The sequence below is a fragment of the Rhodamnia argentea genome, chromosome 7, assembly GCF_020921035.1.
Source record: "Rhodamnia argentea isolate NSW1041297 chromosome 7, ASM2092103v1, whole genome shotgun sequence".
Classification (NCBI taxonomy): Eukaryota; Viridiplantae; Streptophyta; class Magnoliopsida; order Myrtales; family Myrtaceae; genus Rhodamnia; species Rhodamnia argentea.
In genome coordinates this window covers 6,137,172-6,275,293 of record NC_063156.1, presented here as the reverse complement: position 1 = coordinate 6,275,293, position 138,122 = coordinate 6,137,172, and the positions used below count along the sequence as shown (strand labels likewise).

General features: G+C 39.7%; 14 protein-coding genes, 1 long non-coding RNA gene and 1 other non-coding gene across 39 annotated transcripts in view; 11 read left to right on the top strand and 5 right to left on the bottom strand.

The window, feature by feature from the left end:
- LOC115754496 (26S proteasome non-ATPase regulatory subunit 2 homolog A) overlaps window positions 1-8,339 on the top strand; it is an 8,866-nt gene extending 527 nt beyond the window's left edge. The window contains exons 2-25 of one of the 4 annotated variants that reach the window (XM_030693520.2): window positions 345-445; window positions 1,012-1,132; window positions 1,215-1,274; window positions 1,595-1,662; window positions 2,685-2,727; window positions 3,033-3,098; window positions 3,274-3,312; window positions 3,397-3,479; window positions 3,632-3,746; window positions 3,886-3,960; window positions 4,081-4,239; window positions 4,817-4,924; window positions 4,992-5,093; window positions 5,176-5,316; window positions 5,397-5,501; window positions 5,729-5,950; window positions 6,088-6,201; window positions 6,278-6,493; window positions 6,808-6,867; window positions 6,950-7,063; window positions 7,151-7,236; window positions 7,395-7,503; window positions 7,595-7,773; window positions 7,857-8,339. In XM_030693520.2, coding sequence (XP_030549380.1) covers window positions 345-445; window positions 1,012-1,132; window positions 1,215-1,274; window positions 1,595-1,662; window positions 2,685-2,727; window positions 3,033-3,098; window positions 3,274-3,312; window positions 3,397-3,479; window positions 3,632-3,746; window positions 3,886-3,960; window positions 4,081-4,239; window positions 4,817-4,924; window positions 4,992-5,093; window positions 5,176-5,316; window positions 5,397-5,501; window positions 5,729-5,950; window positions 6,088-6,201; window positions 6,278-6,493; window positions 6,808-6,867; window positions 6,950-7,063; window positions 7,151-7,236; window positions 7,395-7,503; window positions 7,595-7,773; window positions 7,857-7,932 — 2,562 coding nt within the window. In that variant the 3' untranslated portion in view covers window positions 7,933-8,339. Of the gene's footprint in view, window positions 1-344; window positions 446-1,011; window positions 1,133-1,214; window positions 1,275-1,594; window positions 1,663-2,684; window positions 2,728-3,032; window positions 3,099-3,273; window positions 3,313-3,396; window positions 3,480-3,631; window positions 3,747-3,885; window positions 3,961-4,080; window positions 4,240-4,816; window positions 4,925-4,991; window positions 5,094-5,175; window positions 5,317-5,396; window positions 5,502-5,728; window positions 5,951-6,087; window positions 6,202-6,277; window positions 6,494-6,807; window positions 6,868-6,949; window positions 7,064-7,150; window positions 7,242-7,394; window positions 7,504-7,594; window positions 7,774-7,856 lie in introns of those variants that run through there. The other 3 variants (XM_048282073.1, XM_048282074.1, XM_030693521.2) reach the window with 3 other exon arrangements.
- The window catches only part of LOC115746805, a 959,385-nt gene extending 902,527 nt beyond the window's left edge, over window positions 1-56,858 (bottom strand). Inside the window, exons 1-7 of one of the 6 annotated variants that reach the window (XM_048282123.1) lie at window positions 56,298-56,858; window positions 56,015-56,062; window positions 55,837-55,902; window positions 51,668-51,748; window positions 51,477-51,548; window positions 50,614-50,777; window positions 50,133-50,382 (exon numbers count right to left, since the gene is read on the bottom strand). In XM_048282123.1, coding sequence (XP_048138080.1) covers window positions 50,619-50,777; window positions 51,477-51,548; window positions 51,668-51,748; window positions 55,837-55,902; window positions 56,015-56,062; window positions 56,298-56,750 — 879 coding nt within the window. In that variant the 5' untranslated portion in view covers window positions 56,751-56,858 and the 3' untranslated portion in view covers window positions 50,133-50,382; window positions 50,614-50,618. Of the gene's footprint in view, window positions 1-50,132; window positions 50,383-50,613; window positions 50,778-50,906; window positions 51,549-51,667; window positions 52,470-52,581; window positions 52,630-55,496; window positions 55,903-56,014; window positions 56,063-56,297 lie in introns of those variants that run through there. The other 5 variants (XM_048282124.1, XR_007199170.1, XR_007199171.1 and 2 more) reach the window with 5 other exon arrangements.
- On the top strand, window positions 9,592-22,167 carry LOC115754497 (DDB1- and CUL4-associated factor 13). Of its 3 annotated transcripts, XM_030693524.2 has the most exons (18): window positions 9,592-9,662; window positions 9,694-9,786; window positions 9,890-9,979; window positions 10,172-10,283; window positions 10,683-10,710; window positions 10,826-10,924; window positions 11,069-11,138; window positions 11,223-11,257; window positions 11,355-11,429; window positions 11,513-11,608; window positions 11,896-11,959; window positions 12,228-12,281; window positions 13,407-13,492; window positions 13,584-13,644; window positions 13,725-13,789; window positions 13,985-14,090; window positions 14,394-14,482; window positions 14,630-15,159. In XM_030693524.2, the coding sequence occupies exons 2-18, from the start codon at window positions 9,721-9,723 to the stop codon at window positions 14,790-14,792; spliced, it is 1,359 nt and encodes a 452-aa protein (XP_030549384.1). In that variant the 5' UTR covers window positions 9,592-9,662; window positions 9,694-9,720; the 3' UTR covers window positions 14,793-15,159. The 3 variants fall into 3 exon arrangements, with proteins under 3 accessions (XP_030549384.1, XP_030549382.1, XP_030549386.1); XM_030693522.2 differs by having other exon boundaries at window positions 9,594-9,786; XM_030693526.1 differs by lacking the exons at window positions 13,985-14,090; window positions 14,394-14,482; window positions 14,630-15,159 and adding exons at window positions 21,317-21,412; window positions 21,685-22,167 and having other exon boundaries at window positions 9,594-9,786.
- LOC115754495 (cytochrome b561, DM13 and DOMON domain-containing protein At5g54830) lies at window positions 16,927-21,310 on the top strand. The gene is made up of 2 exons (XM_048282071.1): window positions 16,927-20,138; window positions 21,039-21,310. Exon 1 carries the CDS (start codon window positions 17,322-17,324, stop codon window positions 20,001-20,003), a length of 2,682 nt encoding a protein of 893 aa, XP_048138028.1. The 5' UTR covers window positions 16,927-17,321; the 3' UTR covers window positions 20,004-20,138; window positions 21,039-21,310.
- LOC115754499 (nuclear cap-binding protein subunit 2) lies at window positions 25,919-30,100 on the bottom strand. 2 transcript variants are annotated; one of them, XM_048282135.1, is made up of 9 exons: window positions 29,951-30,100; window positions 29,758-29,786; window positions 28,755-28,978; window positions 28,094-28,232; window positions 27,985-28,018; window positions 27,502-27,612; window positions 27,105-27,152; window positions 26,903-27,009; window positions 25,919-26,432 (listed from the first exon to the last, which is right to left on the bottom strand). In XM_048282135.1, exons 2-9 carry the CDS (start codon window positions 29,773-29,775, stop codon window positions 26,361-26,363), a joined length of 753 nt encoding a protein of 250 aa, XP_048138092.1. In that variant the 5' UTR covers window positions 29,776-29,786; window positions 29,951-30,100; the 3' UTR covers window positions 25,919-26,360. The 2 variants fall into 2 exon arrangements, with proteins under 2 accessions (XP_048138092.1, XP_030549389.1); XM_030693529.2 differs by having other exon boundaries at window positions 25,948-26,432; window positions 27,099-27,152; window positions 29,951-30,083.
- On the top strand, window positions 30,925-34,334 carry LOC115754500 (protein NUCLEAR FUSION DEFECTIVE 6, mitochondrial-like). Of its 6 annotated transcripts, XR_007199175.1 has the most exons (4): window positions 30,925-31,196; window positions 31,296-31,417; window positions 32,976-33,354; window positions 34,105-34,334. XR_007199175.1 is itself a non-coding variant. In XM_030693534.2 (3 exons), the coding sequence occupies exons 1-3, from the start codon at window positions 31,054-31,056 to the stop codon at window positions 34,110-34,112; spliced, it is 273 nt and encodes a 90-aa protein (XP_030549394.1). In that variant the 5' UTR covers window positions 30,925-31,053; the 3' UTR covers window positions 34,113-34,334. The 6 variants fall into 6 exon arrangements, 5 of the variants coding, with proteins under 5 accessions (XP_030549394.1, XP_048138113.1, XP_030549390.1 ...); XM_030693534.2 differs by lacking the exon at window positions 32,976-33,354; XM_048282156.1 differs by lacking the exon at window positions 34,105-34,334 and having other exon boundaries at window positions 33,242-33,597.
- LOC125315900 lies at window positions 31,798-32,019 on the top strand. The gene is made up of 2 exons (XR_007199179.1): window positions 31,798-31,914; window positions 31,988-32,019. It is a non-coding gene; the product is annotated as an uncharacterized LOC125315900 (long non-coding RNA).
- On the top strand, window positions 50,085-50,195 carry LOC115754530. The gene has a single exon (XR_004016997.2). It is a non-coding gene; the product is annotated as a small nucleolar RNA snoR80 (small nucleolar RNA).
- A 6,060-nt stretch (window positions 56,859-62,918) lies between the features above and the next one.
- LOC115754480 (phospholipid-transporting ATPase 2) lies at window positions 62,919-81,419 on the top strand. 2 transcript variants are annotated; one of them, XM_030693492.2, is made up of 25 exons: window positions 62,919-63,169; window positions 64,160-64,378; window positions 64,615-64,828; window positions 66,391-66,507; window positions 67,147-67,239; window positions 67,329-67,503; window positions 68,432-68,598; window positions 70,160-70,264; window positions 71,070-71,167; window positions 71,255-71,397; window positions 72,914-73,010; window positions 73,163-73,272; window positions 73,363-73,527; window positions 74,477-74,631; window positions 74,739-74,819; window positions 74,963-75,083; window positions 75,198-75,304; window positions 76,631-76,762; window positions 78,228-78,381; window positions 79,090-79,207; window positions 79,325-79,498; window positions 79,597-79,648; window positions 80,130-80,257; window positions 80,433-80,583; window positions 80,887-81,419. In XM_030693492.2, the coding sequence occupies exons 2-25, from the start codon at window positions 64,254-64,256 to the stop codon at window positions 81,223-81,225; spliced, it is 3,321 nt and encodes a 1,106-aa protein (XP_030549352.1). In that variant the 5' UTR covers window positions 62,919-63,169; window positions 64,160-64,253; the 3' UTR covers window positions 81,226-81,419. The 2 variants fall into 2 exon arrangements, with proteins under 2 accessions (XP_030549352.1, XP_030549353.1); XM_030693493.2 differs by lacking the exon at window positions 62,919-63,169 and adding an exon at window positions 63,970-64,082.
- Window positions 81,420-82,510: 1,091 nt separating this feature from the next.
- Window positions 82,511-89,488, bottom strand: LOC115754482 (putative E3 ubiquitin-protein ligase RING1a). Of its 3 annotated transcripts, none has more exons than XM_048282987.1 (10): window positions 89,149-89,488; window positions 88,920-88,962; window positions 86,724-86,782; window positions 85,348-85,429; window positions 85,136-85,259; window positions 85,002-85,043; window positions 84,185-84,703; window positions 83,850-83,957; window positions 82,991-83,221; window positions 82,511-82,862 (listed from the first exon to the last, which is right to left on the bottom strand). In XM_048282987.1, the coding sequence occupies exons 1-10, from the start codon at window positions 89,330-89,332 to the stop codon at window positions 82,824-82,826; spliced, it is 1,431 nt and encodes a 476-aa protein (XP_048138944.1). In that variant the 5' UTR covers window positions 89,333-89,488; the 3' UTR covers window positions 82,511-82,823. The 3 variants fall into 3 exon arrangements, with proteins under 3 accessions (XP_048138944.1, XP_030549356.1, XP_048138945.1); XM_030693496.2 differs by having other exon boundaries at window positions 82,537-82,862; window positions 85,139-85,259; XM_048282988.1 differs by having other exon boundaries at window positions 82,537-82,862; window positions 88,920-88,964; window positions 89,154-89,488.
- Window positions 89,489-93,214: 3,726 nt separating this feature from the next.
- On the bottom strand, window positions 93,215-94,910 carry LOC115754488 (squamosa promoter-binding protein 1-like). Of its 3 annotated transcripts, none has more exons than XM_048282990.1 (3): window positions 94,676-94,910; window positions 94,431-94,587; window positions 93,215-93,675 (listed from the first exon to the last, which is right to left on the bottom strand). In XM_048282990.1, the coding sequence occupies exons 1-3, from the start codon at window positions 94,896-94,898 to the stop codon at window positions 93,438-93,440; spliced, it is 618 nt and encodes a 205-aa protein (XP_048138947.1). In that variant the 5' UTR covers window positions 94,899-94,910; the 3' UTR covers window positions 93,215-93,437. The 3 variants fall into 3 exon arrangements, with proteins under 3 accessions (XP_048138947.1, XP_048138948.1, XP_030549364.1); XM_048282991.1 differs by having other exon boundaries at window positions 94,679-94,910; XM_030693504.2 differs by having other exon boundaries at window positions 94,736-94,910.
- An 8,026-nt stretch (window positions 94,911-102,936) lies between these two features.
- On the top strand, window positions 102,937-106,406 carry LOC115754485 (ADP,ATP carrier protein 1, mitochondrial). Its single transcript, XM_030693499.2, has 4 exons — window positions 102,937-103,091; window positions 104,191-104,691; window positions 104,950-105,321; window positions 105,772-106,406. The coding sequence occupies exons 2-4, from the start codon at window positions 104,212-104,214 to the stop codon at window positions 106,069-106,071; spliced, it is 1,152 nt and encodes a 383-aa protein (XP_030549359.1). The 5' UTR covers window positions 102,937-103,091; window positions 104,191-104,211; the 3' UTR covers window positions 106,072-106,406.
- A 1,078-nt stretch (window positions 106,407-107,484) lies between these two features.
- On the top strand, window positions 107,485-108,955 carry LOC115754484 (leucine-rich repeat extensin-like protein 4). The gene has a single exon (XM_030693498.2). It carries the CDS (start codon window positions 107,527-107,529, stop codon window positions 108,775-108,777), a length of 1,251 nt encoding a protein of 416 aa, XP_030549358.1. The 5' UTR covers window positions 107,485-107,526; the 3' UTR covers window positions 108,778-108,955.
- A 2,015-nt stretch (window positions 108,956-110,970) lies between these two features.
- LOC115754481 (transmembrane E3 ubiquitin-protein ligase FLY1-like) lies at window positions 110,971-120,565 on the bottom strand. Of its 2 annotated transcripts, none has more exons than XM_030693495.2 (15): window positions 119,874-120,565; window positions 118,046-118,118; window positions 117,694-117,821; window positions 117,379-117,494; window positions 116,857-116,917; window positions 114,708-114,774; window positions 114,543-114,620; window positions 113,926-114,083; window positions 113,785-113,844; window positions 113,605-113,698; window positions 113,149-113,316; window positions 112,349-112,677; window positions 111,571-111,687; window positions 111,339-111,488; window positions 110,971-111,166 (listed from the first exon to the last, which is right to left on the bottom strand). In XM_030693495.2, exons 1-14 carry the CDS (start codon window positions 120,009-120,011, stop codon window positions 111,387-111,389), a joined length of 1,689 nt encoding a protein of 562 aa, XP_030549355.1. In that variant the 5' UTR covers window positions 120,012-120,565; the 3' UTR covers window positions 110,971-111,166; window positions 111,339-111,386. The 2 variants fall into 2 exon arrangements, with proteins under 2 accessions (XP_030549355.1, XP_030549354.1); XM_030693494.2 differs by having other exon boundaries at window positions 111,346-111,488.
- Window positions 120,566-127,334: 6,769 nt separating this feature from the next.
- On the top strand, window positions 127,335-128,377 carry LOC115754487 (early nodulin-like protein 1). The gene is made up of 2 exons (XM_030693503.2): window positions 127,335-127,703; window positions 127,801-128,377. Exons 1-2 carry the CDS (start codon window positions 127,529-127,531, stop codon window positions 128,256-128,258), a joined length of 633 nt encoding a protein of 210 aa, XP_030549363.1. The 5' UTR covers window positions 127,335-127,528; the 3' UTR covers window positions 128,259-128,377.
- Window positions 128,378-130,972: 2,595 nt separating this feature from the next.
- LOC115754486 (dihydroorotase, mitochondrial) overlaps window positions 130,973-138,122 on the top strand; it is an 8,082-nt gene continuing 932 nt past the window's right edge. Inside the window, exons 1-8 of one of the 2 annotated variants that reach the window (XM_048282855.1) lie at window positions 130,973-131,055; window positions 132,868-132,897; window positions 133,960-134,105; window positions 134,265-134,446; window positions 135,212-135,348; window positions 135,815-135,980; window positions 136,209-136,325; window positions 136,680-136,840. In XM_048282855.1, coding sequence (XP_048138812.1) covers window positions 132,868-132,897; window positions 133,960-134,105; window positions 134,265-134,446; window positions 135,212-135,348; window positions 135,815-135,980; window positions 136,209-136,325; window positions 136,680-136,840 — 939 coding nt within the window. In that variant the 5' untranslated portion in view covers window positions 130,973-131,055. Of the gene's footprint in view, window positions 131,056-132,867; window positions 132,898-133,959; window positions 134,106-134,264; window positions 134,447-135,211; window positions 135,349-135,814; window positions 135,981-136,208; window positions 136,326-136,679; window positions 136,841-138,122 lie in introns of those variants that run through there. The other variant, XM_048282856.1, reaches the window with a different exon arrangement.

The following is a 138,122-nucleotide window of genomic DNA, read 5'->3' as shown; positions in this document are numbered from 1 at the left end:
GTGGCAATGGCACCGGTTAGTTGCTGAGGTGATTATAGAGAAGCTGGAGTGCGTTAACGAATTCCTTTTCGTTAAGTTCTTTGTTCGGGAGAGAGATGTTTTTGTTTTCTTGCTTGAAAGGACAAATTATCTGGTAGGAAAGATTTGTAGTTACTTCCTATAAGTTTCCAATGTCTTGACCTAGTTTAATTGGCGAGAATAATGAACTACGACTGTGCTGAGACTGAAGCTCAATCGTCGAGCGTTTTCCTTTTGTTCCTTCCATTTTTTTATGCTGCTGGTGTGTTCTGTAGAAAATCTCTTGGGCAGGCTGGTTGATTGGTTGTTTGTGAATGTATTTGCAGTCAGAAGAAGATTTGGCACTGAAGCAGCAGTTGGAGCTGTATGTGGAAAGGGTTCAGGATCCTGATCCTGGGTTGCAGAAGGTTGCTCTAGAGAGCATGAGGTACTTCTGCTCTTGGAGATATTTTTTGCTTCCATTTCTTCTCCTACTCAACCATTAACTTATGGGAAACGAAGAAATCTACATTTAGCTTGTCCTCTGTTGGTTATCGCGTCTGCTTGGGGGGTCTGGTGTTCTCATTGTTGCAGGTCTGGTATGAGTATGATATGGCAATTAGTAAAAAATATGGCATGCAGCTAGAAGAAGAGTCAAACAGGCAGTTTTAGGAAAATTTCGTCAGTATAAACCAACCATGTAACTATGGGGAGAAGACTAGAAAATGGGCATAGGGCTTTTTGGGGAGAATTTGGTGTTAATCATTTTAGGCTAAGAAATCTTTACCGCATGCATTTGCACTGTGAATTTAGATGTTCGCAACTATTCAAGCAGTATGTGGATAAAATTAGAAAGGGACTCGCTGCTTTTGCTGCTAGAAATGAGAGTCCTTAGTCAACATTGGTTGTGGTTGTGGTTGGAACCTAATAATGAAAAGATGTCTCAAGAAAAGAGGGGTTGTATACATTTATCTTTCCAATGTTGTCTGACGACACCTATAATTGTCTTTGTAGACAAGAAATTCGTACTTCAACAAGTTCGATGACTTCAGTTCCAAAGCCCCTGAAGTTTCTCCGACCGCATTATGGAACTCTTAAGGCTTATTATGAAACAATGAAGGATTCAGATTTGAAGGTGAAGTATGGATTGACATGGCATTGTTTGCTAGGATACTTTAGCTAAATTGCAGTCAGTGATCTGGTATACATTGATGCAGAGATACCTAGCAGACATACTCTCTGTTTTGGCCTTGACAATGTCTGCTGAAGGGGAACGGGTAATTCTTCTTGTCACTCAAAATCATATTTTGCCGGGCAGAATTTCCATGACTTGCTTGTAGGGTGACAAACTTTCTGAAACTCTGACCTTCTATGTTTTGGTTACCATTGTTCTGAACAAACATTTATCTGTTAATAGTCAGCATCATTATCTTTTGAAATCGTGCCTTGTGCCTCCTGATGTATGATCATTTCTCTGAGTAGCCTGCATTTATGCTGTAGACATTTTCTGTGACCTTGCCAAGTTCACTTCTCCAACTCCCTCCTTGTAGATTTGATATTGATTTCTTTCTTTTGTAAATGGTATAATTGTTTCCAGGAGAGTCTGAAGTACAGGTTGTTAGGTTCAGAAGGTGATATTGGCTCCTGGGGACATGAGTATGTGAGGTAATCAATCTTGATGTTGGTTGTGTATATCTGATGTTCCATTGGTTCATTTTTCCCTCTCCTTTTAATATGTGGTTGAAGACCGTAACTTTTGCTATAAAATCATGTATAATTATAGTGAACTGTTTATGTTATCAATGTCATTGAGGATCCTATAATAATTGCACATGTTGTGTATAATCTCATTGTTTCCCACTTGTCAGATGATACTGATGTCAGGATAATTTTTAAACTAATAAGGATGTGATGGTGGTTGAGTGAAAAATTTAGCTAAATTTTCAGTATATCTAGACAAAGACATGGTCCATAATGGTTGCTGGTGAATGAATATATTTGCTTGTCAATGTTGATTTGATGTTTCATGTACGCAAGTGGTCAATGTCCCACCTTTTAAGTTGTTAACTGGGGAATAATGGTGAAGCTCTGCTATGTTTATAAAGAGGGACACATATTTACTGCTCTGAGGAGCTCTCAATTAACGTGATCTTTCTGTAATGGCCTCTTCTAGATGCCTAGTTATGTCGATACTTTTTAAGTCTGGTACAGCTATGTGCCATTCGTACAAGGATTTTGCTGCTCAGCATCAGCTCACTATTTAAGTGGTTGTGAATTGAACTGTGGACCAAAAATGAAATCAAAATTTTTTAGTTTCCACTTGTTGGTCCTTCACTCCTTTTTTTCATGAACCTTGGAGGAAATGTTTCTCTCAAACCCATAGGATGGAAAATAGTGACATCTTGGTTCGTTAGACTGTATAGACATCCATAGTCATTGCTTATCTGTTGAACTATGTTATATGTATTATATTTTAATACATAGGAAGGATACGGTGTTGTCGCTGTCTTTGTTCTCTCAATTGTGAAATCCTTGCGGAAGGGATTATTTTAGATGGTATTCATTTTCCAGTACTTGGTGCATGTTCTCCATCTCGAGATACTGGGTATTGAGGAATTCTTGTTGTTTTGTGCTTTATCTAGAAGTTATTGCACTTTATCTTATCTTAAATTTACATCTGACATCAGGAATTTGGCTGGGGAAATTGCACAAGAGTATACAAAGCGACAGGTAATGTTGGCTAGTTCATCACTGTTTTCTTCACATTATGTAAGGCAGGCTCTTAAAACTCTTTCTTGAAGTGCTCATCCGTTGCGTGCTTATATTTACATTAATTTACAATGTACTGCTACATGATGGGTAACATCAGGCTTTCACTAATTAATGTACTGGCTTAGTTCTACAGTTGTAATTCCATCAGTGATTCCTATTGACAATACAACCTGTATATAAGAAATTGGCGACCACGGATATCCTTTTCTATCATGTTTTGCCTAATTTGTATGTTTGACATTCACTTCTTTAAACCTTGACAGAGTGAGGAGGCTCCTATAAATGATCTCATGGAGCTTGTACAACAAATTGTAGCTTTCCATATGAAGGTATGTATCATTTGTCTAATTTTCATGTCATAGGAAATGGATTAGGATCACTGCATGCATAAATGGATTAGGATCAATTTATTAACAGATAGATTTGTAACTTTTTTTTTTTGGGTAAGGGTAGATTTGTAACTTTTGATTACTAGTAAACCTTTTTTTTTTTTATCTGTTGCAGCACAATGCCGAACCTGAAGCTGTTGACCTGTTAATGGAGGTGACATAAATTATTCATGCCACCCTTTTATTTTCTAGTGAGGCTGTTTTGAAGTGAATCTTGGAATATTTAAATGACTTCCAGGTTGAAGACCTTGATATGTTAATGGAGCATGTTGACAGCACTAACTTCAAGCGGACATGTCTATATCTCACCAGTGCTGCAAGGTACATGAAATACTTGTCATCAAAGCAGTACATAACAGTCAGGGTATTCACTATTGATTGCTCTGAAAATGGTCTAGGAGCTTATTAGTTGAGGACTGACTCATGAGTGTGCCTTTTGTCCCTATCAATTCTCTCTTTTGTATCAATTGCAGATACCTTCCTGGACCTGATGACATGGTAGTGCTCGATATTGCTTACATGATCTATCTCAAGTTTGAAGAGTATGCCAATGCCCTTCAGATTGCACTGTTCCTAGATAATATGCAGGTATATTTGGTTGAACATGAATAAGCAACTTTTCCTTTCAAGTTGTGTGCAGGAGTTTCTTATGAGGAGTTCCACATTGCCACATATTGGATCTCTCTCTCTCTGAATCTAATCTAACACTTGAAATGTACACATGCAGTATGTGAAGCAGGTCTTCACGTCTTGCGGTGATCTTCTGCGGAGGAAACAATTCTGCTATATCCTTGCCCGACATGTGAGTCGTTACTTAGCTATAATCGAAATACCTCTTTAATCCTTGTTTCTGATACAGTTGGTGTACATGGCAAGATTGCCTGGGGCAAATTTGATAGTGATTTGCTATTCTTTTTTGCAGGGTATTACCTTTGAGCTTGATGAAGAGATGTTTCCAGATGACGATGAAAGAGAGGCATTGCTGGAAATTGTCAACAATACTAAATTAAGTGAAGGTTATCTTACTCTTGCCCGCGATATTGAGGTTATGGAGCCCAAATCTCCTGAAGACATTTACAAGGTTTGAACAGTTGATAATTGTTCACGCTTTTGATGACTTGATCTGATCTTCTTACCAAAGCTCATTAACTTATTTTATCATCAATATCTCGAATCAAGCTCTTGGATGCATAATGTTGTATGGCACTGCACATGTAATGGGAGCTGTGTGATTGTTTTCAACGGAAGAGTCTCATTTGTTGCTATGTTCCTCTCAGAGAGATCTACTTGCTGCAGCTTCTTTGTTTTAGTTTGTTACTTTTTGGACGTATCATGTGTCGCTCTTTTGTTTCTCAAAATCCATTTTCATTCTCATTGTAGCATTTTAACTTCGGACTATAGATTTACGCGACATATATAGATGGCACCATAATATTTACTTCTTGTCCTCTAGATCATCTTCCAATATGAAATAATTGACTGAAGGCTTACCAAGGAGTAATGGTTGCTAAGAGTATGATATATCTCTGTTTAGCGCATTATGTCTTCCAATTATTTCTTGGTTACTGATCTCAAGTGCAGCAACATGGTCTCTGTCATGAGTAGAGTGAATATGGAGGATGATTTTGCATGTAGTTGATATCCTTGGATTGCCCCAGGCACATTTGCTCGATGGTCGGGCTAGTGCTAGCGCGAGTGTGGATTCAGCGAGGCAAAACCTGGCTGCTACTTTTGTTAATGCATTTGTAAATGCTGGCTTCGGACAGGTAATCAAAGAAAAGACATTGTCTTTGCAAGATTTCTGTTTTTTAAACTCCTTTGTTGCCTCTGCAGGATAAGTTAATGACAGTTCAATCAGACCCTTCTAGTGGCTCTTCTGGAAATTGGCTATTCAAAAATAAAGAGCATGGAAAGGCCAGTGCTGCTGCAAGTCTCGTGCGTGCACCTTGCTACTTCAGGATACTTGTTGCCAAAATTTTCCTTTAGTATCAGATTGTCATGATTTTCTCTGTGGCAGGGAATGATTTTGCTGTGGGAAGTTGACTCTGGACTGTCCCAACTAGACAAGTACTTCCATAGTAACGACAATCATGTTATAGCTGGTGCTCTGCTGGGTGTTGGGATAGTGAACTGCAATATCAAGAATGACTGCGATCCTGTGAGCTGCCTTTATTGTCTGTTGTGCCGGCGACATTGTTTATGTGTTAAATCTTATTCTTTTTCTTTGGAATATCTCAGGCTCTGGCACTTCTTGGTGATTACATTGATAAAGAAGATGCATCTATTAGAATTGGCGCAATTATGGGCCTTGGACTTGCATATGCTGGCTCTCAGAATGAGCAGGTATGTACACATTTGGGAGGAATGACACTTTTTCATTGAACATGTATACTTATGCTCATGCAGCTATTTTTCTTTTGATTACCATCAAATCCTTCCTATCGTTCTTCCAAGTCATCTCATTTGCAACAGCATTATTTAGTACTTTTGAATTTTGTATACGGTTGCTGCTGCAAGAAATATTCTTATTGACAAGCCTTAATTTTGTCTTTTAACAACTTCATTTTCAGATCCGTGCTAAATTGTCCCCAATACTTAACGACGCTAAAGCACCCCTCGATGTGCTTGCATTTACTGCAATCTCTCTCGGCTTGATATATGTGGGCTCCTGCAATGAAGAGGTAGCCCAGTCAATTATATTTACTCTGATGGACCGCAGTGAGTCAGAACTGGGAGAGCCTCTTGCTCGTCTTTTACCTCTCGGCCTTGGTCTTCTTTATCTTGGAAAGCAGGTATTTTGATGGGGCCTGTTCATTTCATATTGCTACCATCTGAGCATCTGGGTACCACCTTATTGTTTCATGGATACCATCACAGATATATTTTTCATTAGTACTCAGTTTTCTTGAATATTCTTCTTATTTCATAGGAAAATGTCGAGGTCACAGCAGAAGTTGCAAAGACTTTCAATGAGAAGATCAGAAAACACTGTGACATGACCCTCGTTTCCTGTGCATATGCTGGAACAGGAAATGTTCTCAAGGTACTCTTATCTCCACTATAGCTAATAACCTTTGAAACGACTGTCGGACATAGTTTGCTGATCTTTTCTGGTGCAGGTGCAAAACTTACTAGGTCATTGCGCCCAACATCTTGAGAAGGGGGAAACTCATCAGGCACCTGCTGTCCTTGGAATTGCCATGGTTGCAATGGCTGAAGAACTAGGTGTTGAAATGGCAATTCGTTCTTTGGAGCATCTTTTACAGTACGGAGAACAAAACATCCGCCGCGCAGTTCCATTGGCTCTTGGCCTTCTATGCATTGCAAATCCAAAGGTGGTTGACCTTCATGAATATTTTCTGAAAAAATATCAACATGAAGCATATGGTACTACCTTAAGCTGGGTTTTGATAGGACTAAGTTGTTGAATGAGACTTGAGGAAATTTAAGATACACCGATCTCAAAGTATGGATATCAAGCATAATCAATCTAATTGGAAACTATATCCCCTAGAGATGCCATTAATATAGACAAATCATTTTAGCCTGTCTTCTGGGAGGGGATTGATCCTTATTGCTGGGATGTGGACTTTTTTTATCCTGCAAAACTCAGAATGCTTATAGCTCTTACTTGCTTTATGCTATGCAGGTTAATGTGATGGACACCCTAAGTAGGCTTAGCCACGACACAGATTCTGAAGTTGCAATGGTGAGATGAAACAGCTAAGCTTTGTGTCCATTTTGTCATTTGAATTGGAATAATGAGGCTGAAATATTTGGTGTTTCTACAGGCTGCTGTCATTTCATTGGGCTTGATTGGTGCTGGAACCAACAATGCTCGAATAGCCGGGATGCTTCGTAATCTTTCAAGTTATTATTACAAGGACGCGAGCCTTCTATTCTGTGTAATGCTCAATATAACTGTTCTCTTGTTTGCAGTTTATCCTTACTAGATAAGGTTCTTGTTTGACGTGATTTGGCCCCTTCTACAGGTGCGGATTGCCCAAGGTCTTGTGCACTTGGGGAAGGGCTTGTTGACTCTTAATCCATATCATTCGGAGCGATTTTTGCTCTCTCCGTAAGTTCTGTTTTTTTTTTTTTTTTTGCATGATAGATCTGGAATGATGCTAGATAAGGAGGTACTTGTGATTAAACTGCAAGGAATCGAGGGTATACTATTTTCTACTTATAACGTTAACATCATGTGTTATTCTAATGTGCACTTGTTGTCTGTAGGACGGCACTCGCAGGAATTATAACAATGCTTCATGCGTGCCTTGACATGAAAGCCATCATCCTCGGAAAATATCATTATGTTCTTTACTTCCTTGTTCTGGCCATGCAGGTTTATCCTCAGCTAGAAGTCTTGAATTTGATATTTGTGCTAATTTCGTGTCTTGTAGTAAATTGTGTATTTTTCCTTCATGTTGTGGCAGCCGAGGATGCTGTTGACGGTGGACGAAAATCTGAAACCGTTATCTGTGCCAGTACGGGTTGGTCAAGCTGTTGATGTCGTTGGGCAGGCAGGTCGTCCCAAGACCATCACTGGCTTTCAGACACATTCGACCCCAGTCCTCCTGGCTGCTGGTGATCGGGCAGAGTTGGCTACTGAGAAGTACTATAACTCTCTCCATGGTAAAAACTTGTTTTTCAACTTGGCCATGTGCGGTGCCCTTAATCTGCGAATGTTTCTTGCAGGTATATTCCGCTCTCTCCTATTCTTGAAGGTTTTGTCATCTTGAAGGAGAATCCAGATTTCAGGGAAGATAACTAGTTGGCCTCTTGTTGAGCAAAATTCTACGTTGTCATGGCCCGAAATCTTCTAGGAAATCAAGCTACTCATCTGCGTCCAGCTTGGATTGAACTCTTTTGACGGTATCCTCAAACATCTTTGCTTTCTGAAGAAGACAGGTGCATCAGTGAGTTGGACGTGGACACACAGAAAATAGGCCTCTTGATTGCTCCCGCGGAAAAAAGTCACCTTGTTTGTTGCGGAAGGATGCTTCCTAATGTAGCGATTTAGATTATCTCAACAATACAGATAGAAGAGATCTTTCTTTTTTGGGTTCGAGTTATTCCTGTAATTGATTGAATGCTCCAATTGCAATGCTTTCATGTGATTCTTGCGATCTCGTGTCCAATTATCTATGGATGGATATTTGTGGACCGCCTTTTCCACGCGGAGGGAATGTGCTATGAAGGTACAATTTGAGGGGAGTAATGTGAGAATTTATCCAAAATCAACAAAGAAAAGTGACTGCGATGTGTTGCAAGCGTTTTGGCTGTTGTTGATACTTGATACAAGGTCGTCTTACCCCATGATGATGCCGAAAAAAGAAGATATCCGATCCAGATTCTCACGGGGATGGTCATCCTTCTGATGGCGAGTTTCTTGGATTTGGTAGCAGTGGTTCTCTTGTGAATTACAAGTTTGCATTAAAGTTAAGGCTATTTGGTGTATTTCTATCAGATCTGCAAACTGTGTTAACATGAAAGCACTTGAGAGCAATTATGACTATTGAGTGATGGAGTGGATTTAGACTTTAGTCATGTGAGTTGAGTCTGGGAATGCTTTGCTTTTGAAAATTTGCATTGAGACGGACATTTGAGTCAAAAGGCTTCTATTCGAAACACACAGGGTTTGGAAATGTAAAATACTCTATACGAAATATATCCTAAAAGATGAAAAAGAAAATCAAGAGAAAGACAGAATAGTGTATGTGCACTCCCAGGCGACCACCAAGCGTGGGGCAGCGCGACCACAGCCACGGGCAAAGGCTCGCTTGTAGTTGCGTGACCCTTTTGAAGCTTTGCCTGGGTTCGTGACAGCCCTGGCTAGGCAAGGGGCGCCCGGGTCAGGTGGCCCCAATAGGTCTCGTTGGAGCGTGGCGATGATAGGGGCTTTGCCAAAGCAAGCCGTGGAGGTAAAACCTCGGGCAGTGTCACTAGAAAATGCGAAGCCAATTTGCAGGGCCCTTTTGTTATTCATGACAATGAGGCTTAATCAAATACTGAATACCGCTTAAAAGAGAAATTGTGATATATATTGGATGCAAAAAGTTAAGATGTCATGTCATACGTAATATGCCATATCGATATCGATATAGAAATTGAACACAAACAAAAAAATTAATAACTAGTCAGCATGTACGACAATAATGGTTTCGCATGAAAAACTCACAACCGACTTGAATCTGACACAATCTATTAGCGAAATCAAAATCTACGTCGTAAAATGTCGATACGAATTTCATATCACGCTCCGACAAAAAAGGAAAATTCATATCACGCGTTAAATGGAGAACAGACTCTGGACCAGTCCACGAAGAACTTGGGCTTAGGCCCATTATCGCCCAGCCCATTCGTTTGGTGGGCCCAAGTTCTCTCCTTTCCTTCTCCTCCTCCATCTCTCCCTTTCCCCTCCGCGCGGGGGGTTTTAGCTCTCGTCTCTGTCATCCGATTCTCTCTCTAGGGTTTTTCCAGCGATTCAGTGAAACGGCATCCGCCGGTTAAGTTTCTGAAACAGGCTTGTTCTGGACAAGCAGTATTAGCAGACGCTGCGATGAAGGTCAAGGTGATATCGCGTTCCACGGACGAATTCACCCGAGAGCGCAGCCAGGACCTCCAGGTGAGCTACCGCCCCTACTCTCCGGAAATTTCGCCGCGTTTCGGCTTCGGTGTCTTCATCATCATGATCTTTTCGCTGAAAAACTCGATTCGAATTCGATCAGAGGGTGTTTCGCAACTTCGATCCCAATCTTCGAACCCAGGAGAAGGCGGTCGAATACGTCCGGGCTCTGAATGCTGCTAAATTGGACAAGGTGAGCTTTTGTCTTTTTCTTTGGGGGGATTTTCAGATCCTTAGGCATTTTATGCGCTGCAAAGTATTTCATCAGCTCCGTTTTCAGACCTGTTGCTTCTATATGATCCAAATTTTCCGTTTTCGCACTGTTGGCTTATAGTGTGGCTGTTCGTTTGTAATTGTTTAGCTTTCTTTGTTCATAACTGACTAGATTTTCGCAAGGCCCTTTATTGGAGCTATGGATGGACACGTTGATTCAGTGTCATGTATGGCCAAGAACCCGAATTACTTAAAAGGAATATTTTCTGGCTCTATGGATGGAGGTATGTCGATTTTATGGTTATCCAATCATTGTGTTTCCATTAAGCAGTGAATGAGCATGTGTGGTGCAAGTGATTGTTGATTCGGTCTAAAGCAGTGTTGTAATACATTGGGAAGCTACGCGCATTATGCTTTCAAGTTTCTGATAGCATGGTTACAGGGAAATGGCGTTAAGCCCCAAGTATCCTATACTTGTGATTTCTGCAGCTCTTATTGTTCTTCCCTTGGAAAAATTTTCCTGTCCAAGACTCAAAATATTTCCTGGTTTTACGATCTTCATTTTCCGAAATGGGCAGCGGTGTATCCATTTGCGTCTTAATTGCACGTGTAATCTATCATGCTTGTTTCCCTGCCAGTGTGAACCAAACACAGCTAATTATTTTGTTATGTTTATTTTACAGATATCCGCCTTTGGGATGTCGCTTCGAGGTAAGGCTAGTTTGATGTACTTTTCAGATCTTCATGTAGTTCGCATCTGGTATCTTTATTTGTTCATAAAGGAAAAACGTAGAGTCTAAGCATCTATTTCAAAATTGATGGACAGGCGAACAGTATGTCAATTTCCCGGTCATCAAGGCCCTGTGAGAGGTCTGGCGGTATCTACAGATGGTCAAATTCTAGTATCCTGCGGGATTGATAGCACGTAAGTCCCATTATTGGCACTTGGCAGTTGATAAAGATTTTTGCAATATGTGACAACAATATACTGCATTTTCTTAAACTGAGGAAAATTCTGCTTTGGAATGTAGTACTCCTTACTCAGTAAACCTATTCTTTGGTTGTTCAGGGTTCGACTGTGGAATGTTCCTGTAGCTACTCTTGGGGAGTCAGATGGCACACATGAGAACTCGGCAAAGGTATGCTTGTCTATATTTTGACACTGGTTGGAACCATGAACATTTTACCGTTTTGAACTAACAACTCAATTTCATTGCATTCAGCCACTGGCAGTTTATGTATGGAAAAATGCATTCTGGTAAGTTTTATATAATAATATACTAGCTGCGAAATACAAAGCTTTGACTTCACTAGTAGATGCTTTTGGTATGTCAATTCTTCCTTGTTACTCTCAGGGCAGTTGATCACCAATGGGATGGTGAACTTTTTGCTACAGCTGGCGCTCAAGTAGATATATGGAATCAGAACAGGTGATCTAAGATAGTAATTTCTCTTCTTCTTTTTATGGTACTTAATCTTTTGTCCTGACCCTTTATATAATCGTTCTGTGTAGGTCTCAGCCAATAAGCAGTTTTGAATGGGGAACAGACACGGTCATTTCTTTAAAATTCAACCCTGGAGAACCTAATGTATTGGCAACATCGGGAAGGTATGCGTGCATTTCATGTGTCCCATCCTAGCCAAGTGTTTTCTTTGTTCCTTCTTGTCACGTGCTCGATAAGATGTTCATTTGAGGTTTCACATCTGATTTTGTTTTCCAGCTGTTATAGTTTGTTATTTGTCTATATCGTCTATGTTTGGATGCTCAACTAACATAAATCACCACTTTCTTTTGTCTCAATCAGCTTTTACTTTGATAGGTGTATGTCCTTTGCTATTAATAGCCTTCTTTTTCCTATGTAAGGCATGTAATAATAGCCTTCTTTTTCCTTGCAGTGACCGCAGCATAACCCTGTATGACTTGCGCATGTCATCCCCAACAAGAAAAATTATCATGAGGGTAATTTGGGAAGTTGCCGCTTCAGTCTTTTTCTGGAAGTGAAATTTTTTACAGATGAATGAGGATAATAATAAAAAAACCTAAACTGAGGCAACTAATTGTTTAAATCGATAGCGGCGAACATGCTGAACAGCTTCAGAAACAGCAAAATATGAAGATGCACACAGCTTTATATGCAGTTGATTGGAGATTATTTGAAGAACAAGTTATTCAGTGACGTACAGTTTTAGTTATGTAGTCATTGATAACTCGGCTCTTCCTGTTTCAGACAAAAACTAATGCTATTTCTTGGAACCCAATGGAGCCGATGAACTTCACTGCTGTAAGCACAACTGTTATATCTTGTTTGTGCTGTGTTACAATTCTCTTCTAATAGATTACTTTCTATTCTTCTCTGTTCTATGAGACTGCAGCTGTTGGGCTGCCCTAGGGGTAGTCCACTGGCGATTGAAAATACCGTCTTTCTTCCGTTTTTTCGATTCATGTGCTGCGAATAACAAGAGGATATTTGAAAATAAAGCATTGAACTAAATGTGGAGTTTGGTCATCAATTTTTAAGCTGTGCAAGGCAGGACTATGTAATTGGGGGAAGTTTATTTGTACAAGGCTCTATGTAAATTTGATGATCTTGTAGATCAGTTGGAACCTAATGGACACTATTGAATGCTACATCTCAAGAAAAGGCAGAAGATGGCGACTGTTGATGATGAAGGGATAGGACTTATTTTAGAGAGTGAGAGGTGGTTTAGACTGGTTCTCTGAATTTAACAAATATGATGTTGCTGTGCTGCTTCCAAGTGTGTGATATATTTTTCCTACTGCTTTTGCAAGTTTTAAGATTATAAATCCTGATGGTTGGCAGTCTTTTAGGAATGAACTGCTAGTTTGGGAGTGTTCTCTAGAATTTGTTTGGACAAGCTTCTTTTTTCCGGGAAAAATAACAACAATTTGAAATTGTTTACATGTGAAAATGTTTCGGCAGATTTTCTTGACTAGAAAAGTGACTTTCTTTATGCTGTTTGAATTGTAGTTTCATTGCATCCTTTAATAATTGCCCTTATCGGGCGTTGTCAATTTGCAGATAAGAGTATAGTAAATATGACAAAAGAAAACCTCGTGTTCCCATAAATATGTTTGTTGTTGGGTAGAAAGAACAATAATCAATAGTTAAAAATTGGTTTAAAATACATGTCCTGGCCAGCCTAGATTTTCTTGGCCGAAAACATAAACAAGTGTAGCTTCTGAAAGGGAAAAGATTGAGAGAGGTGTCCCTTGAACTGTTGTCATTAGGCGACTGTTTTTTTTATCTAACCTTGACATGCGCAGCAACTGACTGTGGAATTGCTATGTTGTTTACATGCTTAGGAAGATATGTTATTCTGTTTCCATACATGCCACTTCAATGCTCAGCATAGTGAAACTTACGGTAACACACTGTTACATGTAGGCAAATGAGGATTGCAATTGCTACAGCTATGATGCGAGAAAGTTGGAAGAAGCCAAATGTGTGCACAAGGATCATGTTTCTGCTGTGTAAGATGATGGATTAGTAGTTTTAGAGACCAGTTACAGTCTTGAGTGTCAGTAAGGATTCTTTGGAATTGAAATCTGTCTCCCTTTCCAGGATGGATATCGATTACTCACCCACTGGTCGAGAATTTGTAACTGGATCCTATGATAGAACAGTAAGTCCAGTATCACATTTGCTTTGTGTGAATAAAAAAGTGTGGTAGGTAGAATCGCAATAACTCTTGCTATTTCTCAGGTAAGAATTTTCCAGTATAATGGAGGTCACAGTAGGGAGGTTTATCATACAAAAAGAATGCAAAGGTATACCCAACTACAGAGCTTGTGGTTTATAATCTCTCTCTATTTGCTTATTCAATCGGTTGAGATAATTAAATTGGAAATGACTTTTAGATGGTATTCATAACTGAGCCTTTTAATGAATATGGTCTTATTCATGTTCGAATTCCATTAGGTAAGCTCGCTCTTATGTCTTCTGACCGAGTTGCTTACATGTAGGGTATTCTGCGTCAAGTTCAGCTGTGACGCAAGTTATGTTATATCTGGGAGTGATGACACCAACTTGAGGCTTTGGAAAGCTAAAGCCTCCGAACAGCTGGGAGTTGTAAGTCTCTATCGACCTTGTAGTATCTGAATGTGTGCTTCTGCATAGCCGAGCCAGTGCATGAGCAACTGGACAGAGGACACTTTCCTTTCACAATTAACCGTCTTGATTGGCCAATTAATTGTCATTATCATGCACACACATGTAAAAAGGTCATTGATTGAACATTGAATTCAGAATTGAGGCATGGCTGGACGTTAATTGCGTGATTGTCAAAAATGAATGGACTGAAGTTGATTCTCCTTAGAATGGTAGTCTGAATCAGCAAATCCAGTTCCTCATCTACTATTTGGCATGCCATAGGTCCTGCCAAGAGAGCGCAGGAAGCATGATTATCATGAAGCTGTCAAGAACCGATACAAGCACCTCCCTGAAGTGAAGCGCATTGTGAGGTAACAATATCTACTACAAATTCGTTTGCCGATTGGATCGTCACACTTTCGTTTGTTAATGATGCCAATGGTTCTGAAAACACTCCTTTCTGTTTTTAGTGTGAAACAAACTCATTACTCTTTTTTTCCCTTGATTGGGATATGCAGGCACAGGCACTTGCCCAAACCAATATACAAGGCCGGTATTCTAAGACGCACAGTGAATGAAGCAGAGAGAAGGAAAGAAGAAAGAAGAAGAGCACATAGTGCCCCTGGATCTAGTTCAACAGAGCCATTACGTAAGAGAAGAATCATCAAAGAAGTTGAGTGATGCTTCTATTAGCCTGTTGTGCCACATGGCATAATATCTGCTTGGATGGGCCATCTTTCTCAAGAGTTTACCTTCAAGTGAGAAGTTGCTTCACCTCAGAGAGGAGAGGACAACTATGCGCAAGCTCCTCTCAATCGGAATACGACGGTCCATTTTTCTGAAGAGTGGCTCCAGAGTATGCCAATGTTTGTTTGTGCAAGCGTTTGCCTGTTCATGCATGCCATCAAAGCTTTCGAATTGTCAATTTCTGATTTATTGGCCAGTTATCAAAATACTTGATCCGTAGGTTATTTGATTGTATCATAAGCTTTGATCATTAATTCATTTTAACAGGAAGTGGGGGAATTTGGTTCCTTGTGAATCAAGGGGGGAAAAAAGGTTTCTCTTTTGTTGTAGAATTGGAGATGAAATCATCAGACTAATCAATGCTCTTTATTAACACCTGTTTCTCAAGTCAGTCTCATTGTACTGACTTTTCTTGAGAGGACCAGAGCTATTGGAAACCAATTTCAAAAGGATTTCTGGATCGTAGGCGACGCGATGTTCTTCTGGCCTGAAGAAACAAATTAGAAAGAATAAATCAGTTGAAACAAAACAATTTGTAGTAGTTTTTTGAACAGAGGAAAGAAGCAATCTCCCTTGTCCACCAATTCGACCACGGCCCCATTCCCTTCCGTCCTGAATCCCCAGTCAAAATCTACACGGGGTATCACAATGTCGCAGGAATTGGACCAACATAAATAATGTGGGGTCATGCAAATCTGCGAAATAAGAATCGCGGTGAGAGGGAGGAGACAACGAACTATTCTCTTGCCTTCTGCTAAAGAACACATTGCCTAAACCACCTGTGCAACCGGAGCTGCCAGCTGCAATCGTCGCTAATGAAATCTACACGGAATGTAGAAGAGCTTCTTGTGATTTCAGAAGCAAACTTTGCTCGAACTGGACGGCGGTGTGTTTCTAGTAAATGCATCGAGATTTTCCTTCATCAAAGCTGAAAGCGGAAGCTGCCAACTCCCGCCAGCCTTACCTGATCATTTAGCTTGATTGGGATATGCTACTTCGGTTGTCGAATCATCTGGTTGTTGCCTTGTGCCCACGCCATGGCAACCTTTCCCAGCTGTTTCAATGCTTATTGCTAAACAATGATCAACGAGCCATGCATTGAACTAGCCGTTTCTCTTTCCTAAACTTCCAGACAATTTTCAAATGTAGTCTATCCAATCAAATTTAGGTTCGAACCGCTAACGTGACACTTCAATCAGCGCCGACGCTCCTAAGTTTGTGATTTTCTCGACATATAAACCTATGGCACGTGTTCATTTTTCTGAGGTCCCCTAAGATTGCCTGTTCCTCTTCTCACGGGCCTTTTTACTTCGTTCTCATATGATTTGTAATTTCTGTTTGCATGTCAAAATTCTTGCTGTTACAAAAATCAGAGAAATGGAAAACATTTGCTTTTTTTTTTTCCTGTAAATCAATTGGGCGTGTTTTAGCATTGACCAAATTAACAAGGGCCTCAAAGACAACAACAAAGCGAATCGTAATCTAGAAAACACTGAAACTCGTTGGGAGCCTTTGTATCGTGTTCAATACTTCGAAATTCTCCGGCATGCGATCGACACGTAGTTAGCGCTTCAGACATGCCGGCGACACGCAAGTCCAGCATCCCAGCACATTATGTCGATACTCACGGATCAATCTTAAGCATTTCTAATAAACTAAGAGTCAAAATATAAATTTATCAAAAATATATATATCTAAGTCATATTCCCAGCTTTGACCCAAAAAACATTCATATACCCTGTTACTACAAAATTAATATACCAAACCAGTTAAAAAAATATTTAATTATGAAATCTTAAAAGAAAAAGAAAAAGAAAAAGAAACTCACCGTTTACATGATAATTCATCATGTATATATAAAAATGTATATTTAATAAACGTGTTCCAATGTGTGAAAATTCTTCATTTTTTGGGAAATGACATGTTGGCATGCTGGTTTTCTGCTACTTAAACCATAAGGCGAAACATAAAGAATAGAACGAAAAAAAAGATTATTTTCAATACAACAAAAATAAAAATTATATTATGTTGTGTTTTTGTTTTGTTTTCTTCTGTTGTGTTGGGTGACAGTAAGCAAAGTACGATAAAGCCGGTTCTTTCTCGGCATGTGTTTTCCGCCGGCCCTCGTTCGCCGAAGGCAACCTCACGACGCGACGCCTCTACTTCCAGGGCGAGAATTCGACGATATTACGAAAATGCCATCAACCTTAACACCTCTCTCGCCGAGTTCCGTGTCTCTCCCTCAGATCGAGTCACGGTGACCCGCTCGTCGTCAGAGCACATTACAGAGTACACCGAGTCCGCGACTCGTTCACCGAGTCACTCTCCCTCCACTCGCGTCTCCCTCCCTCTACGCCGCTCTCCCTCGTCAATTCCGTAAACCGCCGTAAACTGACGGTTGACGCTGTTTTATCTCCCCACGCACGGGACCGGTCGCGTGAATTCGGATGCAAATCGGGGTCAATGATCCCCAAATTCACGCTCCTATGGCTCTTCTTCACCTTCTCCCTCTCTTCCCGCGCCGATCCCGGTCGGAGCTGCTCCAACTCGAGCTACCTAGTCGGGTTCGAATCCGAGCTGAGCATGGTCCAGCATCAATTGCGCGGCACGGTCAAGGTCATCGACAACTGCTCCTTTAGGGTTTCTCAGTTCGACATGCTGTCGGGGTTCGACGTGCACTGGTGGGGCGCGATCGCGCCCGATTTAGGTAACATGACATCTGGTTACGCTATCTCTGATCAAGTTTTGAATCGGACGTACAAAAATGAGTCTTTTACCGTTCGTTTAAGGAGTAATGTTAGCTGGGATCAGATCCCGGTTCTTGCCGTGTGGGACTTGCCCACGGCGTCGGATTTTGGGCATGTGGTTTTTCCGAATACATCGGAAGCGAGCCCGGCCCCAAGCCCGAATCCCGGGGATGGGCCAGTTAGGGTTTATAGGCAGCCGACGATGTTTGAGAACTGTAAAGTGTTGTCTCCTAAACATCGTGTGCGGTGGACATTGGATGTGGATCGAGATGTTATTGATATAGGGTTAGAAGCGGCGATTGGGACACAGAATTACATGGCTTTTGGGTGGGCAGACCCGGAAGCCTCGTCTGATTACATGATTGGAGCTGATGTGGCGGTGACAGGGTTCACAGAGGAGGGCATTCCATTCGCGGATGATTATTTTATTACGAGGTACAGTGAGTGTACAATTAATAAGGATGGAAATGCAAAGGGAGTCTGCCCTGATACGATATATGAGCCGAGCGACGCTGTTGCTGTGAATAATACTGTGTTGGTGTATGGGCATAGAAGAGATGGTATTTCCTTTATCAGGTACCAGAGGAAGCTGAGTGTTGTTGATAAGAAGTTCGATTTGCCTGTGAATTATAATGGCAATGTGACTGTGATTTGGGCATTGGGGTTGATGAGCCCACCAGATACCCTTAGGCCATATTATCTGCCTCAAAATCATGGAGGTGAGGAGTCTGTGCAGTTTGGTCATTTACTGCTGAATGTGTCCGAGAGTGTCGATGATTGTCTTGGTCCGCTGGATGCAGAGGATAAGGAGGATCAGGATTTGATTATTGCAGCTCCGAACATGCCTCTTGTTGTTGTGACTGGTGAGGCAATGCATTACCCAAATCCACCAAACCCTTCAAAGGTGCTCTATATAAATAAGAAGGAGGCACCGGTGCTGCGAGTGGAAAGAGGGGTACAGGTGAAGTTTTCAATACAAGCAGGGCATGATGTTGCATTCTACATCACTTCAGATGTTCTTGGCGGGAATGCCACTTTGAGAAATACAACGGAGATTGTGTACGCTGGAGGGCCCGAAGCTGAAGGAGTCCCTGCCAGTCCAATGGAGTTGATTTGGGTACCTGACAGGAACACACCTGATCAAGTTTACTATCAGTCTTTGTATCATCAGAAAATGGGATGGAGAGTTCAGGTGGTTGATGGTGGTTTATCTGATATGTACAACAACAGTGTTGTTTTGGATGATCAACAGGTAAATTTCTACTGGACTTTGTCTGAGAAGTCAATATCAATTGCTGCACGTGGGGAGAAGAAAAGTGGTTATCTTGCAATAGGATTTGGTAGTGGAATGGTGAACAGCTATGCTTATGTTGGTTGGGTTGACAATAATGGCACCGGAAGGGTCAATACATACTGGATAGATGGGCAAGACGCATCCAGTGTGCATCCAACAAATGAAAATTTGACATATGTGAGGTGCAAGTCAGAAAATGGGATTATCACAATGGAGTTCACTCGTCCTCTGAAACCGGCATGCAGTCATAGCAACAGGCCAGAATGTAGGAACATAGTTGACCCAACCACTCCTCTTAAAGTGATATGGGCAATGGGTGCTAAATGGACTAATGAGCACTTAAGTGAGAGAAATATGCATCATGTAACCAGTCAAAGGCCTGTGCGAGTGCTGCTTATGCGCGGTTCTGCTGAGGCTGAGCAGGATCTACGGCCAGTATTAGCAGTTCACGGTTTCATGATGTTTCTCGCTTGGGGTATTTTGCTTCCTGGTGGAATATTGGCTGCTAGATACCTGAAACATGTAAAAGGTGACCAATGGTACAAGATACATGTTTACTTGCAGTACTCAGGTTTATCCATTGTCTTGCTTGCCCTTCTATTTGCGGTAGCTGAGCTTCGAGGTTTGCGTACGAACTCATTGCACGTAAAGTTTGGCTTCACTGCTATATTTTTGGCCTGTGTACAACCATTAAATGCATATTTTAGACCGAAAAGACCTTCCAATGGAGAGGATGTCTCTTCGAAAAGGATTCTCTGGGAATATTTTCATGTGATAGTTGGCAGATTGGCCATTGTCGCTGGTATGGCTGCCCTGATAAGTGGAATGAAGCTCTTAGGAGCCAGATATGGTGGTGAAAATGTTCATGGACTTGATTGGGCTTTAGTTATTTGGTTCTTGATTGGTGCACTGATAGTCATGTACCTGGAATACCGTGAAAAGCAGCGGCAAAGGGAGAGGATATATGGAAGAAGTAGCTGGGTGTTGGGTAATCTGGAGGAAGATGATTCCTTGGATCTTTTGAGCCCAAGAGGAATTGCTGGAGAAAAGGAGGCTCAACCTTCCGGGAGAATGGAAGTTCAGCTAGAACCTTTGGCCAGATAGAAAATTTTTGGGCATGAAATCACCAGTCGCAGTTTTGTTTGTGGACATTTTTCCATGCATATGGAAAACATGAGGCCCTTCTATCCGTTTGAAAGTTCTTTTGCTGCTAGATAGGAGTCAAATGCGGATCACCTGGTGATTATTTATGCATTGTACTTTTTATACTCAATACATCTACACTGACACAGCGAAAGGTTTTCTAATCATCAGGTTTTAAACTTTTGTTAGATGAGCTGAGAGTATTCCTATTTCCAAGATGTGTATGGTCAGTAATGTAGAAGAGCTTCTTGCGATTTTAGAAGCAAATTTTGCTCAAACTGAACAGCGATATGTTTCTGTAAATACATGGAGATTTCTTTATTAAAGTTGATGTTGCCAACTCCCGCTGGTCTTACCTGATCACAAGCTGATTGTATATGGTACTTCGATTGTTGAATTATCTGTTTGTGCCCCTGCCATGGCAACCTTCCCAGCTCTTTTACTGCTTGTTGCTAGTAATGATCAATGAGCTATACGCTGAACTAGACGCTTCATGCCGTTTCTTTCTCACCTAAGATCTTACTTTTAGCTCTGTGCTTGATCTAGCTGTACTCTTTTGCACTGAGTAATGATCTTGGGGCTTGAGTCGTTGTTCTATTAGTATTTGTTTGTATTGGCTGTCATAACTGGCGATTTCTGCAGCTCTTATTGTTCTTCCCTCGGAGAAATTTCCTGTCCAAGGCCTGGTTTTACCCTTTTCATTTTCCGAAATTACAGTGGTGAAGCCGTTTGCGTACTTTCATCTTAATTTCACATGTCATCTATCAAACTTGTTTCCCTGCAGGCGTGAACTGTTAACATTAACTAAATGTCTAGTAGACAGCTAATTATCATTGTTATTTTCATCTTACGGATATCTGCCTTTGGGACATAGCTGCAAGGTAATGCAGTTTCAATGTTGTATTCAGAACTTCATGTAGTTTGCATCTGGTATGTTTATTTGTTTATGAAAGAAAAACTTTTAGTATAAGTATCTGTTTAAAAATCAATGGACAGGCAAAAAGTATGTCAATTTCCTAGTCATCAGAGTCCTGTGAGAAGTTTGATGGTATCTACAGAGGGTCAAATTCTGTTATCCTGCAGAATTGATAGCATGTGAGTCCCATTATTGGCACTTGCCAGTCGGTCGCCAATGGGATGGTGGACTTTTTTCTACAGCTGGTGCTCAAGTAGATATTTGGAATCAGAACAGGTGTTCGTAGACAGTAATTTCTCTTCTTTTTTGTGATGGCACTTAATCTTATCCCGACACTTCATATTGTCCTTCCGTGTAGATCTCAGCCAATAAGCAGTTTTCAATGGGGAACGGACACTGTCATAGCTGGAATATTCAACCCTGGAGAACGCAATGTATTGGCAACATCAGGAAGGTGTGGATGCATTTCATTTGTCCAATCCCAGTGAAGATGTTTTCTTCGTTCCTTCTTCTGACATGTTCCCACAAGATGTTCATTGGAGGTTTCACATCTGGTTTTGTTATCCAGCTGTTACAGTTTCTTATTTGTCTACTTTATCTATATTTTTGGATGCTCAACAAATGCGATCACCACTTTCTCGTCTCAATCAGCTTTAACTTTGATAAGTTTTTTCCTTACCCTATTGAATTTGAGGGATGTAATAACGGCTTTCTTTTTCCTTGCAGTGAACGCAGCGTAACCCTCTACGATTTGCATATGTCATCCCCAACAGGAAAAATCATTATGGGGGTAATCTGACAAGTTGTCCCTTCCGTCTTTTACTGGAAGTGAGATTTTTTAGAGATGAAGAACTTAATGAGAAAACTTTCATTGAGACAACTAATTGTGTGGACCTATAGTAATTTAATCTGGGGAATCATGCTGAACAGCTTCGGAAACAGTGAATATGAAGATGCATACAACTTTATATGCAGTTTGTTTTTTAAATGTAGAATATGTTCTCTTTTTAATTTGGGGATAAGTTGAAGAACAACTTACTCTGTGATGTACAGTTTAGTTATGTGGTCGTTGCTAATTCAGCTCTTCCTATTCAGACCAAACGAATTCTATTTCTGGGAACCCAAATGAGCCAATGAACTTTAATGCCGTAAGCACTACAGTTCCATCTAGTTTGTATCGCGTTGCTCTTCTGACAGCATTTCTGTCTATTCTTCTACGATCTCTTAGACTGCAGCTATTGGGCTGCCCTAGGGGTGCGTGCTAGTGATTGAAAATGTTTTCACCTTTCATTTTTCCCTTTTCTTAATTGACGTGCTGGGACACTTGTGCAAGGCAGTACCATGTAATTGGGGGAGCTTATTTGTACAGAGGAAGATAAACTTGGAAAGGGTTTCAAATATGGAAAAATGTTGATACAGTGGAAAGTTTTCAAAACCCGTCACAAAAATCTGTAAAACTCGTCCGAAATCTCTGAAGGCTCGGAAATCAAGTGAAATGTGCAAATATGGAGATCAAACATTGCTTAAATTGGCATAGCCAGTCTGCAGCTTCGAAGGTCTCACAATCCTCTTTGTTTTGATATGCTATACGCGGTTGAAGTTGACCCGTTTATTTATGGCGTGGGTGGGGTAACCCGCTCTTATGACGCTCGAAGGTTTTCATATAAGTATTTGCCAGCACTTTGCTTCGGGGTTTGGGGAGTGTTACTCTTCAGCTTCTAAGTAACCTTTGTCTTTTTCCACACGAAGGAGTAGGTGTTCTCTCGGGCCCTGTGTGTGATATCAACGTCCTACCATGGTCATCTCGGCAAGACATGGCATGCATCCATCTTAACCACATCACAAGTAACGATGTCCTTATATGACTTTCTAATTGAAATAGGTAAATGACATAATTATGTTATCTTGAGTTTGGTGCCTTTATGAATCCACCTATTATACAAGGGGAGGGAGGGTGTCCTCTCTTTGTGGGACAAGCAACAATCATCCGATAACGCAGTTGAAATGCTTGCCCTCTTCGTTCTCCTCTTCTTCATCCACCCAGTCATCTTCGTATATGTGATCATCGTGCTTGACTATATTGGCCATCTTTCCGCTATGGGCAGTCGCTTGAACGATGACCCAGTTCTTTACACTTGTAGTATTTAATTGGTTGTGGCTGGATATTTAAATTGGTGTTACGATTGTTTGTTGCAATTGGTTCCTAGGGCGCCCTAATAGTATTCTCCAAAGTTTGTTTCATATCTTTGGTTAGAGGATTTTGGAACATCTAGTTGTCTCCCCCTTCCAAATGATTCACGGATGGAATAATTATTAGCCCAACTAGTGGAGTTAGTTCTCTCCAGTTGCATCTTGACCTTTTGGGCTATTTCTTGGGCATCCTCAATAGAGAACAAACAGTGTAGTAAAACACGGTCTTGTATATTGAGTCACAAGCCATTGAGGTACCTAGTAATCAGTTGTGCCTCAGATTCAGCTAGATTGTTGCGGGCAGAGAGTTGGAGAGACTTTCGACATTGTAAAGGCACTCATTAATCAGGATAAACATTAACCTTTGGAACCGTTTCCAAAGATATCTTCCTCTACATCATTGGGTATCAGAGCAAATAATAGAATTAAGGAAAAATATTGACAAAGGGGAAAGTCTTCAAAACGCATCTCAAAAATCTGCGAAACACGTTTGTAATTTCTGAAGGCCTGGAAACCAAGGAAAACACATGAATTTGGAGATCAAACATTGCCCTGATCGGCATAGTCAATTTGCAGCTTCGAAGATTTGCAATCCTCATTAATTTGATATGTTGTATGTGTTTGAAGTTGACCTGGCATATATGGCGTGGGTGGGTGGGGTCGCCCGCTCTTACGACGCTTGAAGGTTTCTATGTAAGTATTTGCCAACTGCTCTACATCAACAAGGCTCTATGGACATGGGGTGAACGTGTAGATTGGTTGGAACCTAATACACACTATGGAATGCTACATTTAAGGCAAAATTAAGGCAAAAGATTACGACTGTAGATGCTGAAAGGACTTCTTTTGGAGAGTAAGAGGTGGTTCAGATTGGTTCTTCAAATTTAGCCTTATGTTGTTGATACGGTTCAAGGATCCGAAGCCGCTTATCTATGGGGTTTATTTGGGCTTTGTATTGATGTTGACCATGAGAGCCAGGTATGGCCCCAAATGTATTCCAAGTGTGAGGCTCCCGGTCATCAATTCCAAGTGCTGCTGTCACTCTGGTCTGAACGCGAGACGGGTATTAAAGTATTTCACATCGCTTATCTATAGGGTGGCTTAAGCTTTAGAGTCGAACAATCTAACATAATACTATGTTTGTTGTGTTACTTTTAAGGGTGGTATATTTTTCCTCCTATTTTGGCAGTTCTAAGAATTGTAACTCTTGATAGTTGGCATTCTTGTGGGAATGAGCTGCTAGTGGAAGTGTTCTCTCCAATTTGGCGGTCATTTGTCCATACATGCCACTTCAATGCTGAGCATAGAAGAACTTACTGTAAAACACCGCTACATGTAGGCAAATGAGGATTGCAATTGCTACAGCTATGATGCTAGAAAGTTGGAAGAAGCCAAACGTGTACACAAGGGTCATGTTTCTGCTGCATAAAATCAGTGTGAGTAGTAGTTTTGGAGACCACTTGCAGTCATGTGTTTATTGCAGTCATTATGGATTCTTTGGAACTGAAATGTGTCTTTGAATGACATTTTCTTTGCCTGAATTAAAAACTGTGTGGTCTCTTGCTCTTTCTCAGGTAGGAACTTTCCGGTATGATAGAGGTCACAGTTGGGAAGTTTATTACACGAAAAGGACGCAAATGATTATGGTCCTTTTCAGGTTGAGATTCCATGGGGTAAGCTCACTCTTAAGTCTTCTGACAGGGTTGCTTGCACGTAGGGTATTCTGCGTTGAGTTCTGTTGCAATGCGAGTTACGTTATATATGGGAGTGATGACACCGACTCGAGGCTTTGGAAAGCTCAGGCCCCCGATCAGCTGGGAGTTGTAAGTACTGCTGTTGGCACTGGTTTACGATTTCTGAAACTCTCTAGCGGCCATGAAGTATGCGTAAAAGAAGAATCATCAAAGTTGCTTACATGATGCTTCCATTAGCGTGTTGTGTCCCATGGCATAATGTATTTGCATCTCTCCAAATCAGTGTTGTTGGATGGGCCATCTTCCAGAAGAGCTTGGTTTTGAGCGAGAAGTTGCTTTACCTCTGAGATGAGACAAAGCTCCTCAGAGTCTAACCACTTTGGTAGAATATGGCGGTCACTTGTCCAGAGTTGGCCGATGTCCGGTCATGCAAGCTTTTGGCCTGGAGCATCACCAGTCCTCAATTTCTGATTTATTGGACAGTTGTCAAGACATGATACGTAGGTTAAAAATTGGATCATATGCTTTGGTCTTTAACTTGCTTCAAGACGTGGAGAAAAATTTGTTCCCTTGTAAATAAGAAAAAAAGAAAGAAAGAGGATTTTCTTTTTCTCGCAGCATTGGAAATGAAATTACCGAGCCATTAATGCCTTTTAAGTAGAAACTAGAAAGATTTATTTGACACTTGTTTCTCAAGTCGGTTTCATCGTGTGGCTGGTTAATTAAGTCTCCCTGTTGAGTGTGCTATTATGGTTCCGGCAGAAAAGAAGGGGGATCAGCTGAAGTCTGTCTCTGACCCCCACTATAGCCGAGATGTCAAATCCATCTGAGATGCATTACCTTAACTCATCCTTTTTGGAGACAGAATTATACGATAGGGATATTGAAAGTGCGGCATCGTTGATGTTCATGGGAAAAGAAGACATCCTCTGGGGTATATGTCAACAATACCAATAAAGGGGTAACATTTTCTATCTAGGCACCATCGCTTTCCAATATGAACCATGTTGACTGCATAGGGATTTCACTATCAGATTGATCACCTCATGTTAACTGTTGGACAAACTTTAAACCAATCAATGAGCCACAGCTTCTCCATGATGTATTGGAACTGTCAACTAAGAAGACTCTATGACATGTTGTCGAAGCAACCAAGCCCCAAATGGTCATAAACATAGAATAAGAACATGTAAAAGGTAGTGCCATTCCCACAGCAGTAAACTGCAAAGACTCTGACTAGTTAAATTTTTGCGGGAACCAGTTTTTGTGTAAAAAGCCTAAATGTCTAACAAGCTCATCATTTGCGCTGGTCACTCTAACACGGCCAGAGGGTCACCAAGGTCCTCCACTTTTACAGGTCATGATAAAGTGGTTTGAGATCTATAACAGATAGCCCGACTCACTAATCCTAATAAGAATGTAGAGCATCATTGCTTCAAGATTGCAGTTGCAAGATCCTCTCTATTCAAGTTTCGGATGCCACTGCTCGCACCGAATTGTCAATGACAGGAGATGAGGCTAAGCACGTCTTTTGCGATCCTCCTCATCATCATCAGAGTCACCACTTTCGCGGAACCGTGGATTCTTTTCCTACAATATTAAACAAGACCATAAACTTTCCAAAAAGCAACATACAGATATAATGAAGAAACATATACAACAGAATCATCATCGGTTGTTCTGTCATCATATTCATTATCTAAAAGTACCAGCCAGCTTCAGCATGGTTATGACGACAAAAATGGGATAAACGAGCATACACTCCCTCCTCTCAACTAAATGAACTCTGATATGACAGCATGAAACTGTTGGCAAAGTTGCAAAGTAATTTACATGCTTCAGAGTAGAGGTACGTGGTGAACAGATAGAATCCAAAAACCCACTCAAGCAAACCAGCCAGACTAAATCCATCTATCTTATATTCTCAGGATGCAACAAGTAATGTATCGCCAGTTGAGATAGATAACTGCAATTTCAAGGAAAATAAAGAAACCAAACTGGAATGGATAAACTTGAAGATACAAATACTTATGTTAAACGGTATCTGAAGGTGACATTACCAGTCTCGACTCAGGATCTTGGTCTCCCCTGGATTCATGGTCTGACGTTCTCTTTGAAGATTCATATGGACGACGGTCATCTTCTCGGTTTCGTTTCCGATTGTAATCTGCGTTGTCAGCCAAAAAGTATAAACAAGTGATGCCCATGAAATTGTAAAATGTCAGAACGATTTAGAATTATTTTTGCCAACGTCACCTCTACTGTAACGGTATGATCCGCCATGACTCTGGCTTCCACCATGCCTTCCATCTGAAAAACCATATGGTCAGAAGATCCTGAATAGTACTCTTCAAATAGAAGGCTATACAAAATAGTCTTAAGCGACGCAAGAAAAACATCGGACTTGATGCTGCCTTGCATTGTAGAGGTATTGGGTATTTCCAGGCATCTGCTGAAGTAAGGTGGAGTATAGAAGGGTTTTAATGTCGACTAACAACTAATGTAGCATGAAAACAGCAATTAATTCCATGCATTTGGTTAATCCCCTCATGTATTCATCTTGCAACAAGCAACTCATTCGCCACCAAGGAGGTAGCACAAAGACCAGCACGTTTACCACAATTGAGAAACTAAACGAACACAGCCCTAGAACACTTACAAGGAGGTGGTATAACAGGTGGGAAGGAGCCCAATGAACCAGCACCATAGTCTACAAGCTGCCGTTGCGCTTCCAGCTCTTTCTGTACTATTTTTCCATATCCACCTCTACGTGAACATGTTAGGGAAAATTGAATGGCAAAAATAAAGTCTTCCAAATATAAACTCATATCCAAATGAGCAATTCAAGAAACTCAAATGCATCTATGGATGAAATTATAAACACAAATATTTCTACCATTTATTAGCTTGGCGAAAATTCCTCCATATTATTAACCTTAAACTGCTAACCACCATACGTTCTTTGCATGACAATATGCATGCCCTACCAATTATTATCATTCGGGGCCAAAAGCAGAATGCCAGCACATATTTTCACACAATTCTATAGTTTACTCTAGAAACTATTTCCAACTGAAAGAACTCACATCCATTTGATCTTAAGATTACCAGAGCTATTGGAAAAATAATTTCAAAAGGATATCTGGGTCATAGTCAGTGCGATATTCATCTCGTACCTGAAGAACAAATTTGAAAGAATGATTTAATTGAAACAAAATAGTTTTTTAAACAGAGAAAAGTGGCAATCTCACTTGTCCACCACTTCGACCACGGCCCCATTGCCTTCCTTCCTGAAATCCCCAATCAAAATCTACACGGATTGGACGGTCATCAAGAATTGTCCCACTAATATATTTGACAGCATCTTCGGTATCTTCTCTAGAATAGAATCTAAAAGAAATTCAATAAACAAGATACATAAGAAAATGCGTATACACATTGAGATAAGTGGGAATAAATATGTAAAAGCAATTCAACCATCCTCAGTAATGGCCCTATCTGACACTAATCCAACCGAAGGAAATATAACTAATGTCTTATCATACAAGTATGGAAAATTAGAAACACAGTAAGACGGCATAAGAAGATCATAGTACAAAGAGCATACATTACGATGTCAATGTTACACCTTAAAACCATGGTGAGTACACATTGAACCAGTCTTTTCCCTTCTGCTAAAGAAAACCTGCCTATCCACTTGTGCAACTAGACCTAGGGGATAACATCATGCTAACAATTATTGACACCACCAGCTACTAGAACAACTTATCTTGTTAAATTTCACTGATGCAGTGCAAAATCAATTAGGCAACTGAAATTAACCTAATGTGCCTAAAGTGAACAATCCAAGGAAACTTGAGGACTTCGAAATTAAAGTGAAATTCTACGAGGTTTTAAAGATTTAGGCCATACAAAACAAAACAGAAGCCACAAGGTGTTTTGCTATTCTTATCCAATCCCATGATAATCTTCTTGATTTCACCAGCTCTGGTGAAAAGCTCGTAAACTTGTTCTTCAGTTGTGTAGAAGGACATATTCCCAATGTAAACAGTGGCAGAAGATAGCAGTGCTTGTTCAAATTCCTCTTGTGTACCAGGAAATTTTCTGTCTCGGTATGCTGAAAGCTTGTTTTGGTCCTGAGAAGTAAAGACAAATCAAAAGAAGGAAAGAAAAGGAAATTACCGCATTCTATCACACAGATATATACGTGGATGAATAGTTTCTTCGCCAAAGCCAAGTGTATTTTGTGTTCATGCATGTTTAATCATCCGCAGAACTCATGAAGAAAGAGAGTATCAAGTGATGCCAATGTTAATTCTCTCAAATATTGACAAAGGCTCCAGCCCACAAAACCTTAACCTCAGTCACACAAAAACACCAAAGAGAAATCGTAGAAGTTGACCAACATATCTCCAGAACAAACTCTTAATTTAGTCGTGGCAATTGTGCAGCAGGCCTCAGAACTGGAAACAAGCAATAGAGAAACATTCAGACAATCGCGCGTGCTACACAGAAAGCACTTGAGTGACAACACAAAATCTCCTAAAAGTAGCGGCAAACCATTCGAAGCAAGGATATATCATTCTTCAAAGAGATTACATCACGCGTGCTAAAGAATTCAATGACCAGATAATCTTCAAACAACCGAAAAAACAATCCAGAATCTCGATCACTAAATTATCCCACCCGACCAAACAATAAAACCATTTGAATAATCAGGTTCCACCGCAACTTCCGGAAAAAGAGGTCCATCGGGAAAGAATCAAACCAGAACAATGTTCCTTCCAAAGTCTTTTCTGGAGAAACCTAAACTCGCCCAATCAATCACACAGAGCAATCAGACGATGGACGGAGAGAAATGGGGCAAAAGGGGAAAGAGAAACACCGCGCGAACGACAGAGCAAGGAATGCATACCTTAAACAGAGAAGCCATTGCTGGAAAATCTACAAGGAAATCAAGAAGCAAAAATTGTCAGGAGCCGCTCGTAGCAGAAGCACGAATTGTTAGTGCTAAACCAGTAAACGTCAATAGGCACCCTAAAGCTCTATCAACACGGCCACTTCCACAAATTGCAGATTGGAGAAGGAGGAGAGAGAGAGAGAGAGACCTCAAGAATGGCTTGAGCTAGTAGTAGTACCAGTCCCAGAACAGAGCGAGAGAGACGAAGTTGTTTTGGTTTTCCACGGTCGGAGCTCGCTGGTCCACCGTTGGCATTGCGGGTCATGAAAGCGGACCCGGGTTTTGAGTTCGGGTTTAACCCGCATGTGGCATGTCTCTATTCGTGGATCCACGTTACCCTATTGGAGCATCCAAATCCTCTCTAAGAAGGGTTTTTATTCACGACCCGTCAAAACGGATTCAAAATCCATTTAATAACATAAAATCATCTAAATATGTCATAATAAACTCAACAGGTCATTCGATCCAAAAAAAATTTAAAAATTAGTATAATATATCTACAAAATAAAGAGATTAAAATAAGTGAGTGAACGCATTTATAATTCACTTAAGACAATCTATTTAAGAGGCCTCTTTTGATAAATAAAAAAAAAGAGGCATATATCTTTCTTATTGAAGTTTTTTTTTTTTTTATGTTCGGCGAGGGCTTCGACCGACCATGCCTAGTGCTCGGCGAGGGTTGTTGGAACTCGCCGGTGTTAGAAGAAAAAAAAAATAAAACAATAAATTTTTTTAAAAGAAATAAAAATAAAAAAATTAGATAAAAATAAAACATTAAATTAAATAAAAGTTCATATATTTTTTAAAATATAAAAATTGTCCACAGTGATTTATTAAGCTTTTTTTTTCAAAATCATGTAAGAATAATTTTTTAAAAAAATGGATTAAATATAAAAGTATTTTAGTAATATAAGTCAAGTAGTCGAATATGAATCAAGAAATTGGATTATAAACAGATTAATAAATTAAGAAATTTATACTATGCAAAAATAGATTATATATAAATTAATGAATTAATTTGAGCCGAACTATTTATGATTGGATCAAATTCGATCCGACTCGTTCGTTTGATAACTGTACTGCTCGAGAAACCCTCTTCGGCGTTCCCTATTGGAGCATCCAAACACTCTCTCTCAGAAGGGTTTTTACGCACTGTACTATTCCAAAAGCCCTGCTCCAAAATATTCCGAGAGAGGAGAGCAGAGGAGAGCCCGCTTCGTTTGCTCCACCGGGTGCTCAGTCGCTGCAAGAATGGCCTCGGTCGCCGCCAGATCCATCTTCCGGTCGACCTCCGTACGCAGCGCCGCGTCGAGGCTGGCATCCGGTGCCTCCAAATCCGCTCGGTCGCCGCCTCGCGCCGCGGTCAACCGGCCTCTTTCTCATCGGATTTTCAGGTGAAGTTCTTTCGATTCCCGTCCTGTTTATCTTCATGTTCGTGTTCGGGATTCGATTCCGAAGGTGCGGTTCAAGACGTTTGTCATTGTGATTTGAAGGAGTCCCGTGGAGATGAGTGCCTGTGCGGAGACGATGTTGCCTTACCACACCGCTACTTCCTCGGCATTGATGACCTCGATGCTCTCCATCTCTCGCCGTTCCTATGGATGGCTTCCTGATGGTAATTTTCAGCTCCAATTTTCTTTTGAAAGAATGCGACTCTTACAGAAATTCGAATTGCGCTTGAGCGATCTCTGGTGGCTTGTTTGTCTTTGATTTGCTTGATTGTTTCTTAGTCTACGTTAGTTCAGAACGGCGTAGGAGCTATAGTAGAGGGTACCTCCTTATGTAGCATTTCGGGCTATTCTGTGTTGCACCTTTGACTCACGTTTGCGATAAGTAGGTCAAATACGGACAGAACGTATACAGCCTTGTGCCATGCGAGCATGTACGTTTGTATTTAGCATCCTAGCGTGAACCTTTGTGAAGATATAGTGTGGTTGTCTAGGTGGTGTCACTGATGGGTTTCCCTTCTACTTGATTTTTTAGGTATCTAACCATCACACGTAGGCCACCTTGATAGCCTTTTCTTGCTTTATATCTTCTGGTGAGTTTGCTGCGATATATTTGGTTTTATTGATTTTGATCTCATTTCCCTTGATATAATGAGGAGGTTGTGTTTGTGCAGTTACTTTTGAAGTTGAGAGTTTGAAATTTTTAGGAATTATGCGAGGAAATATAGACTATGGAGTTACTCTAGAGAAGTTGCTGATTCTTATTCAGCGAATACAAGTGCTTTAGAAATGAGAACTATTTTTGTTAGTGTAGCTAGTTTTCTTCTAATCGTGGAGAAGAGTGCACTTTTTTCATCGATTTCTAAAGTGCATTAGCATTCCAGTCTTGTACACAGCATCTTGGTGGTATTTTAGAGAACCGTGAGGGCACCTTGTTGACTGGATCCTTATGTTAAACTATGAGAAGAAGGCATGCTCTACTTGTTATTGTTCTATAGCAGATGGATGCCTGTGTTTGTGACCAATACCACAAAGAAATGATGCACCTCTTGTTATGAACATTAGATAGTTTTTCGTTTCTCCACCTCGATCTATCAATAAAGAAGTGCATGGTCCTCTTTTTTGTCAATTTTGTAGGCCGAACCAAGACTAGATGAAGCACAAGAAGAAAAGATCGAACCTTTATATTTTGCCTCCATTCAAACTCCATTAGTATGTTTTAGAATAGGCAGCATATCTTTTCAGTTGTAATGGTCAGTTGTAATGAATCACAGTTCAGTTTATCAAATAGACAAACCGTTGAATTTTCAGAACTTTTTCTCATTTGAACTCTTGTGATCATCTGTTTGTCATTTAGATGAAAAACATCATTTTTGTTTCCAATGCTATGGTTTTGGTGATCTTTGAGTGCTATTCGTTGTCAGGATTTACAACTTGATGACGATATCCAATTTTACGTCTTTTTGCAAAAATCGAAGATAACTCTTGGTTAGAAATGATCCAGTCATCATAGGTTTAATTTATCAATGAATGTCCATTGCATCACTAATCTTTCATGTAAGGTGCGTGGATTTTGAACTTTGGAGTGCCGCTCATGTGTGATTTATGGCAAGCTTTTTGTATTTTTCTTCTGGATGTGATATGCAGAGTCCTATAGTTCTTTATTTGTTAGAAAGGATAGACTGATCTCATTATCAGGAGTTCATTCACTACTCTTTCTCACAGCTTGCAATGATGACGTGTAATGAGTGCTCAAGGGGTTCATTCTGTGCAAGTTCTTAGAGCTTAGAAGCTGAATGAGCTGCAGAGCAAACCAGTTGATACTGTGTTCTATGTCTAGATGGACTAACATCAAGCTGGTTGTAGTTTCTTTGCCTTAAGTGTGATGCTTCGCTTGGCAACCAGAAATTTCTATTAGGCTAAGGTTTATATGGGTTTTTGGTGGAACTCTTCTGCCAAGTTTTGCCTACAATCAGTTTTTTATCAAACAGAATGCTGATTCTGACGTTCAATCAGCTTGCAATGATGATGTATGACCAACATTGAACGGCATCGGGACAAGTGTTGTCAAAGAGTTCATGCATCTGAGAGATCGTGCATTGAGGTCCTGGCAATCCTGTTATGGAATATTCTCTCTTTCGTCTTGTTCTCTCCTCTTGGCTTTGCTTCTAAAACAATCCTCTTGAATGTTTAGGATCAAAGCTGTCATGTTTCTCAATCTGTTCTTTCTTTATTACCCTGACGAGAAAGTTTTTATAGCTGTATTGCTACATTACTTCTTTAGTTCATTATGACTATAATGTAATGGCGCAGAGCAGTTTGTTTAGACCGTGCCAAAGAAGGTTTAAAAACTCCGCCTGGCCAACATTTTACAGTTTGTCTTTCACTAGGTCGACTATTTCAATATATATGGAAAACGTTTAAGGGGTGACTTGATGAAATGAGCCTGCGAATCTAATACTACACCCAGTAACTAGGGTTAAAACAAAAAATCTGCAATGTGTGAGGAGACTTGTCAACTTACAGTCGAATTGGAATTTTAGGCGATGACCTCACAATCTGATTACTCTTTACTTCAGACAAATCACCTGGCCTAGGAAAAAAAGCTTCTCAGTTGACTTTATAGCATAAGAAAGTGGTCTGTGAAGAGCTACAATTTCACTTGTATTTTGACACTTCAAGAATGCTTGGGTTTTACCAACTATTCTGTTTTTTCATTATATTCGGCAAAGATTTGCTTTATCATCTTGGCTTAGCTAGGGATTGTACGTAGTAAGAGTGCAATGCAGGTTTAGTTGCATCTCAAACTTCAGATTTTTCCCCTCTGGCTTATCCCTGCCTTTTTGTCTTTTAGGTCTGTAATTTCTGGCCCTGGGGAAGAGTATTCATGCTGATCATCTCAATTTAAGTTGATATTTCATCTTCTCTTTCTCGGTTTTGTAAGTTTCCGAATTGATTTGCATTATTCACTGGTTGTAATAATAAGTAGGATGAAACAGTGTTAGGGGGTTGCCAGCATTTTGGATTGCTCTCATTTTTCTTGAGATTGTTTCCGTTCGTTTGCTTAGCAGATGAATTTTGTCTTCCCCCTGGCAAGTTTGACGACTTTATCTAATCTTGGCTTCATTTTTCTTGAGATTGTTCCCGTTCATTCGCTTAGCAGATGAATTTTGTCTTCCCCTGGCAAGTTTCTCAACTTTTATCTAACCTTAGCTTACACAGAGTTTATACTTGCAGATTCATGTTACTTCCCATTATTATCTCGAGGGTCTTCATACCTGTTTGTATTTGGGATCAACAGGTTGTACTTGCTTATGTGTTCCATAGATTTGTAATAAATTTCAGAAACTACCGCAATTCCTCCCATTTTCAATCAATTAGATGCTTGTCCTATATCGACCCAGAAAAACGAAAAAAGTAAAAAAAGGAAGAAGAAGCTTTTCCCGTGGGAACCTAGACCCTCAAAACACTTTTGTTGCACGTCGCGCTCAAGGAATTGTGGCCACGGCCCACAGCCATTTCTGCCCTGGAGCCCTTGAAAATCACCTTAGGAGCTGTTTTGTGGATGACATTTTCGACTACCACGTTAAAATCCAGGATTTACGACTTTGAATTTCCCGAATTTCTCTTACCAACATCATACGTTACTTTAAATGACCTTGAATTGTGATGAGATTTTACGTTAGTTTCAAAAAAATTGGGTTCAACAAGTGTTCTGTGCTAATGTCAGGTAAACGAAATTCCAAAGTAAAAACCGAAATAGCTAGTGTCTCGGTGCGCTTTTCTTTTTTTTGTAGTCTCAAGAAGCGCGCTTCCCGAACAGACATCTCCTTCCCTGCCACCGTCCGAATCGCTGATTCTGCTCCCAAGTCAATGAGTCGGAGGGGAGAGGTTGCACTCATTCAGTCACCAAATCAAGCAGTGGGTCGCTTGTCCGTTCGACCTTGATTGCCTCATTTTATACCTGTCCTCTCTTTTCGAGCAATAGGGTATCTTCATTTTCAGTCTGCCCCCGGTCAATTGTCTCATCCATTTCGATCACCTGGCTCCGTTGCTTGCCGAGTGTTATGGTAAAATTTCTCACCGATTGAAACCCACAAGCGTTTTACGTTTTCATTAGCTGGAGGACAGTCGCAATGGTTCCTAGGAGAGAACCATGTCGAATCTTTCTTGAAGGGACACGCTTTTGCAGTATGCATGCTCGACTTTATAGCGTGAATGTGGACTTGAAAAAGCTCCGGCCGATGATTCTGAGAAGGATTGAGGGTCGGGCCAAGGATTACCCGGTCCCCGGTATTGTTTCCCTTCGCTCGAGAAGTGTTGAAGGTGAGGACTTTGCATCTTGCAAGGTAAATTTGGGGGACCGACTCTTGTTTATTCTGTATTTGATAATATTGCTAGAAGGAAGAGAAATATTTAGCCATGATCCATGATTGTGCATTGGATCTTGTCGTCTTGACTTTACTACGTGGAATTCTTATAGCATTAAAGCGCACCACTTTTTTTGAAAGATTGGTGTAGGGTAAAATGGACTAAGTTCAGATGCTATGGGTTTGTAAACCATGACGATGGTATCAACTAATTTGGGACAAACTGGTTAGGAGTTTATTGGGATTGACTAACAGACTTGGTGCCAATAAATGACAAAAGTCATTTGGTGGCGGATGTTTTGGACTTAAAGTGGCTTCTGAGACCTTTATATTCGGACATTGCACAGCAAGTGAATCTTGAGGTTGTTAGAAAGACTAGCTTTATCCGGCATTGGCGGGTATGAAAGATTGGTCGTAGAGATATATGGATTTTAACATGTTTTGGGTATGGATCTTGTCAACAAGTGCCTCGAAGGCATTTGTTATTGAAGAGAACATATTCACGAAACTGCACAACAGAATTACACGGAAAAGCATACCCAAAAACATACTTGAATCACTTATTGTAGATCGTATAACGTAACAGACAAAACGTTATTTTATCCTGTTTAAAACCGATAACCGCCTTTGACAGTTATCCACATCAACTACTGTGATAGCCTACATGGGCGGACTATGATATTACCTTGATCAACCGAAACCATGTGATTTAAAAAGTATTACCAGGAAATTCATCTAGAAAATCACTCTCTTAAGATAGATTACTTTCTTGTCTTTAAAGTGATTAGAATTAGGATTTATACATTGTAAAATAGATCCAATAGGTATTGAATATGAATGCCTTCCTCAGAAGGTTAGGCGCATTAAACGACTATAATCAAATTTGATTCTAAAGATTCAACTAAGTCAAAAGTACCACTTAATTGGTCAAATAATGAAGGAGTCACTCTATTTTTCAATTGATAATAAGGCTTCTAGATTGGAAATAAATCATGTTTATTATATTGCGAAAAGTCTAAAATCTAGGGGTGATTATGGTTCCAAGGTAAAACCTGGAACCAAACCGATAAGGAACCTCTTCGGTTTCAAGTTTGAAGATTTGCAGAGTAGGTTTCATATTTCAAAAATTGAAGAACCTATTCCGACGGGTAAGTTCCAGTTTCTAAATAGATGGAACCCGGAACCCGAAATGTGTACTAAGTTTTTGTGTTTTTCTATAATTTGAAACCACGAGTCCGACCTTCTCATTTTTGGAAATATTTATGACTAATATTTTTACTATGTTATTGTAACATATTTAGTCGTATGTCTTAATATGAGTGGCGGTCAAGTGAATTATAGCAACAAATGGTGGTCATTAAAAGTGATAATTTATTACAATTGTTCAATTAAGAATACAGATGAAATCTAGATTGACCTTGGAGCCTATGACATTGTATGTTCTAGGTTGCAGAGTATGCAGGATAGGTTCCAAGATCCAAAAATTGGAAAAGTTCCAAGTTTCGGATAAAATTCACACGGAATCTGGAATCATTCACACTCTATTAAAACAACCTATAAATGTCCACCATATTCCACGTTCAAACAAGAATTTAAGAACATTCATACTCCATATAGTTATTATTTAACAATATCATATTTCCATTTTCAACATCTAAGATTGCCGGCACATAATATTCTATAACTTAATTTTCAATATTCCCAAGTGCATAAAAGGAAGAAAATCCGCATGTGTGATTACCTGACACGCACAACCGTAAATCATTCATATTTCCTTGATTAGACAAAAAAAGCTTCAGATTGCAACTCTTGAAGAGGAATGGGGTCATCCTTAAACTTAGATTTAGCACCAACTAATGGACCGACGGGACCACACAGAAGTACGAGACCCCGTCCTTAAAAGTTTTTTGGGTCAGAGGAAAATGAAATTGGTTGGCCAACTAATGAGCAAATTAAGTTCTTTTCCCTCTTTTTGGGAATGAAGTTTACGAAACCTTGGGGGGGTATAAATACACACGCAACGATAATAGCAAAGAACATAGAATCTTGTCGAGTGTCCATGTCTGGTTTTTGGCCAATTTTTAATGTTCATGTGTAAATCTCTCCTTCCTAGCATAAAGATTTGACGACAAAGCTGGGCCTCTTTTTCTTGCTGCGATTTGGACACAAAGACCTCCCTAGCTTTGGGTACCAACAGGCGTGTTTGGTGCGGCAATAGAAACATGGATATTGAGGGCCGTTTCAATAAAGACGAAAGTGAATGACAATTTTAAGGGCACGTTAATTTACAAAACGATACGACGGACTTTATGTATAGTTGATATTTTGGATAAGTAGGGATGTATTCAAGCATCGGACATTTGATTTTGTAATTTGATTTATTTATTTTTCATTCGTAGAATTTTATGTCGACGGAACGCGTTTTTCAGTATTCTCTTGAGAATCTGGATCCACTACAACCAGAGGATAAATGGATATCAAGGTGTCCCCAATTTATGAAAATGTTTCACAAAAAAGACTCTGAAGTGTTTACTCTCTCTTTGTCCCCTCTGTCTTGGCCTCCATCTCGGGTAATGTCATCAGCTAGTCGCTAACTTGCTTGCTCCCCCTGCCTTTGAACACCATCGCGAAGACCCTATGGATGGTGCCCTTCACGAGATCCTCTCTCCATCCCTAACAATCAAAGTTAAAATGCATTTGAATTAGTGATGATCGATTTCGGTCTAGTCCTATTTTGAAACTAGAGATCAAACCGTCGGTCCAATTCTCAAGCAGTCCAGTGAAACTAGTTGCATGTGCTTAAAACACATATTCACATTTTAAATCAGATAGAAATATCCCTAATAATTAAACGTTTAAATGCTAGTTTAAATTTGAACCAAAAAAAAAAATTGTTAGTTTAAAGATTTTAAAGAATTAAAATTAAAAAAATAGCCAACTCTGCCCGGATGGTTTGGATGAGCGTTTCAACCCTTGGAACCAGGAATCGGATCGACAATTGCCGGTTCCAATTTTATGGAATCGCGAACCCGCCCGTCACTCTCGAAAACCCAACTCGGTCGATTAATTTGGCTCACTTCTAATTCTTTTTTTTTTTTTTTTGCTCATATGCTCACTTCTAATTCGAACATAACAATAAGTGAAAAATGAAAACGCATTGAAACCGCCAACAAGCGCAAGTGATGCATGACTACATTGACCAGAAAGGACAAACGGGTTGGGCGGGCTAACCGATCACAAGATTACGGACTACTAATTCGGCTCCTACGAACGGGCCGCATTCAACCTTGACAAGAGACATAAGACGACAAAGGAAGAAGACCAAAAAAAAAGACAGGATTATTATTATCGACTGGGGCTGGGCCGCACGAGTCGGTTTGGCTTTTGTTTTACTCTTTTCCTTCGGTACGGTCGTTGGTCCGGAGGAAACAAGATCTACAAGACGAGCGCAGGCAATGTGGATCAAATGCTCAAAGAACATGACCGCCGAATTCAAGAACATGCCAGAAGGGCAAGGCTCGACAAGACGAGAGCAGGCAAGGATCATCCCTAAGCAACCGTCGACTCCAAGCTCGTGTCTGTTCACGGTGCCGGGTTAGATTCACTGTGGAGGGCTATTGAATGTCGGATACTTCAAAGCTGGGTAAGCCTATCTGCCTCTGCCAAAGGAAGCACAGACGGAAGGCTCGCTGTGTAGCTCATCTTCCCGGTTTGGAATTTATCTCTTATCTATAGTTGGCATCTTTCTCAACTCATTCTAATTTTATTTTCGCCGTAGCGCTATAGGATCTCTTGTAAGGAAGACAGTCCGCCACGATTCGGTAAATTATGCGATACACAGTTTATGACGGGGTATAGCATAATTAGAATAAGTTCGATCTAGAAGCCAATTTGTTCCGAACGGTGCGCTGCGCATGCGGCAAGCGCTTGTAACCAGCGTGAAGATGGAAATGCATCGCATTGTCACTTGAAAATGACCTTCGGCTTATTCAAAAAAATGTTCTCAACTGTTCGAGGTCGGTTTAGTGATCCGGCACCCGGGCATGTGCTTGTGAAGTTCACACTTGTTCAATTCATATTCCACCATGTGTGAATAATCATGTACTTTGTTTTCCTATCCTAAAAGGGGAAAAAAAGAGAGAGAGAGAAATAGAATATTTTGTCACTACTAATTTTGAGATTATGTTAGGATATCGAACACATTATTCAAGAATTTCCAATTGATTTATACTGTATTAGAATGGATTTGTCATTAATGGGTTTTTCCCATTTGAAAATTCTCCTTTCAATCTTGGATTGACCGTTTTTGATCTCCTAAATAGAGCTGACATTGCACTCAAAGCAAAGAACAAGTTGTAAAGCAAGAACAAGTTAGGTCGCCATCATCCTCAAATTCAGAGTACCCAAAAAAAAAAAAAAACATTTAATTATTGACCTTTGATCATGGGGAGACAGCTAGTGACAGGGGACATCGCAAAGAGAATATTTTATTAATTTAATGAAAAAATGTCTGAGCGATTATTCCCACTTTTGACTATTTTTGCTTTTCCGTGAGTGAATGGGGCGTCTACCATGTTGTCGCCCCGTGGTTCTTGAGAAGACTGGGAGAGAATAGAGATCATGTCCAAAATTCAAAGCAAACAATAAATAATAATGACGACTATATTAAATAATGATTATCAAATTGTTTGGAGTTTGGAGACGAATTAAGTAAACCAATCATGGACGCCATCTTGGACTAGTGTGATTCTCCCGTCATGGGGTGTGACATTCTCATTAAGGGTTAGCATGATTTCAAGATAAATTTAAGAACATGAAATCGAAACCTGTTGGAACCGGTCTGGTTCTAGATTCCAAGGTATGTAGGGTAGGTTTCAAGTTCCAAAATTTGAGGAACTTGCTCCAACGGATAGGTTCCATGTTTCACTATCTAGAACTTAGAACCTAGAACCTGAAATTTGGACCTAGGATCTTGGATGTTAGATCCTGAAACAAACTTTTGTTCTTTTCTTATTATATATTTTTGCATAATCTTACAACGTTTTATGTCATTCAATGATAAGTGTATAATTGAAGCCAAACAAATTTTTAGTTTGCAAGTTCCAAAAAATTAAGAAACCTGTTCTAACGAATTGATTTCAAATTTTAAATGTAACCTCTTAACTATTATAACGTTCACTCTCATTGTGCTTAACTAAAAATGAAAAGAGAAAAGAAAACAAAAGAAATTGATAGGTTCTTGGGTACTCTAGAACCTACTAGAAAACTTGCGATAGGGTAGATTCTAGATTTTGAGGTATGACGGGTAGGTTTCAATTTTTAAAAAATGAAAAACATGTTCCAACGAGTAGGTTTCAAGTTCTAGGTGTAACATGTAAGGAACCCGAAACCGCTCACCCTTAATTTTCATTTACCCCTTCATCATTTTTTTTTTTTTGTGTTTTTTTTACGCAATTGCATGTTTTACTTTTTTGCATATTTCTAGAAGTTTGATATTCTATTTAAACTTGACCCAAAAAAAAAAAAAGAACTTAATTTAGAAAGGAATTTGAAGAGGTCAATTGCATTTTCAAGCATGGACAAGGGTGCTTGATAGTTGGGATTTGCAGACTAGCTATTGTTTTATTTCTCAGAAAAGTAAGGAAGGAGATAAGGTTCCGAAGTCACGTCCTTACCTTTCGCCACCTTAAGCAATTGCTGTTTAAACTAATTAAGCATCAAAAGACAGACAAAGGGAAAAAAAAAATCGAAGAGAGAGATCACGTGAGCAAACTAGGGGTGTGGTGTTTACTCTCGCCGAGTGTTAGGAATGCGATTCTCGCCGGCAGTTGATCAGGGCCATGCCACCCTTGCCGAGATCTCAAGGAGTTGGGACGCCTCACTCTCGATACTTTTTTTCCTCTTTGCTTTTTTGATAACTTACTAATTAGTGCAATAGCAGCACTGCATGTCCGGCCGCCTTCTAGGGATGCCAACAATTTAATGTATCGATAAGAATATGGATGAAATGACTTGACCGATGGTTGCAAAGGTAAAAGTTGGAGGAGCGTATTATAAAACCAAGGGAAACAAAACCGTACTCAGTCTTATTGTGGAAGCCGATAAATTTACTCGGTAAATCCGTTTCATAGGTGACCCGTTCTACAATGAAAGTGTGTTGTGTGCTTGTTTTTGGGCATGGTAGCTCCAATTTTGAAATGTACTTTACTAGCTACTAAAACTCAAGAATGTAAGAGAGGTAAATAAAACTTACCCACATAACTTTCTTTACGATCAGTATACATTAAAATCTAACAATTTGACATAGACCTTGTCACACCCCGATCTCCGGATACGCAACAATTCTACCTAATCGCCTCAGGTCATAAAGGATGACGTCCCAAGCACGTCATTGACCCATTCTTTTTACTTTTTTTATTAAGCGTATGCGGAAAGTGCTACTCACAATAATACATTAATCGGTAGGGATAGAAAAGTATGACATCAAATCAATCAACATCAGCTAGCTTAGTAGTATATTACTTTCATTAATAGATACTTTTTAACCCTAAGGAAGCTACAACATATACAAGCCCACAATTCGGGGTTGCTCCCTAAGACAAACAAAAAGATAACAAGTCGAGACAGGGTTAAAGTCATATCTATTCTAGAAGAGGGGTCACATTACTCTCGTTATCCACATCAATGGATCTCCACAAAAGATCTCCTCAACCACAGCCACTCAAAGGTAATAGTCGGGCAGGAGTGAGGGGCCGCGGTCCAAGTCAGAGTCGGTGTTCTCCACCTCCATATTAGGAGTATCGATGTCCATAGGGTCCTAGGTTTGGACTCTCGGGTACATAGAGGGTGGCCTGTTGAATCCACGGATTAGCCCATAGATAACATCTCCATGACGCACAATGTGACAGCCCAAATTTCTAGCGAATTATTTATCAAGTAGATTTGACAAAGTATAAGTGCAAAAATATATTATTTGGAACAAAAATAGGACGTCAAATTGGATGGAAGCATTACAGATCATCTGATGTCGAAATTTTTCTAGTTTCGTTTAAATTGGTTCACGTAGGAATTTTAAATTGATTTGCCGCACGAAACCTTTCTACTGAATTTCCCCCAAGCCATTTGCGCCCTATGTGTACCCATGTACGTTCACTTTCCCCTTGAGCAACACTTTTCCTTTCCCTCCCACGTGTCTCTCTCTTTCCCAAGCAGTCCACCGCCTCACCCCACAAGAACCTCCCCTCCCTCTTCTTTTCTGATCCATCTGGTCTTTTTTTTTTGGGGTGCAATACAACCGAGGAATCCCACCATCCCTCTCTCTCGTGCATCTCCTCCTCCGTTTTCATTTCTTATTCAATTCCGCCGAGCTCATTCATAAATTGTTGCCTCCGCTCACTCGCCATCAAATCCTTCGAACTCGACCACTCATCATGTCGCTCGATTGTAGTCGTCACTCGAGTTTTCGAGTTCCTCCTCGCGCAGCTGCCGAACTAAGGAAGGAGACAGCTTGCAATGGTTCCGTGGTGGACCTGATCGTATTAGAACGAAGGAGGAGGGTGAGCCCGAGCTTGCGGCGGATCTGCGAGGCATCCGAACGCATGGAATCGAAGCGAGTCGTTTCTCTAACTCTTCTACTATATTGTTCTAATGGTTTGGGGGGTGGGGGTCAGGAATGGCGAGCGAAAGTACGAGCTGTGGGTTGGGTTCGACTGAGGTGTCGGGGTGCGATTTGGGTAGTAAACCGAATGCACGTGCGTATAGGTGAGGAAATGGGCCTTGCGGACCGGATTTTGGCCGAATTACTCAAATGTTGATGCGAGGTAGTTACGGAAGCTTGGGTCGAAAAGTGAGAGCGGGTGCGCACAGAGGTGGGTTCGTTTCCAGTCACTGATTTTCCAACCGAGTGGGTCGCTAGAGGTATTGGGTTGCATTTTTGGCTAGTTGGGCAGATGTGGCAATGAGCTGTGATAGAGGACCGTGAGGGGGCAGTTTCGGTTTCTGTTGAGGGAGTGGTGGAAGTGCAATTGTCGTCACTAGAATAGCTTGGTTGAGGTGCGAGACCCGCCGAGCAAGCAAGTAGTACGATGTGTAGGGCAGTGAGTTGTGGGAATGGTGCGTCGGATTGGTGGTCGTTTATGGGTTATATATCTATTGATGTCGGTAGTGCAAAAATATGGATTGCATTGTTCGAGTCTTAAAAACGAGGCTCCAAGTAATAGCTTTTGTTATGCTAGGATTGTGTCGAGTTTTTTTGACCGTAGCCTACCCTAGTCGTATGGAGTTGAGGTCCCAAGGTTAAACTTGATATGTAAATGAGTTCAATGCGAGCCTGGCCGAGTTGCTAAATATGTTTGTGATATACTAAATCTTGCATCGCATGAGCATTCATGACATGAAATTGTCATTATGAAATGTTCACGAAGGGACCGTGTGCCCGTTGATACCCCATGGAGTGTATGGGAAGACCCTGCAGCGCCCGTGTGATCCGTACGTGGTGGAACGAGACATTGACATGAGTGCACGAATTACATGACATGCATTAACATCCTTCACATGTGGGCACGTGAATAATATTTGCAATGAGTAAGACGGAGACTTGTCGAAATTTTTTTTTTTTGTTCACTGTTGCCTGTTTACCTCGTTAGACAGTTTAGTCAGTGATTTAGAGTCTCGACTTCCTGAGTTTTCTCACTCCTTTTCGTTGACAATTTTTAGGTAAGTAACATGGCTAGTCTTCCGTCTACTTCGTACGGCGCGCCGTCCCGTCCGGCATTGGTGTGTATCAAAGTCAAAGGATCGGTGGTTCGGGTCGTTACACACAAACCAATCTTTGAAGCAATAGGGCACTAGGTGCTCCAATCCTCCTCTATCCAGAGGGTCATCACATGATGCTCCTAGATCCGATCCATACACGGAACAGGATGGTACGTGATATCGAATGATTGATCGAAGGGAACGCCAAACCCGACTGGACGAACCTCCATTACCTTGGTTCCGAAAAAGGTCAACAATAACGTAGTGAGATATAAAATCTCCGTGAGTCAATGTTAAGTCCAACTAGGGCACCGATTTACTAAGGCTACCTAAACATGCAAGGCAACCGTTGATAATAGATCAATTATCAATCTCATGCAATCTTACCTCGCCTTTGTCCACTTGCACACAACCCAAGGCACGTAATCGGAACACTCATCACAGATTTTATACATAATGCATCACACGTGTTTCAGTTATTAACGGCCACTTCACCCAAGACACTAGACATTGGTGCTCTTCGAGGCATGATCGGGCTTTGTCCCATTACTCTCGACGACAGCAATCGATAAGCCATATGGTTCCAAGTACCCTCGGCATTGACTAACAATCCAACATTCTTGTAGGGAGCGTTGGTCCGTACCTTACCACAACCGACATCAAATAAGTTATGTTGTTCTAAGTACACTCCGCACAAACATACTAAGCTCGATCCCAAGTACCCTCGGGCGTTGGCTTTGTCCCCAAGTACCCTCGGGATGACGGTAATCATCATATAACCGCACGAGCACGCCAGGCAACCAGCCAATTTATGTCTTTGCATTAAATTCCAATGCACATATGGTTGTGCTCAAAACTCGGCTCTCAAAATTGCAAGACTATGATTGACTGTATTCATTGTGACAATCATACAATGAATATACAAGGTTGTGTACACTTGGAGGATATTGTATCGAAATTAATATGTACAAAAAGAATTTTAATTGAGATAATATTAACAAAACGAGCGTCTGAAATTGAATTTTCTCCCCTATCAGATCCTAGCACTAAACCCTTCTCGAGAAGTGCAAAATACCCTAAAACGGCACAAACCACGGCCACGATTTTTCCTTCCCTAAACGAGTTTTTGCAGATGAATCAGATGATCTCATTGCTCGCGTGCCCGACTTCGACAAGCTAAGTCCTGTTGGGACTTCCCTGAGAAGGCCAAGACCACCTCTACGGTTATCCAGGCGACTGCAATCGCCAACACGGCCACGGTCGACGGCAGCCACTAGAAAGCCGCCCCGAGGAGGACCGATGCCTCGAGAGCGGTCAGTCAAGATGATGACTGCTGGCACTGGCATCTATACCAAGAGAAGAAGAGATTCTCCAAGTTCCATATACAGCACAGGAAGACCCCGTTCACTATCCGGAAGAGAAGCACCCAAGCCCTCCGCCTGCTCATAACCCTCAGAAGGACCGAGCACGACCACGGCGACGACGATGACGGCCGTTTCGGAGACGAAGATTCTTGCAATTCTTCAACCATGTGCAATTCTTCGGGTCTTGTAGGAACACGGTGAAGGATGAGAGATTGCTGCGGAAGATGAACGGACAATTGTGTGGAGCAAAACGAAGGGGACCAATTCTAAGTGGTTCATGAGAATCCGCAAGGGTTCTAACATGGTGCGATGGGGGTGCGGATCAAGGGTTATTTTATTAACTAAGAATAGCAACACAGTACGACGTTGCTCGGAAACTGCTTTCTGGCTGGGGGCCTTGGGAAAGTCTGAAAGGGCATCGCGTTTGACTTTCAAAGACCGAAACAATTCTCCTCCGAGAAATCGCAGCGGTCTCGCAGGGATTATCACTTGTTAAAAGTGTCCTAGACATCCAGCCCCTTCCGTAAGTATGATGATGATACCTTATTATCACCGGTGTTCCGGGGCCGCTCGAGAGGAGGACCACACTCTAGAATCGCGGGATTTGTGCAATTCTGTGATTGCTTGGTATATTCGAGACTAGGGAGAGCCGCCACGCTCGAAGAAGACTCGTTGATTGTATATCCCTGGACCTAGGAACGCCACCCATCAGGTCTGCACCATTAATTGTGGGCCGCCAATGGTCATGCGGGGTTGCCTGAATGACTGTTGCGGTCACTAGGATAGTAACCACCATCTTGTATAATAGCTAGATCTATGCAGCCAAACGCGACCTAGGTTGCCCCCACGATTAACATTCATTATCCGGCAATGGCTTGGGATTGCGCCAACGTAGGTTCTAAAGCAGCACAACAGAAGAAGCATTGCTTTGGCCAAATTTGAGCTTTTGAGATGCTCTGTTTGACTATATTTCTTGCCCGACTTGGTATCGGGTCAAGTTCATGGAGATCATGTCCCCTGGCTCAGAAAAAAATTCGTGAATATTCTTTGCTTGACAAGTATCGGGTGTTCTTTCATTTTCAGAATGGCTAGGATAAGCCTTAAGACCACAATAAGTCCCCCAAAAGTAATTGCATGGACACTCAGCAACTCGAGGCCGTGTATATTTTTTGTCCGACTAGGTATCGATCAAGTTTTTTGGGATCATGTCCCGGTGGTTAGAATAAAATCACTAATATTTTTTGCCCGACTAGTATCGGGTTTTCTTTCTCGTATTCTACCTTATGTCTTTCAATACGTGACTACTTAATTTCCGCATTTCTGTCAAGTTAGTTGTTTTTCTACTTTTAGAATGGTTATGATAAGCTTTTGGGCTATAATAAGTCCGCAAAAAGAATGGCATAAGTACTTAGGAATTTTGATTGGTAATAAAGACTGTTTGATTACTCATAAGCATTTCAACCATGTTGGAGGTATCGAAAGGGTGCCAATAGCAACTACTAGTGTAATTGAGTTCTCGACCCAAGAAAATCTCTAGTTGCGTGGAAAGTAGGGGCTTGGAAGAGCCCATGCCCAAATTGAGAGCAGTTGGCTTGTTCTTTAGGCATTATCTCTAAACTCATCATTTTCGCCGATTATGTTGGGTAGTAGGGCCGTGACAACGGTACTCTGCTCCATTTGGATGCACACACTAAGTGTTTTAATGCGCAAATACATGCCCATGATCATTGCCCGAACGCCATTGGAGCAGTATCGGAGGTCCAAGATTCTGCTGTGGTTGAGGACAATGGAGATGCATATGTAGTTTGGACATCTTCGAAACTTGATTAGGGCTTGAGTTCCAACCGATGATTCAGCATCTTTTTGGATTGTTAGAATCTCTCAGACATGGATGTTCATCGTGTAGGAACTAAGGGACCTGCTCACATATAACACAAAAAAGAATAAAAATAATCGAAACGTGGGGACGTATCATCTGTCCCTTTCACACAGGAAACGCCATTAGTATAATGTGTTGTTTAGAGGTGGATTGGTGGCAATCAAACTTTAGAGATATTTGATTAGGTTAATTGGAATGAAACTTCGTTTTTATCTTCTTCTTTTTATGGTTGACACACTTTGGTTGGATTTAATCCGATGGGTACGTGTTTTCGTCACGTTTAAGTCGCATTGCCGAGATCGACATTCATTAGCATGCATACTCAAGCTGCATGCGGAGACCACGATTTTCCAAATGGAATAAATTGAGTATAGGTCGCTCATGATGACAAATGTCCAAATAATGATCAACTTGAATGCAAGAACGCCGCATGGAGTGTTGACCAACATATGTTAGAAGAACAAATAAATAGGGATGGCTCATAAACTAGTGGAAGTCGTTTTGAGATAGATACTTTGTTAGAAATTGCCGATACGCTCATTATAATTTTCTTAACAGAAAAGAATACCGACGCCATATAACCGTCTATCTTACCAATACGGTATATCAAAGTAAACAACTTTAAAAAAATAGGTGTACTTGGACATCTAAGTTGGTATTTTTTTTTTTTTTTGGGTACAAACCTAGGAACATTTTTTGAAATAAGAGAAACAACAACCTAGGACCATTTAAGGTTGTATCCTGGCAAATACAGTGAACTTGCCTGGAAGTACTCTTGTCAGTCCTTTTCATTGTTCTATATCTATGGCGTTGGTGGGATCCAATTCAGTACATTGCATAGGGATGAACTGATCCCAAAAAGAGCAGACAACTAGTGGCTTCTATATGCTTTCATAATTCCCTTTTCATATGCTCAAGTCGGGGCACCAACTATGTAAAATGGTAGAATGAGATATTTGTTGCTTTACCTATCTACTCTTTATATTGCTGTCTGAAACTCGTTCTCCTAGATAACCCTTTATTGGTATAAAATAATCAATTTTCAGGAAACCACTTTGATTTCTAAGGGAAAGGCACGCCTTCCGAATGAATTTTTTATGTTAAAAAATTTTACCAATTACCACATCACCCGCAAAAATTGAAGCTATCAAATATCCTTCTCGTGTTCAATCCACTTAAAAGATATCGACAACCACTAAGAAGATGCCGACTTTGACAAGTCATGATGAATCTGATTTTGACAAATCGGAATGAATCGAATCAAGAAGTCGGGACAAGATGCAAATGAGTCCACAAGATCAAAGATATGAGCGAGATCGACTAATCACATATTACCAATACGCTCGGCCATTGTATGTGTATTTTCCTCCGCTTGCTAAGGCTAATGTGTAGTGTCTAGGCTCCATCTTTCTTCTTCTTCTCTCAATTTTAGGAGGATTGGTCAGGATGAACGAGGAGTCATCTTCAATGAGCTCCATTTCGGCCTCCGAAGCAGAATGTTTGGCTCAATGGGTCAAAAAGAAGCAGCACTGTGTATAAACTATAATAATGGAGGTCTCCCTTTGGGAGGTCTTGCTTTCCATAATAGTACCATTTTCTTTTCTTCTTTTCCTTTTTTCCGTTTTTGGGGGAGATTGTCTTCCTCTAATACCTTTTTAGTCGTCGTCTTCCGAAAGTTTTAACACTACATACATACACATATATTGCTGCTCCTTTTCTGATGGTGTTCATAGCTTTAATTACTTCTAACTATAAAAAATTGCTACCATTAGAAAATTTGTTCTGATAATTACTATAAAGTTCCTCATACAGACAGGGACTTGAGGAAAATTTATTTTCTCTTCGGATGTTTTGACATGGTTGGAGGTCAATATGAACAGGTAATGGAAGATGATAATGCTGAATTGTTGAGTTAGTGGGAAGCACTTTCAAAACACCACCACCCCACCCCAACAACACCCCCCCCTCAAAAAAAAAAGGGGAAAACGAAAGGAAGAGGATGTTTTTTTGTTCTTGTTGCTCCATATAGTGCAAGCCCTCTGCTGCAAACACTGAACCTAAGCTTCAATTATTATTGGCTTTAAGTACGCTATAAGTGTCATAAATCTGTCAATTTTTTCGAAAAACGCTCACTTAAGTGTTAATATGGGTTTGAGCTTACGTGGCCCGCCGAAAATGCTACATGGACTCATTTTTTATACTCCTCAACTTTGGCCATTCCGATTGGCAGTTCCCATGTAGTACTTCAGCCAAGTGGCTTTCTATCGTGATTTTCCTTCTGGCATTGACATGGGCTTGTGATGTTAAATCAATATAATCCTAGCGGCTTTCAGTGAGGCTTGTGATGTTAAATCAATATCATCCTACCGGATTTCAGCGTGACCTATCATCAACAATCTGATTTTGTACCTATAGAAGCCCTTGCACTTTTCAATCATCAATTTGTCAAAAGTCTTTTCTTTCGAAAACAAAATCGATTCTTTTCTTTGGGATGCAAAATCCAGCATTGTGGCACTATCCTGATCGGTGGCTTTTGTGTTTCCAGTGCTTTTTGATCCTGGAAATGCCTCATACATTCCCAATTTTGCAATTCTTATGGAATTTAAATTACAAAACTTTGAATCTCATTGTCCTTTCTTCGACCAAAAAAAAAAAACAAGAAAATGAAAAGATCACGACACGATTTATCATGTACAAACCATCAATTATTAAAACTAACCAAAATATGCTGCTTCCAAAACTTCCCGATACCGCTGAGATGGCCCCTGCCAACAAGAAAAGGAGAAACATGTTCTTGATAGCTTGAGCCAGATGAACAGGACCAAGCAGGATGATGTATTGTGGTAAAGACTGGTCGTGATGTTAAATGTCAAGCCGAGAAGGGAAGGGCTATCGTTTAGTTATAATAGATAAGGTGCAATGGAAAGCAACAAAGTCTTGACTCCAGTGTCATCTTCAACAGAGGCCAAATCTATTACACAAGCCTGAATACTCACTAATCTCACCCATGAACAATTGTCTTCATTAGGGTGGGAGATTCCTTGCTCATGTCTTGATCAGAACTCTCTAATTGTGAGACCAAACAGTCCACATCATCCTTATTGTCCTCATCGTCCTTATCGTCCACATCATCCTTGTTGTCCTCGTCGTCCTTAACGTCCTGCTAATGTGAAAAGCCAGAAATGTCACCAACGTGGAATGACTTAAATGATTTCTCTGATGGTCCACTATACCACATGCAAGAAGCATTCGCAATACTTTCAGTGAGACCTAAAGCAACAAATCTTACCACTCCATAAAAAATTAATGCAAGCACCTCTGTCATTGTCCGGACTGAAGGATACATGACAAGCTGTGGCAGTCATAGGGCAAAGTCATGCTAGAGAAGAGAGAAGCAATGCAATTTAAAGAGCATGAAGTAAACCAAACCAATAAACAAAGCTTTGTATATCTGGAGCAGCTAAAAACTGCAATTCAGGATTACAACTAGGGGTAATCCACATAAAAGTCAAATATGGTAATCACCTATGAAGATTCGCAATGTCCACAAAAGTTAATCAACTACTAAAAACGCAACAACATAAGTGAGTTGAATTGACTTTTGGATTCTCAGCCATCCTCTAGGGTAGAAAATTGACAAGGTTGGCCTTAGAATGAAGTGGTCTCTGCTACTCAAGAAGATATCGTGCTGCATTTCCTTGGAAATCAAAGCATGGAGAATGAATTACAGCCCTAACTCTAACATAATAAGCACAATCGTTGAAGCCAATAAACTAGAAAGAATCGTAGACGCTCTCTACAACCATCACTTAGAGCAGCAACATAACACCTTAGAGAAGGAAGGAAAAAGAAGCAATACATCTCTTGGTGTGCGATCATCTTCAGCTACACGAAAATCACGTGCGGGATAGCCCTCAAGCTTATTAGCAACCTAATAAATAACAGAAGTGAGATCCAGAAGGATATATGTAAGATAAACTGACTTTTGGATTCTTAGTGAAGGGAAAAGAAGGAAATACTTGTTCTGGGCAATCACCAGTATAACCTTACCTTGCCACCATACTTCATTGCTTCTTCAAATGCTACACGAAGCTCATGTCCGCGACAGACCTCAAGCTTATTAACAACAGCCTAATAAAGAAGTGAGATCCAGAAGGATACATTTGGAGTCCAGTTAAAACAGATGCAAAAACATATAGCAAACTGACAAATGCTGACATTAAACTGGACCTCATAAGTTAACAGCGATCAAAACTGGAAATAGATTGCAAAAAAACATGCCTTGGCACATGCCCGGTCGTAACGGACACCGGTTGGATTGACCATTAGAGACCACTCACAGATGGACATAAAATCAAATTGATCCTTTAGATTAGCATCAAATGACACTGATCAAAAGATCATTTAATGTACACTAAAGACATTCACTTCCATGACACAATATGTGAAAATTCTCTTCTCCTCGAGTATAATAATCGATATTCTGGTGCTTCTTCAGAAGGAAAAGCAATGAGTTGTGAATTAGAGTTACAGCATTAAGCTAGAAAATCTATGGGATAAAAAGGTAAGATATCATGAAGGCAATTCTAGAGTCAAAACAAAACAAGCATCACGCAACCAATTTAAAACTATCATCGTCCACTAATTCGTCGATGCTTGTGCGTGTCACCAAAATTTTTTGCTTTGGGAGGGAAACACTGAAGCCTCCCATGCAGTTCTGTGAGAACAAATTGGTAAAGAAACAAGCCCCCCAAGGACTAGGATAAAAGCATTTTGTCAGACGCACCTTCGAATTCCGCATCAGCGATTCAAAATAATCCCCATCAAGCCCCCACAATTGCAAATATGGATCCTGCACTCAAACAGACAGCAACCAATGAAACGCAGGAGCATACAACAATGCACAATGCAAGCGAAATCCCCACGACGTGATCCATCCTCAATTGGCATGAATAGAATAACACCTTTGGTTTGTCGCAGCTGATGACGGGTATTCGGTCTCCACTTAATCCCTGCAAACAAAGCCATCACAACCAAAGCTTTCGGCATGAAAGGCATCACGCTAACACTAAACGCATACTGCACACAAAGGGTTCGATAAAATGATTGGATTTCACCGCCACATTTTTGTGGGCAACCAAACAATCATCAAGCCCAAATGCAAGAAGTCAAATTCCCTAAGTGTCATTCCAATTTCCAAAAATCCAAAATTTAGAGCTCGAACCTTCCCAACACTCACCTGACGGAGCAGGAACACGTTGCACGTGCCAATGACGGACATGCACGTGAGGACCACAACAGTACTGGAGAGTTGCTCGGGTAGGGTCCTCCCGCGACCCAATCCCTCGCCGTCGTCCACCCTCCCGTCATCGACTCCAACGGAGCTCTCTCTCAGGCTGTCCACATTGGGGTTCGGATCCTTGACGCGGGTGAAGCCGCCGGGCTCGGGCGCACGATTAGAAAATTGCTACCATTAAAAAATTTGTTTTTATAATTACTATCAAGTTCCTGATACAGACAAGCACTTGAGGAAAATTTATTTTCTCTTCGGATGTTTTGGCATGGTTGGAGGTCAATATGAACAGGTAATGGAAGATGATAATGCTGAATTGTTGAGTTAGTAGGAAGCACTTTCCAAACACCACCCCCGCAACACACACACACTCACACCCCCCCCCCCCCCACCCCCACCCCCACCCCCCACCACCAAAAAAAAAAAAAAGAGAAAACAAAAGAGGATGTTTTTAAGTACTTTGTTCATGCTCCTCAAAAAACAAAAGGAAGAGGATGTTTTTAAGTACTTTGTTCATGCTCCTCAACTTGGCCGTCCGATGGCGCCCATGTAGTACTTGGCCGAGTGGCTTTCATCGTGATTTTCCTCGGCATTGACATGGGCTTGTGATGTTAAATCAATATAATCCTAGCGGCTTTCAGTGAGGCTTGTACCTATAGAAGCCCTTGCACTTTTCAATCATCAATTTGTCAGAAGTCTTTCTTCAAATACAAAATCGATTCTTTTATTTGGGGTGCAAAATCCAGCATTGTGGCACTTTCCTGATCGGTGGCTTTGTGTTTCCAGTCTATTTGATCCTGAAATGCCTCATACATTCCCAATTTGCAATTCTTATGGAATTTAAATTACAGAACTTGAATCCATTGTCCTTTCTTCGACCAAAAAAAAAAAGAAAAAAAAGACACACACGATTTATCATGTACAAACCATCAATTATTAAAACTAACCAAAATATGCTGCTTCCAAAACTTCCGATACCTGAGATGGCCCCGCCAACAAGAAAGGAAAACATGTCTGATAGCTGAGCCAGATGAACAGGACTAAGCAGGAGATGTATTGTGGTAAAGACTGGTCATGATGTTAAATGTCAAGCCGAAAGGGAAGGGCTATCGTTTAGTTATAATAGATAAGGTGCAATGGAAAGCAACAAAGTCTTGACTCCAGTGCACTTCAACAGAGGCCAGATCTATTACACAAGCCTGAATACTCACTAATCTCACCCATGAACAATTGTCTTCATTAGGTGGGAGATTCCTTGCTCATGTCTTGATCAGAACTCTCAATTGGAGACCAAACAGTCCACATCATCCTTATTGTCCTCATCATCCTTAACGTCCTGCTAATGCGAAAAGCCAGAAAGGTCACCAACGTGGAATGACTTAACTGATTTCTCTGATGGTCCACTATACCACATGCAAGAAGCACTTGCAATACTTTCAGTGAGATCTAAAGCAATAAATCTTACCACTCCATAATAAATTAATGCAAGTGCTTCTGTCATTGTCCGGACTGAAGTATACATGTCAAGCTGTAGCAGTCATAGGGCAAAGTCATGCTAGAGCAGAGAGAAGCAATGCAATTTAAAGAGCATGAAGTAAACCAAACCAATAAACAAAGCTTTGTATATCTGAAGCAGCTAAAACTGCAATTCAGGATTACAACTAGGGGTAATCCACATAAAAGTCAAATATGGTAATCACCTATGAAGATTCGCAATGTCCATAAAAGTCGATCAACTACTAAAAAACAACAACATAAGTGAGTGAATGACTTTGATTCTCAGCCATCCTCTAGGTAGAAAATACAAGGTTGGCCTTAGAATGAAGTGGTCTCTGCTACTCAAGAAGATATTGTGCGCATTTCCTTGGAAATCAAAGCATGGAGAATGAATTACAGCCCTAACTCTAACATAATAAGCACAATCGTTGAAGCCAATAAACTAGAAAGAATGTAGACGCCCACAACCATCACTTAGAGCAGCAACATAACACCTTAGAAAGGAAAAAAGAACAAACATCTCTTGGTGTGCGATCATCTTCAGCTACACGGAAATCACGCGGATAGCCCTCAAGCTATTAGCAACCTAATAAATAACAGAAGTGAGATCCAGACGGATATATGAAGATAACTGACTTTTGGATTCTTAGTGAAGGAAAAGAAGGAAATACTTGTTCTAGGCAATCACCAGTATAACCTTACCTTGCCACCATACTTCATTACTTCTTCAAATGCTACACGAAGCTCATGCCCGCACAGACCTCAAGCTATTAACAACAGCCTAATAAAGAAGTAGATCCAGAAGGATATATCAGGAGTCCAGTTAAAACAGATGAAAAAACATATAGCAAACGACAAATGCTGACATTAAACTGGACCTCATAAGTTAACAGCGACAAAACTGAAATAGATTGTAAAAAACATGCTGGCACATGCCCGGTCGTAACGGACACCGGTTGGATTGACCATTAGAGACCACCCACAGATGGAGATAAAATCAAATTGATTCTTTAGATTAGCATCAAATGACACTGATCAAAAGATCATTTAATGTGCACTAAAGATATTCACTTCCATGACACAATATGTGAAAATTCTCTTCTCCTCGAGTATAATAATCGATATTCTGGTGCTTCTTCAGAAGGAAAAGTGATAAGTTGTGAATTAGAATTACAGCATTAAGCTAGAAAATCTATGGGATAAAAAGGTAAGATATCATGAAGGCAATTCTAGAGTCAAAACAAAACAAGCATCACGCAACCAATTTAAAACTATCATCGTCCACTAATTCATCAATGCTTGTGTGTGTCACCAAAATTTTTTGCTTCGGGAGGGAAACACTGAAGCCTCCCATGCAGTTCTGTGAGAACAAATTGGTAAAGAAACAAGCCCCCCAAGGACTAGGATAAAAGCTTTTTGTCAGATGCACCTTCGAATTCCGCATCAGCGATTCAAAATAATCCCCATCAAGCCACCACAATTGCAAATATGGATTCTGCACTCAAACAGACAACAACTAGTGAAACGCAGGAGCATACAACAATGCACAATGCAAACGAAATCCCCACGACGTGATCCATCCTCAATTGGCATGAATAGAATAACACCTTTGGTTCGTCGCAGCTGACGACGGGTATTCGGTCTCCACTTAATCCCTGAAAGGCAAACAAAGCCATCACAACCAAAGCTTTCGGCATGAAAGGCATCACGGTAACACTAAACGCATACTGCACACAAATTAGGGTTCGATAAAACGATTGGATTTCACCGCCACATTTTTGTGGGCAACCAAACAATCATCAAGCCCAAATGCAAGAAGTCAAATTTCCTAAGTGTCATTCCAATTTCCAAAAATCCAAAATTTAGTGCTCGAACCTTCCCAACACTCACCTGACGGAGCAGGAACACGTTGCACGTGCCGATCACGGACATGCACGTGAGGACCACAACAGTACTGGAGAGTTGCTCGGGTAGGGTCCTCCTGCGACCCAATCCCTCGCCGTCGTCCTCCCTCCCGTCATCGACTCCAACGGAGCTCTCTCTCAGGCTATCCACATTGGGGTTCGGATCCTCGACGCGGGTGAAGCCGCCGGGCTCGGGCGCACGAGAGCAGTACGCGGTGGCGGAGAACCCCGTAGGGATGGATCTGGTAGTTTGGCGGGTAAAACGAAAGTGAGAAGTGGGTGGGAGGTTCTTCTGCCACTGCCAGGAGGAGAAGAGAGGGGGAAGAGGAGTGGGCGAGTCGCGAACCGAGTTAAGGCGAGGTGAAGAAGGCGTGCGAATGGCTGTCAAGTTCTGGATTTCTTGCTTGATCCTCCATCCATGGAAAGATCTTCGCAACATTGGGAAGATGCGATGGTGAGAGGAAGAAGAGACAAGAGCGAGACAGAATCAATCCCTTTCGCATTGCAGCTTCAACTTTGGTTTTGGGGTTTGCGGGGCGCGGCGGAGAGAGGTGGGGTGGCAGAATCCTCCATATATGATAAAGAGGCAAATATAAGATGCTCCCGGAAGTACATGCCACTGTGCTCTCCAACCAGCGTCCCGTGTGCCACGTCAGCAAGCAAGTATGGTCAAAGCAGATTTGTTATTGAAAAGAAAATTAATTTGCAACTAAACCTCTGGAGTCTACAGTAGTCTAGAGACTCACATGCTGCACTCTCTCCTCTCGCACCTAGCGTCTCCCTCCAGTCGCATGCCCAGGTCAGAACCGCCTCCGCCAATCAAAAGTATCCTAAATCGATTGCCTATTGAGTTTCATTGGGTCCTATATTGATATATTCTTCCTTTTTGGTATAACTTTTGTGTTAAAAAAGTGTATCGTGATAGAGATTATGACGTCTTCAGTCAAAATCTGGGTTTTTTTTCCAATTTAATTTTTTTAAAAATAATATTGACAAAAATATTTTTTAAAAATAAATATTAACGGATTTGGGCCTCGCATCCGAAGCAAGCCCACCCCCTTTTTTTTTTTTTATAAATTTCATTTTTAAGTGTTTTAATTATTTATATTTATAATATTTTCATATTTTATAACATGTTTATATTTATTTTATTTATATTTTTTTCGAAGCTTATCTTTATAACATAATTAGTATTAATTAATACAAAAATTATTAAGATTTATAATTCATAAATAATGTTGTAATTATGTAATTAATTGAAAATATTCACATAAGAAAACATCAATACCAAACAAAAAGAAACCCCGCCTTACAGTTAGTATTAATTAATACAAAAAATTATTAAGATTTATAATTCAAAAAATTTTAATTATTAATTAATTGAAAATATTCACATAAAAAATCACAATACCAAACAAAAAACCGAATAAAAATTTATCCGGCCAGTTTCTTTGTTTGGTATTGATGATTTCCTTATGTGAATATTTTCAATTAATTACATAATACAACATTATTTATGAATTATAAATCTTAATAATTTTTTGTATTAATTAATACTAATTATGTTATAAAGATAAGCTTAAAAAAAAATATAAATAAAATAAATATAAACATGTTATAAAATATGAAAATATTATAAATATAAATAATTAAAACACTTAAAAAACGAAATTTATAAAAAAAAAAAAAAAAAGGGGGGATGGGCTGCCAAATCCGTTAATATTTATTTTTAAAAAATATTTTTGTAAATATTATTTTTAAAAAAATTAAATTGGGAAAAAACCCTCAAAATCTTTTCAAGCCATTTATTCACCAAACTCTTGCTGATGGGTGAGGAGGAGCGTTAAACAATTTAAATACTAAATCATGCCATTATTTTACGATTTAAGTTCTTATAACAACTTACAATGATCTCATAAAATTTCAAATTCCATTCTTATGAAATCTAACGGGGTTGTACTTGAAGACCTATCTCTCCTCTTCCTCCTCTCTTGATCTAACTTCCTTTCCATCTCTCCCTCTCTCTCGATCTCACTTAGCAAGAGCCTCCATCCGCTACTCCGGAGTCGTGGTTGCTCCTCGGTCGCCTCTTGTTGCCGTCATTGTTGGTGTCCCTCCATCATTTTCATCGTCACTCTCCTTTGGTCATTGGTCATTCTCATTATCAGATGCGGAGAGAGAGGAACCATAATGAACAAGGTTAGGGGATCGTCATCTTGCGTATTCTTGATAAATCAGCGTTTATATATATATATATATAACGTACATAGAGCGCCCAAGCACTTTTTTGGCCAACTCAGTTTTCTTATCCATCGGTCCAAGATCGCAGGTGACAAAGCCTTCCCTATTGTCGGATAAGGAGAGCCATCTCGATAAAGCTACGCAAAATCAATTGGCAAGAGGCCAACGATTACGTGAATTGCTTAAACCCTGTTGAAAGGAAGATCCTTGGCCCCTCTTCATTCTCTACAAGGTGAGGTACTTTCCCTAGCATATGGAAAAAAAATCCAAGCTAGAAGGAGGCAAGCAAATGAAGGGAGGCATTACGAGCCGACTACCATACTATAGGCTACTTCTACCTTCTTATTGAAGGATACTACACTCGTTCAACTTAACTTCCTCCGGCTCTACAACAAAAGTCTCGTCCCTAACTATAACAAAACTTTCTACATTGGAGAAGCATTTTCTAGGCTCTATTGTTGGGGTCAACTCTATCCTAATAGTGGAAAGTTTGAACTCTTCCCAGGAAGTCATGTCATAGTAGTCGGTGTAAAGTGATGAGGGAACCCTAAGAAAGCCGCCGGCTCCAACTACGATCCATGTACGATCCATACTAGATCTGACTAACTGTCCATCCTACCTTCTCTACATTCTTGACAAAAATTACTTACAATATTTATTTCTTTGTTGTTCATTTCTTCATTTTTGGTTGCTTCGACGACAAGTTATTTTCGGTATTTCCATAATGAAACAACTCGTAGTGGCACTCTTCGGTCCGTTAAACCAACTCCAACCAAGAGTTGGCCCTTTACCAAAGACGAGATTGCACAACTTCAACGCACAACGATGCCCATTAAAGGTAGCAGACAGCGACGTTGGTGGATTAAGTCGTAACATTTGAACATCAGACCCTATTTTTTTGTTAACTTGAAACATTGATCTTTCTTATCGGGACGTAGACAAACCGCAGGTGGATCTAATAGTTGTTCCAAAGGTCAAGTGAAATCACAACAGGGCCTCATACTAATGGACATATCATACGGGAGATTCCACTCAATATTTGAGCATGACTTTCTCCACATGGAAGTCCCCTTATTCGGTGAGCTTACGCTCCAAATCAACGAAGGCATCATGTTGTGTTGAAAACGTACATTTAGAGGTGGTAGGTTCTGTTCTCTAGCATATTCAAAGGTAGGGGGGGTCGGCCTGATCGCCCGTGATGTTTTAGCTTTTTAGTGAAGGATCCTCATTTTTTTTACGGGCCCACCAAGCGATTACTGATTCAATCACACCTAAGACTTTTGTAGCTACTATCACTCTATGAATGGGTATTCATCCCAGAGTTCCTAGGCAAAGAAAATCAAGCATCAAGCAAGTCCTCAAAGTTGTGGTAGATGGATGTGAAGAATGCTTTCTTACATGGAGAATTAGATCGATAAATTTACATGGAGCAGCCCTCGAGCCTCGGTCTCCAATCCTATATTTCGTGAGCAGTGAGGAATACGATCACTTTTCCTTTCGGTCTCGAAGCAAGCTGTGTGTGGTAGAATCCCTTTCTTTCTTAAACTAGTCCATTAGTTGGACTATAATCTCCTTTGTGCCGTCAGAAAGATTGAAAACCCTCACTCTTGATAGGAAGCAGCTTCATCACTAGATGCACGGCTTCTCGCACGATAGAAAGGGAGGATTAAATGAATCCTTCCTTCCTTTCCTCTCTATTTGCCGATTCTTCATCTTTAGAGGCACAATGCGGTTGATTGCGCTCTAGAGTCTCATAGAGCTCCAAATGTTTTTGAAGCTATTGCACTTGATTTCTGAATTCCTACATCTCGATGTCTCATTGATCTCTCACCATAGCTGAGGTTTTCCAAACGGCCTTTGTGTGACGTAACTAAATTGATATATGGAAAACCTCATTGTGTAATAGGTTTGGACATCGGGGAACATTCAACTCTGAAAATAAAAGTCACATGTTCAAGTTCCACCAATTATGTGCAAATTTTTCAACGTCAGACGCTACATAGGTCAAAAGTTTGGACTTGACCGGCTTATGGAACTTGTTAAGCGTTTCATAGACCTTCAGATAATCAGATCTCCACCCCCCTTTCCTATATGGGTGATGTGCATATTTATAACCAGTCAATGAGAATTGTTTAGACACGCAAAAAAAAAATATATAGAATTGTTGGAAGAAATTTCATTTCATGTGGCATAAAGTTAAAAAAATCAAAAGAAAACAAAGGGAAAAAAAAGTAGCACCAACAATCCAAGTGTCGTGTTAACCATGTTAGGTGAAAATAAGAATACATTAAGACTCTGTCTATTTCACGAAAAATGGATAATTTGAAAAATATTTTCTTTAAAATGATCACATGTATTGCTCTAAATAATTAGTCAGTGAAAATTATTTCATTACCGAAAATAATGTGTGTCTAAATATTTGTGCGAACAATGAAAATATTATTTGTTCATTTATTTTTGTAAGAGGTATAAGAGATCAATATTTGAAAGATATTTTCCAAACAACTCATTTGTCCTAAAACAAACAAATCCTAAGAATATAATTAACTAAAACATGACAACCTAAGTAAATGTGTCGAACTGCCTCAATATGAACATGAAAAACGCAATTTTGAAGGTGAACAACCTCTTTAGTCCTCCTTTATTTTAAAGGGCGTGTTATCGCAGTTGCTGTGAAGGGTTGATTCTATTCTTGACTTGTTCTAGAATGTACTGTCGATTTGTGGAGAAGGGACTTTTTGCGAACTAATGGGAGATTGGGAACTACACCCGTTATAGTCAAGGATACAGTTGAAAGTTCTTATTGGATCTGGTCTTATTTAAGTCAGTGGAAGTGTCTATTGTTGTTCTGAGTGCAATGGAGGGCCTAAGCTGCTTCACGACATGTTAATTGGAATCTTCAAATCGCGTTTCTTTTTCCTTGTTCGTTTCACTTCTTTTTTTTTTTCCCTGTTGATATCATTTTTATGAAAACATAGGAGGATCTAGTCGCTGAGCCTACTTATTCGAATTTCAAGTCCAACATGACCACTCTGTTTGTGGTGGTATTCGGTTAATTCATATAAAAGTAGACCTTTCTGTGTAGTTTCCATGGTTTAGCCTAATGTCAGCATTTTCGTCTTGCCATTTTGATCTTCACGAGGTACTTTTTGGCGGTAAATAGAAATAGAAAAACTATTTCTGGCCATAAATAAGGCCAAGGAAGAGAATCGTTGGCATGCGTTCACGAGTATTTCTTCTTATTCTTCTTTTCTTGTGAGGAAATTGAAAGGAACCTAACGGGTTTGTCCGAGTATTACTACTTACAGGAATGAAATTCCCAATTCAAACTTCAATTGTGATTCTTAATAATCACTAATTTTAGCTGCATATATTTGATTGATTTTTTTTTGTCATCCATTTTTTTTTCCCTATTCAGAAACCCACCCAATTCAATTATTTAGGATTCTTCATCATAATCATGGCCCAAGCCCAACACCCTTAGAAGCTCCGGACACGAGAGCACTCAATCTTTAAAAATGCATAATCCACTTGCATATGGGAAACTGTCATATTATTACAACAACATCAATGTCGGGCATGCAAGCCCGAGCACACATTCAATACTATCAGTGCTGTTACTCACATTTCACACATACAGAGGAAGATATTCACGAGGATTGCACCTCCTTCTTGAGTCTGTTTCATGTATCGAACTTGAATGTGTGAAATTTGCATCAGCAAATTCCGAGCGAAGAACCATTTAAAAGGAAAGACGGAAATAATTCATAGAGAATTCGGTTGGCACCTCTAATCTCACGCAAGTTTTTTTGACTTTTTGTGCAATTCTTTTAGCATTTAGAATTTGAGTTTAATAGAATCCTTTTGATTCGATCAAATTGTTTTCGCTTTAGCCATTTTGTGTTTTCTATCATTTTTCTTTCGTGCATATGTAGTCGACAATCACGTAATCACAATATTTTTTTTTTTTTTTAGATTTGTGCTGTTTCTCTAAAAATACAAATAATGAAACAGGAATCCCGACCGCTAAAGTTACAAAAAAAAGAAAAATCTATCTTGAATATGATTAAGACATGAAAATAAAAAAAAAATCAAAAATATCATGAGAATAATCATTTATGTAGAATAATATATGTATTAACCAAAAACCATTAATTTGGATTTAATCTATTGAACTTTATTCATTCCTCATCGCATCACTTCCTATTTCCTATCTGTTTTACATTTTAAGTCCCATTAGTTTCATGAAAAATGGATGATTTAAAAAAAAATCTTGAAAATGTTGGCTTATTTTGCTTGAAATAGTTAGCGAACAAAAAATATTTTTATTATGAATAATAATTTATGTTTTTAATAATAATCAGTTGAGGATTGACTGCCCCACCCATTCCCTCGTAATCCAACGGTCCACGGTGCAGCTCATCACTCCGCCCGACTCTACCCGGCCTCACGCAACCATTTCCTCCATCGGCTGCTCAAACAGACGGTACCTGGAAAAGGAAGGAGCCGAGGCCGGCAAGGAGAAGGAGAAGAAGACATCGACGGGTAAGAATTTGGCCTCCGATCGCATTCGCGAGAAGCGAATTGGACCCGGATCATGCTAATCCGTTGATTCCGGTGAGCTAATCTCCCTTCTCTGTCGTCAGTTCGTCCTGTTCACGCTGTAATTAGCTGTTGGCGTTCTGATCGCGTCCGACGGTTGTCTAATTAAACCTGGATCCGAAAATGAGAGCGTGGAGAGTTCCTCGAATTCGGCAATTGCAGTTTCTTGCTCGAGTCGTCGATTGGCGAGCTCGTCATCGTGCCGCTGTGATTTCTAGCGTGTTAGGAGTCGTATTCTCACGTCTCTCTGATAGCTTATGCTCAATAATTCGCGTATTGATTTTGTTTTTTGATTTGCTCGTCGAATGTTGTGACTGGAATTAGCTGCATTTAGTTGTTCAAGTGAGGTTTGGAGGCTCTTGTTGTTGAGGACAAGGTAGTACTGGGAGGCCGAAAGGTGAACGACTGTGTTAACTTCTTGACAGTTCGAAAACATTTAAATTATACGAAGTTGAGATTGGGACTCCACGCCATCAATTTCATGGCAATAAAGTATAGATAGAGTATATTGCGCTATCATGTTCTGAGCGGGTTTGATATTTAGTATGAATCGGTGTAGGCAGATTCTCGGCATGGGAGTGTAAATTCCTACATTTCCACTTTGTTACTCCTTTTTATAAGAAAATCAATGTTCACGGTCAGTCGGTGGAACCAACAAAGCACAAGTTTTAAATGACTGCATACCCACATTTATTATCACCTTCAGGACATTGAAAAGATTAGTCATTTCATGTAGTGAGTGCTAGTGGCATTGTGTTTATATCAGTTTGGGGAAATTTATTGTGCTGCTTGATGCATTTAGGCCATAGACTAACTCGTAGTCACGGCCTAGTTCATTTGTAGGCATGTGTACATGCCGTCATTATCATAGTTGTCAAATCTCATCATCATGAATCAACATGGAAGACTTTGATGAAGATTGGCCTTGGTGTGTTAATGCCCTTCAGTTATTTATCTGTCCAGTAGTATGACTTATGCATATGTTGACGAATATATCTTATTCAGGATGGGAACCTCCGGCGGATTTGTTTCTCATTGTGGCCTCTGAATCTGACCGTGTTGAAATGCATAGATTTGATCATCTGCTTCAAGGACAACAATGAAGCGATATGTAGATATCAATGACGACGAATCATCTTATGATGTCTACTGTGACAACCGAATATCCAACAGAAAATACACTATATTGAATTTTCTTCCCAAGAACTTATGGGAGCAGTTCAGGTGAGCCTCAACTTATTTATAGTTTTTTTTTTTTTTGGGTGTTGGCTGGGCAACTAACTTAGATATTTCTAGTCAACAAGTAAAAAACCTAGAATATTCATGTGCCTTATTTAAGGCAGTCTGCTTACACTTCTTCCACTTCCCATAGCCAATGTTGATTCGCATTTACTGAAATCAGGAAGTATCTAACTCTGTATATGTATGTAATACGTTTTTTTTTTTTTTTCTGTTTTCAGCCGGTTCATGAACCAGTATTTCCTATTGATTGCCTGCCTTCAGCTATGGTCACTTATTACTCCAGTGAATCCTGCCAGTACATGGGGTCCACTCATCTTTATATTTGCTGTCTCAGCAACAAAAGAGGCATGGGATGATTACAATAGATATCTCTCTGACAAAAAGGCAAATGAGAGAGAAGTATGGATTGTCCGTCATGGAGTAAAAAAACTGGTACAGAAATCATTCTCAAGTTCCCCGATCCCTTTGTCCCCAGAAAAATCCCCCCTATTCCTTGTATATGTCTTTTTTTTTTTTTTTTGTGTGGAAGGAAGCTGTTTCTTTCTTTTAAATCTGTTGAAGAATGATTATTGATCATCTCAAGGGATTTTGTCTTGTGGATGGGTTTGCCAGTTATTGCTTGTTTGCCACCGATTTTGGCTTTTTAGATTATAGAAGTCTGGTAGTTAATTATAGTTTCAGTCAGTTGTTTTTTTCCCTCTCCATAGATCACAATGCTCTCTATGCTGATAATGGTTTTTATTTAGTATACGCATTGTAGAAGTATTGTTGTTACCTGATTATTACACAATTTACCCATAGTTCAAGTTCATAACCTTCAGCGATTATGGAATGAAAATTTGTATGCTCTCTGACTATTAGCTGTATAACTCAAATGACCATTCACTCAAAGTTGTAACTTTTCTTCGTATACTTGGAAATATCTAAAATTTCTAAATAGAACTAACGATATGTGAAATCTAACTTTTAGGCAGGTTTTCTAGTGAAAATGGTGTCTACAAATCAAGGCTCTATATATCTCAAATGTGACTTCAATAGGCTAATGGTGGATTTAACAATTCCTGGCCTACATGATGTAGGCTGCCAATAGGCTTCCAGCAAACTCAGCTGTGTTAAACCTGTTCCTGATGGGTGTTGCAATCTCCTTTCATAGTTCGGCGTCCCTATTGGCTCAGTACTTCAACTAAAGCGATACTTGCAACAGTCATATTTAATGTTGGTCTGTTTGATAGGTTGGTCTGGTTATATGCCCCGAGGAGGATATACCCTGTTGAGGTTATTAATGTGATTAGTGGCTTTTAAAACTAAGTTTCACCTCTTTGATTGGAGTAAGCAGTTGGATTTAATAATGGTTTGGTGCCTGGGAGCACAGACAAATAGGAATTGTGCGTAATATTTGCAGCCCTAAGAGCAACTTGAGATTATGATAATCTACATCATCTGTATCTTCATCTCATGTTTGAATTGATAATGGTGAGATGAGAGTGCTCCTCATGTTTCAGAAGATTAGAGTTGTAGGACTATGGACACCTCACATTTCATCTTATACTGTTGAATAAAGAGGATACAAAAGAAATGTTTTGCCTAAAAAAGAAGCAGTTATCTAGTCCACTGGCACATACCAATTTCATTGATATAAAGTTTATTAACATAATATTCTCTTTTGACACATAAAATGACGGTGGTTATTTGCTATTTGTAGTTTGATGATGTTGCAGATGTTATAGAGATAAGGTAGTAATGCTGGATATGTGCCCCTCTGGGTCTGAAGTTGGTTTTGCTTTTAAGCATAACTATAGTTGCTATAAGAAGGGCTTGGAGATAGACTCAAGCTTAAAGTGTCTTAGAATGGGGACTCTGCATCACTGGAAATGTGTGATATTTGTTGATGGTCTACTTCATATGCTGAAGTGACTCTATTTGTACACCTCTGATTTTCAAGAAAATAACTTTATGCTTACTCTTCTTTTTATATTATGTGCCCTCTCTTCTAGATTCAAGCGCAGGACATTCGTGTTGGTAACATCGTATGGCTTCGTGAGAATGATGAAGCACCATGCGATCTAGTTTTGCTTGGAACGTCCGATCCACAGGGACTCTGCTATATAGAGGTAATGAACTAACCTTTCTTGTGCCTAATTGAAAACTTGAGCAGCTTTGACTTTAGCCAGGGCAGATCCTCTAGTGTCATTCCCCTTCTATGTTATGGTTAGATTTTAAGCAGATATTAGCGCTGTAGTATCTGCGCGAAAGAATTGGTGTGCGATTCATTAACTGTTGAGCATGCCTAAGAGGAATGAGGGATTGCAAAACCTAGGTTTTACGGCACACATGCTAGTATGAGAATAGGTTAAGATAAATGCACTAATAAGTTTAATGCTCGAGCTAAAACATGTAAGATCAGGAGTCAGATAATTCATCCCGGTCAGCTGTCCAGTCTATCATCTATTTAAGAAAACAGTTTCAACATCAATCAGCTACCATCCTTGGCACTTGGTGTTGGGCATTGTGCTAGGCCAGTCACTCACCACTTAAATTTGTCCGGAAATTGGTTATCTTGCCACCGAGTGCTTTTAGTCATCTTTCCAGATATATTAACTTCCGTGAGAACTATTATTAGGATATTGATGTAAATTTGAATAGAAAATATGGTGCAGTCCATCTAATTTTGTTGGTGACACTGCTTTTGTGTTTGTGTGAATTCCATGTCCTTCTTTAAAAGATTATGTATTCTCTTGTAACATGTGCAGACAGCTGCCCTTGATGGTGAAACCGATCTAAAGACAAGGGTTGTACCTTCTGCTTGCATGGGAATTGATCCTGAACTGTTGCACAAAATCAAGGTAAGAATGTTACCTACATTTTGGTGAACCTAATAAAGCGACACCCTGGTTGTTATCCTGGCTAATATTATGAAAGGGATGTTCAACAGGGTGTTATTGAGTGCCCCAGTCCTGATAGGGACATCAGAAGATTTGATGCTAACCTTCGATTACTTCCTCCATTTCTTGACAATGATGTGTGCCCTTTGACCATAAAAAACACCATTCTTCAAACATGCTACTTGCGCAATACAGAGTGGGCTTGTGGAGTAGCTGTTTATACAGGTGTGTTGGCTGGAACAACTATACCGCTGAGTATTTTTTAATGCTTCATTTCTTTGTATTTGACTTGTTAAAGTAAGGATGGGAAAGATGGGAAGAGATGCGTGCGTGTGCATGCGCATGTGCATGAATGGGCGCGTGAGATAGAGAGAGTGAGCGAGCATGTAGACATCGATATGGACATGCCCAATGTGGAAGACAACTTGCAACATCACAATTAGCCTGTTAATGTAACAAATTTTGCTACTGTGCATGGTGTTGGGATCAAGTTGTCCGGGCTTTAGCTAACAATAAAATGAACTAGTAACCGTGAGCAGAATCTAAATGAATTTGAAATTAGAGAAGGTCCACCATTGCTACAGTGGAGGCAAGCATTGGAGGTTCAAGAAAAGATCTGTAGAAGTTGTTTGGCAGATAGAAGACATCATGATAAATACAGTTCATGATTTATTCAAGTTTAGAAGAAGAAACAGATAGGCAAGACAGGAAATTATGTGGTTATGTGTGTTTTTAGCTTCATAATGCATGTGGTAAAAAGCATGCACTCTTTTCTGAGTTCATTCTTCATATAACTCGTTTTCTCCAGCTCTTTGGCTGGGGGAGTAGCATTAGGATGACAATGTTATTGGTGTTTGCTTCTTTCTACCGTCTTTTTTGGGGTTTTGTAAGGAAATGTGTGCTGGAAGGGAAGCTTCTGATCATATTATAATGATTGTAAGTTTTGCTCCATCAGTGGAGTAATATATTAAAAGCTGGAAAACTTAGTTTTTATGGATATACAGGACTATACTTGTATTGTAGCAGGATCTGAGAGAGTTCTAATGACATGTACATTGACGTGATTGTTTTCTTTGCCACATAAATAATTGTTAACACCTCACCATGAAAGGTGCAATTAAGGTGCATATTTCTTTTTGATTAATTGCTTCAGGTAATGAAACAAAGATGGGTATGAGCAGGGGTGCACCAGAGCCTAAGCTTACAGCTGTGGATGCCATGATTGACAAGTTGACTGGAGCCATATTTATCTTCCAAATAGTTGTGGTGATGGTTTTGGGGATAGCTGGTAATGTATGGAAGGACACGGAAGCAAGAAAGGTTAGTGCGATCAACTAAGCTTCTAGCATGTAACCTTCTTGTTGATTGATTTTCAAGTCATACAGAATTGAACATCTTCCCCTGGAAAACTTCTACATGTCATTTGTTGGGACATCTATTTGCTTTGTGATTCCACCAATTTGGTTCTACATTTTACTTGTCTTATTCTGTGTTGCAAAGTGAAAGTGCTTTCGTAAGTATTGCTTTTTAAAACTTTGTAGTTCAGAGGAGTAGTGCATGACTAAGGAGAAAGTGCATACTAAAGCAGGTAGAAAGATATCAAACTAAATGTCAGATTCGTTAGCTAAAGATCAGAAATATCTTCTTGAATTACGATCAAGAGATTAAGATCCTGATGGATGCAGTGTAGTTTTCGTAATGTTCTGGAAACTGAGGAGTATTTCCCGGAAAAATTAAAGATATTTTAAAGCCAAGGCGTTGGAACTATTTTCTTGACCTTGTGTTTTTTTTTTTTTTTCAAGTTTCTAGTCATAAGCAATGGGATTTGGTAACAACAAATTGTGTAGCTTAAATATCTACTAACAATAGACAAGTGAGGTGCTTTCAGAGCTTATGCACATAAATATTCAGTGATTTAATAGAATGGTTATGGTTATATGCTAGTCTTCAAACGCTTTGACTTCGTGATATGACACCAAAATTCCTTTGTGGAAAACATTGCATGCTTTCCTTTGCTGAGGGGTGAGATGAAGTTTTTTCTTCGGTGAAACAAACATCATCATTCAGAAATTCAAACAGTCAAGTTTCATCATTCGTAGTCAACCTGCTGTCAAGTGCATCCTTATACAAGATACCCTTAATAGCATCAGGAAGACTAGTGAATAATAGTAAACTGCATAAGCTGCTCCTTTCCCAATCTAGCCAGAACGTCCACTCATCCATTTGCTTCTCTGTATATCTGCTCATTCCACTAGGTGAGGTTGACTCTATTACTGAAGTTTGGAAACTGCCATTAGTTCAATGTCTGTTGTATATCTGGTACTGCTGACTTTTGATTACGTTTCTGGTGAACGAATCATCTATGATCTCCACTTTGCTGAGTTTCTTTGCTGTTCTTTTGCACTTTTAGACATCTCTTTTTATTGCTATCTATTTATGTCCGTAGGCCTTGATAAGTTGCCTCGTTTTAAATAGATGATACATATTAGATGGCTTTGTTTATAAAAAAAAAAAAAAAAATCTTATTAGACAGCTTCATTTGCTTTATGGTTCTGTTCTTCAACTGTCTATACAGTGAGATTTGTGTCATTAGATGAATTATCACCTATGGCTTTGGAATGTCTGTATACGGTCTCATGGTAGTCCGTGATTCATATCTTCCATGATTCATATCTCTTTCTTTCTTTTATTCTTTTGTTAATGCTTTCCTGGTTTCTACATCATTGCCCGTGACTTATATGGGAAGAGGCTCTGCAATGTAGCTCTTGTTTGTTTTTTCCGATTATGCTGCTTGGATTTGTTTTTTCCTAGTAAAGTTAATCCCCTTATGTTTAACTGCTGATTTTGTATTTCCTTCTTTTTGGGTCCTTTTTTGGTGAAGCAATGGTATGTCTTGTATCCACACGAAGGTCCCTGGTATGAGCTCTTGGTCATACCTTTGCGGTTTGAGCTTCTTTGTTCCATCATGATTCCCATATCTATTAAGGTGAGATGTGAAGATTATGATTGAAAGATCAAGACAATTGCTTCTTTATCATAGCATTTTGATCTTTGTTGTAGGAAGTTGACCTATTGCAAGAAATGTAACTTTAACTTTTAGGAAGAAAGGAAATATGATGCGGCTTAAGGAAGAACTAGTGTTGTTCTATGTAATCATTCTTTCTCTTCACAGTCCGTACGAATTAAGTCCTCACTCTTCAGGAGTCTTAGCGCAGTTTTTCTGCGCATTATGCAGACATCAAGATTGGTTTTCCATCCAATCGTAATGGAAAACTTATCTAATTATAGCTTGTAAGGCTGCTATTTACATTCTCACAAACAGCTGATCTCGCATGATGAGGTTAGGAGAAGAGATAAAGAATAATAGGTCTATGGATTCAGTGATACCATTGTAATGAAATGAAAACTTGTTAGAGAGGTGATCAAAGTCTTGATAAAGTATTAGAGACTTCTACCTGCCTCAGTGCAGGTGGTTGCTCTGGTAGTAAAGATGGAAGTTCACCGCAAATGCTTAGAGTTGCTTAGTGGTTAGTGCTGGGAGCTGGAACTAACTTTTTGAATCAATCCGCTTTATTTCGATTAGGCAATTGAGCTACTATGTCAACCTTGACTGAATCAAATGATTTTGCTGGTAATTTGTAGCTTTACCTAACAAAAAAGAGAGGTAGTTTGGCCTAATCTCCCGTGTTGTATTTCAAGCTGGAGATTGCAGAACTGTTTCAAAGAAGTTCTGCACTGAAAGAGCTTCGGATAAATTAATTACTTTGAGAACTTCGAACAATTTTTGGCAGGTATCTCTGGACCTTGTGAAAAGTCTATATGCAAAATTTATTGACTGGGATCAGAAAATGATTGACGGGGAAACTGGTACTCCTGCCCATGCTACAAAGTAAGTTGTTTAACTTAAGAAACCCGTGTGAGAGATTGGCATAGCTTAAACGCAGTTTTATGTAGCAAATTTCTCTGCCCTTGGCAGCACAGCAATAAGCGAAGACTTGGGCCAAGTCGAATACATTCTGACTGACAAAACGGGAACACTCACCGAAAACAAGATGATTTTCAGAAGATGCTGCATCAGCGGCAAATTTCATGGAAATGAATCTGGGGATGCCTTGAAAGGTTCTGATTCTGTTAGAGCATGCGACATCTTTCTTCCTGTGTTCATTCTTTTGAGTCCTTGGAGCATTAACAGTTGAAAATCTTGTTGCCATTTTGTGCATGAAAATAATCAAAGTGAAAAAGAGGTTCCCTAGGTACTTAGAACCATAGGTATATTTTGTCCAGTGAGGTCTGCGAACTTGCTTGGGTATTTTTGGTCCACGAGTGGAGTTATACACGGTTTTTTTTTTTTTTCCCTGGATTCAGGTTTCCATTACGGTTGGTCCACTTCTTTTCAGGGAATTGGGCACGTTGAATAGTAAACGTGCTTAGTTAATTGTAAGAAAGAAACACCATTGGCTCTACTTTTCCGGCTCGCTAAACCTAACAGTCGTTGCAGTTGCAATGAGATTAATGCATCAACAGGCCTAAAGGATTTTCCTCTTGCAGCAGCTTGAAAATTGAAAGGGAGGGGAAATGGGAAGTGATGTTTCAGGTTACACGACATAAATAGAGAGACCGGCTGGGGGCAAAGGGAAATTTGATCACTCCCTTTTTCGAGAGATAACATTGTCACAAGTGATTTGAGTTTCTGCTGATACAAGCCTTTCTGTTAATGTATTTCATTAATTTAGTTTCTTTCAATTAGACTTATCAAGTGGGCTGGTGGCCGATGGGTAAAAGACAACTTTTTTCATATAACACCCAAGCTACTCTATTCATCTGATACACATCGTTTTTGACATTTGGCAGCAATATCCCAGATTGTTATGAGTTACTTCTGAGGAGCAATGTTTCATTATCATAGAAGTAGCATTGTCTTCTAAATAAAACTCTGCATTCTTGGTTGAAAGCATTGGGTGGCTTTGTTACAAAAGTCTAGACCTGCATGTATATATGAATAATTGTGGCTTGTAATACACAAGCAGAGCTCTGGTTATGACCATTTTATACGATTAGTGTTTAAATTACAATTAGTGTTTAAATCAGATACTCTGTGCCTTTATGAGTCATGGAAGGATATAGGGTCCTGAAGTCAAATTTTGTCCGTCTTGACATAAAGCATTGCTCCAGTTCTTTCATCATTTAAGTTATTATTCGAGTTATTGGATAAATGATTTAACTCAACAAGTGAGCGCTATGCTTGTGTGCCCTATACTGAGAGGTAGAAGGCAGAAAAGATGTTGCCAAGTTTAGATTTAAATGCTTGCATGTCATCTATTTCAATTCCTAAATGTTAGAGGTAAAATCACCTATTTCAGTTCCTAAATGTTCGTGTTAAAGTAATTTTTGATTTAATGAACATGATGTTGTGGGATCTTACAGCTAAGTCATCAGGTAATTTATGGCATTTGAAGTTACTTGTTTTATCAGTTGGAAATCATTTTCAAAGTTTGCACAGCAATGTAGAATTACCATGCCTAACCAAAACTGCAAACTGATGTTGTGCTTGAATCTCATGCAGTCACCATCTAGTATATTTGATCATTCCTGAGATCAGCTTTGCTCTCATAAGTTGTTTCCTTTTTGTATCCAGATGTGGAACTGCTTAATGCTATTGAGTCTGGCTCTCCAGATGTTATCAGGTTTCTGACAGTTATGGCAATATGCAACACTGTCATCCCTGTGCAAAGGTGATCTCAACTTCTTTCTGGCCAGATGCTTTTCCTTATCTGAAGTTACTGATTGTAGTGGCAATTCACCATATAGATACCATTTTGATATGCGCATCATGTACTTCTGCTACAGTTTTTTATGGTTCCTTGCTTTTATTTTCTTGCTGCAGTAAAACGGGAGCAATCTCATATAAGGCACAATCTCAGGATGAAGATGCTCTTGTTCATGCTGCTGCGAAACTGCATATGGTTCTTGTCAATAGGAATGCAAATATTCTTGGTACCAGTCATTTTCTTTTTTGTCTTTTGTACTCTGCATAGTCATCTAGGTTTAATTAAAATGACTTTTCGTGTATATTGTATCTCTCAGAGATTAAGTTCGATGGAACGGTTATTCATTATGAGGTATTGGAAACTCTGGAGTTCACATCTGATAGGAAAAGGATGTCCCTAGTGGTGAAAGACTGCGAGAATGGAAAGATATTTCTGTTGACCAAAGGAGCAGATGAAGCAATAATTCCTTATGCCATTCCTGGTTAGCCCCATCCTCATGCTAAAACTTATCAGATGAAAAAAGTTGTTTGGATGTTTAGTCGTGGTGTTTTTTTTATGTTGAGGACATTTCTGGTTATACCCTATTCAACCATAAAAAGTACTCCACTGCCTATCGGACGTTGAAAAAATGGCAACTTATTTTAGTAAGCGTATTCTTCAGTTAGTATTTCTCCACTTAGAGATAAATGGTGTTGTGCTTTTGTTTTCTTCAAATATTGTCAGACTTTTGAGTGTTCCAAGGAGGAGGGAGACATCGTTTTTCTTTTGATTAGTGGGTTTGGTCGTACTTCAAGCTCAAGTAATCATATACTCTTTTCCTTTTGATGGGATGCTTCTTCAGGAACTGAAAATAGTTGCAGTGTCCAGGGAATGCTATTGAATCTTCTAGGTTGGAATGTGATGTTTTCAACACATGTCATCTAGCTTGTGCTGATAACACCTGATTCTTATTGAGGATTTGTGCTCAAGTTGAGTTGATTTTGTTGAAGATTTTTAAAACTTTCCTTTTCAGATGTCACATCAACTTTTAGGTATGATCTTAAAAAAGTTGCCTTTTTTTGTACAAAGGGAGCTTGTTGCTTACAGCTGGTGGCTGGATTGCCTGGTGCATGCTTCAAATGCTACTTTTGCTGTGCTGGAAATTCTACAAATATAGCCAAAATTGAAAGTCTTCCTGTTTGCCCGATTTTGGTATTGCTCAGTGAGAATTTGACATAGGATCAATATTGCATGCACTTGATTTGTCATTTCTGACTCTGTAGATGTAATGTAAGTTGTGTCAGACTGCAATAGCTAGTTATGGTGCTCTAAATTTTTTTCTTTACACCCTGAAAACCAAGAAAGATATATCGGAGGACAGTTAATGGTGCGATTTGTAGGGTCCTTAATTGTGGGTATATAAATATTTGACTACTTCCATTATCTTCCAGGGCAGCAAACAAGGACCTTTGTGGAAGCTGTTGAACAATATTCTCAACTGGGTTTACGCACTTTATGCTTGGCTTGGCGTGAACTAATGGCTGATGAATATTATGAATGGTCTCTAGCATTCAAAGAGGCTAGTAGTTCATTGGTTGATAGGGAGGTAAATGGTACACTAATCATTGTTCTGTTCTTTTCCTGTTATACATAATCTTTCCGGCTTATTCTTACATAGTGTATCTTGACTTCCTGAAATAATTGGATTTGCAGTGGAGAATAGCGGAGGTGTGTCAAAGAATTGAACATGATTTTCAAGTACTTGGAGTCACTGCAATAGAGGATCGTCTTCAGGTGACTAGTGATATGTTTGGGGACATTCTGCATCTACATATACTTTTCCCCTTTCTGAGGGTTCCATTTTCCCATGCTCTTTCTAATATGCCTTTAGAATGATGTTGTGTTTGAACAATGATATATCTTACATTACTGCTCAGGATGGTGTACCAGAAACAATTGAGACACTCAGAAGAGCTGGAATAAATTTTTGGATGCTTACTGGTGACAAGCAGAACACCGCCATACAGATTGCACTGTCTTGCAATTTCATATCTCCAGGTTGATTGATTTCGTTGTGCAGTTCTGCTCATCATGTGCTGGAGAATGAGGAAGATAGAATCTAACAGCAGAATTTATGCTTTCCTGACCTCCATCGCTTCTCATTTCTTACAGAGCCCAAGGGTCAGCTTCTTCTAATTGATGGGAAAACCAAAGATGAAGTTTGTAGGAGCTTAGAAAGAGTTTTGCTCACAATGAGGATAACTTCCTCAGAACCTAAGGTAAAGTTTATAGACTTCATGTGGGAAATTATGTGCATCAATAAATGTTCACCTTACCACCTTCTTAGGTCAGTCAATTCTCTCTTGCTGTATTATTGGATAGCATTTTGTTGGCTTGATATTGTATGAGAAAGAAATATCATTTGATTGTCTTAATAGAATGTTTCTTGACGATAAATACTTGCCTTTGGCAATGCTCAAATTGAGAAGGCTGGATTAGGCTGGAAATTCTTTGGTCATGATACCTGTATAACTGGGAATCTTTTTATGTGCTTATGTATGAGATATATGAAGTAGTATAACTTTCCTTAGAGGTCACTAATAGGGTGAAGTGCTGGCATGTAATTATTAGAACAAAATTATCCAACAAATTTGGCAAGGACTTTAATTTGAAGGAGTCATATGGTCTTGACTTTGCATTTTGACATATGTAGGCATGCATTTTGAAGAGCATAAACCATTTAGATCTGGTGCTAAAGCCTAACTTTCAATATTTGACCCCTTTCTAGTAGTATTATGGAATCTTTAGGGTGATTGGCCCTAAATGATGAGTAATTTTAATTAGAGACTATATGACCTCAAATACTAAGTTTTAGTGACAATTTGTATCGTCACTCAAAGAACGTTATTGAAGTTAGAAAGGAATTTTGCCTCCAGTTAATATAAGATTTACATATTTGTAGCTATATATTCTGCCATTAAAAGATCTTTCGCCTAAAATTGATATCTTAAATAATTAATGATTAAATTATCTGGAATTTGGGGGATGCAAACACTTTGCCATAACCTTTTTCCTAATCCCTTGAGTGTCATGGCTACTAAAAAACGTTCACTTGAGTAACATAACTTTCAATCAATCACTTAAGTGACATAACTTTTTTAAACCATTTCATCCTAGTACCGGATGTCCGTCATGGCATGTCACTCGGGATGGATGTTTTTAAAAAGTTATGGCATTCAAGCGATTGATTGAAAAGTTAAATGACACCCAAGTGATCAACAAAAAGTTATGGAATTCAAGTGACCGTCATACGTAATTTACACTTATGGTGTCCTTTTGCCCAATAACTTGTGTTCTAGAAAGATACCCTTATTGCTTCTTGAATAATCTTCTTGTTGGTCTAGAATGCCTCTAATCATTCCTCTAGATAAAAGGAAATGCTGAGATGAAATGAGGGTTAAACCACTCACCTGTTTGTCTCTTTCTACACCTGACACCTATAGTTATGAGCTCGAGTTATTTGTTCAACGGATCTTCTTGGGTGCAAATTTGTTAATGTGACTGTTGCTTCACGGTTTTTTGTAACCAGCTTTTCCTTGAATTAGGATGTGGCATTTGTTGTTGATGGATGGGCTCTGGAAATTGCTCTGACATATCATCGGAAAGCTTTCACTGACTTAGCTATATTATCAAGGACAGCTATCTGTTGCCGGGTGACACCTTCGCAAAAAGCTCAGGTAATTCTACTCAAAGTTGCCTATATCTGGTGTTAGATTATGACAGAAGGCTTTGGGTAAACAGTGATAGGTTTTGATATATTTTTGTCACTTTCTAATTGTTGTTATTTTACCAGAAATTTGCATCTCTCTTTATTTACATATGATCACATAGTAGATTGGAGAATCATCAGCTTATTCTCACATGATCGAATAGCAGATCAGAGGGTCACCAGTATATTGTTTGTTTAATCGAAACTGACCTTATTCACTGCCTAAGAACTTTGCCAATTAACGAATTTTAGACATGGTAATAAGGTGGGGAATTAAGTGTATGGAGCATGTTAGGAAATATGCTCTCTATACAGTACCAGCCTGTTTCTTGGTAGTTTGCGATCTTTGGAAGTTGTCTAACATGGTAATGGAGCAAAGATGAAAGTCTAAATCCTCATTCTCATTTTGATCTTGCCTCTGTTCTAATTATTTGATGCTTTCACTTGTCTGTTCGATATAGTTACATACATTTTTCACTTGTAAGGCTTAGCTAACATTTGATGGGGTGTGGTAATGGGTCCGTTTTTGTGATAGCTTAAGCCTTTGGGACCAATGGTTGTCTACTAGTATAGAAGGTTTCTCTCCTTTTAAGTTGATGATTTTATTAGAATAATTAAGTATTAAACAAAGCCTTCATCTAACAGCTTAAACTATTAGAATAGTTAGCAATGGTCCCATCAAAGATCACATGGTTTAAGAGCAGGAGATCTTGAGATCAAATCTTTTCAGGCCCTATTTGCCTCCCTAATTAAATATTTCCACACTTAGTACTAGGCAAAAAGACTAGACTAAATGTAAGGGGGAGTGATAGAATAATTAAAGATTAAACTACGCCTTTATCTAACAGTTTAAAATTTTTAGAATAGTTGGCAATCCCATCACAATCATCGTCACATAATTTAAATTTGCAGGAAACTATTGTGCCTTTGGCTTCTGCTGTCCTCTGAATTTCACTTGGATCTGTCTAAAGCTGTTTTGAGAACATTGTGCCTTTAAATTTTTATGAATATCATGACCGGAACCTCAAAAATGATATAGAAGTTTGACATATATAGCAACAAAGCTTTATCTTTGTTGATTATTGTGCATATCCTCTATCCGAGTAGAATGATCTTCATTATGGGGCTAGTACATGACCTGAAGTCGCTTTTTGGGAGCCGAACACATTCAAGATAGGAGGTAGGAAGTCCGGTGGTGTTCACTCTTTATAATATTGCAGTAACTGTGAATTTAGTTTCTTTTTTTAAGTAATGTTAATTACTGTATCTTACGCTTGGACACAATTTTTAAATCATGATGCTGGAATGAAAAAGGCCTATAATTACTTTTATTAATACTTAAAAGATTACCCACTATTTGCTATTGCTGTTCCTTCAGTCCTAAAAATACATTTTCAGCCACATTACGTGCCATATCTTGTGTCTTCGTGCAGCTTGTGCAACTCTTAAAATCATGTGACTACAGAACCTTGGCCATTGGAGATGGTGGAAATGATGTCAAGATGATTCAACAAGCTGACATAGGAGTTGGCATTAGTGGCAGAGAAGGACTACAGGCCGCTAGGGCTGCTGATTATAGCATTGGAAGTAAGTATTGCTGCTCATGTCCAGTGTTTGTTCTTTTCTGGTTTGGATGTTTGCATTGACATCAAATTATTCATACTTTACGGCTACAAATGCATAGAATGTGTGTTCATTTGAAGAAACGATGTTGCTAATTCAGAAAATAAATTCCTTTTGGACTTTGTGGTTGAAAATGCCAAAAGATTGGGTTTTATGGGCTGGACCTCTGGTACTTCAGACCTTATTAAGGTTTTTTTTTTGGTCGAGACCTTATTAAGGGTATTTAGTTGGTATTTCTTCTGTGGAAACTAACCTCTGCTGTAGATAATTGTGACCGTATGCAGTCTCAGTTATATGCATTTGTAACGCTGTATGGGCAGCACTTCTATTATCTAACCATAAAGAAGTTCACATTATTCCGATGGAAAGACTGGTTTGCTGGAAAGGTCTTCCTGTAGAAATGGGAATAGTAGGATAGTCTGCGAAAGTGGGGAGATGGTTAGATCTAATTCTTCTCTCTGAAATTAAATGGGGATGACCAGTATACATATTTGGGTCTAGTCAACGAATTTCATGTTCCAGGAGATCCTTTCATCTGGCTCAACCTTTGAAGTACTTTATTTTTGGGATTGGTCTTTCAGAATATGTGGCATGTATTGTTCTATAGTTTCCTCTATGTGCTTGCTACCGTGGGACTTCTAAATGTTTGACTTTTCTGACTGCTGTCTACAGAATTCAGATTTCTGAAAAGATTGATACTGGTTCATGGGCGATACTCCTACAACCGAACAGCATTTCTCTCGCAGTATTCTTTCTATAAATCATTACTGATATGTTTCATCCAAATCTTGTGAGTTCCCACTATGGTTCCTCCCTCCTCTCTCTCTCTCTCTCTCTCTGTACTGTGTCTATGTGCTCATGTGTGCTTTCTCTTGTACCTGTTGTTCTAACACAAACACACTGCCAGTTTCTCCTTCATATCAGGTATTTCTGGAACCAGTCTTTTCAACTCAGTTAGTTTGATGGCCTATAATGTTTTCTACACCAGCATCCCTGTCTTAGTGAGCGTACTTGACAAAGATGTTGGTGAGGAGACCGTTATGCAGCATCCACAAATTCTTTTTTACTGCCAAGCTGGGAGGTGTGTCCTCAATTTGTTATGAGATCATGAGTATATAATTGTACTCTCTTTTGGTTCTCGGTGTAGAAAACTTTCTTTAACATTACTTCTTGAAACAGGCTTCTAAATCCTAGCACATTTGCTGGATGGTTCGGACGATCACTTTTTCATGTAAGTGCAAATTTAGACTGTTTCTTCCTCTGTGGTTTTACTTTCACAGAAAGATTAGCTGCGCACAGGTTCTTTTCTCTGATTCAACAGAATTGAATAATAGTCTGTTGATCTAATTATGGACAGCTTATGGTGACCCCCTTAACTTTGGAAAAATACCAAAGTTGCCACTGTATGAGTATGGAATTTAGTAATTCTCTTATCGATGTGGAATTCTAGTAATAGATGAGTCCCCTTTTCGTTGCCCTCAAATGAAACGAAATCATGCTTATGTGATTGTACGTTGAAAAGGTCATCTTTAGAAATACGACAGTCATTTGGCAGCTCCATTCCTTGGAAGGCCAAATATTTAAGTAATGCATTGTGGTCTGTTAGAGGATTCTGCCTCGTGTGAAATAAAGCACTTGGACATTACATTATTTATTGACTGCTGGCTCTTGCTTGTTATTCTGTGTTGAATAAATGTGGCTTGTAATTGCAGGCGGTTGTTGTATTTGCCATCAGCATACATGCATATGCTTTTGAGAAGAGCGAAATGGAGGAGGTATCTATGGTAGCACTCTCTGGATGTATATGGTTGCAAGCCTTCGTGGTGGCACTGGAAACAAAGTAAGCTTCACGAAATGCTCTGTTTTGCTACTATAATTTGGCTTCTTTGGATACTTAATCTTCCTAGTGATAAAATTAATGGGTCATGGCTTCATGCTAAGTTATTTGTTTTGTAGTTTTTTTCTTTTAACTGCTTGTCAGTTGGTAACTCCTTAAACTTCGTTTGCAAATGCAGCTCGTTCACTATATTGCAACATCTCGCCATTTGGGGAAATTTGCTTGCATTCTACATCATCAACTTGATGTTAAGTGCCATCCCTTCATCAGGGATGTACACAATAATGTTCCGGTTGTGCCGACAACCATCTTACTGGCTAACTATGTTGGTGAGTAATTGTTTTATTGATGCATGTTTCATTTGGGCTCAATTATCTTTCTTTTGAGCAGTCAAATGCGGCGATGCCATTCTATGGATAACAATTTTGAGGTTTTTTGCATGAAATTAGGATGATATGGCATCAGTGACTGAAATAATTACTGCATGGCATATTTCTCACCGGACATTGTCACTCTATCTCCACTAAGCAATATGAGCTGGAAAAGTGCAAATGAACCAAAATGCACTGTTAATGCTAGATTAAGGTTGCATGCGTTCTTTCTAACCGATTTTTTTTTTCCCCATATTGCAGATCATATTCGGAGCAGGAATGGGTCCTATTCTAGCTCTGAAGTATTTCAGATATACATACAGACCTAGTCAAATCAATAAACTCCAGCAAGCGGAACGCATGGGGGGACCGATTTTGTCCCTGGGAAACATTGAACCGCAAGCGAGGTCGACGGAGATAGCCGTTTCTCCATTGTCAATCACTCAACCCAAGAACAGAAATCCAGTTTATGAGCCTTTACTTTCAGATTCTCCCAATTCCACCAGAAAGTCTTTAGGGACCGGAACCCCCTTCGATTTTTTTCAGTCACAGACTACTAGATTGTCTTCGAGTTACTCACGAAATTGTAAGGACAACTAGGTCACCATATTTTTTATTTTTTCCCTTTATCCTATGAGAACTTGTATAGCACCATCTTTACCCAATTGCTTTTTTGGAAGACCTATCTTTTGTATGGAGATATTAGAGTCTGTATATTAGAAGGAACGTGTACTATGCTTTTTACGAATGATCAAAGTATATTTTTCGGCTACTGTCCACAGACAGCACTTGATTCTACTCACCACCTACCATGTCGTCGCCTAGACAGTTATCGTAATTCACGCAGGTATAATCTGGATGTATTGTAACTGCATGTTGTACGATAGGTTTCTAATTACGCCTGAAGTTTACCAGTTGTTACTGTTCAAGCTTAGTTTTTACCAACTTTAAGATGTTACTATCTGTAGATAGGATAGAAATTACCTTTACTCATTCCAAAGTTACTAAAAGAAAGGGAACCATAGACATTTATAGATGCTTTCCCGACAGAAAACTTTTACTAGTCACGGTGAGGAATAGGTATAATTTAATTCTACCCCACCCCAGAATGAGACGAATGAAGCTGGTAGAGCTGGAAATTTCAAAGATTTTAGGGAGGGAATTGGATCTAGTTATAACTAGATCAAACCGGTCTTTGGGCCCTTATTTCTAATTTGAGTTCGGGCCAATTCGGATCACCGGGCCTAAAATGCTCAAGCCTAAACCGGCGGAGACCTGTCCAGAATGAACGTCAGCTTAAAAATAGAAAATAAGGCAGTTTCATTATTGAGAAAGCAGAATGAAGCAATGGAACATAAGAACTCTACGATCATACATCGAACGGTCCAAAAACAAAGTGATGCTAGCGTAAGATCTGGGGAAAAAGGGTTCAAAGCATGTCGAAAAGTGGACTTTTGAGCTAGAAAATGGCCTCAAACGCCTTCGGCCTTTGGAAAGCTCTGAATGAGTTTTTGGCCCCTAACTCCATCCAGATGAAGAAGTATGTCCCGTGCCTATTATTTGATTGTATGTTGAAGTCTTAAAGTTTGGGACTTCGGCTGAAACAGGCTCGGACCGAAGTATTTGGTCCGATTGACTTTTCTACTTAAGAAATATGCCCCAAGCTAGAGACCTGGCCGAAAAAGTCAGGCCCGGTCTTTTCGCATAGGACCGAAAGATCCCTCTAGGCCCTGCCCAGCCCACCTGGCCCGCTTGCACTCACTACATGGTAAGACCGAATTTGTGCAGCCGAAAGTCCTAATTCTAATCCACATAACCCTTAAGACTCTCCTTCAACGTGTGAGGATTCAATGTCGACCATCTCGATGCATTGATCATTAGTTGGTTATTGAGTGGATTGATACCTATTCGAATAACTCAATCCAGAGACATCAACATGCAATATTTTCCTCGTTCAGTTGACGCCAACCTTCTAATATCATCTGGTAATAACAATTTGCAATAAAATCAGCAAGGGAAGAAAAAACTAAAGGTAATCAATAATGTGTGCCTTTTTCGGAACTACATGGTGCGCTTTATCAACTAACATGTACTCTAGTTCAGCGGGCAGCCCTGTCCACCTCTCTACATATTATATGTATATATACTGAGTATGCGAGAGTTTACTTAAATATTGCCGAAGACGGTCATGGAACTCATCAGGAGTTGGAGGGTCGTTTCTGCCTGTATCCTAGAATCTGCAACAAGATATATTGGATCATTGAAATGACCATTCATAAACGTCCTACGAGAATATAGCAGCAGAAATATGAGGTTTACTGATCAATGGTGCCTACCATGAAGCTGCACTGTGGCATTGACTTACCAGATAGTCACTGATGGATCCATTGTCTGCAAGTATCCCTGCAAGCGTCGCTTCCTTTTCCAGAATTTGCAGCTCAGCCTTCTGCGGATCGACAACGGGGAGAACATTTTCACATTCGCTTGCTGAGGAGAAAAGATTCAGGCTAGGTCCTTGACGGCTGATGTTATGGTTCCCTTTGACCACCGATATTTCAACTTCTTCAGCTTGCAGAGGTGTTTGGTGAGCAACATACTGCAGAGTAAAAAACTCATCTTACAGAAAGAAAGTAGACGAGCGGCCCCAAAAAAAAAACGGACTACAATATTCTACAATGCACAGATTGGATAAGGATAAGTCAGATTTTCATTCACCTCCAAGCCCCAACACGGGAAAAATAAAAAGAAGACAAACTGAATCTGAAGTTATCCATTGAAATATTCCACCGAGAGTGCGTTCTTGAAGACAACACTATTTATGCAGTCTTTTTAGAGCTCTCCTGGCCCAAAAATAAGATTTACAGAATAGGCCAATTTCAAAATAAAACGAGAAATGAGAGCATAAAAGCACCATATCATCTATGATTGCACAATTCAACTTCATTAAGCTTGTGACATTTTTACCAAGGCCAGATGCAGATATTGAAGACAAATTGGGTGCACGTAATTGCCTGTTGAATTTTTACAAAGTCACCGTTTGAACATGCGCCGTTAAGAAGTCAAACAAACACTTATTTCCAGATGCAGGTCCCCAGTAAATCATAGACATGATTACAACGATCTTGATGGAAGAATGCCCAAAATAATACACTGCTGCAGGAAGTGTGAATGAAAATTTAAAATTGAAGCATATTTGCAATTGAAATAGCAGGAGAAAATCTTACATCACATAGATGTTTAACTGACAGACTCCGCCTGCTGCATAAGTAGGGCTGCTTCAGACTCGGAGTACTTTCTTTATCCAGAGAAACAAGCATGAGATAAATGTCTAACTGTACCAAAAAAAAAAAATCCGAAGTGAGGGGGACTGTAATGACAAATAGAAAGGTAAATATGTTCACCATACTTGAATACTTCACCAGTTGTGAATCTAAAGACCTATGATGTTTTCTCTCTTATGATCTGAGTATACATCAGCTAAAAAAACTACATATTACATGGGCAACATTCCTCTGTGTTGTATCATCAACTTGACGAAGTTCGATTGCATATAGATTACCTCATCATTTTCCTCTAAACTCTTGAGGTACTCAACCAGCTTGGATAACCGCATGTTCTTAGAGTTCTTGTTGTTACCGTTTATGCCACCATGTCTCGTGTGACTTCTCGTACCACCCTTACCCCATGCAAGCATTTCTGGGTTCCATACGAGCCCAGGAGAAATTCCTCTGGTATCTCTGGTTGCTTCCAAATCATTATCCAGGCATTCAACATCAGCTGATGAAGAAGGTAATGATGAACGCACTCCTGTCCTTTTTCTCCGACGTCTCTGCCTAACTTCGGTACCACGCTCATCAGCGGAAGATGAATCTTTGCCACCATTACTATCATGTTCATCTTCATTGTCTTCGGAACCTTGATGATCAATTCCTCGAGAATTCCGTCTTCTTCTAGTAGAAGGCCTTAGATTCCGCTGTGATCTTGTGATAAATCCACCAGCTGCATCTTTACCCAGCGACCGTCTTTTGACAAGTGCTTCTGACTGCCGTTGAAGAATTTGAGCAATGGATGCTTGAATCTGTCAATTCAGAGATTAGGAGCCTAGCCATTATACAAGAACCAACAAAATTTTCGTTGCTGCTGGTATTGAGGATCAGAGATTCCATCAGTAACCATCCATAATCATGAAAAGCAAGAAAAAATTTGCAGCAGTACATATTACGAATCCAATATGCATACATTGTGACCATTTTCTCTGGTGTTTTATCTTCATATGAAACATGAGGGAAATGGTACAGACAGCAAGACAGGCAAACTAGGGCCAAAAATTGATAAGACAAGAAAGGCTGACAAATCTGTGTGACAAGTTCAATGACCTGCTTGTTGCGATTTCTCTCTTCTTCATGAAAAGCCAACTCCTGAAACAAAATTGCGATGAACCAGTCAACAACACGAAAAAACACAACCTAGAACTATCTGATCAAGGAAGTGCATAGCTCTGTCAATTTAACACCTCTTCCTCGTATTTGTCAATGTCCGGATATAAAGCTGCTATTAAAGCATCAAAGTTGGGATCATCTCTCAGTGAGCGTCGGCTGGCACAGTGAGTGCGGCAAGCAGGGCATTCATTGTTCCTGCAGAGAAGCATCAAGCAGAATATCCTACTGCATTTATGAGCTACATAAGACAAAAAAAGGTAAGTTATTTTTCTTTGTTTCATACCCCAGTCGCATCGATTTGTCGATGCATTCCCTACAAAAGCGGTGCAGGCATTCCATAACAGTTCGCGTTTTCCGGATGATGCCTGCATAGATGACCAGATTTGAGAACCCTTTCTTGTATGGCGTTGTTACCAGATGACAAGAGAAGCAATGCTACATATCAACTTCATATGAAATATAAGTAGCTTTTCAGAAGTTGCAAGAGCATGATAAAATGAAATAGATATCTCAAGAATATGAATTTCAATATCCTGATGATAATCACAGCTTAAGGGAAGAATGATAACTAAACTACTCATGGATACCGTTATCCAAAAAAATCAACTGATTTTTTTAACAAGAAAACCAGAACTAAGCGAAACTTTGTTGTTAACCCCTCCGCAAAAAGTACTTTGAAATTACCAATGAAACCTTCAACAGGAATGAAGGGTGGACTTCCATCTTTCCCAGATTATGGCCAATCATATTTTCGAACCTAATAGAAGTTCATCATCCTAGTTCTGATTGTCAGTTGGAGTCATGGTGGGTTTACAGAGATCTGCAACAGTAATTTATCATGATGTCCTAACTAATGCTCAGGATTAGAAGTCATTGCACGCTTTCCAAAATCTGTCCAGTAGTGTATATTATTCTCTCTTCAAAACAACCGGAGAGAGTGGAGAAGACAATGTAGTGCTTTCTCCTCAACAAAATCAACACAATAGCATGTCTCAGCACAATTAATTTGGCAAAAAGTCCAAGGTCTAAAAATATGGAGCCATTATCCAGGGAAAATATCAGTTATGATAGAGAACTAATGGTGGGGACCATTTGAAATTAAGGAATCTTCTTTTCCCAGACTAGACCATTAAAAACACCAGAGATGTTAATGCTAAAATTTCCACAGAAAACTCCTTTCTTTTTATCTCCATAAGCACCATATGAGAGAGAAAAAAATCCTTGTGCACAAGCAGTCCACAACAAAGAAGACAATTAGATTAATAGTTGCTCATACCAATCTACTGCAGAGAGTCAGAGACTCTATTTTGTAGTAGGCCTCCAGCACAAAGAACTTAAATTAACTGGGCACATTTAGCCTCTGAAGTTAATGAGATTGCCGCGTGCAAAAAGGACATAATTATTAACCTAAATTTTAAACCTCAATTCCAACATATCATGAAAACAAAGTTTACTTAGCTCACGTCCTGTTTTTCTCCCACAAATCTCTACAGAACACACATTATGTTATTATGTTTATACATGATGCATCAGAAGTCGGCACATGTCACCGTCTTTACAAATGATAAATAGTTGCCTGGACACATTCTATAAAGAAACAGCTACACTTATATCAGAATTCAGAAGTATTTAGACGTAAGATGCCAAGGCAGACAGTACCTAGACAGATTGGGCATTGTACATCTTTACGAATGTCTGATAGTTTTACATAGACAAATCTGCAGGAAACAAGAAAAAATAAGTGATGTCAGCAGTCAATACAGCAATTGCTGATACTCTAGAGGGGCTATATAAGCCAAAAGAGGATTCTTCAGTACCAAGCAAGATAAATACAAAAGCTAACAGAGTAGATCATGCAAGCCGGGGGAGGGGGAGGTGGAGGGGGCAAAAAAACTACCACCAACCAGGCTCTACCATTTCCTTCCAAAAGAACTTGTCTTCAGATGTATAGAAAATATTATGAGGTTGTAAATAGCTTGACCTTATAATTCGGGAAAAGAAAAAGGCTGTCCCTAATGATGATCAAAGATAAAGAAACACAAACTTTGCCACACATGCAGCTCAGATTTCATGGAGAAGGATTTCTGAACCCGTTGCTGACATAAGCCAAAAGACGAAAAGGCACAAAGCCCAAGACCATTCTCCTAAAAATGGACTAGAAGTGGACCATCACAGATATATGTACTTGCAAACTCTTAAGGTTCATATGTGCCGCAATTTTGGTGATATTACAGATACCAAAGTTAGATTCTCTCCGCTTTTTGGATTCACGATGCTTATAAACAGGGACTCACACCAAGGAAATCTTTCCTAGATAGTTAGGGCTTGCAAGGACTTGATGCACTCCTTAATGTCCTTAGGTTCCCAAGAAGTTGGATTTTGGGACTATCACTGTCCAAATTCAAACTTTTTCAAACGCTTATAAAATTATAGAGCTAGATGGCGTGCATTCACAGCTGCACCAATTTTTACGAGTAGCCAGAAGGAACTAATGCGAATCAGCTGGACAGGGTCCATATTTATTGATACTGGGGTCAAGTCCAGTCGCAGCATTGAATAACAGAAGCATAAATGACCTTATGCTTGCATTGGTGAATAAGTTCAACGGACAAAGATATCAGACTTCATCTTTGTAAGGTTACCAGCCCAAATTGGGCAAAGAGCCCTGAAGAGGCAAGGTATTAAGAAGTAACCATCATAAGGATGCCAAGTACCATATATATAAACAGAAGTACGTGATAACCACGCAAAGGAGCTGAGAGACTGTTTGAACTTAAAAATAGTCTAGAACAGAGAAGGATATTATAAAAAACAAGTGATAGGCAACTGTAATGGATGATAAAACTGATGCCCAATAAGCTGCAACGGCCATCTTCCACTCAACTCAAATGATCATATCTGCCACTTCAATGATGCACTGGTTAATCTGGTGAACTAAGTGCAGGACTCAAAACCAGAAACACTACCTACATCAGTCGTTGAAGTGAAATTTTTCCTATCATTAGGCACTTTAATAACTAATAATGTTACACCTGGGCTCCATCACTAGCCAAGAATCGCTCTCTCTTATTTGTCCAACTGTTCATAGCAACTCAAAGCAGAAACCAATGTCCAAATGGCATATTGCCTTCACCTCACCTAAGTCGGTAAGCTAATGATCCTTAACGCATGTAAATGTCTCTTTATATAGATCTTGCACAATACGTACACCTGAGCCAACTAATGCTACGACCATAGCCTCGAAGTGCGAAGCCTGTCTTGATATTTTAAACACCGAACCATAATAATGTCACAGAGACAGAAAGACAAAAAAAAAAAATATCAAAGCAGAAAAATGGAGAACATCCAGGCTTTGCCTGAAGCCACAGCACAATTGAAATAAGTTCTGGTTGGTTTCCAAAAACTAAAACTGACAAGAAAATATTGTATGACATGGTAATATATCTACGCAGCACAAAAGAAGTGAAGTCAACGTCATGTATTTCCCATTCAAAATTTGGATGCACTGCCAACTTAAAATTGAAATGGCTCTTAACTCGTTGATTTCCAGATACACAGTCGGTCTCGCAGCAAAGCAAAAAGAATTGCAACATGCAACAGTTTTCATCATGCACTAAATCAAGCAGAACCTGAACACCAAAGAACGCGCCTGAATCGGCCACATCAATAGATCGGCACAAGCAACTTCAAACACGGAGAAACGTAACATTACTTCACGGAGAAAGCCACGAAACGGCGAAATCAAGCAAAGCAGCATGGGCACGAGTCAAGCGACCAAAAAGCAAGGACCAGCAACGAAGGAAAGAGAATCTGGAGCGATGGAGAGAGATCGAGAGGTGGAGAGGGAGTGAATACTCAGGTTTCTCCTCCGAGCTGGACGACGGACTTCCTTGAGAATCTGGAGAAAACAAGAGCGAGAGCAATCACTTCAACGAGCGGGAAATCCGATCGCATCAATCGCGAGCTCGCACCTCGCATGCCACAACGCACGCACGCACGCACAAATTACGTATACGAAGCAAAACAACTCGTCAACGAGAAGAGGAGGAGGAAGAAGAAGAAGAAGAAGAGCTAGAGCGGGGACCTTCTTCTTCTTCTCCAGCTCCGCCGCCTCCGCCTTGCGGCTCTCCCGCCTGCTGGCCGTCTTGCTCGGGCTCTTCGTCGCGGCGAGATTGCTTGGCGTGGTGGTGGTTGTGGTGGTGATGGCTCTGTTGCGAGGCGTCCTCATCGTTCGCATTCTCCGGCAAGGACCGCTTCTGCGCAGGCATTGCTGCTCGTAATGCACGAGACGACGGATGAGAGAAGGAGGGAGGTAGCGCAGTGGTGAAGAAGAAGGAGAAGAAGAAGAAGAAGAAGGGACGGAGGATTTATAAGAAAGCTGAATATTTTTATCGGACGCTTCGGCAAGAAGGAGAGGAAAAGAGGGAGAGCACATGTTGGTTCGGTGGACGGCCTTATGTCGCTCCTTGGAGGTGGGTATTATTTTCTCATTTATTTTTTTTTTTTTTATTTTTTGTGATGATCTTTATTTATTCCCAATGCGCTTTGCTTTTTCTCGTGGGTAGGAAGAAGAATTTTTACGTTACGAGTTTCTTCTCATCTTTTTTGTTGCTTTTCATTGCTTGTAGGAATTAAATTGCCTTTCTTTCGCGGAATTTCGCGATAATTTCCCGTCGTATTAATTTACACGTAATATAAATGCACCACACACGCATCGATTGATTGACCGTATATCAAGATATCGCGATTTCTATCGACGCGTTTCGGATGTGTTGTGCCAATTAGGGGAAAAAAATGAATCCGAAATGTATCCTCCTCGCTCGCGAATCCAACGTTGATGAAAACTTAACGAAAAAATTTGAGCTTATTTAGCTATGGTCCTCGTCGTTTCTCGTGTGCTCGTCGTGATTTGTACCCATCATAAATCGCATGCTCCTTCAACGACTGTTTCGATTCACAATTACATTGCGTTTTGTTTCGCGGACAATGAATGAATGATTTGAAATGTATTTTCTCGAAAATGATCGCTCATATAAATGAACGAGAAATATTTATGTATTTTACGAAAATATCTAGACATAGATTGATGTCGATAAAGAAAATATTTTTTTATTAATTTGTTATTTTAAGCGATGCAATCGATTATTTGTAGATAAATATATTTTTTTAAAATCATCCATTTTTTGAGTAACAAATAGAGTTTACTAAGTTAAGATTTTTTGTAAGCCATAAGAATTATGTTTATAGCGAGGAGAGGAGAGTTGGACAAATAGTGCTAGTCATACGGATGTTCGATTCACTCTCTTTTATAGATATTTAAAATTACACTTTTATCCTCGCATTTAACGCAACTGATGAATTTTAAAGGGTATTTTAGTCAGAAATGAAAAATTCGATTCTCGTGATTTTAGTAGATAATGCAATTACAGCTCGAGCTGTGCTAAGTACATTTTTGTTTTACCTTTTTGTTATTTTCAAGAAAGAGAAATCCATAATTGTTTCGGGAAAAATTCCATGATAAAAAAAAATTTATTTTCGAAGAAAATGTTCTCTCCTTTTTCAGATTAGGGAATTCATTTTCTTAATTTTGAGCATGCGTACGCGTGAAAGTCCAAAAAAAAATTTACTGAAAAATTCTTTCACTCAAACAAACGCACCCATTGAAAACTTCACGATAAACGAATACATTTTTCATTGAGATCATTTTCCATGAGAATAGTTAGTTTGCATTTGTTTGATGATTTAGAGAAGTTGATTTCCTTCTTACAAGGAGATGAAGCCGCTTTCTCATAATCTAAGCTCCTTATTTTCAGTCCATGGAAAACGTTCCACGTCGATCGATTAGGGTGCGTATGGTAACGCTCCAGAAACGGGTATGGTAAAAAAGTGTTCCCCAAAGTGTTTCGGGAACACTTTTCAGAAACGGGAACATTTTTGGAACGTAAATGAGAAACAAAAAATACTTGTTTCTTTGTTCCCGGAACACTTTTTATCAAAGTTTTTGAACACATTTTATAACGCAAGAGGAACACTTTTTGCAACCCTCTATTCCTGGACTACTCCTTCACACTCTCAAAGATGACGACTTCTTATCAAAGCTTTTGAACACATTTTTTTTTTGTAATTACCAAACGCGTTTCTGTTCCCAAAAATCGTGGCCGGGAACAGAAAAAGAAAAAAGTGTTTCTATTCCAAAAGTTGTTCCGGGAACAGAAACGTTACCATACGCACCCTTAGTTTTTCATCGTTCAAACACCGGAAAGTCGAAAAATAATTTTTCGCAAACAATTTTCCTTCAAGGACAAACGAATCTCGAGTTCGATTACGAAAGAAGCTAATAAGCCTGAAAATTTATCCGGAAACGATTTTCATTTTCCATGAGATTGGTTTGTTTTCATTCGTTCGGTGATTTAGAGAATGCGATTTCCTTCTTACCAGAAAATGGATTCGTTTTCTCATAATCTTAAACTCTTAGTTTTCAGTCTATGGAAAACGTTCTCGGTAGATCGATTAGTTTATACCAAAAAAGTAAAATATATACATTTTTTATTTTAAAAAAAAAATTCTTTCAAATAAAAAAAGAAAGAGGTGTGACGCACACGCATGGATGGTTAAAGCTAAAAGGTTGAGGTCCGACTCTTAAAGAGCTTTTTGACCGCCCTCAATACGTTAGCTCGAGCGTGATTGTACTCTGTACAGTGCAGGATCCGAGGCCCATCACAGTCAGGTAAAGATCGGGCCCAATCGATTCTCTCTGCGGGCCCAACTAAAGAACGAAAGAGAAGTCTTTAACTCGACGGGCGAGGCCGACCGGGTCAAAGCTACAAATTCGCGACTGATGGCATCGGATCTTTTAAAAGCGGATACTGAAATGGGTCATTTTGCTATTTAAGAGGCCATGCCCGCCTTGCAAACTTTACCGTTGTCTTGCTGTGTTATCCGTTTTGTATTCTTAGCAGTAGGTTGTGGTAACAATGGAAGATTCGTTTCACGGCACCATCCCACCCGGCCCGCCTCGTGTAGGCCCCACCCGAGTCATGTCATGCACTTGTTGGTTGCTCCCGCTTGTGATGCCCGTACCCCTGCCTAGGGATGATCGATTTCAAGGCGGGTAGGTTCCAGATCTAAAACCTGAAGTCTAGTATGTGAAATAGGTATCCAGTTTCGGAATTTTGAACCCACCTCGTTTCTCTTAAAACCGACCCTAGAACCTAATATGTTTGTCTAATTCGGTTCTAGGGTCTACCTTGAAACCAATTTCTTTGTCTTTCTTCTTTTTTTCTTCGTTTAAAAAAAATAAATAATGAGTAGCAAAACACCTCAAAGTAAAATAACGATATAAAACAAACACAAATATAAAGCAATAGGGAAGTTAAGCTCATTTAAGAATAATAAATCATCTTTTTCGAACTTCCAAAAAATAGGTTCTAACCAATTCCCGAGTGGGTGGGTCGGTGGCTACATTCATCTCCCCCAAAAACTGGAACCTACTCGTACAATATCGGTTGCAAAAATTTAGAATTTCGAATCGGGAATTGGACCTGTTTCTAGTGGAATTGGCAACCAGACCTATTTGATACGAAATTGAAGGATGAATACATAATTTATCGTCAACAAAAAATCTAAGGCATGGATTGCTGCTGCAGTGATAACAATTTTCCCTTGAAAAATATTCTTGGGAGGTCAAAAACAATCGTTCATTAACAAAATGTTTTCTCAAATTGGAATTATCCCTTCTCGTCTTTCCCTTTTCTGAAAACCACGCGTGCTCCCACGCAAAAGTTAAAGTTTCACTACCAAAGCCATGATCCTCGCAGGAAGCTCACGAGTAAAAAGGCACCACCTACTCCCTTCCCCTCCCCCATCTTCCAGGCAATCATACAGCGCGATGCACCCATCTCATTGGCCAAGAACAGCATAAACTACTATCCTAGAACTAGTTCAAGACCCAGGAAAACAAACCAGTTACAGCCTTCCCTAGGTCTCTCTCCATGAGAGCACTACAGTAATCGCTTTGAAAAGCCAAGCCATTCCATAAACGGGCATTATGAACAGATTTCAGAGGCCTTTCGTAATGTCGGATCAATCCGTCCACTCATAGTAGCCCGGCAAAGCCGAGGAGACAAGGGTGCTGCTACACCCATCAAGAGAATCAGCTCGCCGAAAGTACAGCGCCGAAATTTAAATTATTTGATCTAGCAGGAGATAAGATTAGCCTACAGCACATGGTACTAGTGTAGTAAGCCGACCTGCCTAAACTTCCCCATACAGAAGGGACCAGAGACCTCAAATTTGAAGAGAGACTGCAGATAATACAGATTATCACCGACTAGGATGACAGAAGAGAGAGAGCACCGAACCGGTTGGGAGAGCTTATCTGATCTGGAAATGTTTGTAGGTGGCATTCTCTTGGATGGTTATCGGAATCCGGCCACGGTCATTGACTTGTCCGCAGGCTAGCTCCTTCATTTGATGAGTGCCGCCGGCTTTTCCACTCGAGCCCTCCATGTGAGACGACTCGGCTGGGTTCTTTCTTCTCCGTTCGTTGTGTCCTGCCAATCGTCTGCGGCAACTCCTTTTGTTTTCGTCGAATTCTGATAGCTCATGGAACCTGCACATCAAGCTCCGAGTTGGGAAAAAGGACAGTTAAAGATAACAGCAACGATCCCGATCAAACCTTATAGAAGTTCAAGAAAAGACATTCCCTTAATTATTGTGTGCTTGAAGCACTTGCAGAGAGAGAGAGAGTGAAAATGAACATAAAATTCACTTCCAACATACAGAAGATTAAATTTCGAAGGCAATCACATGGATCGAAATGAAGATCATAGAGAGAATTTAGCTTCCAAGATGAGCATATGTACTAACCTCAGAGCTAAGACATATAACTGTCCAATCAGGGAACATTACTATTACGACAATCCGATCAACCAAGTCCTAAAAGTAGATCGAAGTCAGTCAGGCTACACTGGAATCGCGCGATTTGAAATGAAGCAGAGTGAGAATCGGCGTCTCCAAAATTTAGCAGACGACCTGGATGGAAAATTGCCACTAATTCTCATAGAAGGGCTCAAAAATCAAACGTCCTAGCGTAATTTGTGACATTCAACCCCAATTTCCATTCTAAGTCGCTTGCTTTCGCTGTGCTCTCTGTAGGACATTGACATGATCCTCCAAATTATAATTCTTCAAGGTGAACTTAGAATTGTGAGTTTCTGGATCTAATTGATGTAACAAGAGCATTATAATTCTACTGATCATGAGCCCATTCGAGTTCAAAGCTCACTTCTTAGGATGACACAAAACACACCACATCGCATCACACAACAAACACCCCAACAGGATTGCAAAGAAATCGGACAGGACCTGCTACATTGCTGACAAAAACGCTGGTGAAGGCCGGCGACGACCACCGCCGGAGCCTTGGAGTGCTGCTCGCACACCTTGTGCCTCCGGTGGTACTGCTTCGCCTCCGTGAGATCAGCCGTGCACTTCTCCGCCTGGCAATTCCTCGACGCCGTACCTAAACATCAGAGCAGTTCACAAAAGCATCTTTACTAAAATCCACTCCCGTCAAGAGAAAGCTCATCACAAGTCTAAAGCTGGCGAACAACGAGGAGGCGCGACGGAACGCCATTGACATATGCACATGCCGACCGAATTGCTATTACCGCTCCCTCGCTTGCCTCCGCTCGACGACGATATCTTCTTCTTCCTGGAGCCGTCGTCGTCGTCGTCGTCCTCTCCGTCGCCGGCGCCGTCCTCGTACTCCACCACCGGCTCGGCTTTCACCTTCTCCTCGAAGTTCGCTCTCTGCTTTCCCTTCCCCATCATCGCAGAGGCTCTGCAAGGCGCTTCCGGCGAGCCGATGATGCAGGGAATTGTGGGTTTGAGGGGGAGAGAGGCAGAGCGAAGAGATGGTGATGGAACGGTGGTGGAGTGGAATTATAAGGGGGGAAAAGGTGGAGAGAGAAAGAGAGAGAGACTGAGCGTTCGCGTTTTGGTGTCTGGTGAGGACCACAGCCACAAGCTCCATTTTCGTTGATTTTTGATTCTGAAACTCTGTTTTTAGGTCCGTTGTCGTACGTATGTAGGGGAGGCGACGAGTGCCTGTGATAGACCCGGAAAAAAAATAAAATTGGAAGGTAAAAAAGTTATGAAATTCTGATAAAAGTGCAATATTGAATCTTACGGTTTATAAAATGTACAATTTAGCTCGTCTTTTAATTGAATTAAATAAATTCGGACCAGAACAACATCGTTTTAACCTTTAATGTTTTAACCACATCTAAAAGAGAGTGGGTTCCAAGGCCGGTCTCGATTTCGCTTGGAACCTATCTTATCGAGACCGGCTCTTCATCTACCTTGCGTATCATGGAACTTATAACCTACCATGTTAATCGGTTCCATGTTCTGTCCAAGAATTGGCCGATTCCTTTTTTTTTTAATCTTATTTTTGGCTTCTGATTTTTTGTTCCATTTTCGGTTAATCAAAATAAAAGTTAACGCAATAACAAAAATTCACATCTATCAATGGCAACAATCATAAAGAATGAACACGTTAAAGAAAAACAAACAATAGAGAGTTTAAAACCCGTAACATAAAAAAGATCCCAATCCAATTTCTTGGTTTCATGTTCCTTGTTCAGTTCTTATTATAGGAACCGAGAATCGAACCGCATAATATCATTTTCATTTATGATTTTGAACCGGGAGTCGGGCAGCGAACCGCAAGAACTTAGAACCTTATCGGTTCTTACGGTCAATCGGTTTGATTCTCGGTTCTACCTTATACTCATGCTCCTCTAGCCACAACAGCATTTTTGTGTTAGCCATGCAAGACGAAGTTAATAGAATGACTTGATTGCATCGATTTGACAAGTTTTAAGATTTGATTGCACTTTTTGAAAATTTTAAGACTCGATTGCATGTTCGTGACAAGTTTTTGGAATTTCTCGTGCGCTTATCTCGAGAAAAATACGACATATAACGAGACCCACGTGATTGATGAGAACGATGATATTGAACTACATAAATTTCGAGAGATAGAGACTGAGAGCATAGAGAAAAAGGCACGCCTTAAATTAAGCAAGTGGAGTAAGAAATTAAGGGCAAGCTTGGCGCCAAATTATGCCAAGCACTCGCACAGATCGCATTGGGTCGACAATAAAACCTTACAAAAAGAACGTGTAGACCGCACGATTTTGCACTTATTAACTGTAGTTGTACAAAATATATTGCCAATCAAATGAAAGACTAATTTTTCAAAGATCATCAAACAGAGGATGGACATCATTTTATGTGTTTATGCATGTTATAGGCAATAATTTTGAAAAGTTCAGTGACATGCTCTTTATAGATAAATAAAAAAATAAAATAGTGTAGAAAGAAAAGTAGATAATTTTTTTGTGAATACCGCCACAAATTAGTACACTTACGACAAATTCATCCCAAACTAATTTTTTGACAATCAAAAACCCCAAATCGATACACATGTAACAAATTTACCTTTCGTTAATTTACGCTAAATTTTATCATCAAATTGTTGAGTTAGATGATAGATGGCAATTCACAAGCTCACTAATTTGGAAATTTTACCTCTTTTGGCACATGTGTGTCGGTTTAGGGTTTTCGTAATATTAATCCAATTTAACGGATATTAACGTAAGATAAATTTGTCATATGAGTACTGATTTAGAGTATTTTTACAGTCAATAGTTTGAGATCTATTTATGATAAGGGTATTAATTTGAGATTTTTTATAATCAAAATTTTAGTTTGGGATGAATTTATCGTATGCGTACTGATTTGAAGTTTTATGTGGTATTAGTATTTTTTTTTTTTTCTATCGACAGATGAAAAAAGGATCAACCACCTAACGCTAGACATAGGGAGATGCACGAGCTATTAAAGCTCGGCTTGGGAGATGATTCTCGTGAGTGGTGGCCCCACCCGCCACAATGAGAGCGTACGGCGCGTGATCGTTTTACGTCTGCGGTTGTTCACGGTTGGACCGGCTGGAAGAATGTTCTGGTGGTGGCGGGACTCCCCCAAGGAGGCGACGTGTCTAAGCCTGATTGGTAGCATGACAGGTCAACCGGTGACTTTGACTTTCGAATCTCCTCAGACTAAGGGGAGGTCGAAACGTGGCGAGCTCATGTGATGAGGGGGCGCGTGGGATAGCTGCTGCAGTTGGTTCCTTTCCTGTGTATGCGCGAGACACCACTACAAAACGGGGAGGTTGCTGTTTCTGGGACCCCAGCTTCCGTCCATGTAAAATAAATGCTAGATTGTGTTAGCCCAACATAGAAAATAGATCTTCAAATTAACATAGAAGATTATTATTTGGTGTTTAACGTGGCAAGCTTATTTAAACAATAGATAACAGTCTGTCACATTATGTAGTAAAATTGATTTAATAAGCCTAGTATTAAGGATGTGCAACCGGATCGGGTTTACTCGGAATCCGGATCGAGCCACCCGAAAAACAGGTTCGGAAATCGGTTCCCATTCAAACAGGTCCAGGAATCGGGCTGATTCTCGGTTCCAAGTACCTAGGAACTAGATTGATTTTGAAATTGATTTTCAGCTACTGTTTGAAAAAAAAAAAAAAAAAGTCTCGCTAGCCTCACTTTTACTGTTTTTGGTATATTGTAATTTTTATTGCTTATATTTTGGATTGTTGCTTTTGGTGGATAGTGAGTTTTATTATTCGTCTTTTGCTTTAAATAGTTTCATTGCAACTCATGTTGTTTTGTTGGGAAAAAAAAATTAAAAAAAAAAACAAGTTCTTGGATAGACCCTTGACCAGACAGAAAAAACATGGTAGGTTCCAAAACGGTTATAAGACAAACAGAGTAAGTTTCGGTGTTTCAAAATTTTAAGCCGATTATAATTTATAACATGATCGGTTTCGGGGTCTAGGTTCGGAACCTACCTATCCAGCCCACCCCTACCTTATTGCTCGATTTTGAAAGCGGAAATTTATGATGGGAAGATTTCAAGTTCAACTAGAATTCATTTGATTGTGAGATTCAAGATTTGTTGGGCTTGCTCGAGCACTATGGGTCCGTTTGTTTCACTGAAAATTTCATGCTAAAAGTAAATTTTGTTTCCACCAAATCATTTTTCGAGATAATATTCCAAGTTAGGATTTCTTTTTGTATCTTCCTAACTACCTTTGTCTCTCTCTCAGGGTTATCTCTGCTCCCATACAGAGTGGTGATTCAACCTTGCCCGTGACTCCCCCCCTCTCAAATCCTTAACTAGCAGGGTTGCATGCGTTTTAGCAAGTTAAGAAATTCATCTTCCTAACTTTAAGCATGTATATTTTTTTTACGATAAATTAATTGGCAGAAAGTTTGTTTACTAAAAAAGGAACACCCTAAGAGTAAATACAATTGAAGATATAAAAAGTAACAGTTTCTTCATGTTGATCATTTTATGTAACCAAAAAACTAATTTATCTGTTAAAATATTGAGTATTAAATCATGCATATATATAATAATTTAAGCTTTTAGAATAATTAATAGTGGTCCCACCAAATCTCGCATGATATCATCGCATATGTTTCTGAGTTTCAATCTTTTTAGACCCCACTTGATCGCCAAAACCCTGTCAAATGGCGATATACTCTTTGACGCAATATGAGATACTCACTAAACATGACGAGATTTTTGGGAAAAAAAAATCCGCTTGGAAAACAATGGCGCCGAACGTCTAGCTAATCGAATCTTTCCATGCATTAATCGTCGTAAATATGTTATCATACACGAACATGAATTGATTTTTTTGAAAATCACGAGCGATATCTCAACTTTTGATAAAATGAACACGATTATAAGTAAATACATGACTTAATTTCACGTTCCATAAAAATCACCAACTTTACATCTAGTCTTAATTCTATCCTAGTTTTTTTTTTTTTTTATCTTATGAAATACCATTAGCTTTAGGTCTTGTCCAAATTCTACCGCCCTGTCCAAATTCTACCCTCAAATTTATTCGGTCTCATAAAGAAACTACCATCTTTTACTCGAGTCACAAATCTTCTCCGTCGACCCTCTATCCAAAATTTCTCGTTGACAATCGAGAGGTGGAAACCTTCCAAGCACAAGTTGTACGAGCGTCTTGATTGCAAACATTCCGACTGTGAGAGATGGAACACTATTGAACACGAGAATTGAAGATCGAGGACAAAATCGAAGATCCTCAAGCAAAATGAAAGGAAGACTCTCTTAAGAGTAAGAGCAATTGAAGAAATCTAATCATAATTACTCTAGTTTTTACCCAAATTATCCAAGAAGACAGTGTTTGAACTGATATGCAAATACATATCCAAAATACACCTTATTGGATCTGAATTTGGGGAAAAACTATACCAATGACGTGAGAATACCACATAAGGTCACTAAGGGCAATATTGGATAGAGGGTAAATGCGGATAAATTTGGGAATCAAGTTAAACTTAATGCTTTTTTATAAGACAAAAAAAATATAGGAGAAAATTGAAAATGAACCTAAAGTTGGGGTTTTTTTATGAGACAAAAAAGTTTAGGGTAGAATTGAGATTGGATCTAAAGTTTGGAGTTTTCTATAGGACAAAAGTAAGTTTAGGATAGAATTGAAATTTTGACTAAAATCGGGAGATTTTTTAGGGCATTAGGTTAGTAATTTTTAGACTCACAATCCAATGGGGTGATGTACCGTGAAAAACGAAAATGCATGAAAGTTACTGAACATGTGCGCAAAACTTAACCAAGATTTAATGGCACAGTCCCGAATGTCCGAACTTACTAATGAAGGCCCCCCCACACTTTCTATGATATAAGGCACAACCATTAAGTGGGATAATTACCAAAATAGTTTTAAACCTATTGTTATTGTATTAATTTAGTCCTAAATCTTTTCTTTGCCAATTCAATTCCAAACGTTTTGCATTTGTGCCAATTTAGTCTATTTGACAGGTTGACAGTGACGTAACCAATTTTTAATAATATTTTAATATTTTTTTTCTAATTTTTAGTTAATTTTTTATTTTTCTTTTATTTTTTATTCTTCCTTCTTTGCTTCTATTCATGGCCGGCGAGGGTTGAGGGCCGTGAAGCCCTTGTCGGGCCTCACCCGCGGCCGTTCTTCACGAGGGTTTCGTGAAGCGTGGTCACGAGCAAAGGCGACCATAGCCTCGCTAGGCGCAACGAGGCCGATCAAGAGCCGCGAAGCCCTCGCCAACCATAGTAGAGTAGGAAAGAAAAAACCAAGGCAAAAATTAAAAAATCATAGATATATTATTAAAAAAATGTCTACGTTAGTATTGGCAATGCCACATCGTTCACCATTAGATAAAGTGGACTAAATTAGCATAGTTGCAAAAGGTTTAAGACTCGCTCGACAAAAAATATTTATGATTGAATTGGTACAATTACAATAAGTTTAAGACTTTTTTGGTAATTCTCCTACCATTAGGTTACATAAGATAATTGTAAAAGCTGGAAAGTTTCAAAAAAAGAAAAAAAAACAAAGCAAAGTCGATTATAGTTAGAGGGTTCTTGACAAAAAAAAAAAAAAAACGCGTGGGTTGGGTCAAGTTTAATATGGTTCGATCCATTTAACCCATTTTGACCTATTTTCATGTAGTGCAAATCTAACGATCCACACCGGACCCGACCCGTATTACTTAAACATTTTTATATTTAACCAAATCATGAAATATTTATTTCTTATAATTTCTTAAGAAAAATGATATTGCTAACATACTTTCATGCAATACAAATTTAATGAAATTCTTTCAATTGTTTTCAATATTTTATTTTAAAAAATGATAAAAAATTAAATTTTTTTTTTTTGAAAAGTGTTTTTATTTTACTTTCTCTGTCGGTGGTGGTCTGCAGCGGATGGCGGTTGTCGGTGGTGGTGGATGGCCGTGGTTGGAGGCAAAAGGACAATTAACGTTGGTCGGCGGTGAAGGGTGGTTAACAACGGTCGGCGGCGGCGGACAATGACATCGACAGCTTTTATATTTTTCAATATTCTTTGTGAATTTTCTTTCTTTCTTTTACTTATAAAAAAACAATAAAAATGAAAATCAAAAATAAAAAAAATATAAAATTGATAAATGGATTGGGCGTGCTTGTCTAGTTGAATGGGTTGTCAATGGGTTTATCGAACCCTTTTACAACCTAGATATAATTAGAATAACCCCTTAATAACCAAATTTGTAGAAATTGACTAATCCATATTTGACTCATTTTTAATAAAGTGGGTTCAACTCATATTGACACCTCTAATTATAGTCGAGCTTCATAAGAGGAGTCGCCCATAATTTGGGCATACTTGGACAAAATATTGTTTTTTCTTATGTTATCGATTCAATCCATTTCTTTGTATCGTGTGTGGATTGACTGGTTAACCTCGCGAGCTCTCTTCCGAAATGGGACTAGACCCAATCATGTTTCGTCACGAAAGCCCATGCCAAAAAGGTCCTAAGAGAACGAAGTTTCTGGCATAATACCCTAAAAAACTCATAATTTTACATTCAACCTCAATTTTAAGCTCATTTATTTTTTGTTTTGTAAAAAATTTCAAATTTTAGATCTTGTCCCAATTCTACCTAGATTTTTTTTTTTTGGTCTCATAACAAATCACCAACTTTTACTTGAGTCCGAAATCTGCTCCCCGTTAACCTACCGATTCAAATTTCTCTTGACAACTAGAGATGGAAAACTTCTAAGCGTGAGCTACTCAAGTGTCCCTAGCTAAGTGTCTTGAGCGCGAGTTCTCTAACCGCGATAGATGGAGGACTCCTGAGCGAGAGAGATTAACGACTAAGCGCAAAATTGAAGATCCCCGGGCCGGATGCAAGGAAGACTATTTTAAGAGTAAAAGCAACTGAAGAAAACCAATCGTAATTGCTCCATTTTTATAAAATTTCATAACCAATATGACGTCGTTTGGGATGACATGGAAATTCATCTAAAAAAGACGTCTTTTTGGATACGAAATCTTGAGAAGGAACTAGAGTAATTATGTGAATGCCACATCAACGGGGCTATTTTGGACGAGATGGTTAAGAGAGGCAAATATGAGAGTCAAATAAAAATTCGTGATTTTTATAAGACAACAAAATTCACGGTAGAATCGGGACTTGGTCTAAAGTTGGTAGTTTTTTATGAGATAAAAGTAATATCTAGGGTAAAATTGGGGTTGGACTAAAAGTTTGGAGTTTATATTGAATAAAAAAATGTTTAAAAATAAAATTAGGACTAAAGTGAAAGTTGGAGGTTTTTCCAAGGATACGAGGCCTGAAGTGTACTTGTGCAACTCATGAGGTTTTTTGTTTTATGTGCGTGGTCGAACTTGACGAGGTATTTTTAAGCTCAACGTCGGATCTCAACAACTTTTTATTAGAGCTCTATCTAAATTAGGTTAGCCCTAGTCTCATCGACCCAAGAAATTGGGATTGATAGGTTGGTCCATATGCATTAATAACGTAATTCTGTAGTCAAATAATTTAGCGTGAGATTCTCAAATTGCTTTCTTAGATCACCATCATAATGTCTTATCCCATTTTGGTGAATCTGAAATATTGATGCCTCTTAGTTCAATCCGAATTTATGGATCCAAAATGATCGTGGTCGTTGATCACGTGAGTGTCGCGTGTGGGAGCCACGCAATCATTGACCTCTGTAAACTCGAGCCGCGTAGATCTGGATTCAGACAAGTTTTTTGCCTATCCTTTTTCTTTTTCTGGTCCGGAATTTTTCCTGTCCTGTCCTTCGCGGCTTCCGTTGTGTGGGCATGGGAAGGGTTTCATTTTCCCAAAAGAAGAGGAAGGATGCCAGTCAGCATCGTGGCACGAATGTCATTTCCGAGAAAGGAGGAGGACAATGCGGTCATTTGGAGAAACCCTAGGTGGCGTCGGCTGATCTACCGATAAAGATTCGTCATTTTCAAACCCTCGGAAGCTTTTCCTCCAGTTAGCTGCGGTGCGTGCGGTTCGGTCATCGCTCTCCCGGCGACCTTCTAAGGTGAGCCTCTGTCTCGCCTCTTCGCCCATTTTGAACTTCAGCTCAGTGAGGTGATGCGATTCCGTCCCCGTTCTGATCGTTTTGAGGTGAAGATTGAATCGGATGATGGCGAGATCGCGTGTTCACTGTCTGATGTGGCCTGGTGGCGTTTTCGAGTTGCGAGTTCGTACTCGAGCTTGCTTTGACTGACCGTGATTCTCGTGCTTTTGGTTGATGTGGATCTTTGGTTTAGGACCGGGTATTGCGGGGCGATCTTCGTGACTCTGGACCATTTGCGGTTTTAGTTTGTTATAGGATTTGTTTTTGAAGTTTTGACTTGCTTCTGGGAAGGTTGTGTTCTGAGATGATGCGAGTGGGTTCTTAGAGGCTGTCATCATCGATATGGCAGTGCGATGCTTACTTAGTTTTAGATCATTAGGTGCTACGGGCAGTATGCTCGCAGTCTGTTTGCGAGGATTCCACCCTTTTACTTGCATCGCATCTGAATGTCGGAAAGTTCAATGACGAATCATTTTGTAATGGCCTCAAAAGTCCTTTGTCGTGGGAGATAGTCGAGGGGATGCAAATTTATCACTTCTGGTCAAGCTTTTCTGCATCGGCTAGTGATTTGAGGTCTGGTTCAGATGATTTAACTGTTGCTTTCAACTATTTTTGGCGTGTTCTTTTCTTGACAGTGCAAATTTGGGTTTGGATCTTCTGCCTGCACTGATTACGTGGAGTAGATGGTGCATGTACTTTCAACATGCCAATGCATATTGTCGTTCTGGTCACAGCAAAAAGTACTTCACATTGCGATATAGTTAATTCACGCAGATTTTGGAATCAATAGCTTTTCTTGACTTGCGATTGAATTTTAGATGTTGGAGAACTTTGAGAATTTTAGATGTTGGAGAACTTTGACCAGAAAATGATCTTTCCTTAGTCTCCGTTGAAACTGTGCTGTGAGTGCTGAGGGCGTCCTCCACATCATTCTCGTGTTCATCATCGTTTGCGGTGGACATTGTCATCATGCATATTGAAAGGCATTGTAGAGCATGTTAAATAAAATCCATGGGTATATGTATATAAATCTCCTTATCTGGTGTCATTTCGTATGCAGGTCAGCTTTTGAGTTGCAATTATGGCTGATGGATCACAGGGTCCATCTATAATTCGGACAATACATGGGCAGTCTTACCTCAGATCGAGGCTTTCTCCAAACGTGCGCCCAGGGAACTATGTTGCAGAGAATCTGACTGGCAGATATATCTATGGAAGGTCACGAAGTTATTCGCATCCAGCATTTCAAGCCACTGGTCTGGAACTTGTGTCATCCCTTTCTCCTGTTTTTGTTCAAGCTCCTTCCGAGAAAGGTGTAAAAGGTTTTCTAACTGACTTTCTCATGGGAGGAGTCTCTGCTGCTGTATCCAAGACAGCTGCTGCTCCAATTGAACGTGTTAAATTGTTGATACAAAATCAGGATGAAATGATCAAGTCTGGAAGGCTATCTGCACCATATAAGGGAATTGCTGATTGCTTTGCCAGAACTATTAAGGATGAAGGTGTACTTGCTCTCTGGAGAGGCAACACAGCCAACGTCATCAGATACTTCCCAACCCAGGTGATTTTCCTTGCATTGATAAACTTGGTAGTCATAAATATCTTCTTTTTAGCTAATCCTTCACGCTTTGTTCTAAATCTTGGGTTTCTGCATGTTGATGAGATAATAGATAACCTTTTGTATTGGAGGGAACTAGATTTACTCTTTAACTGTTGAATTTTGTCAGAGATTTTTCAGTTGGCCCTTTTGATTATTATGTTATTTTACCATCCCTAGTTGTGGGAAATTTCTGAGATATTTGCTTAATGTTTCTACCAGGCCTTGAACTTCGCATTCAAGGATTACTTTAAGAGTTTGTTCAACTTTAAGAAAGACCGTGATGGATACTGGAAATGGTTTGCTGGTAACTTGGCTTCTGGTGGTGCTGCTGGTGCTTCATCTCTTCTGTTTGTCTACTCACTAGATTATGCCCGAACACGTTTGGCTAATGATGCGAAGGCTGCTAAGAAGGGCGGTGAGAGGCAGTTTAATGGTTTGATTGATGTTTACAAGAAGACCCTTAAATCTGATGGCATTGCTGGCCTATATCGTGGGTTCAATGTCTCGTGTGTTGGCATCATTGTGTATAGAGGGCTGTACTTCGGAATGTACGACTCTCTGAAGCCTGTGGTTCTTGTTGGAGGGTTGCAGGTATATAAACTTACTATGTGCATTGGATCATCTTAGACTCTACAAAATATAAATGATTGAGAAAATGTTTCCTCAAATATCTTTCTCCTCTCCCCTCTACTTAATTCGTCGTTTTCTTTGGTAAAAACGTTTAGAGGACAGAAGCTCTACACATTATTGTGTGTTTCCAGTTGATCCTGATTAGTTTTGGCATTGGGATCTTCGTTTGCTTTGTTCTGATTTGTAATTGAGCCTGCTTCTTAGTATTGCTCTTCCCCCCTGAGAATTGTTTGAATGAATTCAAATTTACTTGTCCTGTTAATCTGATGACCTTGCCATTCAGATTAGTTTTGACATGTCAGGTCAACCCATCAGTAAGGACAGCAAGTATGGGGTGAACTGGGCCATGGAATGATGTTTGCAGCTTTGGATATCGCTTCTTTTAACTTGTGCCTGTTTGAGTTTTTGCAGGATAATTTCCTAGCTAGTTTCATGCTCGGCTGGGCAATCACAATAGGTGCTGGACTTGCTTCCTACCCAATTGATACTGTACGTAGACGGATGATGATGACCTCTGGAGAGGCTGTGAAGTACAAGAGTTCATTGGATGCGTTCCAGCAGATTGTCAAGAACGAAGGTACCAAATCACTCTTCAAGGGTGCCGGTGCGAACATCCTCCGTGCCGTTGCAGGCGCTGGTGTGCTGGCTGGATATGATAAGCTGCAGGTTGTGTTGCTCGGCAAAAAGTATGGTTCTGGTGGCGGCGGCTGATGGGAGCATGGTAAGGGAGATGATGACGATTATGAAAGCATTACGTAGGTCATCCTTTGCATCTTGAAATAATTTGGACAAGGAGAAATGCTTTCATCAATTTCTTCCTTTCTTTTTTGTGCATTGGAATTTGGAAGACTAGATGCTGCATGTTCTTCCTTTTCGCCTTGTGAATTGTGTTGTAAGAGTAAGATTTTGCATCCACTCGAACCTTTCCAGTGGGTGTAGCTCCTCAGAATTGCTTGTCAGGCAGAAATTCTGTTCTCCGTGGAAGATAGTGTTCTGCTACAATGTGTAAGCAATTACAGTGTTGGCTCGAACTTCAGTTTTGTTCATTGGTCTTCCTATTTGTCTGAGCGGAAAGAAAATTATCACTGCGCTTATGTCAAGCATTTGCATAGGTAAGCATCACATTGGGCATGCCCGTTTCGAGTTCCAGGCAGGCGTTGTCTCAAAACTTTGTCGATAATGGGTTCCCAATTTTTTCACACCAATCGATTCAAGTTGAGGTGACATTGCTGCAGAATTTTAACATGATCGAATATCTTTTAGACGCCATTTCTGCAGAATTTAACATGATTGAATACCTCTTTCTAAATCTACAAAAGATTTTTTTTTTTTTTTGCAACGAATCTCTATTTCCAAAGAAATACGAAACGGTGTCTTAACTTCTTTGTAGTTCTGACGTGGTTCTTTCATGTGTAGCGTTTTCAGGTCACAGGGTTCAGTGTTTTCACTTGAATTCCTAGACCACCTACCGAGAATTCGTTTCATGGGTGTTTTCCTTATATTTTTCCTAACCAAGAAAGCTCTCGAGTAGAGAATCTTAGACAGAAAGCTCTCGAGTCGAGAATCTTAGACAGATCTCTGCTCGGTTAAGTTCAAGGGGGGGTTTGATAACGCTTGGACCTCTGTCAAATTATTCCTATATCACTTGAATTTCAAGAAACTCCGATGGAGACGGACACTGTCTCTCTCCCGCTCCACTTCGAACAACAACGAAAACTACAAGGTTAGGAGCTGTGTCCCCATCGAGCCGTCGTCTTCCGCTGCAGGAAATCAAGTCTTCGCTCTCATCTGGAACAGTGATTTGCAGGAAAGCTTTCCGAATACATCTTGTGCCGCTACCAACCTGCTTTGCAGTGAGCGAAAACTGTCATTTTTCACCGGTATCTTTTGTTGACTCCTGGCTTACCCTGTCTAGATATGAACATTATTACAAGAATGAAAGACCGGAAGAGTGTCTGGAACATGTTCAGGAACGGATTAGTGTCGTTTTAAATGGTCGTTGCAACAGTTCCTCCGAGGTCAAGTATGAAAGAACTAGAGTCAACAGGACATGAATTACATGTTTAAACGGAGGACTGAGCGTTTTCACCTGAAAAGGGCGCGTTTTCTTGTATAAAACACACCCACCTGGTTATTCACTGCATAGAGAGAGGCTTAGCACCAGGAATGGCTTTACACTCACTTTCCTTCATTCTTCCCCATGCTTTTATCTTCCTGTTGCTTCACCTAGCCATACCATACTACAATACGGCCGCGAAACATGGCCACCACCCCGGCCGACACTATCAGTATCGGCACCAATCTCACCATTCCCACGTGTCCAACCCCCGACTCTACCAAGCCTACATTGCCCTTCAAGCGTGGAAACGCGTAATCTACTCCGACCCACATAACTTCACCACCAACTGGTCCGGTCTGTCTGTCTGCAACTATTCGGGTGTTTATTGTGCGGCGGCACTTGATGATCCCAAAACTCAGGTGGTAGCCAGTATCGATCTAAACCATGCCAACATAGCCGGGTTGCTCCCAGAAGAATTAGGCCTTCTGACCGACCTCGCCATCCTCCATTTGAACAGTAACCGGTTCTGCGGAATACTGCCGCAAACCTTGGCAAATCTCGAGCTTCTGTATGAACTCGATCTCAGCAACAACAGGTTTGTGGGAACTTTCCCTTCGGTTGTTCTCTCCATGCCTTCTCTTCATTATCTCGACATCCGCTACAACGAGTTCGAGGGGTCATTGCCCCCGGAACTCTTCAAGAAAGGTCTAGACGCGGTATTCGTCAACAACAACTGGTTTACTAGCGTCATACCTGCAAATTTGGGCCGGACTTCGTTTTCAGTTCTCGTGCTGGCGAACAACAACTTCAGTGGTTGCTTGCCGCCCAGCATAGCCGGCTCTGCCGATACTCTGGAGGAGTTGCTTCTAATCAATATCAGTTTGTCGGGGTGTTTACCGCCCGAAGTTGGGTTCCTGTATAAACTGAGAGTGCTGGATGTTAGCTTGAACAACGTCGAAGGTCCTATACCCTACAGCCTCGCGGGGCTAGCGCATCTGGAGCAGCTGAACTTAGGACACAACATGATGACCGGCGTCGTGCCGTCGGGCGTGTGCATCTTGCCGAGCTTGGTGAACTTCACCTTCTCGTATAACTACTTCTGCGAAGAGGAAGGGATATGCGCGAATTTGACGTCGAAAGGTATAGCCTATGATGAGAGCCATAACTGCTTGCCCGAGAAGCCGTTCCAGCGGAGCAAGGAGGAATGTCAAGCCGCTCTCGAGCACCCGGTAGACTGTTTCCAGCATCCGTGTGGGGGCGGTTTCCGCGGTCCGGTCGCTTTTGCTCCTCTTGCGGCGGTCCCGGCAACAGCTCCTCTTCCTTCATCACCTTCTCCTTCTCCTTCAAGTCACTCCTAGTTTACCTTATATGTAATCAAAACGATGTAGGTGAGGCTCCTGAAGCCAAAATAACTTTCAGACTTGTATGTATCTATACTCTGGATGTTACTCCAAAGATTGTATGTATGTATTTCATCACTTTTCTCCTCTCGAAAAATCCAATTCGTGTATTTGTCACCCTTGAGAAACTGATCAATAAAAAGAAAATCGATTAATAAATGTTGTCTCTTGAGATGACTTTGACATGAGATTAGGCAAATGTTTGATTGTAACAAGTCCAAAAAATTTCGTTGGTAACATTCTTCAATTATCAACAAACTTAATATTATTGGTAACATTCTTCAATACCCAAAAAAAAAAAAAAACTCCCAATTTTAGCATGTATCCAAATTAGAGAGTTATTATCCCGACAGTCTGATATTATTTATGATCTCACGATTTTTCAATTAATGAGTATTTATGCAAAACATGCGGTGACGGTGTGTAGATTTATGGTCGAAATAACCGACAAGATCTATTAGATTGTCATGAAAGCATTTTCCTTTCAATTATATCTAAAACTTTTTTTATCTCATAAAAAATTCCAAACCTTTATTTTTTTTCTAATTCTTTGGGGCTAATACCCAAAAAAATATCTAACTTTAGCATATGTCCCAATTATATCCAATTTTTTTTCTTCTCATAAAAAATTCACAGTTTTTATTTTTGTTCCAATTCTACCACCGTTAATCTTCCATCTATAATTACTGTTAATTATTCCTACGCGGCTCGAATTTTCTCGCCGAACTTACTAATGAATTTTTGAAACTCGAAAACAACAAATTTTACGGACAACGAGATTTGAGATCATTCTTCCAAATAATAAGATCTCCATGCCGGTTGTGCTTTAGGCTGTTGATTGCCTAGGAGAATCCAAAACGCATTGTCTTGAGTAGCTCTGTACCTCTCGGCAATGTCTAGGGGAAGCAGACAACAAAAGAGAAGTTGAGGATTTTTTTATGTCAGCTTTGCCGAGGTGTAATTCATTAATGACATGAAAATGTCACGTAAGATTAACTAATGGTGATTATGGACAGAAAACTAGCGGTAGTAGAATTGAAACAAAAGTAAAAGTTGTGGATTTTTTATGAGATAAATTTTTTTTGGACATAATAGGGATAGATGCTAAAGTTGAGGATTTTTTTTTTTTTTTTGGATATTAGGCCCAAAGAATTATGACAAAAATAAAAATTGTAGGTTTTTTATGAGATAAAGTTATTGTTTGAATATAGTTGGGACTGGGGCTCTTTTGGGTATAGTACCCTTTTTCATTCCTGTACAAAGTCCAACAATTAACTTCAACGTTTTCTGTTTACATTTAACAAATAAAAAGTAATTAATTAGCTTTTTCTCCAAAGAAAATATGAATTAACTCGAAAGCAAATGAGATGAATCTCGAATTGTCAACATATTTTCCTTTGCATTGAGTTACATAGTCTTTCGCATAGAAAAAACCATATAACGTATATCACAGTGCGATGCACCCTTATTGGGTTGTCTTAATCCTAAAACCTTAATAAGTGCTAAGTACAAGAAAATTCCTCGACAATCACGGAGTCAATAATTGAAATATATTGAATTGGAAATTTTTACCGTGGCAACGTGGGGATTCTTCCTCGTTCTCACTAAAAGGGATTTGAATCCAAGGGCCAATCAGATCAAATCAGGCAAGATGAACAGGCAAACTCATTTTGCTGATTTTTCAAGTAATCTCCGAAACTAGTTAGTACTTTTGATACGAAGTTACTAGACACTCTACCAATTAAAACTTTTGCTTCTGTTTTAGGAAGTTGTCGAGCAATCTTAAGCTTTACAAATGGCCAGTGTAATCATACGTACTTGAGTTGACTACTGGCCAATAGAAGAAACAACTCCTGAAAACCCTGAACTTACAGAACACCACTTGCTTTTACCCAAGAGATAGCTATAGCTAACGTTACCTTCTTCTCATCAAATTTGTCCTCCCTTAGCACTGAGTGTTGAGAGAGCTGTTAAGGCTGCGGATACAGTGGCTGGCAAGTGTGAACTAAGCTCGACGTGGCCGCCATGAAAGGCACAAGTCGCGCATAGAACAAATGCATAGGCTACCGGCAAGGAGCGGCTTTTGTGTTACCTTCTATTCTCAATTCCTTGGACAAACAAATCCGAGGCAGAATAAAAGAGCACATGAAATGATATTGAGAACTTTCCACTTCTTGTGATTTCTGTACTTAGTGAATATACATTATAAGGCAAAAAGAAGAAAGAATCGTGTCAGCTATTGACTCTATAGTTGTCTCTGATTTAGCATCTACTGCAGTTTGGAGACGTTTACATTATTACCACCGTCTCAATATGGGCTACAGAAAAAATGAGTTGCATCCGACACCTGAAATCACAGAATACAGATATATTAACAGAGAGAGAGAGAGAGAGAGAGAGAGAGAGAGAGAGAGTTTGTGACTTCCAAACTGAGAACTTATATCTAATTTTTGAAAATTCGTACTGCTAATTTAAAAACTTAAATCAACCGATATATTTAGATGGCGCCATATTACTGCGACTTACAATTGTGTTTGATATTACATAATGTACAAGCTGAACAGTCCTCAGGCTGGTGGTAGTGGGCGTCGGCAGGTTGGGCATTCCATCTTTATATCCATCCATCTTTGCAAGCAGCCTGAATGAAAGAAATGGTCACATGGAGTCACCTGCAAGAGTAATTCAAACTGTCGTCAGCAAGTAGATAACACACAAAAGAAGATAAAAGAACTAAAAGTTGCAGAAGTAAACCATGCAATCATTTGACCGCTGACTAAGATCGATAGAAGTCATGCAAATGACACAGTCTGTAGTGTGGCTTGAATCCTTATCAAACCGCCTGTAGTAGCTATATTTCTCTGGCAAAATCTGCAAATTTGCACCAGGATGAGATCTCCATCACAGATGTTTAGTAGATGGGGAATAGCTTCAGATAAAAAGCTGATAGAATGAGGAGTTGACAATGAGTCAATGACAACCTCCGTGCATTCGCACTTGCACACAGGCAGGCATTTCATAATTGAGGTTCATGAAATACTCAGAAAACAAAATATCCTTCACGAAATCATTTTCTCTCCTTTACGTGTGTCGCTGAAAACTTTCAAAAAGTTCAGAGACAGTGCAAGCTAAAGCCAGAAAGCACCTTGTTCCCATGAACCCACCATTAGATAAGCAATCAGACCCAAATGCTGAACAAATGCTTCAAATACTCGAGCCCCAAATTCCTAATTCGAACAGGTAATTTTCGAGTGCAAGAATTTTAAGGCGAGGCAAAGTAGTAACCAGTTCTTCAGTTAAAAAAGTACAGCCTAACTTCAGTGGGAAATTTGTTCATCAGGGAAATGCATGCCACATGAGAAATTCATCTTTTCCCCTCGGTAACCCTATAATATTTCCCCAATGTAACATACAAATGCAAGACGAAATGCAGATCCCTTGAGACTCTCAGCAGTTATCAGAAACATCAAACAAGAGACTGAGAGAACATAATCTAATAAGGCTGCAGATGAATTTCGTAAAGACATCCCACCTGACGAGGAATGAACCATCGTGACCCCAAATAATGCTGGAGAAGAAGAATAGATGCTTGGAGTCCAAGAAATACACCCAAGCATATGCACCAGCTTTTGTCAGGCTCAATCCGCATAAAGTTGTATGGGCAGCCAAAAATGTACAATGGGATTGCCAGACGAGTGACAGTCATGCCTAGGATATAATGAGGATGCAACGGTTTTCTTGAATCTCGGAGAACATTTGTAATTATTTGTGGTACCCAGAACGAGTAAATAAGGAGAAGTATGGGACGAATATAATTATGAAACTCGTACATGAGCAGAATGCCTCCCAAAAGGATCCCATCTGGAAAAAATTCCATAATCATCAGTATAAAGGACACCAGTAACCAAATCTAAAAAAGATCGTGACACACAAAAGTCAGTTGCAAAATTTTCAGGGAAGTGAATTCTATACTCGCGTACAAAATAACAGTCCCTCTTCCTTCATAATGAGTTTTGGCCTATCGACTCGGAACAGCATATGGAAGATGGAATAATAAAAACTGGTGCATCAGAAAGTGAACAATTCTCAGTCATCAAATAGCACGCCACAATGTGGAACAGATGCATTAAAGGTTCTTTGGGTGTGGCTACTATCATATCAGTTAACAAGCATTCCTTTTATAATACACAGTTGCTCATCCATAGTATTCTTTATAGTGACCAATAATACTACACCTGACCTGAAAAAATCCTTGTATTACATTCAAACTTTCAAACCCTTGAGTAGTACAAAAAATCCATATCAGAAGTTTGCATTGATAGCGGTACTTACAGAAACGACTATACAACACCGAGAGCTCGCGCCTCATAGTTTCCCAACCCTCTCCGTTGTTCATAGGTCGACTTGCTTTCCATATGGCAAGAAGATACCTCATCTCAAAAATTGAGAAAACTACGAATTTGAAAAATGCCGCGGTTGCAAAAGCATTGAACAAGGACTCTGCATTTCCAAAAGAACATTTTAGGCCATGATCAAGCAAGAGCTAGTCATCATCCTATGTGTCCCTGATATACTAAAACAGAACAAAAAACTGTCCGGAGGAAGGTAACAGCTCAAAAGGAGAACTCATACTTCAAACTACATTTGCATAGAGCATTCAGAAGAAGAGCTGGAGTTAAACGTGTGCTTGCTCTCATGAATCGTGGATGACAAGCAACTATTAGTGTAACGTCATTGCCTAAGAAAAAAAAAAACCGAGAAGCTACATGAATTGATGTCTTAACTTACCTACAAGTATCCCTGCCGTAAGATGTAAGAGGCAGAGATAAGCATCCATAATAGCTTGTTGCCCAATCATTAATATCGAGACCTTGGCAGCTCCCTAGTACATATAGATAAATCAGGGCACTTAGTACAAAATAAAGTGAAAGATGATGACAATTTTCTCTTAAAAATGAGACTCCTTACTGATTGAGTATTGCTATGTTCCATTTGTCGAATTAGGAGGAGAACTTGGAGGAAAGACACCTGAGGCAAGTATGTTAAGGGAAGCACCCGAAAGCTTCTAACAAATCATGATAAGGGCCACTGATCATATGAAAAGGATACAAATGTGACCATCAAGGTGTAATTCACTGCTTTGTTATAATAAACCTCAATGTTTACAGAAGTAGCATTCAGTAGTAAGGGTGCAAAACAGTCCCCATCATCATCCACTGAAGGACTCTCCATTAGACCTTCCATTTGATAATGATCATGTTCACCATCTACAGAAGGTGTGAGAAATCAATGAGCACAAGGACGACGAAAATCGTAATACTTCGCGATACATAGAAGCCTCAGAACACATCTATGTCTCTTCTATAAAAGATTTCACCGGCAAGAAAGCAGGGGCAGACAAGAAATTATAAAATCTTCCAAGCTCCTTGACCCTTGGTGAGCATTCATGGAGATATGGCATGGAGTAAAGAGACAAGGTAAAATTATAAATAATGGGACTGTTAGTGTATCAAAACGGATCTCTCATAGTCACTTTGCTAGCAAGTTCATCGGCTGTCAAAATAGAATTGAAGATTATTTATGTATGGAATGAATAGAACCACCACAAAAATTCGCAAGAGAGATGGTGTTGAAGTTGCACGCATATTTCACAAAAAGTCTGCAAGAAACGTACTTTAACAACCATTTTTTACTATAAGAATATTATGCTGAGAGAGCTCCCATACCATCTTTTTTGGAAGAAATATGTGAGATTTGAGCTGCAAACTCGATGTTACAATGTTTCTCCACATCATAGATTGGTGCTGCACATGATAGTATTCCCTCAAGAAATTGGAAAATCAAATAACAAGAGATACCATGAAAAAGGTAAAAGGTTAGTTGCTTATTACAATTCTTCCTTCTCCATATCTTTTTTCGTGGAGATTCTTGAAAAACCTGGGATGAGAAGACTCCAAGCTGCATCAGAATACAAAGTTGCTGCTGTCACAACCTCTTCAATAAGATAACAAAATGAGGAAAAAAATATAATTTGATAAGCATCATCAAAATATTAAAATTAGAGAAAGAGAGGAAATCAGAACAACCAAAAAGAATTGCTGGCTTATATTGGAAATGAGAATTTGAAAGAGCTTTCGACTAAACTAATTTATCAGTTATCACCAGCGGAATACTAACAGTTCCCCATATTTAGAATCTACTCTAGCAAGGACACTCATCCCATTGACTCACATAACTTATCAGTTATCACCAGCGCAGACATACTATAAATAGTATTAGGAATGACACTCATCCAACTCAGTTCTGTTGACAAGAAACACAGAGTCAAACCTCAACTCAAGCATTTCCTTCAGACAAAGCAGCAATCAAATGGTCAGTGTATATTGTGAGGAACTTTAGGAACTCGGAAATTTAATGTGCATCTTGGTTGTTTCGATCTTGGAGAAGGTAACTTTCTAATTGGGATGAGATCATTTGTTCGTGGCCTGCAAAGCACGGATCATCTCTCTCAAATCTTTGTACAACCTGTTTGACTTTTACTTTGGAAGATAGAGGAAAGTCCAACATCCTCTGAAAGCTATTTGAAGGTTCGGGATGCCACCAAAAGTTCTGTTTTTCTGCAGGAAGCAGCATTAGCATCTTAACCTTGGACAGCTAGAAGGGGTAAAATCTTGATAATGAGATTTTGCCTGCGTCAGGGGCTAAGGAGACAATAGTTCATCTGTTGTTCCATTGCTCCTGGTCAGTACATTTTTAGACCTGGGCCAGGGCTTCTATAAGCATTGAACGTATAAGACCCGAAGCTTAATCTATTAGGTAGACAAGAATAACATGTATATAACGTCTAGAAAAACCCCTTAACAAAATGATGTGAGATATCTCAACACCTCTCACATGCAAACCAAATGAAGCACAGCACAAGGGATTGACATGGGCAATAAGACAGCACGAGTAACAAACTGTTAGATGGGGTATGGACAACTGGAAACTCATTATGGCTTCATGCCATTATTTTCAACACCGAAGGTCTAAGTTATTAGTCATTGGGGGGGAGGAGAATATCATGTACAGGAAGCACAGACAAAACAATGTGATATATACTAGTTCAAAATAGCAGCTAGAAAATCAGTTTGCAGACAAGCATGGACTGCAATTTGACCAAGCAAAAACAAGATGCGCCTGAATACAATATCTCTGGCAACTTTTGGGCTATTTGGAAGGAAGAAGTAGAACTGTCGACAGAAAGGAAAGACACCTAGGCTACTATTGGAATTCTGGGTTGTTTACTTTGAGCTTTTAATTTAAGCAAGAAACAATCCCTGATGTAAACAACTTGCTGATTTAATAGACTCAAACTCATATAAATAATAGGATAAATGCGGAGGCACTCCCTTTGTGCCATTTTAAATGCAATAATTTTGTTGGACTGATGAAAAAATGGCACTATGTAGAACAAAGTTGCGACAATTAGACTACCTTCGATCTAATATGGCTGTTCAATGATTAGTCAGTTATTTAGTTTTCAGCAATAGACAATTCTGTTTCCAGCCATTATGATCTTAATATTCCATGGTCCAATCCAAGAATCTGGTTTCCTGGGTAAAATTCATATTCCACTTATTAAGGTGTGGGTATTGTGCAGTCACGAGCTTATGCACTACACGACTGTACAATATTGCCAAAATATAGTTTTCAAATAGATTATCAGACTACAGAAGGATATGATGGATTGACAAGATATACAACTCCCTGTGCAGATGATGTAACTGATCTCTACATGAAAATCAACTACCCAAGCCAGATCTAAGGCCCCATAAAAAGAACCAACCTAAATATTGTATTTATTTATCTGATGCCCAAGAAGAGATAAGGTTCGGTATCCCCAACAATACAAAGCTGTTCCCCAGAAATACAAAGCTGGAACCCAAACATGCAACAAGTAACTGACACGAAAAACTGTCAAATCATAAAGTCTAATAGAGAAACAGCTCATTTTGAGAATTATAAAAATTAGATGCAAACATGAAGGGAAAAATTTACCAAATGATAAGGATTTGATAATATGTAATCATCATCTTGGCTAAACTCACCCTCTTTTCCACTGCAAGATGGTAATACATAGAAGAAATCAGAACATAAAGTGATGAGGTTGGATGCATGAGAAGAAAAAGAAGAAACTGATGAGCCTACTCTGCAGATGAATAACAAGTGCATACAAATGATTAACCAACATTTAACCAACAGGCAGGTAGGAAAAAATAAAAGCAAATTTCAGTTTTACAAAATTTTGAGACAAGAATAGGATGAATGACCTGAATTTAGTTTCAAACAAATGAAAAAGATCTCACTGAGGTCTAATCCAACCATGTGGTCAGACATAAATCATCTGCTACAGAATGAATTCAGGATGGAATAATCTGATTTAAAGATGTTCTTCAAGTGCAACAGTAAAATCAGACGGATGAACATATATTCCACCAACAAAGTCTACAGCTTACAAAAAACTGTGAGAGAATCTTAAGATGCAACACTGACTTTTGGACAATTATGCGCAAATAATACCTATTAGCTACCATTCGAAGCTGTCTAAATGGCCATATATATACACCTTCTATCCTGATTCGAGCACCGCCAACAGTCCGCTCCTTGTCAAAAACATCCTGAAAGACAATGACTCCCTAACACCACCAAAAGCAGTTAAAAGTATTATAAGCTAACAAAAACAATCTAGTATTATAAGCTAACAAAAACAATCTGTTACTACTACACAGTATCTGCAAAAGTATCCACCAAATGCATACTTCCTGATGTCACAATGTAGCCAGAAAGTCATGGAATGTGTAATATATACTCACGTTAATGTCTACTCCCCATTACCTGAATATAATGTACACCAGCTATTTTTGTGTGGGTACTAACTAATTCAACCATAGAGTTGCCACTAGATCTTTTGAAATCTGGAAACCTCGAAGAGCTATTTGTTGAATCTAGAAATCTCCAAGTACCTGCAATATCATGTTCCCAGACACATTTATGGCCAAATTAGATGAAGAGAAAAAACTAGGAATGAAAACCAAAGGCTCCATACAGATCAATTAAAAGCAGAGACAACAGGTCAGAGCACCAAACTTCTGTATTTGGAAATTCAGAATTACAAGCACTCCTAAAACTCCGAGTAAGGTAAAAAAATCCATATCGAGGTTGATCTAGCCAGAAAATAATTACAAACCTTTGTAAGTTCCACTTATATTCCATTCACCAAGTTGACCCGATTCATTTTCATCTTTCCTAATAAACAACCCCTGCAGGAAACTAAACAAGTCAGTATAGTCACCTTCCCTTACTTCCTAATTATGCACATGAAACACAGGAAACATGTCATGTCATAAACTAGTTTTGAAAAGGTTATTAAGCCAATGTGATTCTAGGTAATTAAGAATAGGCTTCGCTCCTCCCTCCCGCTTTCTCATGGATAGGATGTTGAGAAGGACGGTGATTCAAACCAGGCAACTGCAGCATAGTCATTAACTTATTCAGTCTTAGGGATTGGTTGAGATCCAGATTGCGAATTATTACAAAGCATATGAACAGATTGGTTGAGATCCAGATTGCGAATTATTACAAAGCATATGAACAGCATCAAGCAAAAAAAATGCGTCAAGGGAAGAGGCTCTATTATCAATTATGTTGATGCAAAGGCAACTTAACAACAAGAGCTACGACAACCAAGCCTTTTGTCCATAGGATGTTCTACACACTTTATTCAGGCTCTCCAAGAAGCCACTGGAATTCATGACAAGCAAAGATCAGCTCTGGATAGAAGATCATAGCATGGTCTCTGCTTTAAACTACTTGGAAGAGATTTTCAAGCTCACTGGTGTACAAGAGTGGATCAGGCAAGAGTGATGGGGGTTTTGGCATCAATCCATCATGTCTATTCTCCTTTTTGTGAGACAACTTCCTCAATTCTGTTTAGCTGCTCAAGGATGAGATATTTACGCTACTTCTAACAATCTAGGGTAGAGATTCCAATGTAAGGGAAGGTCAATGGCTATGAGCTGCACTCTTAAAAGATCCAGAAGTAGCTATAGCTTTATGGAGGGCAATACATCTTAAGGTGAAAAATGTCATGAAATGGAATTTTCAGGAAGAAATCCTCCGGAATTGACTAGTTCCCAAGGCAGTGAATTCTGTGTGAAAGTGTACTCTGAACACATTTTAATGAGGGATGACTGTTGATGATGTAGAGGGAGAACGAAAGGGTGCATTAAACAAGAATCAAAGCTACTCCGACACTGCAGTTGTTCTGTCAAGCTCCCTGGTGGGGACTGCCCGGTTCGATAGAATAAATAGCTTCCAAAGTTGAAAACTCACTTTTCACGTTGGTTGCTCAGTCTCTTGACTTGTTTAGAGGGAGAGACTTTATTTTTGGTAGTGGTAACTATTTTCGCACCAAAGGGCGCCTGACCATCCAATCTAACACGTCACTCTAGTACATTGGTTGTGGAGTGACCCATGTACATGAACTGTACTTACTACTTACTATCCGTTCCCTCATTATGGAACTTTGATAGGACAGCAAAAGTATGAACCTAGATGAGTATAGTAAGCTTGTTGTCACATAATAGCCCCAATCCCTGGCATCACTCTCTCCTCAATTGTAAGACCAGGATAACTTTCAGTAGTACGTGAAACTTTAACTGACTGGACCGCCTGCTCTATACAAATACATGGTAATTCATCTGCACAGGGAGGGTATGACTAGATGGACCAAGGAATGTCTGATTCGCTATGAGCTCACCCACAAAATCTCATTAACGAATCTTAAGTGCCCCCCCTATAAAGTCGGTCAACAATCACACTTGCAAACAAAATGCAAGACCATCAAAGCGAAAACTCGCTCAAATGCCACAAGCACAAACCCACCATCATGCAATCATCCCAACAATTCTCAATTTAATATCCAAACGTGAAAAAAATCCAGCTTCAGTCTCAACTAAACTGACCGATTCAATAATTCACCGAACATAAAAAAAAAAAAAAAACAGTCAACTAACCTCGTCGACCCAAGACCGGCTCATCTCCCTCAACGGCCGCAGAGCCGCCACCGGGCGATAGAACAAAATTCCCAGCCATAGTCCGAGCTTTATCGCCTCGGAGCGCAACAACCGCAGCTTCCTCCTCGCGGCGACCATGTCAGAAAAAAAAGAAGAAAAGAAGAAGAACAAGAAGAAGAATTTTCAAGCGCGGGTCAACTGCAATTGAACTTGAGCTCCCAATCGCGGCCTCGTTGACTGCTGCGATCACCGAGCGGGTTGCCAGAAAATGATGCGAAGGCCATGGACTGAGGGGGAGTTTAGGAGGGAGCGAGGGGGGGCGTTGCTTCGAGTGGAGTCAAACCATGAAACCCAACAGCCACAACAACTCCCTCTGGACAACGCGTCACACCCGTTTCGGATGCGGATGGCGAGAGCTCAACGGCTTAATCCCCCAAGAAAAAAAGCTCCCAAATTTAATATTAATCAGATGCAACAAACCACAGCAGCAACGAGGAGGAGGCGACGGAGCCGAAGGAGAAGTCACCGCGACAGCGACCTTCACCAGAAGGGATTTGGACCAGAAACCGCAGGCATCCAAGTGGGAAACATCGAAATTATACGACCAGGAAAAGTATGATTACTGGGTCGGATTCAGTCGCAGCTCACACTGACTGACCATGGAGGCCGGAGAAATCCAAAGGAGAAGGTAAAAGAGAGGTCAGAGAAAGACAGAGAGAGAGAGAGAGAGAGAGAGAGAGAGATTAACGAGGCGGGACAATGTCACGCGATGAAGCGCTTCGTGGGGGACACTGTCCACTGGATTTCGACACGTGTAGTCACGACACGTGTATGGAACATGATCAGAATCTATGATTAATCCTAGATTTCGAACCACTGCGATAAATCTCGCGCAATTTATCGTAATTCTCGTAACAACGTGAAAAGTTGATTCGGAAATTCAGATAGATTTTTTTTTTGGTCAAATAAGATAAGATTCGATCGCTATCGAACCCCTTTGAGAAACGGACTTCTCAGGTGGGCATAAACCTATTCGACACAAAAAATAAAAAAATAAAAAAATAGGGGGGGGGCATAAACCTCTGTGACAATTCTTCCCATGATAGTAGCAACTACATAGGACGACCAAATGAAAAGAATTAAAGAGAAAATGGAGAACGTGGGATTTTCTACTGTCCCCTGGATGTTTTTACAGGATCAATCTACCTGTTAGTGTGGATGGTTGGATAAAAAGGGAAAAAAAAAATGATCGGGAGTTCAACCTAGGAAGGTTTCCCTCCGAACTCATTCTCATCACGGGCAAGGTGTCTAGCTTGATATACAGAGGCTAGCGGCCGATCGCTTATCTGAGATGAGTCCTCCGAGTTCCCTACGTTGCTTTTTTTCCTTGGAGAGAGAAATTACGGAGAAAACTTACAGGGAGATCCCTCCACCATATCGGGGAGTTCCTTCTCCTATTTCTCCTTGAGCCTTTTAAGGACCTGCTTAGGTCTAATGGTATGATGTCATATCTGATTTGCAAAATCGATTTTCTGTCGTAATTGATGATAAAGGAAAGTTACGGATGCAAAAATGTCATACTTACGCCTAGTTAGGCAAAGTTTCACCGAGTGAGGAAAATTACTATCGTGTAGACCATGAAATTTTATGTAGTTAAAATAAAAAGTAAGGTCAGTTAGATTTTTTACTAACAACAACGAAAAATTTACCAAAATAAGTCGTAACTCTACTGTACATATACTAATTCAGTTCTAAACTTCTCAACGTGGCTAATTTATATTTAAACCTTTTTATAATTTGTCAACATATGATGAGTTTGGTTCAACTTTCCCAAAGCCCATTGGGGAAAATGCAAGGCATTTGACAACCATTTTCAAGGGCCTTCGGATGAAAACTGGCCTTGGGAATGTTGATATCTCAATGTTGTAGCATTGGACTTTTAGCATTTGGCCAAATACTGAGCTATGATTTTTTCTTCCAAACTTACCCTCACTTATTTTTTCAAATTTCAATTTTGCCCCTCATTTTTTGTTTTATTATTTTTCAAATAAAAAAATCCAAACCTTAGGTTACGGCTGCCAGCTAGCCAAATTTGTGGTCGGAGGATGTAGGCCGAGGCCGACAAGGGTGGGGCGACCCTCGGCGACGCCCTCTTAAGGTCGCGCAACCTCAAGCCTCATCGCCAAGGTCACACCACCCGGTTGACCACCGCCGGGAGTCGCACAACCCCGGGAGACGGCCATTGGGCCTCACACGACCCTAGGGTGGCCCTCGTCGGAGTTGCGCAACCCTTAACCGCAAGCCCGAGCGAGGATTTTACAGGATCGATCTAGCTTTTAGTGTTGATGGTTGGATAAAAGGGAAAAGAAATCGCCTGTCGTATCTGATCTGCGTAATCGATTTTCTATCGTACTTGATGATAAAGGAAAGTTACGAATGCAAAATTGTCACACTTACGTCTAGTTAGGGAAAGTTTTACTGATTGATTAATAACTGTCTTGTAGATTGCGGAATTTTATGCAGTGAAAACGAAAAGTATGGTTAGTTAGATTTTTTACTAACAATAACGGAAAATTTACAAAAAAAAAGAGAATCGTAACTCCATGGTACATATAGTAATTTAGTTCTAAACATTTGAATTTGGCCAACTTAGACTTAAGCCTTTTTGCAATTTGTAATATAGTACTTAGGCCAATTTTAGCCATAAATTACTAACCCAAACGTTAACTGTCCTATATGGTATCGTAGGGGTTGAAGTGGATAGTATTTATATTTTTTAATAACTTTTTAATGTTTTAATAAATTTCTGTTTTCTTAGTTTCTTTTCCACGATGTCCAGCGGGGCCCCATCAACCCTCGCAGGTCACAATAGGAAAAAAAAAAAGTACATAAATTGTACATGTTAGCATCGGCCTCGCAATCCTCGCTGGTCATGCGATGATTGGCACCGACAGGAATCCACATCAATAATTTTTAACTAAAATTGATCCGAATGACTAAATTGATAATGACAAAAAGGAAATTATTGGTCCTCCAATTCTCGGTTGGTCCGCAATATCCTCCAAAATAAAAATACTTGACTAAAATACCAAAACTCCAAGATGTATTGACCAAATTTTTATCGAAAGTTCCGAAAAATTCAAGTACGAGACTACCCGTGTAAACCAAATTTAACATAGCTTTGTTCTTAGGCTTTTCCGTACGTGCATCCCTGTTAAACTTGAAGGGTTAATCCTGATAAAATATTCATATAATAAATCAAGTCTTCATCTAACAACTTTAAAATTTTAAAACAATTAGTAGTAGCCCCACAAAATCTCATTCGGTATCGGAGCGGAATGTCCCGAGTTCAAGCATTTTCAGGCCTTTCAAAACACTTGGCGGTGATCCCACAAAGCCCTACTTGCTTTTAGGTGAAGGGATGCTTTGTTATATTAATATCCTATCAAGTCCCTTACATTATTCGCTTAATTGGCAAATGTAAACAGCATCTAATCCGAAAGCAGTTAGTACAAATAAATAAATATATAACTTTGTCAAATGTGCGATGTTTAATATATTCACATGAATAACGTGGAAAGACATGTCCATAGAATGAGGAAATGACTTAAATTCTTTGTGCGTGTGTCGAATTTTCTTATATGACAGCTCAAACCTCCTATGCAAATAATTGTTCGTAATGAAAATAATACCATTCGACTCTGGAATGAAGTCCTGAGATGATGAGATCAGCTTGATCTGACTCCTCATCTCTGTCCATGGATTTTGGCACGCATCAAATTACCAATTTTACTGTCGGAAGTGTAAATTTACATTGAAGTGTAACCAAATTCAGTTTTTGAGCATATGAGCACTTTTTTACCTTCAACATGCCCTTATTAAAAAAAAAAAAACCGAATCATCGAGATTATTCGTTCTTTTCCTTAAAGCAATAGTTTCTCGATATAATCGTGGTTTTACGAAGATAATCCCTAGCACTTTTTATATAGTTGGAAAGATTAAGCATTGAATTCAGGATAACAATAATTTTTTGAATAAATTTTCGAAAGAATTTCGATGTTATATTGATTCAATAAGTTAATGAAGTATGATTACAAGAGCTATCCATAACCGCAAAAAAAATGATGGCACATACTTTAAAAATAAACTAATATTATTAGGACGATTTCAAAAAAGTTCTATAAAAGATAGATATGTACCAAGATGTTACTTCTACAAGAAAGATGAGATGAGCAAATATTAGATTGGCATCTAATCAACTTAGCTACATTAGGTAGTTCTAATTGGGACTTCGGACCATTGAGTATTATCATAGGTGTTACTTTGTTATGAAATTATCATTTAAATGGGTATGCATTTGGCCTACTTGATAGAAAAGTATAGACGATTGCGTTGAATTTTGTCAAGCGCTCCGGACACAACGTTGGGTACACTAATCTTAGTCGATAAATGTAAATTAGTATCTTAGTCGCAATGCATAGGCATCTTGTTAGTCGATATATACGAATAGCTACATTGTATACTTCACAGGAGAATTGTCCAAAAAGTCCTAAATCTATTTTACGGCGGCCAATTCAATCCTAGATCTTTCGATTGTGCCAATGTAGTTCTAAACCTTTGATAACTTGCCAATTTAGTTCCAAACTTTTCAATTGTGCCAATTTTGTCCCAAAGCTTGTAACGATTGGCTAAGTTATTCTTAAACCTTTTAATAATTTGTCAATGTCGTCCTTTTTGCCAACATAGGTTTATAACTAAATTGGCAAAACTTAAAAAGGTTTATGACTAAATTGACAAAATTTTAGAAGGTTTATGACTAAATTGATACAATTGAAAAATTTATGACTAAATTGACAAGTCTTCATATGGTCTATGACTAAATGGACACAATTGAAATGTTTATAATTGAATTGGCCATTGCATAATAGGTTTAGGACTTTTAGAAAAATTTTCCCATACTTCAACATTAAATGTTACGGACTACTTAAGAAAAGAGAAGTACATGGTAGAAGGTAAACTTAGAGCTTTGGCAACGATTTTTTAACTGAACTGGCTCTCATTGGGTTAGTTGTTGTTAACGATTCCGATCATCCGATTCTATTTTCCAGAATAGAAAAAGATGAGAAACGCATTTGGTAATGAAAATAATTCTGATTCTTAAATTCTCTAATTCTGTTATTGGGAATAGATTTGAAGCGTAAATAAAAAAAATTAGTTCTTTATTCCATAATCACTTTTGAGAAACAAGATCAACAAAGTGAGAATGCTAAGGGAAGCTCTCACTTTGTTCCGACCGTTCGCCGCCGATCGCCACTAGAGTAAAAAATAAGACGTGATTATTTGACTTAAATGAAAAGACGTAATTATTTCACTTTAGTGAATATATCTGTATTCATTCTATTAGCGATGCTATATATGTTTACTTTATAGTGACAAGACATAATTATTTGACTTAAATGATAAAAAAATTGGAAAGGAAAATTGTTTTCACTAACATAAATTTAGTGCGGTTACCAAATGCATTTATGTTCCGAGAATAGAAATTTCGCGTAGTTGCCAAATATGTTTTGATTATCTAAAACTCCTTCAGGGAACATAATAATAAAAAATCAATTTTAATTAGAATTGATGTTTTGGATCAGAATTGTTGCTAAACGCACTATTATATTCTTCAAAAAAGATGTCATTTCAAAGGGAAATGGATATTAGAAGTGCCAAAACTTTCGTATACTACTCATTGTGGTATCAAATTTTTTCATCGGATTACTCAAGTGCTAAATTGAAAATAAATGATTACTTAAGTGCCTCCAACAACAAATTATGGCCATTCAACTCATGTGACTTTTTTTATTTTTATCTTCATGATTTTAATGTCTATGTGGCTTTCTTATAAAACAGGAAGTCCAACATGGACGATGACATGGCCTTAAAACTCTAACTCTATCTCTCTCTCGTTCTTCTTCCTTCTCTGTAATCCCAACTCCACCTTTGACAACAAGCGCAACTCATTCCCCTCACCCCAGCCCCTCCCTAGACATCACCACCTTCATCTCCTCTTGTTCCCACAGCGGCTCCACCGCCTTCGTTGCCACCACCTCCAGCCTCTACGTTCCATTCCACGAGCTCTGGCGCTCCGTCGACTCCCTCGCCTCCCACTTCTCTGCCATGGGCATTCGCAAAGGCGACATTGTCCTTCTCTTCTCCTCCATCTCCTTTCTCGTTGTCTACCTCGCCGTCATGTCCCTTGACGTCATCGTAACCACCACCAATTAGTTGTCCCTCGTTCTTTTAGTCTGAACATATTCTTGCTATATTTCTTTTTTCCAGCATCCGAACCTTCATCACGGCTCACTGTTACCATCCTCAAAATCAAACAAATGAAGCGGCAGACATCTGTTTTTGCAAGTTTCAGTTACGAATTTTGTCTAAAATCTACCAGTTGTGAGGTTCGAGGAAGTGGCTGAATTTTCCCCCAAATCATCTGTGGTTAGGTTATGATTCGAAGAAGAGGTTGAATCTGGGGCAATCATGTGTTAAACATCGTCGTTTAGGGGCTTTCAATGCTGATTGGGCACGTCGATCAAAAGAAATGTTAGAATATTGTCGCGTCCGATGTCCCAAATCAGAGTTGATATTTAAGTAATCATTTTTTTAGGAAGTGATGCCTAAAGTGCTCAAACGAAAAGTTTTGGCATTAAAACGAACGTTGTTTGGAAGTAATGACAATGCTAATGTACTTCTTCGAATTTCATACGGAGAAAGAGATCTATCACCATGTACCATGATCATCATGTCAATGACCACATAAACTAGGATTAAACAACGTTTTTTCTCCTACACGCTCTTTAACAGCATCCTAGGGCATGACTAGAAAGGTGGTAGTGGTGTGTTGGGAAGCTTTCCTTCCAAGCCTTCAAGTTCAACCAGACACAACAAAACCAAAAGAGAAAGAGACGAAGCAAACCTTCTCACGCAATCCCCATGATACATTTAGCTTACCTCCTTCATCAAGAAGACGTGACCGCCAACTTTAGTTGCGTTTAAGGAATTAGCACCACTTCGATAAGGTTAAGGACACGTTGTTAATTGCTATTTCTTCCCCATGAATGAAAATTACACATTTAACCCTCGAATCCGATTGTCCCGTTGAAGGGGCTCGAAACGGCTGGTGAAAATGCAAAATTTACTGAGCCGGATGCGGGGGAGCAAATCAACGGGGAAGAGAGAGAGAGAGAGAGAGAGAGAAGCAAGGCTAATAAAAACCCTAGTAATACGATTTCGTCAGTTTTTTCTTTTGTTTTTGAAAAATGAACTTTAGTGGTATGGCCGTTGAATCCGTCTTGACCCGACACGTGTCGAAATAATTAGGGGGCGATAACGCATGCAAAATTTGGTAAATTAATAACGTCACAGTAGACTAGTCAGTACAGGGCAAAGGTCTCAATGCATTTTCTGCGCAATTTTTCCCTGCATGCATCCTGCTCTCTCAACGGTAACCTCATGAAAATTCTGAAGTGAATCCTCCCTCGGCTCTCTCTATATATACATCTCCTTCCATAAGCCCAATCTTCACCGTTCACCAACTTGTTCTCTCTCTCTCTCTCTCTCTCTCTCTCTCTCTCTCTCTGAGCTATAGCTTTGATTACCAGTCTCTAATGGAGTCCACGAGATTCGTCGCGTGGTTGTTCGTGGCCGTGGCATTGCAGTTCGCAGCTTGTTCCGAAGCCTACGACTTCTATGTGGGCGGCAAAGATGGCTGGGTCCAAAATCCTTCCGAGGGCTACAATCAATGGGCGGGGAGAAATCGGTTCCAAGTCAACGACACCCTCTGTAATATCTCTCTCTCTCTCTATGAAGGGCTAATATGCAATGTCGTATGTTTTCTTGACTTGATGATGTTTTGTCCGTCTTGTGTTTTTTTCGGTAGTTTTCAAGTACGAGAAAGGGAAGGACTCGGTCCTGGTGGTGACGAAGGACGACTACAATTCGTGCGACACCAACAAACCTCTTGTCTCCCTCACCGACGGCGGCTCCAGGTTCAAGTTTGACCGCTCTGGCCCCTTCTTCTTCATCAGCGGCATTGCGGACAGGTGCAATGCAGGCCAGAAGCTCATCGTCGTGGTTCTGGCCATCCGGCCAAAGGCTCATGGCAGCCCCTCAACTCCATCGCCGGTGCCACCCGTGGCCCAACCTCCAGCTTCGCCGCCACCTGGATCGGATACACCGGCGGGAGTGCCGCCGCAGCCGGCTGGTCCAAGCCCGTCGGATGCGGAGGCTCCTGCGCCAGCCCCGTCACGTTCCTCGTCTTCGAAAGTGGGGTTTCCTTGGGCGGGTGGCGTGGGTCTTGTGATCGCTCTTGGAGTTAGTTTGCTCATTGGTGGCTAATTAAATTGGATTTGGCTTGGTTTAATTTATTCTTTGGGCTGTTTAGCTAGAAATTAGGGGTCCAAAGTCTGAGGATTTTCGTTTTTATGAACGTTGTTATATCACATTCTTGACTAATAAATGACCTCGGTTTGATCATAAGATGAACGTTAGCTGGGAAATTCATTTGCATGAGCGCGTCTAAATAGTAAATACTAGTGTTTAAAGGGGCTAGATTGCAATACAGATGGTCATTATTAGCATACTCGAAATTAACCGGCCCAACTTCAGGAATTTCAGTAAATTTTTCTCTTACGTTGAATTTTTTTTCCCCCTCACGTCGAAGAATGACGAACATAAAAATTTCCGGCCTCTTCATCTAAATTATGTTGCCGAGAATAACTAGATCGATCGCTGGATTACGCTGCTAATTAAAAGGCTGATCCAGGGTTTGGTTTCACGTGAAGTTTCGTCGTGGGAATTGGTAAAAGCGGAGCGAGACATACACTAAGGACATCCTCGACATCCTCGCTCTAATGGCGCAAGCAAAACCTTAGCACAAGGACAAGCGCTCGTGACTCGGGCACAAGCCGAAAATTGAGGCTTTTAACGCTATTCCTAGGAGGACATTCCCGTACGTTTGAAAATAGACAAGTTTCATAGCATGCAGGGTTCGTGTAAGGAATCCCATTCGATTCCCTGGCATTCGTCTCTCATTGTCGGTGTCGATCCAGCAGAGTGTTCTCGTGATTGGTGGTTTTTCGATCTCTACGCATTAACTATCAAAAAAGTCATAAATTTATTGTCTTGGCAGTTCAGTCGTAATTCTTTCAATTTGACCAATCTAGTCATAAACCATTCTTTTGCATTTGTACTAATAAATCAATCTGGTCAATTTTGTCCGAGAGCCATTGACATAGACGTCGACATTCCTACATGGTATGGCTGGAGCGGTGCTAATGTGGATGCTTTTTTTTTTTTTTTTAATTTTCTGAAATTTTTATTACTTTTTTTTTTCTTTTTTTCTTCTCTTTTGTTTCTATTTTTTTCCCAACTTTTGCTGGTGAGGGCGTCGTGGCCGAAGAGGCGGCAACGCCCTAGCCGAGCGAGGGTCGGCCGGCATTGGGAAAAAAAAGCAAAGAAAAAAAAAATACTAAGATGATTAAAAAATTCAGAAAAAAATATTAAAATTTGTAACATTTATTTTCGCCAGCACTAGTTGTGCCATGTTAGGACGGCCGGTGTCCATGTCACCAATTTCTGGCCAAAATTGGTCGGATTGACTGAATTGTTAACAATGCAATAGGTCTGCAACTTTTTTTTTTTTTTGTTGATATTTTTCCCTATATTTTCTAGTTCTACATCATTAGAAAGTAGAATTTTTCCTTCCTCAGCCAACTTTCTTTTCTTAGGTAAAGTAGTACTGTAATTCAAACGGAAGTTAGTTAGTTCACCAGATGTTAGTCAAATTGAGAAGCAGCTCTACGACAGAAAACTGATGCTGTGAGTGTGCGAAACCCTAGCAAGCAAGAGCAGGCAAACCTTTAGCGACACCAGAACCAGCAATGAAGACAATCAATGAACTGGAAGAAATAGTTACAGCTACTCAGTCTCAAAGCCACGATCAACAGTATATTAGTATAGTTTACCATGCTAATGAAATTTACTAGAGAATGATATAAGGGGTAAAAAGAAATTAAAAAGAAAAGAAATAAAAAAAGAGAAAAGATATAAAAAAAAAGTAAGCAAATAAAAATCAAGTAGGCAAGAGTGTCGTGAAATATTCTTACTATCTTCGTTTATACAATTTTTAGGTTCATTTAAACCGATATGAGTTCATACCAAATATTGGATATGATAGCATCATGTGAAAATATTCGACTTTATTATTGCGATTCACCAAACAAGGGATATAGCAAAATCCACGATTTTTATATGCTATCTTATCCAGTTCTATCACTACTGGAACTCCGGATGACGAAACGCAACATAAGACTCTTAAAAGACCTAGAGTTTCTAAGCGATAACAATGAGTTTCGATCTTCTTCCGTTGTTATTACAACAATGAATTCCCTGTCCAGTGAATATTGGAACAAAAGCAGGGTTGTACCCGCCAGAATCTGAAAAACAAATCAAGCTTTTATTGTTACTTTGTTACCGAAATATATGTGAAATCGTAGATAAAATTCTTTTCGAATAATTACAAAAATAGGTGGCAAACAAGTTCAAATTTAAAACTAGTGCAGCATGTTTATTCATTGGTAAAAGTTCACTTTTTTAACTAACAAAACAGAGCACAAGGAATGACAGAAGGTTTTGCAAAGCTTATCAACGCTCCCCAGTGTTTCGTCTCTCCAGCCGAATCCAAGCAATGCGGACATGTCCAGAGATAAAAGCATTGTCCCTGAGCTCAAAGGGCTCGTATCATTCACTGCCTTGTTTTTTATTTTTCTTTCTTTTTTCTTCTTGCTGTTTCTTGCGGGGGCTTGTGACGAGTGGGAAAATGGCATGATAAGTTGCGCTATGATGCTGTTGGTTGCGCCACTGGCCGTCTTTGCTCACTTGGTGTGCGACGGCGCGTGCACTTGTGCCTTTGCCCGCTAGATGCTTGAAAATATTCCGCTGAGAAAGGTTGTGAACGTGGGTTCTGCCAAAGTGAGTATAGCCTTTGCCGTGGGTTTGTCCTGTTCTGTTAGATTCAAGTTTGCTTTCAATGCAGCAGTCTAGTTTGCACACTATTTCTTGTTTCTAGGAGTTTCGACTGGAACTTTCCTAAGGTCTCGAACTTTTGAAGGGCCTTTAGTTCGGCGGCGTTGGAATTAGGGGCGTCAAGAAAATCCGAGCCGGCTCGGTCCGGCCTAAAAGTTAGGTATATTTTCAAGACAATAATTCGCCTTCATCTAATCGACGAATCAGATAAATATCGTCATTCCTTGAACAGCGTTTTAGCCTTAAAACGAAAGCAGAGCGCGCAAGACACCCGAGAGGGAGTCGTCCTCTTCCTCTTCCTTGAGCTCTAGGGTTTCGGTTCAGTTTCTTCCATCTCTTCGATCGCCTTCTCCTTCCTCGTCGTCTTCTTTCGGCGACGGAGCGACGCATCCGGCTGCCCAGATGGCTGGCGACCCTCGGTGTGGGACGCGGAACGTGCTTCCGAGATCGCGAATCGTGGGATGAGGAGTGATTCTGGTAATTCTGTTCATTGCACTCGAAATTTCAAGGGCCAGTTAGAAATTTATGATTTTGATGTGAACTGCACGATATGTAATGCTTTTCTCTCTTCATCGATTCTCGCATCACTTACTTTGGAACGACGCATCAGTTTAGTTCCTTTGGTCTGCGAAGAGTCTGGTTTGTGGAAAGGACGGTGGTGTTTTCGGGCTTTTGATGGCTAAGTGCGCAGATTTTATGATTAATTTGATCAGGCAACGAGATCTGTAGTTAACTTTTGAAGAGCCTCGATACTGTTCCGAGCAAGGCTCGGCCCGAATCGGCCCAAAAGTAAAAGGAAGAAATTTAGCTCGAGTCCGGGACTTCGTCTCTTCCCTGTTCCGCCGCAGCCACGCTCCCCTTCCACGACCCCTCCAGGCTCTCGCCTCCGCAACAGCACCAACGGCAACTACCACCTCCGGGAAGAGAAGACCAACAGTCCCGATTCCCGATTCAACCAGGCTCTCCGCAGCGTCCAAGGGTACGTGCCCTTCTCCTTCTTCATCGCAATCCCGCATCACACTCTTTTCTCTTTTCAATTTTCAAAGGGCTTTTTACCTTCTCTCGGAAAGAATCGCTCAAAACGATCTCTCCTTCTTTCCCTTGGCTCTGTTAATTTGGAGAATCCAGCTGTAATCTGAGCTCGTGAAGTGGAATTTTCCAAAACCTGCAAGGAAAGTTTCACCGCTTCAAGCTCGATTGAGGAAGCAAACTCAAGAAGAAGAAGGAGGAAGAGGGTATGATTCTTGATGGACTTTTATGTTGTCCCATTTACTTTGTACAGGATGTGACAATGTTAAATATAGGACTATCGATGTCTCGAGATTTCTCTATTTGTGACGATGGTCTATTTGTTGACAAACAAAATATATATGTTTGCGTGTCAGGAGTGTTAGTATATTTTGAAAATTTTGAATTTCATTTGAAATCGATGTTGATTAGCAGTTAGAATTCAAGAAAGTGAGTTCTTTCTTTGTTTGTCTTATTTCATTGTAAATGTACTTTAGAACTTTGTGCGAGCTTCGGTTGGAGAAGCGTGTGTACAAAATCATGATCTCTAATCCAATTTGAGGCAACAAGCCAACAGGGGTGTTTTTCTTGGCGAACAATTTGAAATGGAGCTCATTCATTGCGTTAATTACGACATGTGCGTGCAGGTGAACAGTGGACGTGCAATTTGCACATGCTTTTCCTTGGAATGATGAGCTCAAAATCTGCTGTTGAAGAATTTTTTTTTTAACACTATGGGGATCTTGATTCCAAATTCTTAATTAAAAAAAAAAGGGAAGCCAACCCGTCCCAACCGGATTGAAGAGTTGGGTCATATGTAATTCGAGCTCGGGCTGGCTCGGGCCGGGCCGAGCTTGGTACTGTATAGTTTTGGGCCGGCTCGGGCCGGGTCTCGTTGACACCCCTAGTTGGGATGATAAAGACGCTGGTCCTACCATGCGATGTAGGCACAACTCTTCCCCTGTAGAACATACTTCGTTCTTTGTGTGGTTTTTATGCAAAGTACGTTGATTGTTGTTAGGGATGTACTTCAGGGGATACAAAATGATTTATTCTAAGTTGTCAATTCTCTCTTGACGGCATTAATCCCCCGTACTTTTGCTCAAAATTCAAAATCGTCCTTCTACTTTTTTTTTTGCTTTTTAAAATTGTCCTGTAATTTGAAAAATGGTTGATCAATAGTCCTTCCATTAAATTGTTCGTAAGAGGTACTTCTTTTGTGACCTTACCCGGAATGCTCTAGGGACGAACAATACCATTTTAAAAAGTAGAAGGACCATTTTATAGAAACAAAAAGTAGAGTGACGATTTTGAATACAGAGCCGTAGTACGGGGATAATCGGGATAACTGGCGACATTATCCCCAAATTTTAATATGCTTATTTTCCATTTGTTGAATCCAGAGTCCAAAGTTCAGAATTGTCATTGGTACTTATTGAATTGTTCACATGACGGGTTCTTCGCCTTTACCTTGACATTAGGTTCAAATGCTGTTTAACTTTGCTTTGATACTAAATTTGAGTATCTCGTTGAGCCAAATGAAGTTGAATGTGTGTGCTTCCACGCACTATTGCCTGACTACAGTTGATTAGCTTGAAATTTCTTTATTGCTTTTGTTATGAATGGATGGATTTTTACTTTTGAAGCTACTTGATGATATTTGGTTGGCGATAGCTTCTTAATGATGGAAGCTATATGTGTAAATGGCTACATGCTAGAATGATAAACTGGATCAGTAAAGTGTTATGCGAGAAGTATTGAGTACATGCTTTAGAAGTCATTTATCGGATTTCTGAATTTTATAGCATTAGAATTTTTTCTTTTACTGTAACTTATAAGCATTTCATGGCGTTATAATTGACTTCAAACTTAAATTCTTGTTCATTTTGAACCTCAATGCTAATTTTACTATTTCAATCTTCCTTGCAGACCTATCTTTCCACCAAAATACATTTATTTCTTGTAAGGCTGTCCTGAATTTATGAAGATATCACATGCATCATAGGTGCTGAAGTTCAATTCGGCTAAGATTGAAGGGCATAATCTGTCGAAATCAAAAGGTTCCAAGATGGAGTTGACGCTCACACAACCTGATGATTGGCATCTTCACCTTCGTGATGGGAGTCTTCTTGAAGCCGTTCTCCCTCACAGGTCGTCTATTTTTAGCTATATTTCTTTGGTTGATTAGCATAACTCGTATGCATATGTTCTCAGACAATAAAAGTATTGCACAATGGGAGGTGTCCCCGGATCTGTTGAGCTAGTTGCCTGATGTCTCCTTCTTGTGTCTGGTATTTTCCTCGTCTCCAGTGCGAATCATTTTGGAAGGGCTATAGTGATGCCAAATTTGAAGCCTCCTGTCACTACCACATCTGCTGCAGTGGCCTATAGGGAATCCATTATGAGAGCACTGCCAGCCAACAGCAACTTTACTCCTCTTATGACACTTTACTTGACGGATTCAACAAAACCCGATGAGATCAAACTAGCCCGTAAGTCTTACATTGCATCCAGATTCGGAGCAGTTCCTCGATTCTAATTGAGCTATATGTGTACACCATTTGACTTGAAGTTTTCTCTGCCCTACTATCTAAGAGGTTTGAAGTTTATTGAGGCTGTCATGCTCATGACCATTGTAAATGTAATTCTGTTTGGTCTTTATTTTTTGAGTTTCTCATGATACTGGATTATATAATTCACATTGAGCAAGGTCAAGTGATTTAAAATGTTCTTATTTTTTAAATATGCTTTCTGAAATTTTGCTTTCATAATGCTAATTTGTAAGATTTTGATGAATCTATTTGCCGGCTTTTAATTAGTAAGATAATAAAAGGGCAAATTAGGCAGAGGCTGATAGATTTCTTAAATGCAATACAGTAACTGCACTTGTGATTCGACCAAAAAAAAAAGTGCACTTGTGAAAGTTTATTTTTGTTAATTTTTGAGCTTGTCTTGGTTGGCAACTTAATGGAATTAAGTATTTGGTTTGCTCAGGATAAATAATTCTTTCTGACAGTTATGTCCTTTTGATAGCTCCTTTCTTTTTCTCTTCCGTCTTTTTCATGATTGAGGTTTTTCCATTGATTTTTTTCTGCAATATCTCTGTGCCAGCAGTTTCATTGACATTCTCTGAATATAATTTAACAGAAGATAAAAAAGAGCCATTTGCCTCCTCTCTCGTTTCTTTTTTTCAGAGTTAAATTTATTATTCTTTAGTTTTAGTCCATAGGCAATGATGATTCCAATTGCATAAGCAGGACAGAGTGGTGCCGTGTTTGCAGTAAAGCTGTACCCAGCTGGCGCTACTACAAATTCTCAGGATGGTGTTACCGATCTTTTAGGAAAATGCCTTCCTGTCCTTGAGGAAATGGTCAAGCAAGACATGCCTTTGCTGGTAACTAAATTATTCAAAATCAATTGCTGTTGGCTATCTTGTCATGACTTTCTGATCAAGATTTCTGGCTTGTTACACTTGCAGAATGGGTTGTAGTGTGGTATGCCTTCTCCAAATTAAATTGAGAATAATTAAACTTTAAGAGAACTGAACATTTTACCATGCCCTTGGAAGAGAGGAATGGCGAGAACTCATGTGAGGTTAGGGGAAATCGGACATAATCTTAATTGGTTTGGTGGTTTTTATGTATTGGTCATATGTATCCAAAGGTTCCTATCTTTGTTAAGGTTTATGCTGCTTCTTGGATGAAAATGCTGCAGGCATTGTTAGATTAATGGGCAACTTTCCTATCGTCGTTTGTAGGAAGTCATCATGCAATTTGCCATTTTGCACCTTTCATTTTGGTGTTAGTTTGAGTAGACAAGTCGACATTCTCGCTTAGAAATGCTTTGGATGCTACTTGCAGGTCCATGGGGAGGTTACAGATGCTGCTGTGGATATATTTGATCGAGAAAAGGTCTTTATTGACACTGTTTTACAGCCTTTAATCCACAAACTTCCACAGCTGAAGATTGTGATGGAGCACATCACTACATCTGATGCTGTTAGTTTTGTTGAGTCTAGCAAAGAAGGTGCAATGCCAATTTATGGCAGTTTACGTCTTTTTACTTTACCCCCTGCCCTCTCCTGACAAAATATGTACACACACACACATATGTATGTGGGTATGTATGTGGGTACGTACACACACACACACACATACATGTGTGGGTATGTATATATACACACACGTACATATGTAGGTTCGTATATATGTATGTGTGCGAGAGAGTGAAATCTGAATCTGTATAATTTTTCAGGATTTATAGCGGCTACAGTTACTCCACAGCATCTTCTCTTGAATAGGAACTCTATATTCCAAGGAGGATTGCAGCCACACAATTACTGCCTTCCTGTACTAAAAAGAGAGACCCACAGTAAGTGAATATTTTGTATGCTGTTGCTGCTACTATATGACTTCACCGATCTCTTACCTTTTGGTCTTGCTTAGCAATCTTAAGTAGCCTTGACCTTTGGGCTCATACTGGTTTAAAATTTAAAGTCCGATAGGCCTATTGAAGTATATTAATTGCTGAGCCATCTTCCCTTCCTGAATTTGCATCAATTATACATCTTGCTCAAAATTCCCGGAGTCATGAGTAGTTATTCTGATTGATATGGACATGAGGTTCTTCAGAGCAGTGTGCTTAAAGCTTATTAATTTTGCAAACTTTTACTTGTAGAAAACTTTTTTTCTTGAGATTCACTTGGTCATGCTTGATGCCATCTAGGACAGGCTATTGTGGCAGCTGTGACTAGTGGCAGTAAAAGATTCTTCCTTGGAACTGATAGTGCTCCTCATGAGAGGCGACGGAAGGAGTGTGCTTGTGGATGTGCTGGTATCTACAATGCTCCAGTTGCTTTGTCACTCTACGCTAAGGTCTTTGAAGAGGTACTTTCCCTTCTTTCCAAAGTTGATTGGAGTACTCATGAGCTTTGCATGCCTTTAAAATAATGTGTCTTTTTGATAGTTGACCTCTCATAATTGTATTCCAGTCATTAGAGCTGATGACCCAAAAAAAGGGAAAAAAAGAAGAAGAGGAGGAAATGAATTGACCACCCAAGTTCCCAATAGGTTGACCAAATTTGTCCATGGATATGGTCTTGCTCCTTTTGTTTGATGATTTGTATAGATAGGATATTGTCTAATGTGAAATTTTTTGTTTCTAGCTGGTATCAGTTTGATACATTTCAGCCTTTTGATTTGTTTATGAGATTTCATGTCATTCTTGAATATAAACTTCCTTGAAGGACGTCATAGTAAATTTTGTGGTTGGCATGTGTAAGTCTTTAAGCTTGTTTATGCTAAAATCTAATTTGCTTGCTGAAAATGAAAAATCTCTATAATTTCAATTGCTATGTTAATAAGGTTTATTACCTATATTTTACTTCTATCGGTCGAAGGTCTCAAGCCAGGTTAGATATACTAAAATCAGCAACTCTCCATGCACCTATTCTCCAATGACATAGTATTTAAGAGATCTTACTCAATGGAGAAAAGTAGGAGAAGGACATAAGTGAGGTAACTGAGATTGTCTCCATTGTGTTCTTGTCTGAAACTTTTCTGTAGCGCATCCATATGCACTTCCTAGTTGAAAGTCCTGGCTCGTCCTTGTGGCCTCGCAGGAGTAGTTATTTCTTCTGCAAAAGTTTTAGAATCTGAAGAGAGAAGAAGAGAGAAAGGACACAATGACTATATATTTACTCGATGACTTGATGATATAATACAAAGAGCTCTGTTTATACCGAGAGAAAGTTCTAATTACCTTATGTTACACTTGCCTAGCAACTGATTCATAAAGTCACTAATTATATGTTAACTTTTCGAATCTCATTTGGCAAGCTTAGCCTGAGCTAGAGTTTTAATATTATGTTGGTGTGTCATTTAGCTGGATCTAGCCATTGAAAGAAAGCCTTCTTTTATCTGGTCCATATCTTAGCTGTAATACATTGAAGCTGTTCTCTGCTCAAATCAATTTTCTTCTAATAGGTATCGAGGAGTAAAAGATGCATGTTGCCCTTAAATTCGATAGTTTAGTACTGAAATTCATATGGATTTAGTCAACTTGTGTTTAGGTTGATATGTTTAAGTCCTGCTGATGGACACATCAATTATCTTTGTCATCTAATTATTAGACATTGGTTTTTGCTACTAAGTGGTAACATATGCCAAT

Coding starts and splice junctions, on each gene's coding strand:
- LOC115754480 (XM_030693492.2), top strand. CDS start 64,254: ATGAAGCGATATGTAGATATCAATGACGACGAATCATCTTATGATGTC. Junction 73,011..73,162: donor ACTGTCATCCCTGTGCAAAG/GTGATCTCAACT, acceptor TTCTTGCTGCAG/TAAAACGGGAGCAATCTCAT. Junction 74,632..74,738: donor GTTCATTGGTTGATAGGGAG/GTAAATGGTACA, acceptor TTGGATTTGCAG/TGGAGAATAGCGGAGGTGTG.
- LOC115754487 (XM_030693503.2), top strand. CDS start 127,529: ATGGAGTCCACGAGATTCGTCGCGTGGTTGTTCGTGGCCGTGGCATTG. Junction 127,704..127,800: donor CCAAGTCAACGACACCCTCT/GTAATATCTCTC, acceptor TTTTTTCGGTAG/TTTTCAAGTACGAGAAAGGG.
- LOC115754484 (XM_030693498.2), top strand. CDS start 107,527: ATGGCTTTACACTCACTTTCCTTCATTCTTCCCCATGCTTTTATCTTC.
- LOC115754500 (XM_030693530.2), top strand. CDS start 31,054: ATGGCCTCGGTCGCCGCCAGATCCATCTTCCGGTCGACCTCCGTACGC. Junction 31,197..31,295: donor CTTTCTCATCGGATTTTCAG/GTGAAGTTCTTT, acceptor TGTGATTTGAAG/GAGTCCCGTGGAGATGAGTG. Junction 31,418..32,975: donor CTATGGATGGCTTCCTGATG/GTAATTTTCAGC, acceptor TCTTTCTCACAG/CTTGCAATGATGACGTGTAA.
- LOC115754488 (XM_048282990.1), bottom strand. CDS start 94,898: ATGATGGGGAAGGGAAAGCAGAGAGCGAACTTCGAGGAGAAGGTGAAA. Junction 94,588..94,675: donor TTCCGTCGCGCCTCCTCGTT/GTTCGCCAGCTT, acceptor TCTGATGTTTAG/GTACGGCGTCGAGGAATTGC. Junction 93,676..94,430: donor TTTTGTCAGCAATGTAGCAG/GTCCTGTCCGAT, acceptor CTTGATGTGCAG/GTTCCATGAGCTATCAGAAT.
- LOC115754485 (XM_030693499.2), top strand. CDS start 104,212: ATGGCTGATGGATCACAGGGTCCATCTATAATTCGGACAATACATGGG. Junction 104,692..104,949: donor TCAGATACTTCCCAACCCAG/GTGATTTTCCTT, acceptor TGTTTCTACCAG/GCCTTGAACTTCGCATTCAA. Junction 105,322..105,771: donor TTCTTGTTGGAGGGTTGCAG/GTATATAAACTT, acceptor GAGTTTTTGCAG/GATAATTTCCTAGCTAGTTT.
- LOC115754482 (XM_048282987.1), bottom strand. CDS start 89,332: ATGCCTGCGCAGAAGCGGTCCTTGCCGGAGAATGCGAACGATGAGGAC. Junction 88,963..89,148: donor AGCTGGAGAAGAAGAAGAAG/GTCCCCGCTCTA, acceptor TGTTTTCTCCAG/ATTCTCAAGGAAGTCCGTCG. Junction 85,260..85,347: donor GACAAATCGATGCGACTGGG/GTATGAAACAAA, acceptor GCTTCTCTGCAG/GAACAATGAATGCCCTGCTT.
- LOC115754499 (XM_030693529.2), bottom strand. Junction 28,233..28,754: donor TGTGGCTTCTGTTTTGTTTT/GTATGGCCTAAA, acceptor AATTTCTTTTAG/ATTCTATTCTAGAGAAGATA. Junction 27,153..27,501: donor ACCTGTTATACCACCTCCTT/GTAAGTGTTCTA, acceptor ATGGTTTTTCAG/ATGGAAGGCATGGTGGAAGC.
- LOC115754481 (XM_030693495.2), bottom strand. CDS start 120,011: ATGGTCGCCGCGAGGAGGAAGCTGCGGTTGTTGCGCTCCGAGGCGATA. Junction 114,775..116,856: donor TATCAAATCCTTATCATTTG/GTAAATTTTTCC, acceptor ATTCTGATGCAG/CTTGGAGTCTTCTCATCCCA. Junction 111,489..111,570: donor AGCGGTCAAATGATTGCATG/GTTTACTTCTGC, acceptor TTACTCTTGCAG/GTGACTCCATGTGACCATTT.
- LOC115754495 (XM_048282071.1), top strand. CDS start 17,322: ATGATCCCCAAATTCACGCTCCTATGGCTCTTCTTCACCTTCTCCCTC.
- LOC115754497 (XM_030693524.2), top strand. CDS start 9,721: ATGAAGGTCAAGGTGATATCGCGTTCCACGGACGAATTCACCCGAGAG. Junction 10,284..10,682: donor TTCTGGCTCTATGGATGGAG/GTATGTCGATTT, acceptor TTTATTTTACAG/ATATCCGCCTTTGGGATGTC. Junction 13,493..13,583: donor AAGGATCATGTTTCTGCTGT/GTAAGATGATGG, acceptor CTCCCTTTCCAG/GATGGATATCGATTACTCAC.